At 44.9% G+C, this 120,773-nt stretch overlaps 7 protein-coding genes and 3 long non-coding RNA genes across 17 annotated transcripts in view; 3 read left to right on the top strand and 7 right to left on the bottom strand.

Moving 5' to 3' along the window:
* Nucleotides 1–16,677: 16,677 nt before the first annotated feature.
* On the top strand, nt 16,678–18,717 carry LOC127336062 (ubiquitin). The gene is made up of 2 exons (XM_051362823.2): nt 16,678–17,546; nt 18,292–18,717. Exon 2 carries the CDS (start codon nt 18,292–18,294, stop codon nt 18,523–18,525), a length of 234 nt encoding a protein of 77 aa, XP_051218783.1. The 5' UTR covers nt 16,678–17,546; the 3' UTR covers nt 18,526–18,717.
* Nucleotides 18,718–35,827: 17,110 nt separating this feature from the next.
* Nucleotides 35,828–53,746, bottom strand: LOC127336063 (uncharacterized). The gene is made up of 2 exons (XR_007873153.2): nt 53,351–53,746; nt 35,828–36,237 (listed from the first exon to the last, which is right to left on the bottom strand). It is a non-coding gene; the product is annotated as an uncharacterized lncRNA (long non-coding RNA).
* A 94-nt stretch (nt 53,747–53,840) lies between these two features.
* Nucleotides 53,841–59,874, top strand: LOC127336064 (peroxidase 1). 7 transcript variants are annotated; one of them, XM_051362831.2, is made up of 5 exons: nt 56,125–56,262; nt 58,002–58,099; nt 58,174–58,362; nt 58,515–58,683; nt 59,223–59,874. In XM_051362831.2, exons 2-5 carry the CDS (start codon nt 58,022–58,024, stop codon nt 59,654–59,656), a joined length of 870 nt encoding a protein of 289 aa, XP_051218791.1. In that variant the 5' UTR covers nt 56,125–56,262; nt 58,002–58,021; the 3' UTR covers nt 59,657–59,874. The 7 variants fall into 7 exon arrangements, with proteins under 7 accessions (XP_051218787.1, XP_051218785.1, XP_051218786.1 ...); XM_051362830.2 differs by lacking the exon at nt 56,125–56,262 and adding an exon at nt 56,810–56,964; XM_051362827.2 differs by lacking the exons at nt 58,002–58,099; nt 58,515–58,683; nt 59,223–59,874 and adding exons at nt 53,841–54,777; nt 56,809–56,964 and having other exon boundaries at nt 55,146–56,262; nt 58,174–58,306.
* A 658-nt stretch (nt 59,875–60,532) lies between these two features.
* LOC127336066 (uncharacterized) lies at nt 60,533–61,297 on the top strand. The gene has a single exon (XM_051362832.2). The coding sequence runs from the start codon at nt 60,609–60,611 to the stop codon at nt 61,245–61,247; it is 639 nt and encodes a 212-aa protein (XP_051218792.1). The 5' UTR covers nt 60,533–60,608; the 3' UTR covers nt 61,248–61,297.
* Nucleotides 61,298–62,462: 1,165 nt separating this feature from the next.
* Nucleotides 62,463–66,189, bottom strand: LOC127336068 (zinc finger BED domain-containing protein RICESLEEPER 1). 2 transcript variants are annotated; one of them, XM_071826759.1, is made up of 4 exons: nt 66,052–66,189; nt 65,397–65,745; nt 63,123–65,255; nt 62,463–62,926 (listed from the first exon to the last, which is right to left on the bottom strand). In XM_071826759.1, the coding sequence occupies exons 2-3, from the start codon at nt 65,737–65,739 to the stop codon at nt 63,127–63,129; spliced, it is 2,472 nt and encodes an 823-aa protein (XP_071682860.1). In that variant the 5' UTR covers nt 65,740–65,745; nt 66,052–66,189; the 3' UTR covers nt 62,463–62,926; nt 63,123–63,126. The 2 variants fall into 2 exon arrangements, with proteins under 2 accessions (XP_071682860.1, XP_051218793.1); XM_051362833.2 differs by having other exon boundaries at nt 65,397–65,741; nt 66,052–66,165.
* Nucleotides 66,190–66,873: 684 nt separating this feature from the next.
* LOC127336069 (zinc finger BED domain-containing protein RICESLEEPER 1) lies at nt 66,874–70,340 on the bottom strand. The gene is given in 4 exon segments (XM_071825733.1): nt 66,874–68,173; nt 68,175–69,262; nt 69,461–69,473; nt 69,522–70,340. Coding segments are annotated over 4 exon segments (2,289 nt in total). The 5' UTR covers nt 69,795–70,340; the 3' UTR covers nt 66,874–67,258.
* Nucleotides 70,341–71,618: 1,278 nt separating this feature from the next.
* LOC127336070 (uncharacterized) lies at nt 71,619–79,048 on the bottom strand. The gene is made up of 20 exons (XM_051362835.2): nt 78,752–79,048; nt 78,571–78,659; nt 78,059–78,168; nt 77,922–77,976; nt 77,480–77,568; nt 77,193–77,259; nt 77,049–77,111; nt 76,748–76,918; nt 76,544–76,637; nt 76,381–76,460; nt 76,205–76,277; nt 76,078–76,121; nt 75,921–75,988; nt 75,520–75,605; nt 75,277–75,434; nt 73,881–75,192; nt 73,426–73,712; nt 73,121–73,339; nt 72,878–73,034; nt 71,619–72,266 (listed from the first exon to the last, which is right to left on the bottom strand). Exons 1-20 carry the CDS (start codon nt 78,861–78,863, stop codon nt 71,956–71,958), a joined length of 3,645 nt encoding a protein of 1,214 aa, XP_051218795.1. The 5' UTR covers nt 78,864–79,048; the 3' UTR covers nt 71,619–71,955.
* A 9,444-nt stretch (nt 79,049–88,492) lies between these two features.
* LOC127330661 (uncharacterized) lies at nt 88,493–89,738 on the bottom strand. The gene is made up of 2 exons (XR_007869382.1): nt 89,640–89,738; nt 88,493–88,734 (listed from the first exon to the last, which is right to left on the bottom strand). It is a non-coding gene; the product is annotated as an uncharacterized lncRNA (long non-coding RNA).
* A 9,217-nt stretch (nt 89,739–98,955) lies between these two features.
* On the bottom strand, nt 98,956–102,955 carry LOC127336071 (uncharacterized). Its single transcript, XR_011752781.1, has 7 exons — nt 102,823–102,955; nt 101,748–101,947; nt 101,581–101,627; nt 101,136–101,228; nt 100,978–101,059; nt 99,511–99,890; nt 98,956–99,156 (listed from the first exon to the last, which is right to left on the bottom strand). It is a non-coding gene; the product is annotated as an uncharacterized lncRNA (long non-coding RNA).
* A 16,754-nt stretch (nt 102,956–119,709) lies between these two features.
* LOC127330662 (DIMBOA UDP-glucosyltransferase BX8-like) overlaps nt 119,710–120,773 on the bottom strand; it is a 1,677-nt gene continuing 613 nt past the window's right edge. The window contains exon 2 of the mRNA XM_051356797.2: nt 119,710–120,760. Within this exon, the coding sequence (XP_051212757.1) occupies nt 119,820–120,760 (941 nt within the window). The 3' untranslated portion in view covers nt 119,710–119,819. The remainder of the gene's footprint in view (nt 120,761–120,773) is intronic.

The raw sequence follows: 120,773 nt of genomic DNA, 5'->3' as shown, positions 1-120,773 counted from the left end.
TTGTGTCTTGGAAGTTGTTTACTACTGTAGCAACCTCTCCTTATCTTAGTTTCGTGTTTTGTTGTGCCAAGTGAAGCCTCTAATCGAAGGTTGATACTAGATTTGGATTTCTGCCCAGAAACAGATTTCTATCTGTCACGAATCTGGGCTGTTTTCTCTGTAGGTGACTCAGAAAAATATGCCAATTTACGTGCGTGTTCCTCAGATATGTACGCAACTTTCATTAGTTTTGAGTTTTCTGATTTGAGCAACGGAAGTATTTATTGAAAATTCGTCTTTACGGACTGTTCTGTTTTGACAGATTCTGCCTTTTATTTCGCATTGCTTCTTTCGCTGTGTTGGGTGGATTTCTTTGTTCCATTACCTTCCAGTAGCTTTGAGCAATGTCCAGAAGTGTTAAAAATGATTGTGTCACCTCTGAACATGTGAGTTTTTGATTATGTACTAACCCCTCTAATGAAGTTTATGAGAAGTTTGGTGTGAAGGAAGTTTTCAAGGGTCAAGAGAGGAGGATGATATACTATGATCAAGAAGAGTGAAAAGTCTAATCTTGGGGATGCCCCGGTGGTTCACCCCTGCATATTTCAAGAAGACTCAAGCATCTAAGCTTGGGAATTCCCAAGGCATCCCCTTCTTCATCGACAACATTATCAGGTTCCTCTAGTGAAACTATATTTTTATTCCATCACATCTTATGTACTTTGCTTGGAGCGTCTGTTTGTTTTTATTTTTGTTTTGTTTGAATAAAGTTGGATCCTAGCATTCATTGTGTGGGAGAGATACACGCTCCGCTGTTGCATATGCACACATATGTCCTTAGCTTTACTCATAGTATTCATGGCGAAAGTTTCTTCTTCGTTAAATTGTTATATGGTTGGAATTGGAAAATGATATATGTGGTAATTGGTATAATATCTTGGATAATGTGATACTTGGCAATTGTTGTGCTCATGTTTGAGCTCTTGCATCATATACTTTGCACTTATTAATGAAGAAATACATAGAGCATGCTAAAATCTGATTTGCACGTTTGGTCTCTCTAAGGTCTAGATAATTTCTAGTATTGAGTTTGAACAACAAGGAAGACGGTATAGAGTCTTATAATATTTACAATATGTCTTTTATGTGAGTTTTGCTGTACCGGTTCATCCTTGTGTTTGTTTCAAATAACCTTGCTAGCCTAAACCTTGTATCGAGAGGGAATACTTCTCATGCATCCAAAATCCTTGAGCCAACCACTATGCCATTTGTGTCCACCATACCTACCTACCACATGGTATTTCTCTGCCATTCCAAAGTAAATTGCTTGAGTGCTACCTTTAAAATTTCCATTCTTTACCTTTACAATATATAGCTCATGGGACAAATAGCTTAAAAACTATTGTGGTATTGAATATGTACTTATGCACTTTATCTCTTATTAAGTTGCTTGTTGTGCGATAACCATGTTTCTGGGGATGCCATCAATTACTCTTTTGTTGAATATCATGTGAGTTGCTATGCATGTCCGTCTTGTCTGAAGTAAAGGCGATCTACCACTTTATGGTTAGAGCATGCATATTGTTAGAGAAGAACATTGGGCCGCTAACTAAAGCCATGAATCATGGTGGAAGTTTCAGTTTTGGACATATATCCTCAATCTCATATGAGAACACTAATTGTTGCTACATGCTTATGCATTAAAGAGGAGTCCATTATCTGTTGTCTATGTTGTCCCGATATGAATGTCTAAGTTGAGAATAATCAAAAGAGAAATCCAAAATGCGAGCTTTCTCCTTAGACCTTTGTACAGGCAGCATGGAGGTACCCCATTGTGACACTTGGTTAAAACATGTGTATTGCGATGATCCGGTAGTCCAAGCTAATTAGGACAAGGTGCGGGCACTATTAGTATACTATGCATGAGGCTTGCAACTTGTAAGATATAATTTACATAATACATGTGCTTTATTACTACCGTTGACAAAATTGTTTATTGTTTTCAAAATAAAAGCTCTAGCACAAATATAGCAATCGATGCTTTCCTCTTTGAAGGACCATTCTTTTACTTTTATGTTGAGTCAGTTCACCTATTTCTCTCCACCTCAAGAAGCAAACACTTGTGTGAACTGTGCATTGATTCCTACATACTTGCATATTGCACTTGTTATATTACTCTATGTTGACAATATCCATGAGATATACACGTTACAAGTTGAAAGCAACTGCTGAAACTTTATCTTCCTTTGTATTGCTTCAATACCTTTACTTTGAATTATTGCTTTATGAGTTAACTCTTATGCAAGACTTATTGATGCTTGTCTTTAAGTACTATTCATGAAAAGTCTTTGCTTTATGATTCAGTTGTTTACTCATGTCATTACCATTGTTTTGATCGCTGCATTCATTACATGTGCTTACAATAGTATGATCAAGATTATATATGTTGGTGGCATTGTCACTTAAGAAATTATCTTTGTTATCGTTTACCTACTCGGGACGAGTAGGAACTAAGCTTGGGGATGCTTGATACGTCTCAAACGTATCTATAATTTCTTATGTTCCATGCTACTTTTATGATGATACTCACATGTTTTATACACATTATATGTCATTATTATGCATTTTCCGGAACTAACCTATTAACAAGATGCCACAGTGCCAGTTCCTGTTTTCTGCTGTTTTTGGTTCCAGAAAGGCTGTTCGGGCAATATTCTCGGAATTGGACGAAATCAACGCCAAAGATCTTATTTTTCCCGGGAGGCTCCAGAACACCGAAGGGGAGTCAGAGGGGAGGCCTGGGGCCCCCACACCATAGGGCCGCGCGGGCCAACCCCTGGCCGCGCCGGCCTATGGGGAGGGCACCCCAGGCGCCCCCTTGCGCCGCCTCTTCGCCTATAAAACCCCTTTCGACCTAAAAACGCAGGACCGATTGACGAAACTCCAGAAAAGCTACTGTAACGCCGCCGCCATCGCGAAACTCCAATTCGGGGGATAGAAGTCTCTGTTCCGGCACCCTGCCGGGATGGGGAATTGCCCCCGGAGTCATCTCCACCGCCGTCTCCACCGCCATCTTCACCGCCATCGCTGTCTCCATGATGAGGAGGGAGTAATTCACCCCCGGGGCTGAGGGCTCCGCTGTAGCTATGTGGTTCATCTCTCTCTTTATGTGATCTAGTTGAATATCATCTATGTGCTACTCTAGTGATGTTATTAAAGTAGTCTATTCCTCCTCCATGATGTAATGTTGGCAGTGTGTGCATCATGAAGTACTTGGTTTATGCTATGATTGTGATCTCTTGTAGATTATGAAGTTAACTATTACTATGATGGTATTGATGCGACCTATTCCTCCTTTCATAGTGTGATGGTAGAAGTGTGCATGCTATGTTAGTACTTGGTTTGGTTGTGTTGATCTATCTTGCACTCTAAGGTTATTTAAATATGAACATTGAATATTGTGGAGCTTGTTAACTCCGGCATTGAGGGTTCGTGTAATCCTACACAATGGTGTTCATCATCCAACAAGAGGGTGTAGAGTAGTCCTATTATGTGATCATTGTTGAGAGTGTCCACTAGTGAAAGCAGGATCCCTAGGCCTTGCTTCCAAGCATCGAATCTCCGTTTGTTTACTGTTTTGTTACATGTTTGCTCGCTGCCATATTTTATTCAGATTGCTATTACCACTCATACTCATCCATATTACTTGCATCTCACTATCTCTTTGCCGAACTAGTGCACCTATACATCTGACAAGTGTATTAGGTGTGTTGGGGACACAAGAGACTTCTTGCTTTGTGGTTGCAGGGTTCCTTGAGAGGGATATCTTTGACCTCTTCCTCCCTGAGATCGATAAACCTTGGGTGATCCACTCAAGGGAAACTTGCTGCTGTTCTACAAACCTGTGCTCTTGGAGACCCAACACTGTCTACAAGAATATAAGCTCCCGTAGACATCAGCAATTCCCCTACTTTTTCCAAAGAAAGAGGAGCCTACGACTTTCGTTGCTCTTGCCAAAGTTTTCAATCCACCAGAAGATCTTGGACTGAAGATGCGCCAGGAAAACATGAAGGTTGCTGTCGAAAGCACTGTTGCCTTGGTCGCGGACAGCCAACAAACTATTGATCAAGGCAGCCAAGCCCAACACGAAGAAGATTCTGGCCTATCTGGGGATCAAGCCATCTTCCACTCCTAGCTCATCAAGGCCGGAGGTCTAGTCGAATGCCTCTTCTTTTTTCTTTCTTTGCTCTCTTTTTTTATTTCTTTTGACATTGTCGCCATGTTTAGCTTTGGTGACAATTACTTTGGTGATCCTTTTGGAGAACTTCTGCTGTAATATCCATGCAAATTTCTTTGAAGATCAATGAAATTCTACCTTGCACCATTATTGATCCTGAGACTTTCTTTTCCAGTTAATATTTGATAACTACTCCACCAATCCTTGTTCTGCCGAAACTTCACCTGCTTCTTCATTCTCGAAGAAAGCACTACTCAATGATAACCTTATCGAAGGTTCTTCAAGCGAACACTTGTCGCAAGATTTGCAAGAACTTCGACAACAACTTCAATCCATGAAAAAACAAACTCTAGCGATGATGGAACAATCTCGAAAAGCGTCTGAAAGAGAAAAACTTGCTCTTCAACAAGCCAAAGAGGTCGTGGCTGCCAAGGACGCTGCCGTTTCTGAAGCTAAAAAGGCGACTTCTCGAGAGAATTCCATGCTTGAGTTAATGAATGAGGCCGCTGCCGATATATCTGGTATTTTTACGTTGAACCAAAGCTCCTTCTATCTGTCTGCTGTATCCTTTTTCTGAGGTCTTTAAGTTGTCGTTAAATAGGTTCCTGGCTTGATGCTGCTGCTGAAGATGATAGGGTAGACACGAGGACCAATTTGCTCGTCAATCTCTCTCTTGACCATGGCTGTTTGTTCTGGGCCACTCCAGAAAGGACCCGACAAATTGTCAGGTTTCAAGATCGCGCCTGTCAGGTTCGCGATTTCCTGGATTTCTGTACCAGAACTTTGTCGTTGGTTTATAAGACGATGTTTCCTCGGAACGAAACACCCGACACTCTTCTTGGCCTGATGGAGAAGTTTAGAGATGCCCCGAAGATTCATAACTTTATTCGAGCGCAACTCTCTGCTGGTGCCAGATTCGCTATGATCATGATCAAAATTTGCCACCCGAAGTTTGATATGAGCCAAATTATCCCCAAGTGTTTGGCGAAGATGGCGAAAAAGAAAAGGGTTGTTAGCAAAATTGACGATTATGTAACCCCTGTAGCCGACGCTATGATGGACGAACTTCTTCGGATGGATTCTGAGTTCTTCGTGAGAGGCAGCTACTCTGAGCACAACACTCGTTCTTCAAATCGAATGACCATAGATAACATACTAGGCCCTCATTGATTTTTTCTTGTGAATTTTTCTCAGGATTCTTTTGTATATTGTTAATATACTCTATATTGTAAAGCCGTCAAATTATTTTTCATTGTTGAGCCCTCGTTTGTCTTGGTGTCGAAATTTTTTTTATTGTATGCGCGAGGTTTTTAAACCAAAGCGACTAGACTGTATTGATTGCACTATATTTGCGGGTACGAGCCCCCGTGTCTTGTTTGATTGCTATTTTGTATCTTTGTTTGTTTCGCGAGGTATTTTATACCAAGGCGAAATATTGTCGGGAATGTATTTTGCAAGTCTGAGGCCTAAGCCCCCGAGCCTGCCAAAGAAATGTATATCTCAACTATCTTTACTATATTGCAGCACCGCGAGCCTGCCTCATTAAAAACCTTTCCCGGCCCCACTCGGTGCCCCGAAAAAGGAAAAGAGTGCGTCTGAAAACTCGCGGGCGTTTCAGTACATTGAAGTTTTACAAGGACTATATTTCGACTCTAGGCGTAGAACCGCCTGAGTTGCGCCACGTTCCAGGGGTTTTGCTCCTCCACCCCTGTCTTCTTGTCCTTTATTCTGTATGCTCCTCCTCCGATTACTTCCGTGACGATGTAAGGGCCTAGCCATGGTGACTCGAGCTTTTCATGACTTTTTTTGCGTGAGCCGAAGAACTAGATCTCCCACCTGAAAGGATCTTGGCCGTAAACGTCGACTGTGGTAATTCTTCAAGTCCTGTTGATATTTGGTTACTCGAGAGAGTACTTCGTCTCTAGCCTCGTCGAGTGCATCGACGTCGTCTTCTAACGCTTTTTTCGACACCTCTTCGTCGTATTCCACGACTCGTGGAGAATCGTGTTCTACCTCAATTGGCAGTACTGCTTCCGCTCCATGGACCAAAAAGAACGGAGTTTCTTGTGTCGCTGTGTTTGGTGTTGTTCGTATGCTCCATAATACACTGGGCAGCTCCTCTGGCCAGGTGTATCGAGCTTTCTCCAGTGGTGCTAATAAGCGTTTCTTGATGCCGTTGCAGATGATTCCATTGGCTTTCTCGACTTGACCGTTGGTTTGCGGGTGCGCAACCGACGCAAAGTGTAGCTTGATACCCACTTCTTCGCAATAATCTTTGAATTCGTGGGATGTGAAGTTACTGCCATTGTCTGTGACGATGCTATGAGGCACTCCAAATCTGAAGACGAGACTTTTTACGAATTTAACTGCGGATGCCCCGTCTGGTGAATTTATCGGCTTCGCTTCTATCCACTTTGTGAATTTGTCGACAGCTACCAGCATGTACTCCTTTCCTCCTGGCCAGGATTTGTGTAACTTACCCACCATGTCGAGGCCCCATTGAGCAAAGGGCCAAGACAATGGTATTGGCATCAGTTCTGCTGCTGGTGAGTGTGGTTTCGCGGCAAACCTCTGACACGCGTCGCAAGTCCGTACTATCTCCTTTGCATCCTTTATTGCTGTCAACCAGTAAAATCCAGCTCGGAAGACTTTGGCAGCAATAGCTCGGCTGCTCGCGTGGTGACCACAAATTCCCTCGTGTACATCTTTCAGGATCATCCTTCCTTCTTCGGGTGTGACGCACCTTTGTAGTACTCCTGAAATACTTCGTTTGTATAGCTCCCCTTTGACCACAGTAAAGGCTTTCGATCGCCTAATAACTCGCCTTGCTTCAACTGGATCGTCGGGTATTTCTTTCTTTAGGATATATGATATGTACACCTGCATCCATGGTATCTGTATCATCATAACTAGGTCCTAGTCTTCTTCTTCTTCTTCCTCCAGTACTTCTTTGGTAGCCCCCGAGGGTTTTTTCTCCTTCTTTTTTGGTTTTGTCGACTTCGTGGATCTCTCTGCTATCTCTTCCCAGAATACGCCTGGCGGAACTGCGAGGCATTGCGACCCGATATTTGCGAGAACGTCGGCTTCGTCGTTGCTCCATCTGCTGATGTGTTTTACTTCGCATCCATCGAACAACTTCTCGAGCTCGTTGTAGACTTCTTTGTATGCTATCCTGCTGTCATTGACTGCGTCGCATTGGTTCATGACTTGCTGAGCCACCAATTGCGAGTCGCCGAAGATTTTCAGTCGAGTTGCACCACAAGCTTTCGCCATCTTCATCCCATGTATGAGGGCTTCATATTCTGCCTCATTGTTAGATGCGTTTGGGAACGTCATCCTCAGAACGTACTTCAATTTGTCGCCTTCAGGTGATATTAGTATCACGCCTGCGCCAGCTCCTTCCAATCTCTTGGACCCGTCGAAATTCATGGTCCAAGTTCTCGATAAGTCCAGTGGTCCTGTGTTTTGCAACTCCATCCACTCTGCGATGAAGTCTGGTAAAATCTGTGACTTTATTGCTTTTCTTTTTTCATACGTGATGTCCCGAGGGGAAAGTTCTATTCCCCAAAGGGAGACACGGCCCGTAGCTTCTGGATTGTTGAGTATATTTGACAAGGGAGCTTCATTGACCACTATGATCGGGTGTGCCGAAAAATAGTGGCGCAATTTTCGTGCGGTTGTGAACACTCCATATGCTAGCTTTTGATACTGAGGGTACCTTTGTTTTGAAGGCGATAAAACTTCGCTGACAAAGTATACTGGCCTCTGCACTCCATGGAGTTTTCCTTCTTCCTCCCTTTCAACGACAAGTACCGTGCTTACCACCTGAGGTGTGGCCGCGATATACAGCAACAGAGGCTCCTTCTCTTTCGGCGCCACCAAGATTGGGGGTGTCGAGATTTTGCGCTTGAGATCTTCGAAGGCCCTGTCCGCCTCTTCGTTCCATTGGAACTTGTCTCCCTGTTTGATCAAGGTGTAGAATGGTAACACCTTTTCTCCCAGCCTGGCGACGAATCTGCTTAAAGCTGCGACTCGCCCGGTTAACTGTTGTACTTCTTTCAACTTAGTTGGCTTCCTCATTGTTACGATGGCCTGTATTTTTTCGGGGTTTGCTTCAATCCCTCTTGCTGAAACTAAAAACCCGAGAAGTTCTCCTGCAGGGACGCCAAAAGAGCACTTTGTCGGGTTCAGCTTGAGACAGAACTTATCGAGGTTGTCAAAAGTTTTCTTCAAATCCTCAATTAGAGTGTCGCCTTTTTTGGATGTTATGACGACATCGTCGATGTATACTTGTACATTTTTCCCGATCTGCGCTGCTAGGCACTTCTGCATCATCCGCTGATATGTTGCTCCCGCGTTTTTCAACCCGAAGGGCATTGTTCGATAGCAGAACACGCCGTAAGGGGTGATGAACGCTGTTTTCACCTCATCATCTTCTTTCAATCTAATCTGGTTATAACCAGAATAAGCATCCAGGAAGGAAAGACGTTCACATCCTGCCGTGGAGTCGATAATTTGATCGATCCTTGGGAGGGGAAAGTGATCCTTTGGACAATGTTTATTAAGACACGTAAAGTCGACGCACATGCGAAGGACCTTCGTGTTTTTCTTCAGCACCAACACTGGGTTAGCTACCCATGTGGCTTCTGTATGAATTTCTTTGATAAAACCTGCTTCTCTGAGTCTATTAATTTCCGACAGCATAGCCTTGCGGTTTGGTTCCGAAAAACGTTGCAGAGGTTGTTTGATTGGTTTCGCGACTGGATCCAATTGTAGGTGGTGCTCGGCAAGTTCCCTGGGTACTCCTGGCATGTCAGCTGGACACCATGCGAAGATTTCCAGTGCTCACGGAGGAACACGACGAGCGCGCTTTCCTATGCGAGGTCCATGTTTGTCGCGATGGACATCGTTTTCTTCGGGTCTGTCGGGTGGATCTGTACTTCCTTGGAATCCTTTGCAGTGTTAAAGGTTGATTCCTTGCTAGGTCTCCCCACGTCTGGTAGCACGTCGTAGTCTGTCGTGAGTCTTGACTCCATATACTCTGCTTGCATCCCGAAGGTTTCTAAGAGCCGATGAAAATCCTTATCACATTTGTCGGCAAGCGCAAAACTTCCTTTGAGTGTAATTGGCCCCTTAGGTCCAGGCATCCTCCACAACAGGTATGTGTAATGTGGTACCGCCATAAACCTAGCGTATGCTGGGCGTCCCAACAGCGCGTGGTATTGTGATGGGAAATCCACAACTTCAAACTCCAGCCTCTCAATTCTGTAATTCTCTCGGGTGCCAAACTGAACGTCGAGATTGATCTTCCCCAATGGGTAACTTGGCTTCTCTGGTGTGATGCCGTGAAAACGCGTATCCGTTGGTTTGAGGTTTGCCAAGGATATGTTCATCTTCCTTAATGTATCTGCGTACATAAGGTTTAGACTGCTTCCTCCATCGATGAAAACTCGAGATACATCGAATCCTGCGATTACTGCTGGCAAAATAAGTGCTGATTGCCCTGGTCGAGGAACTTGCTGCGGGTGATCCGCGATGGTGAAACCAATATCTTGTCCCGACCAATTGAGATACTCGACTGTTGGTGGAGGCATCTTCTCTGCCATGAACACCTGCCGCGAAATCACTTTCTGAGCTCTATTGGACGGTCTGCCTTTCTGAATCATCGAGACCGCTCCATGGGAGTTGGGATCGATATATGGTGGTGGTGCTGGTGCTGCCGCTATTCTAAGCTGATGTCGATTTTCTTCCGTAATTGCAGGAGGAGGTGGTAGGTGGATCTCACTCCTAGGTCCTTGGGGATTTCGACTTGCTGCCTGAGCATGGGCTTGCGCGGCAACCCTCATCATCGCTTGAAAATTTCGACAGTCTTTCTGTAAATGTCCTGACTGCCTTACCCCATTGTTGTCGACAAAGAAATGCATCTGACATTGACCGTTCATCATATCCTCAGGAGACACGAAGGGCCTCTGGAACTTAGGTCCGTTGTTTGGCCTGTTGTTTCGCGAATCATCTCTGTTGTCACCTCGCTGATCGTTGCTTCGTTGATAATTATCTCTATTGTTTCCTCCCGCGCCTGCTCGAAACCCAGCCGAAATTTGGCCGGGTGGATCATAACTCGAAAATCGAGAAAATCGTCGCCTGCCTTGAAAATTTCGACTGCGGTCCTCCTCTGGTGACCTATGTCGCTTATTATGTACAGCATCTTCGCCATCTGCCCATTTGTTTGCTATCTCCATTAGTGCTGATACTGTCCTTGGGTTAGTTCTTCCCAAGTCCTCCACGAAATCTCCTCGTCGAACTCCTGCAACAAACGCATCTATTGCTCTTTCGTCGGATATGTTTTCTGCCGAGTTTTTGATGATGTTCCACCTTTGGATGTATTTCCTCATTGATTCATCGTGCTTTTGTCGGCATGACCTTAACTCCTCGAGTGTCGCAGGGTTTTTGCAAGTGGACCGGAAATTCTTGATGAATATGTCCTCAAAATCATTCCAGCTGTCGATGGAACCTGCAGGAAGCTTCTTTATCCAAGATCTCGCGGCTCCGCTCAAGTGCACCTGAATACTTTGCATTGCCGTTGCTCTTGTTCCGCCGATTAGTTTTACTGTCTCGAGGTAATCTACCAGCCAATCCTCAGGATCTTGCAATCCGTCGAATTTCTTGAAATTATCGGGTAGCTTAAACCCTGAAGGCACCCGAGTTTTTCAGACCCTTTGTGTGAAACATGGTAGCCCACACATATCCTCTTCGGCTATGTCTGGAGAATGTCGACGTTCCCTTCTATGTTGTCGTGCCGTGTCTACCCTTGCCTGAGTTTCTGCGTCCCTTGCTTCGCCTGTTCTCTCGGGAGCTGCTGCTGCGACCGCAGGTCGTGGACTGTATTGCCTTGCTGATCCTTCAGGAGGCGTCGATGCGAACGCTGTTCCCATGGCTCCAACACCTGCCATGGCCATGTTATATAATGCTTCCCTTGGATCTCCAGGAGGTGGCCTAGATGCGAGGATAAAGGCTTGTGTCGCCATATACCCAGCTTCCGGTGTTTTTTGAATGATGTTTCCTCTCGTGTCTATCGACATAAAGGACATGTCGATGTTTTGGACTAGATTCTCTCGTTCTGCCTCAGGTATGTTGCGCAACCTTGATCTTGCTCTGTTCCGAGCTTCTCTGTGGCTATCTCCCGAAGTTCCTGAATGACGACTTAGGTCTGCCCTTCGCCTGCTTGACGCGAAAGGTGCCTCCTTTCTTCTGTTCAAATCAGCTGCCTGTTTTTCCAATTCCCTTCCAGCTCGAGCGAGTCTATATTGGTACGCCTGCAATTCTTCAGGCGTGGTTGTTGTCGCCATAGGTTCTGAACCATCCATGGCTCTTGCGGCTCTGTCCCATGCTGCTTGTGGTAGTTGAACTCTCGTACGTGGTGTAGGCCCAACGTACTTGTTACCTAAACCTCACCTTAGATCAGAGGGATCGACGTATGGATTTCCCAGATCGTCGAAAGCCTCCGACGTTTCCTCCTCATCACGACTTGCTTCTCCAATGGCGTAGATTTGATGATATTTTGAATTCTGCGCCTCGCTGGATTCGGTGACACCATCATAGAGATTGGTGAAGACCTTTCCAATGGTGACAGACTTGTCGATGAAATCGAAGCTGTCGATGCTCTCGGAATCGCTGCTTATATAGGAGTCCGCAGACGACTCGAAAGACATGTCGCTGAAGATCTTGGCGAGTTTTCGCTTGCCTTGGTGTTGATGAAGCGTGGCGAAGAGGTTCCTTCGTCGCCTAACTCGACCGATGGTGCCGAGCTTGAAGATTCAGTATGTTTCACAGAGAACCTCGAGAAGGTCGGAATTTCGAGACGATACGTTCCGTCCTTCCCGACGTGAAAGTGGAACCTCCCGAATGTCATCTCCATGGGCTCCTCCAGATACGTATATGCATCCAAACGGGAGGGCGGGTGAGGTACAAAATCAACGAGACCAATTGCGATCTGTTTACCTTTGTCCATGATGTTGCTTGCTGCCGATGAAGTCGACGATCTTGAACGTGCCATCGAGATCAGCTCCTTGTCGCCTCTAAATCCCACAGACGGCGCCAATTGACAAGGGATTAACTTGTCAATGCCTACAAGTAGTAGACTAGGGTTTCGTTGGATGTAGAGGGCAAGTAGATCTCGAAGGTTTCAGCCGAAAAGTACTCGACGAAATAGAAACTAGGGTTTGCTCAACAATGATTCGATGATCTCTCTGTCGCTCGACTCCCCCTTATATGCAAGTTGGAGCCGAGGGATTCGTAATACACCGGTTTACAGAGTCCGAGAGGGTTTCTAACCCGTCCCGCCAGATTACAATTGACACTTCCTATTACAACTCTATCTTTCCAAAACAGCATCTTGGGCTTCCGAATCTTCTCATCCTTCTGGTCGTGGCCTTCAGTAAACCCCAGGTACTATCTTCGGCAGGCCCATTGGGGATGCCTATGTCAGCGGTTTTCTCTATAAAAGCAATATATGTCATAGAAAGAAAAAATTGCAGCATACATATCATGGAAAATAATATTTGTCTTTGTCTTCAGGATTATTGCATTGTTTATAATGTGCTACGGATTTAAACTACATATGCCAAATCAATCTACAATCCTTATTTCTAAAAGAATTACTTGGGATGGCATGAAATGGAATTGAATAGGCAGGGAAGTATGTCACAGGAAGGAAAGACGTAGCAGTTCTAGTGTTTGAACAGACAATCAAGCTTCTATATACAAATTATTTTTGGCGATTATAGTGTCTGACAGCTGAAACAATTCACCGTTGAACATAGAGTAAATGAAAAAGGAGTAGAAACAATCCAGCCCGAGTTTCAGACGTGGTCGCTCGTCTCGATTTAGCCCGTGACTCCCAAGCCAAGGCGTCGTGTCCTGGGCGCATCAGCCCGACGAAAATATGTATTGGGCTTCAAATTCTAGTGTCATGGAACAATTATGTTAGCGGTGCTCTAGCTCCTCTAGCGGCTACACTATTTAGCGGTAATTAGCGGCGCTTTAGCGGACGTAGCGCCTATAGCGGAAGAAACAGACTTAGCGTCGCGGAAGGATGTCTGAGAAGCTATAGCGGTGCTATAGCCAGCTATTTTTTTTCCTTATCCAATATAAATGAGTATATTTGGTTGTAATAACATCTTTTAACAACGGGAGTGGTTCAAATATACAAGTAATCTTGATGCTACAAAAGAAGCCAAAATACTAAACAAATGATCTTCATTAAATGCTATCTACAACAAAATCATCTTCCATCTTGTTCCAGCTTGTGTCATCGATGATGCCACATCAGCGGCCGACACAGGATGATTTTGTTGCTGATTGTATGTCTGATTGTTTGCCTACTTCATTGTGGAGGAGACCGGCGACATTGTCTTTGCCTGGCACGCCCTTAACCCCTCGGTGTTAAAATTTCATGGGCAATATTACTTCTGGGTTTTTTTTCCAAGACATTTCTAGATTTGAATGCAATATTCTTCAATTAATGAAAGAGCATTTCTCCCTCTAAGTGTGTTTTTTTGTGTCTCTTAACAACACAAAGATATTAAAACTTGTGTTTATATGTTTGTGTTTATTCATGTTAAGCATATCACAGTAATCGACCCCTCAAAAGTGATAAGGCGAAGTCGGTGCCAATAATTTTTGGTTGTGTAACTATAGGTGATGGTTGTTCCTAGAGGGGTTGCTAAGGAATAATTTCGGAGAGATCCTTAGGGGATTCTGCTGCTATGAGCTCCTGACCTGAGACTCCGGTGTATCCAGACCGGAGACTCCGGAGAAAGACTGTGGCCCTAGTGTTTTGAGTGAGTGGCTCGTATGCCCCACTCCCAGTATAGGGGTCTAGAGACTTTTGGAATACCTCGGAGACTTTGGTCCAGGGACTCCAGGCCCGTGTTTTCTAGGCCTACCAGTGCCAGAGACTCCGGCCTAAGTGGCTCCGGAAAAAGCAGGGACCAGAGACACCGGAGTCTCCGATGTAAGTTAGCCATCAACGGCTATATTCCTTGAGGAGGTATAAATAGCACCCTTCTTTTTCAATTGAAGGTCGTGACTTCTACTCCCTCTCTCCTCATTGTTCCAAAGCAAAGCTCTTATTGATCTTCCTCCCGAGCCACTCAATCTTGTTGCCCTTTTGGGAACCAAGTCAGGAACCCTCGATATGCACTTCCACCAAAGGGATTTAACTATCCTACCCATTTCATGAAGAATCAAGTTTTGAAACTCTAACTTTTTGAGAAGTCACCCTCAGAGCTTGATTGTGTTGTGTTGTAAGATCTCTGTGGTCGGTTGTTGGGAGCCACCAATTGAGTCGTGGAGTTTATTCCAACCCTTTGTGTAAAGGTTTCGGTTCCCACCTTGAAGGCTAAAACTTAGTGGATCGTGATCTAACCTTTGTGGTTTGCTTGCCAGATAATAGGCTGAGGCTGTTGTGGCATTGGGTAGTATTCGTGGCACCATACATATCCAACATATATGTACTTCTCCTCAAAAGAAAGTAAGTAGGGGAATCAACCCTTGTATCTCCATGTGCTTCACTCTCGGTTACCTCTTTCCTTTACCATACTTTACTATCTTGTATCTTGTTTACTTGATTGCACTCTGTCATATAGGTAAATTCACATTGTTACGTATCTAGAAAATTTACCTTTTGTGTCCAACCTAAATTGAAAAGGTACTAAAATTTGACTATCACCTTTCCCCCTCCCCCTCTAGGTGCCATAAGATCCATTCAATTAATCTTCAAAATCTTTTAGAGCTATGTTGATAAAAATTCAATGTTCAAATCCTATATGCAAAGTAGGAATTCCAGAGCTTTGATCCTTATACATCTTAGAATTACCCTTTACTTGTTTTGGATCATAGTACTTGGATTGCCACAATTCCTGAAAATACATTAACACGTCCTTGGTTTCATGGAAATATCAACGTGAGCTCAAATCCCGTGCTATTTTATCCCTTTCATATGTCTAATTAATGTAGTTTTTTATCTCTATATCTCCCATGCTCTTTGTTCCTCAACATGCACATTCGAATGAACATAGCCAAATAAGGATATGAAATATCTCTCTATACTATTAAGGAGGATTTGTGATAAAGGTGATTGTGATCGTAAGCCCTCGTGCCAATTGGTAGGAATTTGATTTTGGGTGTCGTTTTTTTATCGGGTATGAAGGAAATGGTTGAAATGTGCCCACTTAGTGTAATCTCGGTCAAAATTCAGACAAAATGCAAGAACCAAATTTTAAATAAGGAACACAATATGACCAAATTTTAGATTCTGGGCAAAACTCAACCAAAAGTTGAAATATATTGCCCAAAATTCAGAAGGTTTTGTTTGGTAAATATTTCTACTTGGCCCGAATGAAATGGAAGACATTCACTGGAAATACCAATAATTGGGCGAAATCCAAATCTTAGGCCAATGAAATTGATTTCATACTATATGCCAGAAAACTCTCCAAATATTCTAATGATGATTTGGCCTGCACCGTTGGATTGAAAATAATCGGCTCAGATATAGACACGCGGCCCACTTGAAGAGAGGCGGCGTGACGTGTGCGGAGTCCGTCCCGGAAACCTCGTGGGTCGCTGTAAAAGCACGCCGACTCCTTTTTTTTTTTTTTTTTTTTTGAATAACAACAGGAGAACTGTTATATTCATCGCAATAGAGGAGAAGGTCAAGACGACCGGTTGACCCAGTTTATGAGGAAAACCGGGCCCAAAAACCGTACAAAACGACTCCATTTTTGAGGAAAAAGGGGCCAGAAAACCGCACAAACAACAGAGCCTCGTCGCCCACACGACACAAAGCCACCATTGCACAAACAAACACATCCGTGCTCGGAGCCGCCACTCCGACTTCCCCTGCTCGGTTACGAGCCGCAACGCCGCACGGACTAGACGCCTCGTAGCCCAGGCTACACTAGACGACCATCCGCAGACCACAAACGTCGCGCCAAAAAGATCCGGGGCCGCCGCCCCGGCGTGCCAGCCGACCGATCGTTTGATCGCGCCGACCGGGCCGACGGACTCGCTACCCACGTAGCACAAGCACGCCACCCTTGCCTTGCTAGACCACGACCACACCCCATATGCCCGTAGTTGCAAGGCCGTTCGAGGCCGCCGCCTCGACGCACCATCCACCGTCCGGAGCCGCTGCCCCGGCTTCCACCATCTTCGGCCGCAAGGCAACCATGCCTAGTTGACGCAAACCTACCACACCACAGGTGTTGGGCCTCCAAAGGCGGCGCCTTCAAGAAGGTAGCGGCATAGATGTCGCCGTCGCCCGCTCCCGAGGAGCTTAGATTTTCACCAGGAGAACGCCAGACACCCGCGACAGCAGGAGATGTAGCTCACGAAGACGCCTTTAAGAAGGAGTACGGCTCCCGTGGGCACCGTCATCATCGGCACCAACAAAACATGGGACCTTGCCGCCAACCACCAAACGCCCACACCCGATGCAGAGCGAAGAGCAGCACCTCACTCCACATCCAACAACTGCCGGAGCACCAGAACAGGACGGGAGCCGTCGAAGATCAGGTCACCAGCCGCCGCGCCGTCGAGCAACCGCACCATGGGCCCGCAGAGGCCCAGATCGGCCCTGCCCACAGCGACCCCGACGCCTCCACCGCGCTAAGGATCCCTCTGGCCACCAGCGCGCTTGCGCATCTACGAGCGGAGCCAGAGCCGCGCCCAACCCCGCCGGCCGCAGCCGCCGCATCCCGAGGCCGCTCGCCCGTCGCCGATCTAAAGTCGCCCGCTCGCTTGAGCGCGCCCGACGCTCGCTCGCTTGAGCGCCGCCGGCCACAGCCGCACCAACGCTCGCTTGAGCGCGGCCGTCCACGACGCAGCAGCCGAAGCCCCACGCCGCCCTGCGCCAAGACCAGGCGCCGGCCCGCGCCTCCGGCCGACGAAACTGCCCCGCGCAGCCCGCCGCTGGAGCGGGGAAGGAGATCCCGCCGCCGCCCACGCCGCGCGGGCTTTGCCCGGCGACGCTTGCCGGCGGCGGCGAGGGAGGAAGGCGGAGGCGGAGCTTCTCCCGCGACGGCTAGCTAGGTTTGCGCCCAGGTCGCTCGCGGGGAGCGACCGAGGCGCCGATTTAGGGATTTGAACCAATGCCCGCTGAAGTACCATTAGAACTCCGTGTTTTCAAGCAAGAGATCCAACCGCCGACTCCTGTGGAGATAATCCGGCTATATATACAGAGTACCCTCGAGGGTTTTGTCCATCGATTTGATAGCGCACGCATCTAATCTAATCCCTTTCAAGCAAGAGATCCAATCGCTTCGTCAAGGTAAACTTCTGAATATATCGATCGCTTGCTGTTCTTCGTGATCCAGTCCTAGTATGCAATTTTAGATCCTAATCGACTAAGATTAATCTCGTGCAGCTATATGAAGTTTACTCGTCTTAATCGCGTTGTGTTTCTCTGCACGATCTTAGTTAGGTTTTTCATGTTAAGATCTGCGTCGAGGTGTAGTTTTCGGATGGTTCTCATCAACTTAATTTAGGGTTGGTCTAATTGATTCTTATCTCCCTGTAAGCATCGCTGCATCACAGTACATATACTGCCTAGATCTGTCGACTCGGATGCCGTAGTTTTGCTCCCCTAACCTGCAGCATATCGGTCATCGGAGTATATATATTGGTCAGTTGTGTCTTTTCTGATGCGGTTGTTTTGTTCCTCTGATCAATATGAAGATTACTGCTAAAGGAAAAAAAAAGAACTACTGATTGGATCTGTTACAAGTGTGTGTTTTCGTTGTGATTTTGTTTCATTTTAGTCCAGTTAGCACTGTTGGATTGGATGTCCCTTGTCCACAGTGAAACTGACTGATCACATGTATTGATTATTGATTGTTATGACATGTTTACTTAACGATTAGATGGATGCTTGATTATTAGATATCCTAAACCATTACAAGATATCGATTGTCACTGAGTCTTTTTCTTATGATACACAACTAAAATTGCACCCTAATCGTTTGACTTATCCGCTTGATGTTGATCTGATCATCAACCTTTTGTCCCCCTTGCAGATGCAGATCTTCGTGAAGACCCTGACCGGCAAGACCATCACCTTGGAGGTGGAGTCCTCGGACACCATCGACAACGTCAAGGCTAAGATTCAGGATAAGGAGGGCATCCCGCCGGACCAGCAGCGCCTCATCTTCGCTGGCAAGCAGCTCGAGGATGGCCGCACCCTTGCAGACTACAACATCCAGAAGGAATCCACCCTCCACCTCGTCCTCCGTCTTCGCGGCGGCCTCTGAGCTTCGCTAGGATGCAGCTTCCTGTCATCGTTTCTAGCTATTGTTAAGTTGAAGTCGAAATTCTTCTAGACCGTTTTGAGTCTTTTTTAGTTCCTGCCTGTTTCGATTGAACCGTGAACTTATGGATAATGTTATGATCAGTTTTCTTAGTTATGCCATCGATATACAATGCTACTATCAGTTTCTTCTTAACACCTGATATTGCTGATATCTTACATTGATCCGTTGCTGATCAATTTCCTTTTCTTCTGAAACCCCAAATGATGAGTTTTTTTGAATGTTGTATTTTTTCATCATGGTTAGCCCAATAGCCAGATGCTGCTACCATCGTGTTGTGATAGGATGTTGGTATTAATACTATTATAGTTTAGTTTTAGCTGATGCTCGGTTCTGAACTTCACATTCAGTATGACCATATTAAACAGTCTATCTTTTTTTTTGAGGTAAAGTCATGCGGCACACAATAATAAAATTAGGGTTATTGCGGTCAGAATTGAGAACTTGGAATCAAAAACTGAAAACAATCTTCCAAAATAGTTGTGTAAGTGCTCACAATGTCATTATTAGAAGCTTGAACAAATTCAAGGAATCAGATTCAACTATAACCGGAACACAATCTAGGTCCTCAACTAGTTGTAAACCTTTTTGTAAGGCAATTGCTTCCGTTGTCATTGCATCAAGAAGATTGTCTAGAACCTAGCTAGCATCAATGTTAAGCTTATATGGGTAGTGGTGGCTTCTACCAGTCATCGGAGATTGGTGGATCTCAGCTTTGGAAAAGCCTCCACAAACTAAAACAATGGTTTAAGTTGTGGTCTGTCTATGTGGCGGGAAATGGCAGGAAAACATCCTTTTGGGATGATGTTTGGCTGGGGAACTGTCCTGTGAGGGTGTTGTTTCCTCAAACTTATGGGTGTTGCGAGCACATAATGGTATAGTGGCTGAATTTGTCCTAGGGAATAGATTAAACTTGACTTTTTTGCATATCTTTCGGCCCTGCAGAAGTCTTGGAATGGGATGAGTTGGGGATATGATGAATGGTCTTCTTCTTAGTGAAGAAGAAGACAAAATGAAGTCGGCTTTTAAAGCAAGTGCTAATTTTCAATTAAATCAATGTATTGGTTTATTCTTATCCTCGGGGTGAGAGATGTGAGGATGCTGGATATGTGGAGCGAGAATTGTCCCCTAAAACAAAACAAAAAACTTTCTGTGGCTTTGTTTTAGAGGACACATTTAAACCGTTGTCCAATTAATCGGTAGAGACTAGCCTGGGTCGGATCTTTTCATGGTGTGCGGGAAAAAAAGAGGATGTTGATCACATTCTTTTCAATTGTGTTGTCACGAGGTACTTATGGTGTGTGATTGAGCCTTTGTTTGATGTTACAATTTTGCCCAGATATAGGGATGAGTTTACCGCGTTTGCTTGGACGATTAATCAGCTTACCAGAAGTGAGCGGTTCTTCCAGCATAAAGTGTTGTTCAAACCAGTTCGCCGCTTTACAGAGCCTTCTCTCTTATGCTGCAGCGGAAGCTATTGGTGGTCGCTAAGAGGCTGGTGGCGACGAATGCCATCATCTCCATGTTCGACGGCAAACTTCGGGAGCTAGGCACGGAGGCAGTGGCGGAGCCAGCTGGTGTTAGGGTGGGGCGCGCCCCACCCTAGCATTTCAGCACATCACACTTTTCAGTGAGAAAAAAATGTCTAGAAAATATAGTTCATATATATATATGAGATTATCCTAGTTTCTCCACCCTAAGAAAATCTTCTAGATCCGCCACTGCACGGAGGAGCACGACCGTGCTGGTGTTGGGAGCTCTCCTCCGTACCTAACTTTTTGGTACCAGACGCCGCCCCACATTGAGTGTAGGTGTTTCTCTCTTAGTGTAGGGGGAGCCCCGAGACTAGCAGATGCTGAGAGTGTGTTTTCGTTTGATGGTATGCCTGTTGAGGCTGAATGTGCTATGTTCCTCCTTCCTAGGATCTGTTCTGAACTTTTTTTTTTGATATAAAGCTGGGTTTGGTTGGGGTCTTGTTAAAAAAAAATTATATTGGGGACTAGTTTACACCACAAGATTTCTTGAGGTTCGAGGTGTGATTCAGCCCCAATGTATTTCAGCATCAATCCTTAAATTGCAAAAGTCAGTCGTGCTGGAGGAGCCACTTTCTCTTCCTTCGTACTATTCTCTACGCTGCCACCAAATATACCGTCTCGATCTGTCAACCTCCATAGGCGAAACAGTTATGCACGGACGTCTTTGGTTGGGCTTTAGGGCATGTACAATGGTCTAGACAGGTGTTGTCTGTAATATCACTTCATATCATATATAGACAGTAGTATAGACAGTGTCTACAGTGGTATGTCTGTAAGTTATCTATTTTTAGCCATAACCATGTGTGAGTATAAGTTATAGATACCCTTCATACAACAACAAAAATGTTGTCTGTAAGCCGTCTGTAAGAAGCCTATAGACTGTCTGTAACTTTACAGACAGCCCCTCTCTCTCCTCATTCTCTTTCCTCCACATCACCAAAATCATCTATAATTACTCCTTATAGACAGCTGAGTCATCACCATTGTACATGCCCTTAGCAGGCCTAGGTGGCCCAAACAACCGATGATTCCCGACCAGCCCCCGTTAGGCCTCGTTCGGTTCTTGCGGTTTTAATACGCCCAGGGAAGCATCCACCCGGGTATCTGGGTGATCCCCGATTGTCACCCCGATCCCGTCGGAACCACCTCTCCACAAAGTCCTACGTTTCCGGAAATATTGTATGTTCGGTTATTCCCTTCCCCAACAACCCCTGACGGCAGCAGCAGGCAATTCTCAGTACCAAATAACAGCACGTCAAACTGGCCGCTAGTGTTTTTTTTTTTTGACGTGATGTAACACCCCAAATTTCAATAAAAAGAAAGTTAGAGAATTCCAGAAGGCAAAATTTTAACCCAACAAAAACTTTTTCATTTGCATATAGTACCATGCATAGGACTTGTGCATTTGAGTGAATTGCCATGATGATTGCTATTACTTGTATTTGTTATGCTCTAAAACCCTAGAGTGATCATATTAAGATCACCAACCAAATAAATCAAAGACGAAGAAAAATCCATAAAATGCAAAACCCTAAAAACCCTCACATATGCCTTATGGCATTTTTATAAATTTTGATCCTAGACCTATCTGGTCTTCACCATTAGTTGAATAATGTTTCTAAACACTTATTACAACTCTTGGAATCAAGGATTCACTTTTCAAATGATTTTCAAACACCATTGCCACTCACATGGAATAGTGGTCAAGTTTGACAATTCTAGTCTGATCACCACTTTGAGCCCTTGCCATTCAATTTTCCCAAACCAACTCTTGCTAACTCTTTGCACCATTTCAAAGTCAACATCAAGGTGAACAATTTTGGTGAAGATCATCATGCAAAATTCATCTTGGATCATGAGCTATGCTCATCCAAAGTTGCAACATTTTAACAAGTGGAACAATCTCACACTTGTCAATTTTTGCAATTATTGAATTCTACTTTTTCCACCACCACCTCAATTCACCTCTGGTCATTTACAACTTGTCTCAACACTCACTTTTCAAAAACTTTCACTTTTGGAATTATTTCAAATTTGGATAAAATTGGATTTTCCAAATTTGACACTATTTGCACTATTTGCAAATAGTGCATCTACTCAACCAAATCAACCCTAACCTGCTCTACACTAACCTATCTGGTCCCCTGTTTCCCTCTAAACCCTTCAATGCCAAATAGAAACCCTAGGAGAGGGCTAGCATGGCATGGACATGGCCATGCCGGCCATGTCACCACCTTGCCGCACCACCTCCTCTCCCCTTCTTTCCCCAACCTGCCCACCTTGCCAAATGATGCCACCGCACCCTACTGAGCATGCTAGGGCCAGCCCTAGTCGAGGAGGAGCTCGACACTGGCCGGAACGCACGCGCCCAGTGCCGGCGACGCCATGCCGATGACGTCGCACGCCGCACACCCGCAGACGTCCCAGTACACGCGCCACCCCGCCAGCACACGCAGCCCCTGGACCCCCTGCGAGCACCTTGAGCATCTGCGTGACACCACGACGCCGTGAGACACGCCCTCGACCCCAACCCTTGACCGCCGGAGCCGGAGACGACGACAGAATCCCGCCGCAGACGCCGCCAGACATGGACGCGATGCCTCGCCTACAGACGCCGCCCGACCGTGCCATTGCTACCTATAGCTTCGCCTGGACGAGGAGAACCCGACAGCATCGTCGCCTAGCCGCCTAGCTCGCCGGAGACGCCGCGAGCGTGTCGACCTTGCCACTGCCCCGCAGCACCCTTGCTCGCCTATAAAAGGAGACCTCTCCTCGTCGATCTGGGCACACCAGCACACTCCCCTCATCTCACTCGACCGCCTGAGCCACTCCACCATCAACATTAGCCACTGGAGCCGCCCAATCGAAGCCTCACTGCCGAGCGCCGCCGCGGAAGCTCGCCGTCGATTGGAGCCCTCCCCGGAGACGCCACCAGTACCTGGAGAACCGCCGTCGTCGACATCTTCCTCGAGCCTATTGCCAACCCTAGCTGGAGCAACGGTGAGCTCGCCTGACCCCTGCCCTCGCCGCGTCTGTGGCACGATCTCGCCGGAGAAGACGACGATTGTCGTCCGTCGATCTCCAATCTAATCCGACGCTCCTCTTTAACCCATACCGGTTCGGCTTTTAAATGTCGCTGACGGGTGGAGCCCACCTGTCAGGTAGCCCGCGCGGCACTGGACCGTGGCTGGGCTGGCCTTGGGCCGTTTTAATCCAAATAGGCCCAGTTAGTTTTCCCGCCGGCCCTTTTAATTCAAATTCGTTTTAAACAATTTCCAGACTTTTCCTCACAGTACAAAATTGGAATTTGAATAGTTTCAATTTGGCTAAACCAAATTTAGTGAATTTGATGTTATTGGAAAGCTAGAGAAAAGATCTTTCCAATGCCACTGGTCCCATGACCAGATTCTTGGTAGAATTAATCTGACAAAAATAACAAGACAGGGACTTTTCCCTATTCAAATAATTCTTAAAAATCAACCAAAATAGGTATTAAGTTAATTCCAACTCTAATAGCTCACATTTGACTTACACTAATTGTTTATGCAATAAAATGGTGTGGTCACTTTGCTTGATCATGCCCTAGTTTAAGTAATGGATCCTTTGGCTAGTTTAACTAGTTGATATTGTCCAAAACTATTAAACCAAATTGTGTGGAGTCTTATACTTCATTTAAAACTTGTCTCACATGAATTCATGGGATGTTTGTACCTCAGGTCCAAAATCTCTTATATGAATTTCTTGAGATTTAAATCAAATGTAGTGTTATTTAAATGGCATGAGGTGGTTTACCTCATTTAAATCATCTTCTCAAATGATGATGATGAACATTTGACTTAGGTCAATATAAGTTCATCTATGATGGTTTGAGAGATTAAATCTTAAGAAGATTTCAATGAGAGGAAATTATTCCTCACAAACCCTAAGGAAACTATCATTTACATATTAATAGTAAAGGAGTAAATCCTCCTCCAAACAACACAACCCATGCACCTAGTTAATTTGTTTGTGTGCATAGAATAGTTGTGTGTTTATATGTGATGAATTGAATAGCCATTGAATTAGTGAGTAATTATACTCGTATTCAAATATAGACGGTAGCCCCGGAGAGTACGCCGAAGAAGAAGGATACTACCAAGAAGAGGAGGAGGAACAGTTTGAGAACTACCAAGGCAAGCTAATATTCTTGCAAAGTGCAAAGCCCCTTGGGGCAAGGCACCATAGTCTTTCCTTTTCGTACATAAGCCTATCCCAAGTTTATTACATTACAAGTTTTTGCTTGTTCTCTTAAAGAGTTACTTTTATAGTTAACTTTGGTCAAAGTACAAGTTGGTTACTAGAGTAGTGAAGTTAGTCCCTTCCAAGTCAAGCAAGATAGCACCCCTCATGATGTAGAGCTAGTGCTAATGAAATAAAACTTGACTACTCTAGATGGGGACAAGGTGACTTTTGGAAATGAATTTGAAACCTTGGAGTGATGATTCATTCCATTGAATGATTTTTGAAGGTGAATATGACCAAGAGAAGATGGTGATTTTTGATAAAACATGATGTTGGTTTGGATGCGATACCTTTCCAATTTTTGAGTACCCCCACAATACCTGATTATGGGTAGGGCTTAACTGGAAATTTATGCATCTTAGTATGGGTTCCCTCTAAACAAGCGTCATCGGGGTTATGCCGAAAGCTGCCTCTCCAACAAAAGAAACGATACGATATGATGCGAATGAGGTGAATGTCCGGCCCAAGCCATGTGCAGTTCCCAGGCTGACTGCCTGTCTTCACTGGGAGGCCAAGCTCATGGGGAGAGGTGCTCATACTAGGGTATGTAAGTGAAAGGTTATGGTTGATGATCCGCGTACTGAGTTACGATGATTCGGGGAAATCCCGACGGATGAAATCAAATGTTGTGGCACAAGTGTGCAACCTCTGCAGAGTGTAAACCTATTCGAATAGCCGCGTCCACGGTTACGGACGGTTGGAAAGGCCATACAGTGGTCCAATGTCATACTTTTGAAAATGATGTTGAAAGAGGATGGTGAAATGACTTGTGGTGAATTGAATTGAAATCACCACTTGAAAGGTGGGAATGACACTAATGTTCCCACTTGAGTTAGTTAGTACTTTGAATAAGCTTGCTCAAATGTTTGTGAAACAAAACTAGCTTTCTGCAAATAAACTAGAGCTTAGCAAACCTTACTAGCAATGTTTAGCACTTACTTTAGTATTAGTTTGCGAGTACCTAAAGTACTCACGGCTTTGTCCCTGGCTATTCAAATGGCCAGAATATGAAGATGAACACGGAGATGACCAGCAGGACGCCTACGACAACTAGGAGTCTTCCGACGTCAAGCGTTGGCCTGTGGACTAGAGAGTCCTTGTATCTTACGCTTCCGCTATGCACTTCTGTGTGTTCGTTGATCAATAGATCAACTATTCGTGTAATATGGATGATGTGATTCCAATTGTAAGACTTTATGGTTTGTAATGAATGATGACTGTGATACTTAACTATTATGCCTCGCAACAACAATATTCCTGGGATTGCGATGTATGACATAATAGGCATTCGGACTTAAAAATCCGGGTGTTGACAAGTTGGTATCAGAGCCATTGTTTGACCTTAGAAGACCTTAGTTAGAATGGACGTTCTGAAAAACTTAACCTTGAAATCAAATGAAAAGAATATTTGCGAAAATTTACTTACACTCGTGTCTTGGAGACTTTTTCAAAGTTGTGACTCATGTCCTATCGTTTTTGAATCAACTTAAAATTTTGCCACACTTTGCACTCTCTAACTTACTCATCCAATTCTCTTTCAGATGGAGCCGAATGAACCCATCAACACCAAGTTTTACCAGCTTGGGAACGGAGGTAGCCTGATCTTTGAGCATGACCTCAACGCCCTCTCGGACTTCCTCGAGCGCCCGCACCCTGAGTTCCACGGGATTCAGGTGGACGACACTCCTGGAGGAGAGTTGCAGTGGATTATCACCGCTGACTTGAGGGGCAAGATGGAGCCTCCCACCTCGGAGAGGATCCTCTTCTCCTTCCGTGAGAGCAACTGGCTCGACGGACTCGCACGTGGCCTTCAGGAGGCACTTGCGCGTCTCTGTGGACAGAACGTGGTGCGCATCCTCGCGTCGCGCTTCGCACACCTTGTGAGGCGTGATGCCATGGGAGTGCCCATGGAGCTGCAGCCGCACCCGGAGTTGAGGCACCACGTTGAGCACCTGGACTTTATGCTCTACCAGACTCAGCAGGACCTCGACGCCTCCCGCGCGTACGCGAACCAGACCCACGCTCACGTCACCGAGCAGGGTGAGGCGATCAAGCTACTCAACAACGACCGCAGGAGCCTTCGCCAGCAGCGTGCTAAGAAGGACGCTACGATTCGCCGCCTTCGCGCCCGGATCGCGTCACTTGAGGCCACTGTCAAGGCCCAGGAGGATCAGATTCGTCAGCTGGAGGATGACGACGGAGGCATCGACATTCAGGGAGGAGACGCCTTCCTGAGCGACGACAACGACTTTGAGGAGGACGAGAACACCGAGGAGGAGGACTACGAGTTTCTGGAGGCAGGACCCGACGACTACGTCCCGATCGATGTCGATGATGAGGAGTAGTTGCACTAGTTCACTTATAGTAGGTGTGAGTTGTATCCCGTCCTTTGCATCGTAGCCTGAAAATGGTTCTTAAAACCATTAGAAGTGTTAAGAGTTAGATTGTAATGTGTGTTGAATGAATGAATGAATGTTGTGTTTGTCATGAAAAGATTACAAGTTTTCAAATGTTTTGCAAACTTAACCAAAATGAACCATAGAATGTTCCCTCTTATCTCATGATCTTCTCTATGTTCAGATGGCCCCTCCCAATCGCAACAACGACGCCATGATGCAACTGCTGCAAACCTTGCTAGCTGACCGGGAGACAGAGAGAGCTGAACGCCAAGCCAACATCGCAGCCTTGCAGAACCTTGCCAACCAAGGACATGGAAACCATGATAACCCTGGATCCAAACTCAAGAACTTCCAGAACACCAATCCCCCAGTGTTTAGCAAGACCGAAGAACCCCTCGACGCCGACGATTGGCTCCAGACTATGGAGAACAATCTGGAGGTAGCCGGAGTGGAGGCCAACGAGAAAGTCTTGTTCGCCACTCACTATCTCGCTGGACCAGCCCGCGCTTGGTGGACAAGCACCCGTGCCATGAACGGAGGTCAATTCATGACTTGGGAGGATTTCAAGCTGAAGTTTAGCAAGTACCATGTACCCCCGGGTCTTATCAAAAAGATGAGGGATGAATTCCGTGAATTGAAGCAAGGTCGCATGACGGTGGTTGAATACCGCGACAAGTTTCTCACACTGTCAAGGTACGCCCCTGATGAGACCGACACCGTTGAGAAGAGGAAGGAGAGATTCCTGAACGGACTGCATGACGAGATGCAGACTGTCCTTGTCAACATCCCCTTCGCCGACCTTGAAGCCCTTGTCGACTCTGCCATCCAGATGGAAGGCAAGTTAAACCAAGCCAATGAGAACCGCAAGCGCCGCATGGCGAATCAAAGTGGATCAAGCCACCCCCAGAAGTTTCGCCCTAGCTCAAGCGGAGGTTTCACTCCAAGAAACAATAGGCCCCCGATGCAGAACTCGCGCCCCGGTTTTCAGAACCGGAGTGGAGGAAACTCCAAGCCAGGAGGCTACACCAACAACAACAACTACAACCGCGCTCCGCCCCGAGCCCCCAACAACAACAGCAACAACACCAACACCGCCCCCAGAACCGGAAGCAACGCCATCCCCGTTACCCCTAAGGACAAGTCCACCATCACTTGCTATGAGTGTGGTGTGGTGGGGCACTACTCCAACGAGTGTCCCAAGCGTCTCGCCAAGCTCGCCGGCAACACCGCTGCCCCTGCTCAGCAGCAACGCCGTGTCTCCACCGGCAAAAAGTTCGTCCCCAACAACCCCAACAACCGCAACGGCCGCCTCTACCACATGAACGCTGAAGAAGCCCAGGAAGCACCAGATGTGGTACTGGGTATGTTTTCTGTCAACCACATCCCTGCCAGAGTGTTGTTTGATTCCGGAGCATCTCATTCTTTTGTCACCGAAGACTTTGCATCAACAAGTAAAATCCAACCTCTCAGTTTGAAGCATGTTATGATAGTTCAAATCCCAGGATCAACCACCAAAGCCAGAAAATTTTGCAAAAATGTACCCATCAAAATCCATGATGTAGACTTCTCTGCCAATCTGATCATTCTTGGAACCAAAGGTTTGGAAGTTGTCCTAGGAATGGACTGGATGTCCAAGCACAATGGATTAATCGACTGTGCCAAGAAAGCCATAACCATGACTAGCAGCACCGGTATCGTAGTAGAGCACGTCTCTGAAAGACTACCCAGAAAATTTACCTGCAACCAAAGTGTATCCAAGCCAACTCTGGATCAAATTAGGGTCGTGTGTCGCTACCCTGACGTGTTTCCGGATGATCTACCTGGTATGCCCCCGGATAGGGATATCGAGTTTATCATCGAGTTAATCCCCGGAACTGGACCCATAGCCCAGAGAGCCTACAGCATGAACGCAACCGAGCTTGTGGAGTTGAAGAAGCAGATAGATGATATGTTGGCCAAAGGTCTGATTCGACCTAGTGCATCCCCCTGGAGATCCCCCGTCTTGTTTGTCGACAAGAAGGATGGTGCAAATCGTTTGTGCACGGACTATCGTAAACTTAACGATGTCACCATCAAAAACAAATACCCCCTACCCAAGATAGAAGACTTGTTTGATCAACTCACCGGAGCCAGAGTTTTCTCCAAGATAGACCTTAGAACTGGATACCACCAACTGAAAATCCGAGCCACCGACATTCCAAAAACTGCCTTTACCACCAGATATGGGTTGTATGAGTACAACGTCATGTCGTTTGGACTGACCAATGCCCCCGCTTATTTCATGAATCTCATGAATAAGATCTTCATGGACTTTTTGGACAAGTTTGTCGTTATGTTCATCGATGACATTCTCGTCTACTCCAAGTCCGAAGAGGAACATGAGCAGCATTTGGAGATTGTCCTGGAAACCCTTAGACAACACCAGTTGTATGCCAAGTTCAGCAAGTGTGAGTTTTGGTTGGAAGAAGTTGGATTCCTGGGACACATCTTGTCTGCAGGAGGAATTGCCGTAGATCCCGCCAAAATCAAAACTGTTATGGAATGGCAAGCCCCAACCACCCAAACCGAGGTCCGCGCTTTTCTTGGATTAGCCGGATATTACCGCAGATTTGTAGAAGGCTTTTCGAGCATCGCCCGACCAATGACCCAACTACTGAAGAAGGACAAGAAGTTTGAGTGGACCGACAAATGTGAAGAGAGCTTTCAACAGCTCAAGAGTCGACTGACCACAGCCCCAATCCTGATCATGCCTGACATTACCAAGCCCTTTGATGTATATTGCGACGCTTCCAAGGTTGGCCTTGGATGTGTGCTTATGCAAGAAGGCAAGGTTGTATCCTACCTTTCAAGACAGCTAAAACAGCATGAGCAGAACTACCCAACCCATGACCTCGAGCTTGCAGCCGTGGTCCTAGCCTTGAAAGTTTGGCGTCATTACCTCATGGGTAATCGATGCGAGATCTACTCCGACCACAAAAGCCTCAAATATATATTCACCCAGAAGGAGCTAAACATGAGACAACGCCGATGGATCGAATTGATCAAGGATTACGACATGGAGATTCACTACCACCCCGGCAAGGCAAATGTGGTAGCGGATGCTTTGAGTCGACTGCCGTGCCAGTTGAACTCCATGCTCGCATCTGAACAGCCCAGCCTATACCAAGAGTTTGAACAGTTCCGACTCGAACTTGTTAGTGAAGGATTCTTAGCCAGCATAGAACTGCAACCCACCTTGGTTAGTCAAATCAAGGAAGCCCAGAAGGACAACGCTAGCATTGACGGAATCAAGAAGCAGATAGCCGCAGGAAAAGCCCCCGGATTCACCGTAGACGAAGCCGGAGTTCTTTGGTACAAGGAACGTCTCTGCGTACCATCGGACTCTGACTTGAAACAAGTCATCCTGCAAGAAGCCCATGACACCCTTTACTCAATCCACCCCGGAGGTACCAAGATGTACCAAGACCTGAAGGAACAATTTTGGTGGCACGGAATGAAGAGAGAGATCGGTAGCTACATAGCCAAGTGTGATATCTGTCAGAGAGTCAAGGCAGAACATCAACGACCCGCCGGACTGTTGCAGCCACTCCAGATTCCAGAATGGAAATGGGACTCCGTAGGAATGGACTTTATCACCGGACTGCCCAAATCCAGCAAAGGCAACGATTCAATATGGGTAGTTGTCGATAGATTGACCAAAGTCGCCCATTTCATCGCCATCAAAACCACTTACCAAGGTCCCAAGTTAGCTGAACTTTACATCTCCAGAATAGTCGCCCTGCACGGAACCCCCCAAATCGATAGTGTCAGATAGAGGATCGCAGTTCACCTCAAGATTCTGGCAGAAAGTGCATGAAGGACTAGGAACCCGTCTGAATTTCAGCACCGCCTATCACCCTCAGACTGACGGACAGACTGAGAGAGTAAACCAGATACTAGAGGACATGCTTAGAGCATGTGTACTGGAATACGGATCCAAGTGGGAAGACTGCCTACCTTATGCAGAATTCTCTTACAACAATAGCTACCAAGCCAGCCTACAGATGGCCCCCTTTGAAGCCTTGTACGGAAGGAAATGCCGCACACCCCTAAACTGGTCAGAAGTAGGAGAGAGCCAAGTCTTTGGCCCAGATGTTCTTCGTGAAGCCGAAGAGAAAGTCCACAAGATTTGCGAGTACCTCAAGACTGCGCAATCCAGACAGAAGAGCTACGCCGACAAGAGACGTCGGGAGATGACCTTCGAGATCGGAGACTTTGTCTATCTCAAGGTATCCCCCTTGAAAGGAATGCAGAGATTCCAGCTGAAAGGAAAGCTTGCACCCCGGTATGTCGGACCTTTCCAAGTCCTCAGCCGCCGAGGTGAAGTGTCTTATCAACTGGAGTTACCTGAGGAGATGTCGGCTGTGCACGACGTTTTCCATATCTCACTCCTCCGGAAGTGCCTTGAAGTCCCGGAGAAGACCGAAGTGTTCAAGAACATCGATCACAGATCGGTGGATATCAACCAGGATCTGACCTACCGCGAAGTGCCGATTCGCATTCTGGAAGAAGCTTACCGAACCACCCGCACCCGAAGCATCAAGTTTCTGAAGATCCAATGGAGCAATCATACCGAGGATGAAGCCACATGGGAACGCGAAGACTTCATGAGGAAGGAGTACCCAGATCTCTTTAGTACCTAACTTTCTTTTCGATCTCGGGACGAGATCTTTTGTAAGGGGGAAGGGTTTGTAACACCCCAAATTTCAATAAAAAGAAAGTTAGAGAATTCCAGAAGGCAAAATTTCAACCCAACAAAAACTTTTTCATTTGCATATAGTACCATGCATAGGACTTGTGCATTTGAGTGAATTGCCATGATGATTGCTATTACTTGTATTTGTTATGCTCTAAAACCCTAGAGTGATCATATTAAGATCACCAACCAAATAAATCAAAGAGGAAGAAAAATCCATAAAATGCAAAACCCTAAAAACCCTCACATATGCCTTATGGCATTTTTATAAATTTTGATCCTAGACCTATTTGGTCTTCACCATTAGTTGAATAATGTTTCTAAACACTTATTACAACTCTTGGAATCAAGGATTCACTTTTCAAATGATTTTCAAACACCATTGCCACTCACATGGAATAGTGGTCAAGTTTGACAATTCTAGTCTGATCACCACTTTGAGCCCTTGCCATTCAATTTTCCCAAACCAACTCTTGCTAACTCTTTGCACCATTTCAAAGTCAACATCAAGGTGAACAATTTTGGTGAAGATCATCATGCAAAATTCATCTTGGATCATGAGCTATGCTCATCCAAAGTTGCAACATTTTAACAAGTGGAACAATCTCACACTTGTCAATTTTTGCAATTATTGAATTCTACTTTTTCCACCACCACCTCAATTCACCTCTGGTCATTTACAACTTGTCTCAACACTCACTTTTCAAAAACTTTCACTTTTGGAATTATTTCAAATTTGGATAAAATTGGATTTTCCAAATTTGACACTATTTGCACTATTTGCAAATAGTGCATCTACTCAACCAAATCAACCCTAACCTGCTCTACACTAACCTATCTGGTCCCCTGTTTCCCTCTAAACCCTTCAATGCCAAATAGAAACCCTAGGAGAGGGCTAGCATGGCATGGACATGGCCATGCCGGCCATGTCACCACCTTGCCGCACCACCTCCTCTCCCCTTCCTTCCCCAACCTGCCCACCTTGCCAAATGATGCCACCGCACCCTACTGAGCATGCTAGGGCCAGCCCTGGTCGAGGAGGAGCTCGACACTGGCCGGAACGCACGCGCCCAGTGCCGGCGACGCCATGCCGATGACGTCGCACGCCGCACACCCGCGAGACGTCCCGGTACACGCGCCACCCCGCCCCGGCACGCAGCCCCTGGACCCCTGCGAGCACCTTGAGCATCTGCGTGACACCACGACGCCGTGAGACACGCCCTCGACCCCAACCCTTGACCGCCGGAGCCGGAGGCGACGAGAATCCCGCCGCGAGACGCCGCCCGGACATGGACGCGATGCCTCGCCTACGTACGCCGCCCGACCGTGCCATTGCTACCTATAGCTTCGCACAGACGAGGAGAACCCGACAGCATCGTCGCCTAGCCGCCCTAGCTCGCCGGAGACGCCGCGAGCGTGTCGACCTTGCCACATCGCCCCGCAAAGACCTTGCTCGCCTATAAAAGGAGACCTCTCCTCGTCGATCTGGGCACACCAGCACACTCCCCTCATCTCACTCGACCGCCTGAGCCACTCCACCATCAACATTAGCCACTGGAGCCGCCCAATCGAAGCCTCACTGCCGAGCGCCGCCGCGGAAGCTCGCCGTCGATTGGAGCCCTCCCCGGAGACGCCACCAGTACCTGGAGAACCGCCGTCGTCGACATCTTCCTCGAGCCTATTGCCAACCCTAGCTGGAGCAACGGTGAGCTCGCCTGACCCCTGCCCTCGCCGCGTCTGTGGCACGATCTCGCCGGAGAAGACGATGATTGTCGTCCGTCGATCTCCAATCTAATCCGACGCTCCTCTTTAACCCATACCGGTTCGGCTTTTAAATGTCGCTGACGGGTGGAGCCCACCTGTCAGGTAGCCCGCGCGGCACTGGACCGTGGCTGGGCTGGCCTTGGGCCGTTTTAATCCAAATAGGCCCAGTTAGTTTTCCCGCCGGCCCTTTTAATTCAAATTCGTTTTAAACAATTTCCAGACTTTTCCTCACAGTACAAAATTGGAATTTGAATAGTTTCAATTTGGCTAAACCAAATTTAGTGAATTTGATGTTATTGGAAAGCTAGAGAAAAGATCTTTCCAATGCCACTGGTCCCATGACCAGATTCTTGGTAGAATTAATCTGACAAAAATAACAAGACAGGGACTTTTCCCTATTCAAATAATTCTTAAAAATCAACCAAAATAGGTATTAAGTTAATTCCAACTCTAATAGCTCACATTTGACTTACACTAATTGTTTGTGCAATAAAATGGTGTGGTCACTTTGCTTGATCATGCCCTAGTTTAAGTAATGGATCCTTTGGCTAGTTTAACTAGTTGATATTGTCCAAAACTATTAAACCAAATTGTGTGGAGTCTTATACTTCATTTAAAACTTGTCTCACATGAATTCATGGGATGTTTGTACCTCAGGTCCAAAATCTCTTATATGAATTTCTTGAGATTTAAATCAAATGTAGTGTTATTTAAATGGCATGAGGTGGTTTACCTCATTTAAATCATCTTCTCAAATGATGATGATGAACATTTGACTTAGGTCAATATAAGTTCATCTATGATGGTTTGAGAGATTAAATATTAAGAAGATTTCAATGAGAGGAAATTATTCCTCACAAACCCTAAGGAAACTATCATTTACATATTAATAGTAAAGGAGTAAATCCTCCTCCAAACAACACAACCCATGCACCTAGTTAATTTGTTTGTGTGCATAGAATAGTTGTGTGTTTATATGTGATGAATGGAATAGCCATTGAATTAGTGAGCAATTATACTCGTATTCAAATATAGACGGTAGCCCCGGAGAGTACGCCGAAGAAGAAGGATACTACCAAGAAGAGGAGGAGGAACAGTTTGAGAACTACCAAGGCAAGCTAATATTCTTGCAAAGTGCAAAGCCCCTTGGGGCAAGGCACCATAGTCTTTCCTTTTCGTACATAAGCCTATCCCAAGTTTATTACATTACAAGTTTTTGCTTGTTCTCTTAAAGAGTTACTTTTATAGTTAACTTTGGTCAAAGTACAAGTTGGTTACTAGAGTAGTGAAGTTAGTCCCTTCCAAGTCAAGCAAGATAGCACCCCTCATGATGTAGAGCTAGTGCTAATGAAATAAAACTTGACTACTCTAGATGGGGACAAGGTGACTTTTGGAAATGAATTTGAAACCTTGGAGTGATGATTCATTCCATTGAATGATTTTTGAAGGTGAATATGACCAAGAGAAGATGGTGATTTTTGATAAAACATGATGTTGGTTTGGATGCGATACCTTTCCAATTTTTGAGTACCCCCACAATACCTGATTATGGGTAGGGCTTAACTGGAAATTTATGCATCTTAGTATGGGTTCCCTCTAAACAAGCGTCATCGGGGTTATGCCGAAAGCTGCCTCTCCAACAAAAGAAACGATACGATATGATGCGAATGAGGTGAATGTCCGGCCCAAGCCCTGTGCAGTTCCCAGTGTCGACTGTCTTCACTTTGGGAGGCCAAGCTCATGGGGAGAGGTGCTCATACTAGGGTATGTAAGTGAAAGGTTATGGTTGATGATCCGCGTACTGAGTTACGATGATTCGGGGAAATCCCGACGGATGAAATCAAATGTTGTGGCACAAGTGTGCAACCTCTGCAGAGTGTAAACCTATTCGAATAGCCGCGTCCACGGTTACGGACGGTTGGAAAGGCCATACAGTGGTCCAATGTCATACTTTTGAAAATGATGTTGAAAGAGGATGGTGAAATGACTTGTGGTGAATTGAATTGAAATCACCACTTGAAAGGTGGGAATGACACTAATGTTCCCACTTGAGTTAGTTAGTACTTTGAATAAGCTTGCTCAAATGTTTGTGAAACAAAACTAGCTTTCTGCAAATAAACTAGAGCTTAGCAAACCTTACTAGCAATGTTTAGCACTTTAGTATTAGTTTGCGAGTACCTAAAGTACTCACGGCTTTGTCTCTGGCTATTCAAATGGCCAGAATATGAAGATGAACACGGAGATGACCAGCAGGACGCCTACGACAACTAGGAGTCTTCCGACGTCAAGCGTTGGCCTGTGGACTAGAGAGTCCTTGTATCTTACGCTTCCGCTATGCACTTCTGTGTGTTCGTTGATCAATAGATCAACTATTCGTGTAATATGGATGATGTGATTCCAATTGTAAGACTTTATGGTTTGTAATGAATGATGACTGTGATACTTAACTATTATGCCTCGCAACAACAATATTCCTGGGATTGCGATGTATGACATAATAGGCATTCGGACTTAAAAATCCGGGTGTTGACACGTGAACTGGCCGCTAGTGTTGAATAGTAGCAATCTGTACAGATGTAATTTTATAAAAAAAAGCCCATACAATTACAATTCTTCACAAATTAACTACGCAAACAATATGATTTTAATACTACGCAAGAACAATATGATTTTAATACTACAAACAGAAGAAAACAAGGCACCAACTTTAACTACGCAAGAACAATATGATTTTAATACTACGTAGTTGTACTTAAATAGTTGATAGTAAAAAAGATCAACAGTCTTTTGGATCCATCCGAATTTTAAGAGGAAAAACAACAAAATCCAGCAAATAAATATTTTGCTTCTCCGCAGTAAAGACACAGAAACTGATCCAATGTCCATCTTTTTCTGGAGCTTCTTCATGTAGAACTCTAGCTCTTTTCCCTCTATCATGTACCTACAATTTCAGAGAAAAGTATAAGCAAAATGCACAATACCCTATAAAAATACAAGCAATCACAGTTGCCCTGGAGGATGCATAAGATGATCATGGCATGTTGTGCACCAGCGTACATGTACAGCCTCAATGCATCACTAGGCGAAGGTCCTCTATCTGGCTCAGATTAGGTATTGTTATCACAGTAACAAATATAAGCTAGCATATCAGTGTAGAAAAGCTTTAATATGAGCTAAAGTCCAAGGTAAGAGCATCTCAGTTTAGTTGCTTATGTGACTTAGACCTTAAAGGCCAACTCAGTTTAAGTAGATCAGTAATATGCAAGTATATCATTTCGTGGAAGCGAAAAACATAAGATGAGAATAGGGGCAAATAATTTAACTCACGCGCTCGAAGATCTGAGGCGACAGATTTCTCTAAAAATCTGAGGCGACAGACGGAACTAGGTATAAAATAACAGGCAACTACAGAGTGTTTAAACCAATCAAGTGTTTTAACATATCAACTATATGAATAAGCTGGTGTTAGCCTTAAAGCTGTAAAATATGCTAATTCAAGAGCACTTCTTTGACCTAAAACCCACACATACATCGTGCAGTACTGTATCAAACTAAATTAGTAGTGACCCAAAAACAGAACATGGCTTTTCTACCGAAGAACTACAGGACCACAGTACCAAAAAAATACAGGGTAACAAGGTTGGAAAAGTAAAGCTTCCACAACATAATCACCTTAGCTAATTTATCATCTCTGTCCAAGTCATATTTTAAGAATGGGGTTCATCATTGCTTCATGAATGTCCTTAGATCCTACTGATGGATAAATCTATGTATGTTGATCAGCTGATAGACACCTGTATGAACTTACATATGTCAAGTTTCAGCTATAATATCTACTGGTCCAATGTGAATGTATTGTCTGTGTCGGCAGCTATTAAACATATTGTTCTGATCAAATGCAACATCTATTTGCAGAAGCGGACAGGCAGAACTGCGGGAAAAAACTGCGGGATCAGACAACATCTACCAGATCAATGTCTGGTTCTTGACAAATGATATTGGGTGTACTTGAGCTGGATTGGGAGGCTTCAGAAAGTGCTTGGATAGTGCAGGAACGATGTTGAAGAAGTTATTCATGATGTTATGGAAAGTGTCATTACTATGCTTGAACTGTACTTGGAGATCCTGGTATGAGGAATTATGGGACAGCATCCACAGAAAGGCTGCAAGTTTCTCTTCGACGCTAAGTCTGGTATCACGCACCAATCTCTCGCGTCGAAGGAAACTAGCCAAAGCCCTGAAGATGTGGGCCTCCATCCTAAATGCTACCCGACAATTTTGTACATGCCCTTCCAGCAAGTCCCTTACAACCTCCTCGCCTCTTATCGTCGATGTATGGCGGGGCTTTTTTTCCCTTGGTTCACCCAGCAAATGCAGCATTGGTAAAAGAAATAGAATCATATCATCATCATCCTCCTCTTCCTCCTCTTCCTCCTCCTCTCTCTTCCTAATCCGATCCGTAATTCTCAAAGCCATTCAAAAACTAAAGATAAAAAGGCCACTAGTTATTTAATGAACAGAATTTGCTTTTAATTAAAAACTTATAAGTACTGATGTTATACATACTATCCTATATAGAGCAGGTTGCAATAGTTTGCTTGCTCTATCTAGGATAGTTTGTAACATCCCAAGTTTCATTAAGAAAAGACCAAGAAAGAAAGTTCCCAAAATCTCAAATTTTTGCAATTAACAAAAACTTTTTCTATGCATATAGTGCCACATATAGTTTCATGCACTTGAGTGAAATTCTGTTGTGCAATTGCCATGATGAGTGTTAGTAGGGTAAACATTACTATGAGAACCCTAACCAAAATCACTAAACCCAAATTGGAAGGGAATTAGAGAAAATGGGAAAAACCCATTTCTCACTCACATACACATTATGCAAATAGCAAATCCTCAACCAAGGCCAAGATTGCTTGCCCCCTTGCTTCCAAAAGACTACAATATGATAAACTAACACTTTTGCATCCTTGGATCAAGAATCAAATAGCAAGAAATCAAAAATCTCACCCACATATGATAATGGTCATATGAGGCAAAAATATTTTCTTCCCTACTTTGCACCCCTCTAATTCTTGAAACCTAAACTAAACTTTGTCAACCAAAGCCATGTCATCTAAGACCATGTCAAGGTGAGTACTTTTCAGGTTGACCACCATGGCTAGAGTTGACCAGGTTGACCAGAATTAAATTGTCAAGGTGAGATCTGAGAAGAAAAAGAAGATTACCCCCAAAATTGAAATGTTGCAAAACAACTCCAATTTGAACCAAACCACCACCTTTCTACTCCTTTTGAAATATGATTACAACCCACCAAAAAGAATTTCAAAATTCAAAAATCTTTTTCTTTCGGCCATTACATCAAACACCTGGCAGGCAAGGTGAAAAATTGAGCCCATACTCCATTTTTACCTTGGACTTGGTCCAACCTTGCCCTCTCTGCACTTCTGGAGCACCCACTCACCTCACCACACCAGTACCACCACTTGCACTGGTCAATGTGTGATCAAATGAATCAAACCTTGCCATGCCGTGGCATGGCATGGCCATTTCATGCCATCTCCTCACCTGGTCAATTCCAACCTGCATCACCGTGTCAATCCTCTCCCTCACACTCACCTGATGCTGCCCAGCCACTGACCCGACGAAGCCGAGCACCGTAGACGCCAGGACACGAGCGCCCAGTGGCGCCCAGAACTCGCCCATGCCGCTCCAGGGCGCGCATGGCGTTCACCCTGGACGCGCCAGAGCGTGACGACGTCCCGCGTCCTCGCACCACCTCGACACTTCCTCTCAGCGCCAGTCGATGCACCACGCCTCACTGAACCTCCTGGACACGCTCACTGGCCCGCGGGAACGCCAGACGCGACGACCACGATAACGAGCTTCCGCCACAGTGACGCACACTCCCGTCAAGCTCACCGTCGCCTCAGAGCCTCGTTTTCACCACCATCAAGCGCGTCAGCCTCGCCAGTACACCAGTAACACGATGCGCCCATCCCTTGCCTCTTCGCCGCCCTGGAACAACGACGACGACGACAACCCTAGCCGGGCGCCACAGCCACCTCTCGCCGCTATAAAAGGGGAGCCCCTCCCACTGAACTGAGCACGCCAACACCTCCCACTCATCCTCACAGCACTTCTCGCCCGCTCAATTTCACCATCTAGCCACCCCACTGCTCCAATCGCAAGATCGACGCTGCCGCCAGTACACGGAGTCCGCCGGAGCAGGAGGCCGCCATTGGAGACGCAACTGCTTCCAGGCGCTTCCTCATCCACTCCAACGTTGCTGCGCACACCGCCGACGACCGCCGGAGCTCCGACGAGCTCGCCGACCCCCTACCGCCGTCGCCAGTGAGTCCCCTCTCGCCGGAGACGAAGGCCTCCCTCGACCGTTGATCCTCCTTCTAATCGAACGGCGCAGACAGGCGCGTACCGCTTCGGGCGTTAAGTCCCACTGACGCGTGGCCCCACGTTGTCAGCGGCTTGCTAACGGCCGGACGCAGATCTGGCCGGCCCATTTCTCTTTTTCTCTGCAGCCCAGTTCTTTCTCGCGCAAGCCCACGATTTGAATTCAAATTTGGAAATTAGGAAAATACCCCCAATCAGATGCAAACTTTGAAATTTAATAGGGAACAATCTACTGGGCCAATTTGTGCAAATTTTATATTTCTGGAAACCTTATGAAATTATCTACACTTTGCCACTGGATAGAACCCTAGATCTATTGTAGAATTAAAGTGACAAAATAAACAAGGTAGGGACTTTTCTGCCTTATAATAATTCTTAAAAATCAACCATAATTGCTTTTCAGTTAATTCCAACTCCTATAATTCACTTTTCACTTATACTAATTGTTTCTACAAAAATATGCCATGCTTACTTTGAATGATCATGGCCTTTTTGAATTAAAGGACTTTATGGCTATATTCTAGTCAAAACTATTGTCCAATACTATTAAGAAATCCTATGGGAATGTTTTCCCATTTAAATCTTGTCACAACCATTTCACAATGAGGTAGAGACTCTGGTCATGTAGAGCTCATATGACTTGGTTGATGGTATTAAATCTTTACCATGCTAGGATTAAAATGTATGAAGGGCTCACCTCATTTAAATCTTTTTCTCCAAATGATAAGTGTGAAGAGGTTGACTTGGGTCAACCTAGGTCACATATTATGCATAAGAGAAATTAAAGCTTAATAAGATAATGAGAGGAAATTATTTCTCTGAATAATTCAAAGTAACATTTAAGTTTAGTATGAGAGGAAATTATTTTTTTTAAGTAATAAGAAAAACACATCCACCAACATAATAGTAATATGTGATGCTAGATTACTATGTGTTCCTCATGAGTGTGCATAGTTTAGTACATAAGTTTGGTATGATGATTGTGTACCCCGTATTCGTATTTTAGACACTAGTACCGAGGAGTACCCAGAAGAGGAGGAGGTCTACTTCCAAGGAGAAGAAGACCACTTTGACCAGTTTCCCAATCAAGGCAAGATAATACTCTTGCAAAGTGCAAAGCTCACCATGAGCAAGGCATTACCCCATTTACTTTATGTTCATGATCCTATTCTCCCAGTTTTACTTTCCAAAGCTTTACTTACCTTTGTTTTATCAATGTATTTTTTATTCATGATTTACTTGGTTAGTATTGGACTAGTACAAGAGTATCAAAGTTAGCCTAGAAGCAAAGCAGAGTACTTAGCACCCCTCACACCTAGATGCTAGTGCTAAATTAAAAATGACTACTCTAGATGGGAACTTGTGTTTGTGAATAAAGTTGTTGAAACCTTGGAATGATGATTCATTTCCATTGAGAGTTTTTGAAGGTGAATATGACTAAGAGAAGATGGTGATTTTTGATAAAACTGATAGTGGTTTGAATGCGATACCTTTCCAATATTTGAGTACCCCCACAATACCTGATTATGGGTAAGGCTTAGCTGGAAATTTATGTGTCTTAGTATGGGTTCCCTCTGAACAAACGTCATAGGGGTTATGCCGAGGCTGCCTCCGTTGAAAGTGAAATGACGTGAATTGTACGGCCAAGCCCTGTGCAGTTCCCGGGTTAACAGTTGGTTATCACCGGGAGGCCAAGCTCATGGGGAGAGGTGCCTATACTAGGGTGTGTAAGTGAAAGGTTATGGTTGATGATCCGCGTCGAGTTGCGATGATTCGTGGTTTATCCTTGACGGATGAAATCAAATGTTGTGGCACAAGTGTGCAACCTCTGCACCGAGTAAACCTATACGAATAGCCGTGTCCACGGTTACGGACGATTGGAAAGGCCATACGATTTCCTAGATCGGGAGTTCTGAAAACTTGATGTTTTAAGTGGTGAAGTGGTGAATTGAATTGAAATCACCACGGGAATGGTGGGAATGACACTATTGTTTCCCCCTGGAGTTAGTTGGCACTTAATGAGTTTGCGTACTAAATTGTTTCTCAACTAAAATTGGCTTTACGCAAATAAACTTCGAGCTTAGAACACTCTCTAGAGTAATGTTAGTACTTGTGTTAGTATTCAATTGCGAGTACTTAAAGTACTCACGGCTTTGTCCCTGGCTATTCAAATGGCCAGACTATGAAGCCGAGCAGAAGTACGAGGATGACGACCAGCAGGACGTCTACCACAACTAGGAGCTTCTAACGTCAAGCGTTGGCCTGTGGACTAGAGAGTCCTTGTATCTTACGCTTCCGCTATAAATGTGTGTTGTTCGTTGATCAATAGATCAACTATTTGTGTAATATGGATCATGTGACTCCAAGTTGTAAGACTTTATGGTTTGTAATAAATGATGACGGTGATACTCAACTATTATGCCTCGCAACAACAATATTCCTGGGATTGCGATGAATGACATAATAGGCATTCGGACTTAAAAATCCGGGTGTTGACAAGTTGGTATCAGAGCCATTGTTTGACCTTAGGAGACCCTAGTTAGAAATGGACGTTCCAAAAATTGAGTTTCGCAAACAAATGAAGTGAGTATTTCTGAAAAACTAAGTCTTTGTCTTCTCCTTGAGTTCTTTGGGAAAAATAAGAAATCATGCTCTTCCTTAGCAATATACCTAAAATTTTGCCACACTTGTTCACTCCTCTAACTTAATCCTTCACTTCACTTTCAGATGGAGCCCGTGAACAAGAAGTTTTACCAGCTTGGGAATGGGGGAAGCTTGATCTTCGAGCATGACCTCAACGCCCTGTCTGACCACCTTGGCCGCCCTCACCCGGAGATCCACGGAGCCGAGATCGCTGACCAGCCAGGAGGAGAGCTGCAGTGGATCATCACCGCTGACTTGAGGGGCAAGATGGAGTCCCCCACCTCGGAGAGGATCCTCTTCTCCTTCATGGAAAGCAACTGGCTGGACGGACTTGCCCGCGCACTTCAGGAGGGACTCGCACGCTTGTGCGGGATGAGCGGGGAGGCACTCAGGCACCCTCGCTTTTCTCACCTCGCGAGGCGTAACTCTGCTGGAGAGCCCATGGACATGTCACCACACCCGGAGCTGAAGCACCATGTGGAGCATCTCGACTTCATCCTGTATCACACCCAGCAGGATCTGGACAACGCCCGCGTGTACGCCAACCAGACTCACGCCCGCATCATCCAGCAGGGAGACGCCATCAAGATGCTCGCCAAGGACCGCAGGACCCTTCGTCAGCAGCGCACCAAGAAGGACGCCACCATCGCTCGCCTCCGCGAGAAGATAGCAGCCTTGGAGGCCACTGTCAAGGCCCAAGAGGAACAGATGAAGAAGATGGAGGAAGATGGAGCAGACCTTCAGGGAGGAGGAGCCTTCCTGAGTGACGACGACGACTTCGAGGAGGACGAGTTCACTGAGCAGGAGGACTACGCCTTCCTGGACTCAGGAGAGGATGACCACGTTCCCATAGATGTAGATGAGGAGTAGTTTCACTTGAGCACTATCGTAGGTGTGAGTTGTATCCCGCCCCATGTATTGTAGCTTGGAGAAGAAGGGTTCTTAAAACCCTTAGTGTGTTAGCTTGTAATGTGTGTTGTCTGCTATGAATGAATGTATGTTTGTGTCATCATGAAAAGACTTCAAGTTTTAAGCTTTTGAACTTAAAAACAAAACAAAGCCATAGAGATTTCCCTCTTATCTCATGATCTATCTCAATGTTCAGATGGCCCCTCCAACTCGCAACATGAACCAAGACGCCATGATGCAAATGTTGCAAGTGATGTTGGAAGATAGAGAAGCAGAAAGAGCTGAAAGACAAGCCAACATCGCAGCACTTCAACAGCTTGCCAACAACAATCAAGGCCATCATGATCACCCGGGATCAAAGCTCAAGAACTTTCAAAACACCAACCCGCCAGTTTTCAGCAAGACTGAGGAACCACTGGATGCAGATGATTGGCTCCAAACTATGGAGAACAATCTGGAAGTAGCAGGAGTTGAGGAGAATGAGAAAGTGCTGTTTGCCACGCATTACTTAGCAGGACCAGCAAGAGCCTGGTGGACCAGCACCCGTGCCATGAACGCAGGACAGATTATGACTTGGGCAGACTTCAAGCTCAAGTTCAGCAAGTACCATGTGCCCCCGGGGCTGATAAAGAAGATGAGAGATGAATTCCGTGAACTGAAGCAAGGCCGGATGTCCGTGGTGGAATACCGCGACAAGTTTCTAACTTTGTCAAGGTACGCCCCGGACGAGACTGATACTACTGAGAAGAGGAAGGAAAGGTTTCTGAACGGACTGCATGATGAGATGCAGACTGTGTTGGTGAATATTCCCTTCGCCGACCTCGAAGCCCTTGTTGACTCCGCCATCCAAATGGAGGGCAAGCTGCACCAAGCCAATGAGAACCGCAAGCGCCGCATGATGAACCAGAGTGGGCCTAACAATGCCCCAAGGTATCGCCCCAATTCAAGTGGAGGCTTTGCCCCCAGGACCAACAAGCCCAATGCACCGATGCCACGTCCGGGTTATCAGAACCGGAGTGGAGGGAACCCCAGGCCAGGAGGCCATCACAACCACCCCAGCAACTACAACCACAACAGCAACAACTTCAACCGCGCTCCACCGAGAGCCCCCAACAACAACAACAACACCAACACCGCTCCACGGACTGGGAGCAACGCCATACCTGTCGCCGCCAAGGACAAGTCCACCATCACCTGTTACGAGTGTGGTGTAGTGGGGCATTACTCCAATGAGTGCCCCAAGAGACTCGCAAAGCTCGCGGGCAACACCGCAGCACCAGCTCAGCAACAACGCCGTGTCTCAACCGGCAAGAAGTTCGCCCCCAACAACCCGAACAACCGTGGAGGTCGCCTCTTCCACATGAACGCCGAAGAAGCCCAGGAAGCACCAGACGTGGTGCTGGGTATGTTCTCTGTTAACTCAATACCAGCAAGAGTGTTGTTTGATTCCGGAGCATCGCATTCTTTTGTTACAGAAGATTTTGTGGGCATTAGTAAGATTCAACCAATCAGCTTGAAACATGTCATGATAGTGCAAATACCTGGATCAACCACTAAAGCTAGAAAATTTTGCAAAGATGTACCCATCAGAATTCATGAAATAGATTTTTATGCAAACTTGATTGTTCTGGGAACAAAAGGACTGGAAGTAGTACTGGGTATGGATTGGATGTCAAAACATCATGGATTGATAGACTGTGCCAAGAAGGCAATCACCATGACTAGTAGAAACGGAATAATAATAGAACATGTATCTGAGAGACTACCCAGAAAATTCACCTGCAACCAAAGTGTAGCCAAGCCAACTCTGGATCAAATCAGGGTCGTTTGTCGATACCCTGATGTGTTTCCAGATGATCTACCCGGTATGCCCCCAGATCGGGATATCGAGTTCATCATCGAGTTAATCCCTGGAACAGGACCTATAGCCTAGAGAGCCTATAGCATGAACCCCGCAGAGCTAGTGGAACTGAAGAAGCAATTGGATGATATGCTGTATAAAGGTCTGATTCGACCAAGTGCGTCGCCTTGGAGATCACCAGTTTTGTTTGTGGATAAAAAGGACGGTGCCACTCGTTTGGTTACGGATTATCGTAAGCTCAACGACGTCACCATCAAGAACAAATACCCCTTGCCAAAGATAGAAGGCCTGTTCGACCACCGACTCCAGGTGCCCGAGTATTCTCGAAGATTGATCTGAGGACAGGTTACCATCAACTGAAGATCCGAGCCACAGATATCCCTAAGACTGCCTTTACCACCAGATATGGACTATATGAATACAATGTCATGTCCTTTGGACTGACCAATGCCCCTGCTTATTTCATGAATCTCATGAATAAGATCTTTTTGGAATTCCTGGATAAGTTTGTCGTTGTCTTCATCGATGACATTCTTATCTACTCCAAATCCGAAAAAGAGCATGAGCAGCATTTGGAAGTGGTACTAGAAACCTTGAGGCAGCACCAGTTGTACGCCAAGTTTAGCAAGTGTGAGTTTTGGTTGAAAGAAGTAGGATTCCTAGGACACATCTTGTCTGCAGGAGGTATTGCCGTAGATCCCGCTAAAATCAAAACCGTTGAGGAATGGAAGGCCCCAAACACCCAGACTGAAGTCCGGGCATTTCTGGGATTAGTAGGATATTACCGCAGATTTGTTGAAGGATTCTCCAGCATCGCAAGACCAATGACTCAACTGCTGAAGAAGGACAAGAAGTTTGACTGGAATGACAAATGTGAAGCAAGTTTTCAGCAGCTCAAGCTCAGATTAACCACAGCCCCAATACTAATCATGCCTGATATTACCAAGCCATTTGACGTCTATTGTGATGCATCCAAGATTGGTCTTGGATGTGTGCTGATGCAAGAAGGCAAGGTGATATCGTACCTATCAAGGCAACTAAAGCAGCATGAACAGAACTATCCAACTCATGACTTGGAGTTAGCAGCCGTAGTTTTAGCCCTGAAGGTTTGGCGTCATTACCTTATGGGTAATCGATGCGAGATATATTCAGATCACAAGAGCCTGAAGTACATTTTCACCCAGAAAGAGCTGAACATGAGACAGCGCAGATGGATTGAGTTAATCAAGGATTACGACATGGAAATTCACTACCACCCCGGTAAGGCCAATGTGGTAGCGGACGCTTTGAGCAGACTACCGTGCCAATTAAACTCCATGATCGCAATAGAGCAACCCAGCCTATATCAAGAATTTGAACAGTTCAGACTAGAGCTAGTGAGCGAAGGATTCTTAGCAAGCATTGAACTTCAACCCACCTTGGTGAGCCAGATAAAAGAAGCCCAGAAAGGAAATGCCAGCATTGACGGAATCAAGAATCGAGATAGTCACAGGAAAGGCACCGGGATTCACCATAGATGAAGAATGAGTTCTTTGGTACAACGGGCCTTTGTGTGTACCGTCGGATTACGAGTTGAAGCAAGTCATTCGAAGGAAGCTCACGATACACTGTATTCCATCCACCCAGGAGGGACCAAGATGTACCAAGACCTGAAGGAACAATTCTGGTGGCACGGAATGAAGCGAGAGATAGGAAGCTACATCGCCAAGTGTGATATATGTCAACGCGTCAAGGCAGAACATCAACGCCCCGCCGGACTGTTGCAACCCTTACAGATTCCTGAATGGAAGTGGGATTCCATCGGTATGGACTTTATCACAGGATTACCCAAATCTAGCAGAGGAAATGATTCCATTTGGGTAGTCATCGATAGGTTGACCAAAGTTGCACATTTCATCCCCGTCAAGACCACATACCAAGGCCCAAGATTAGCTGAACTGTACATATCCCGAATAGTCAGCCTGCATGGAACACCAAAGTCAATTGTGTCAGATAGAGGATCTCAATTCACCTCACGATTCTGGCAGAAAGTGCATGAAGGACTAGGAACCCGTCTGAACTTCAGCACAGCTTATCACCCGTAGACAGACGGACAGACCGAGAGAGTCAACCAGATACTTGAAGATATGTTGAGAGCCTGTGTGCTAGAGTATGGATCCAAATGGGAAGACTGCCTACCTTACGCGAAATTCTCCTACAACAACGATTATCAAGCCACTTACAGATGGCCCCCTTTGAAGCCCTGTACGGAAGGAAGTGCCGTACCCCTCTGAACTGGTCAGAAGTCGGAGATAGTCAAGTCTTCGGCCCCGATATTCTTCGCGAAGCCGAAGAGAAGGTGCACAAGATCCGAGAGTACCTCAAGACCGCCCAGTCAAGACAGAAGAGCTACGCCGACAAAAGACGCCGAGAGATGACATTCGAAATCGGAGATTTTGTGTATCTCAAAGTCTCACCCCTCAAAGGAATGCAGAGATTCCAACTCAAAGGAAAGCTCGCCCCTAGATATGTCGGACCATTCAAAATTCTGAGTCGCCGAGGTGAAGTCTCATATCAGTTGGAACTGCCGGAAGAAATGTCCGCCGTACACAATGTGTTTCACATCTCACTGCTTCGGAAGTGCCTAGAAGTGCCAGAAAAGACCGAAGTATTCAAAAATATCGACCACAGAGCCATTGATCTCAACCAGGATCTAACCTACCGCGAAGTGCCTATTCGCATCCTTGAAAAAGCATTCAGGACCACCCGCACCAGAAGTATCAAGTTCCTGAAGATACAATGGAGTAATCACACCGAAGAAGAAGCAACCTGGGAACGCGAGGAAGACATGAAGAAGGAATACCCAGACCTCTTTAGTACCTAGTTTTCTTTAAGATCTCGGGACGAGATCTTTTGTAAGGGGGAAGGGTTTGTAACATCCCAAGTTTCATTAAGAAAAGACCAAGAAAGAAAGTTCCCAAAATCTCAAATTTTTGCAATTAACAAAAACTTTTTCTATGCATATAGTGCCACATATAGTTTCATGCACTTGAGTGAAATTCTGTTGTGCAATTGCCATGATGAGTGTTAGTAGGGTAAACATTACTATGAGAACCCTAACCAAAATCACTAAACCCAAATTGGAAGGGAATTAGAGAAAATGGGAAAAACCCATTTCTCACTCACATACACATTATGCAAATAGCAAATCCTCAACCAAGGCCAAGATTGCTTGCCCCCTTGCTTCCAAAAGACTACAATATGATAAACTAACACTTTTGCATCCTTGGATCAAGAATCAAATAGCAAGAAATCAAAAATCTCACCCACATATGATAATGGTCATATGAGGCAAAAATATTTTGTTCCCTACTTTGCACCCCTCTAATTCTTGAAACCTAAACTAAACTTTGTCAACCAAAGCCATGTCATCTAAGACCATGTCAAGGTGAGTACTTTTCAGGTTGACCACCATGGCTAGAGTTGACCAGGTTGACCAGAATTAAATTGTCAAGGTGAGATCTGAGAAGAAAAAGAAGATTACCCCCAAAATTGAAATGTTGCAAAACAACTCCAATTTGAACCAAACCACCACCTTTCTACTCCTTTTGAAATATGATTACAACCCACCAAAAAGAATTTCAAAATTCAAAAATCTTTTTCTTTCGGCCATTACATCAAACACCTGGCAGGCAAGGTGAAAAATTGAGCCCATACTCCATTTTTACCTTGGACTTGGTCCAACCTTGCCCTCTCTGCACTTCTGGAGCACCCACTCACCTCACCACACCGCATTCACCACTTGCACCGGTCAATGTGTGATCAAATGAATCAAACCTTGCCATGCCGTGGCATGGCACGGCCATGTCATGCCCTCTCCTCACCGGTCAATTCCAACCTCGCATCACCGTGTCAATCCTCTCCCTCACACTCACCTCGATGCTGCCCACCCATCGACCCGACGAAGCTGTGCACCGCAGACGCCAGGACACGAGCGCCCAGTGGCGCCCAGAACTCGCCCATGCCGCTCCAGGGCGCGCATGGCGTTCACCCTGGACGCGCCAGAGCGTGACGACGTCCCGCGTCCTCGCACCACCTCGACACTTCCTCTCAGCGCCAGTCGACGCACCACGCCTCACTGAACCTCCTGGACACGCTCACTGGCCCGCGGGAACGCCAGACGCGACGACCACGACAACGAGCTTCCGCCACAGTGACGCACACTCCCGTCAAGCTCACCGTCGCCTCAGAGCCTCGTTTTCACCACCATCAAGCGCGTCGGCCCTCGCCAAAGACACCAAGAACACGATGCGCCCATCCCTTGCCTCTTCGCCGCCCTGGAACGACGACGACGACGACAACCCTAGCCGGCGCCACGGCCACCTCTCGCCGCTATAAAAGGGAGCCCTCCCACCGAATCGAGCACGCCAACACCTCCCACTCATCCTCACAGCACTTCTCGCCCGCTCAATTTCACCATCTAGCCACCCCACTGCTCCAATCGCAAGATCGACGCCGCCGCCAGTACACGGAGTCCGCCGGAGCAGGAGGCCGCCATTGGAGACGCAACTGCTTCCAGGCGCTTCCTCATCCACTCCAACGTTGCTGCGCACACCGCCGACGACCGCCGGAGCTCCGATGAGCTCGCCGACCCCCTACCGCCGTCGCCAGTGAGTCCCCTCTCGCCGGAGACGAAGGCCTCCCTCGACCGTTGATCCTCCTTCTAATCGAACGGCGCAGACAGGCGCGTACCGCTTCGGGCGTTAAGTCCCACTGACGCGTGGCCCCCACGCTGTCAGGCGGCAGCCGCACGGACGCGATCGGGCTCCCATTTCTCTTTTTCTCTGCAGCCCAGTTCTTTCCCGCGCAAGCCCACGATTTGAATTCAAATTTGGAAATTAGGAAAATACCCCCAATCAGATGCAAAATTTGAAATTTAATAGGGAATAATCTACTGGGCCAATTTGTGCAAATTTTATATTTCTGGAAACCTTATGAAATTATCTACACTTTGCCACTGGATAGAACCCTAGATCTATTGTAGAATTAAAGTGACAAAATAAACAAGGTAGGGACTTTTCTGCCTTATAATAATTCTTAAAAATCAACCATAATTGCTTTTCAGTTAATTCCAACTCCTATAATTCACTTTTCACTTATACTAATTGTTTCTACAAAAATATGCCATGCTTACTTTGAATGATCATGGCCTTTTTGAATTAAAGGACTTTATGGCTATATTCTAGTCAAAACTATTGTCCAAAACTATTAAGAAATCCTATGGGAATGTTTTCCCATTTAAATCTTGTCACAACCATTTCACAATGAGGTAGAGACTCTGGTCATGTAGAGCTCATATGACTTGGTTGATGGTATTAAATCTTTACCAAGCTAGGATTAAAATGTATGAAGGGCTCACCTCATTTAAATCTTTTTCTCCAAATGATAAGTGTGAAGAGGTTGACTTGGGTCAACCTAGGTCACATATTATGCATAAGAGAAATTAAAGCTTAATAAGATAATGAGAGGAAATTATTTCTCTGAATAATTCAAAGTAACATTTAAGTTTAGTATGAGAGGAAATTATTTTTTTTAAGTAATAAGAAAAACACATCCACCAACATAATAGTAATATGTGATGCTAGATTACTATGTGTTCCTCATGAGTGTGCATAGTTTAGTACATAAGTTTGGTATGATGATTGTGTACCCCGTATTCGTATTTTAGACACTAGTACCGAGGAGTACCCAGAAGAGGAGGAGGTCTACTTCCAAGGAGAAGAAGACCACTTTGACCAGTTTCCCAATCAAGGCAAGATAATACTCTTGCAAAGTGCAAAGCTCACCATGAGCAAGGCATTACCCCATTTACTTTATGTTCATGATCCTATTCTCCCAGTTTTACTTTCCAAAGCTTTACTTACCTTTGTTTTATCAATGTATTTTTTATTCATGATTTACTTGGTTAGTATTGGACTAGTACAAGAGTATCAAAGTTAGCCTAGAAGCAAAGCAGAGTACTTAGCACCCCTCACACCTAGATGCTAGTGCTAAATTAAAAATGACTACTCTAGATGGGAACTTGTGTTTGTGAATAAAGTTGTTGAAACCTTGGAATGATGATTCATTTCCATTGAGAGTTTTTGAAGGTGAATATGACTAAGAGAAGATGGTGATTTTTGATAAAACTGATAGTGGTTTGAATGCGATACCTTTCCAATATTTGAGTACCCCCACAATACCTGATTATGGGTAAGGCTTAGCTGGAAATTTATGTGTCTTAGTATGGGTTCCCTCTGAACAAACGTCATAGGGGTTATGCCGAGGCTGCCTCCGTTGAAAGTGAAATGACGTGAATTGTACGGCCAAGCCACTGTGCGCTCCCGGGTTAACAGTTGGTTATCACCGGGAGGCCAAGCTCATGGGGAGAGGTGCCTATACTAGGGTGTGTAAGTGAAAGGTTATGGTTGATGATCCGCGTACTGAGTTGCGATGATTCAGGGTTTATCCTTGACGGATGAAATCAAATGTTGTGGCACAAGTGTGCAACCTCTGCAGAGTGTAAACCTATTCGAATAGCCGTGTCCACGGTTACGGACAGTTGGAAAGGCCATACAGTTTCCGGTATCAGGAGTTCTGAAAACTTGATGTTTTAAGTGGTGAAGTGGTGAATTGAATTGAAATCACCACGGGAATGGTGGGAATGACACTATTGTTTCCCCCTGGAGTTAGTTGGCACTTAATGAGTTTGCGTACTAAATTGTTTCTCAACTAAAATTGGCTTTACGCAAATAAACTTCGAGCTTAGAACACTCTCTAGAGTAATGTTAGTACTTGTGTTAGTATTCAATTGCGAGTACTTAAAGTACTCACGGCTTTGTCCCTGGCTATTCAAATGGCCAGACTATGAAGCCGAGCAGAAGTACGAGGATGACGACCAGCAGGACGTCTACCACAACTAGGAGCTTCTAACGTCAAGCGTTGGCCTGTGGACTAGAGAGTCCTTGTATCTTACGCTTCCGCTATAAATGTGTGTTGTTCGTTGATCAATAGATCAACTATTTGTGTAATATGGATCATGTGACTCCAAGTTGTAAGACTTTATGGTTTGTAATAAATGATGACGGTGATACTCAACTATTATGCCTCGCAACAACAATATTCCTGGGATTGCGATGAATGACATAATAGGCATTCGGACTTAAAAATCCGGGTGTTGACATAGTTGCAGTAGTTTGATTGCAGTTTTAAATACCACAACAAATTCGAGATACTAAGTAGGAACAAAGTGCAGGTTTAAATACCACAAATAGAAAGAGAACACAGAAAGTATAATTGCAGGTTTAATATGTACTCTGGATAATTGGTACTTGCTGAAAATTCAGAGAAACAAATCTTAGTTACAGAAGGTTTCTATTTTTCCTTAAAACGTTCTCTTCTCCCCACCACCCCAACTTGTTGTGTGAGCAATGGATGGTGGAAAAGATGAATCTACACCAATGTCTATGCCACGTGATATTATTTGACCTACAGTTGTAGAACACGAGTAGACCAATTCTGAAGTTGGCACTGTAATTAGCACAGCATAGTGATGTATGGATCTGACGAACCAAACTTAATCCGTTCAGTTGTATAATGATGCCAGATGAGCATCAATTTAACAGCAAATTCTTGATATCTCTTGATTGTTCATTCATTTGTTTATATGAAATGGATCCTTACATAAAGATCATCTCTACGGGGTTTCATGGATGGTAAAAGGTTTGCTTGTTAGAGGTGATGCTGCTGTTACACTTCAATCCAAGTGCAAGCAGCAGCCTTCTCGATCCTTCTTGCAGCCATCTTCTCCCTGACAGCACAAGCATCGTCCCACTGTCCTGCACTAGCCATCGACAGCAATGCAAGCATGCAGCTACTTCACTCGCGAGCAAATTCAGAGAATACTCACCCTGGGAAACCGCTGCACGGGCACGCAAACTACTCCAGATTCCCAGACCGGGATACAACGAAATTCCCCAGATGTATGATTTTATTCGCCAGACAGCCGCGGCTGAGAGAGAGAGAGGCCAGAGAGTTGCCCACTTTGTGACCTTGGCGGTCGACGGAGATGATGGTCGGCGTCGCAAGGGACAGGAGACACCCAGGAGGACAAGATCTGATCCTACCACAACCTATCACCTTCCAACACGAGCAATCCCTAACGTTACACAGAGAGGGGAAGGGGAGGAGGAGGAGGAGATAATATTACCTTCTGCAGGCCGGCGCCGGAGGCGGGGAAGAAGGAGATGCCGGAGGCGGGGAAGAAGGAGATGCCGGAGATCCTCGGTCGGCCTCCGTGGCGGCTTCAGCGTCGAGGAAGGGAAGCGTGTGTGGTGGAGTTGCTCTCGTCCAGCCGGCCACCGTCCCCTCCGGTCAAGCCGCCGCCGCCGCCGCCGTTGTCGCTGTGTCGTGGAAGCTCGTATCGCTCGCGTCGCTCGGGATGAAATCCACGGGTCGACCCTCGTGTTTCTAAAAACCGGTCGAATGGAGAGGTTTGGGGCAAAACCCGACGGTGTAGAAAACCGGCGCGGTTTAACCGAACGCGTTTTAGACGTGGGCCGGTGTTTAACCCCCGGGGACCCAACACCTGTGTAACCACGCGGATTGTGGCCCAATACCGGCCGGGCTGGGAGCAACCGAACGAGGCCTTAACGACCGGGGAAACGCCGCAAACTTCAACTTTCTCTTGGCCACGCCGCACTGGTCTCCGCCTCCCCGTCCCGGCGACAGCCGCCTCTGGAATCTCCATTAGCGCCGCCGTCGCCTCCGTCATCAACACTGCAACCTGGACGCCTAGTCGTGGGCATGTCGTCGGCCTCGCGTCCATGGCGAAGCCTCGGCAAAAGAGTTCACTAGCACGCGCTCCCTCCCTCCCTCCCTCCCATGCCACCCCTTCGCCTCCATTGACCAACACGACCCAGCCAGAGCTCCACAAGGCAAGGAGATGTGCATGCTCCAGCCAGCAAACTAAGTTCTTTACAGTTCCAGAGCCGCGCCGCGCCGCGCCGCGCGCGACAATGGCCCTTGTCACGGGCGCCGTGGCACCCGCCGCCGCCTTCTACTACTCCCTCCTTCAGAGCTGCATGAGCTGCTTCCGGCAAGGCAGGTCCATCCACGGCAGCCTCATCACGTCCGCCTCCTACCCGGACCTGCACCTCAGCACCAAGCTCGTCATCTTCTACGCCAAGCACGGCGACGCGGCCGCCGCCCGCAGGGTGTTCGACGGAATGCCGCACCGGAGCGTCGTGTCCTGGACGGCCATGGTCTCCGGCTACTCCAGGAACGGCCGCCCGCGGGAGGCGCTCGAGCTGTTCGCGCTCATGTGCGCCTCCGGGGTCCGGCCGAACCAGTTCACCTACGGGAGCGTGGCCAGCGCGTGCTCGGCTTCCGGGTGCGTGAGGAGCGGGGAGCAGGTGCACGCGTGCGTGGCCAAGGGGAGGTTCGCGGGGGACATGTTCGTGCAGAGCGCCCTCATGGACATGCACCTCAGGTGCGGGTCCGTGGGCGACGCGAGGCGGCTGTTCACGGAGATGGAGAGGAAGGACGTGGTGTCTTGGAATGCCTTGCTCAGGGGTTTTGTGGAGCGTGGGCATTGCAGCGACGCTCTTGGGTTGGTATCATCGATGCTCAGAGAAGGTATGTGTTTCATCTGGCTATGTACTGCCATGAAATGTGTGCTTCCTTGGCTAGTTGGCTTATACACTGCTCTATGAACACCTCAGATCCATGCCATTTATTATGATTGTAATATTTCATGCCAATCCGTGCTATATCTGATTGATTATAATGTAATATGATACTAACCTTGAGGCTATCTAAACACTAAATCTGTTACACATTTCTGTGGTAACGTTGTCGTAGCACTTTCACTGCTATTTTCGACTGTCTAGTTTCTATTTGTGTCTTTTAGATGTGTCAGCTTAAATTTCTGTTATACTGTTGTTTATAATTCAGCATGCATTTATCCTTGGTTGATAGTCACTTACACGGAAAAAACTTGACAGAAATGCTGCCTGACCATTTCACATTTGGAAGCGCTCTAAAAGCCTGTGGAGCAGTCAGTGTGCTTGGTAATGTGGAGCTGATTCACACTTGCATAATAAAGTTGGGCTATTGGGGCGAAAAGGTTGTTATTGGATCACTTATTGATGCTTATGCGAAATGCCGGAGCATGAGCAGCGCACGAGTGATATATGACTCCATATGTGAACCAGACCTTGTGTCATCTACTGCGCTGATCAGTGGGTACTCCATGGATAAAAATCACACTGAAGATGCAATGGAGCTCTTCTGCAATATTCATCGTAGGGGTTTAAGGATTGATGGTGTTCTGCTAAGCTCCTTGCTTGGCCTTTGTGCTAATGTGGCATCTCTCAGCTTGGGGACTCAGATTCATGCTTATATGTGCAAGAAGCAGCCTATGGGTGACGTGGCATTGGACAATGCTCTAGTTGATATGTATGCAAAGGCTGGAGAATTTTCAGATGCCAGGCGTGCTTTTGATGAAATGCCCCATAGAAATGTGGTTTCATGGACTTCACTCATCACTGCCTATGGGAAAAATGGTTTTGGCGGGGATGCTATGAGCCTTTTCGATCGGATGCTGGAGGATGGTGTTAAGCCAAACGATGTGACATTCCTTTCTCTTCTGTCTGCGTGTGGCCATTCTGGTCTGATGAGCAGAGGAATGGAATATTTCACTTCTATGATGAGCAAGTATGGGATTGATCCAAGAGCGGAGCACTACAGTTCTGCTATCGACCTTCTTGGTCGCGGAGGTCAGTTAGAAGAGGCATGGAAGCTAGTTCAGAATTTGGATATTGAACCAAACTCATCAATGTTGGGCGCTATGCTTGGAGCTTGTAAAGCATATGGAAACATGCCTCTTGGTGAAACTGCAGCCAAGAATCTTTTCAGTATAGCTCCTGAGAGTTCTGTAAACTATGCTGTGCTTGCAAACATGTATGCAGAATCTAACTTATGGGAGGATGCTCGAAGTACAAGAAAATTGATGGCTGAAACATCTAGTGGAAAGGAAGCTGGTTGCAGTATCATCTAAAGATTGTGAATAAATTTCCTCTCCAAGATATTCAGACGATGGCAGTTTGCCACTGACAGATGGTACGCCTCCGCAACTTTGTATACTCTAAATGACTTTGGAATCTTTGCCCTTTTTGTTCAGCAGTGCAGGGTAAGTGCACATTGTGCTTAATGATAAAACTTTTGTATAGTTTGCTGATTTTTTATGATATCTGTTGGGTTACATTCCCTACGGATTCATATCTTTTAACTTTTGCCAACTGTAAAAGGTTTAGGTTTGCAAATGCATGTTTGACTCATAAGATCTTGTCAGTACTCTCAGTTACTCCATTTTATTGATTGGACAGTTACAGGATTATGGAGTCTTAAATCTTTTCTTTTACTTCATGCTGTCTTCATCAATTGGTACCTATAGTGGATAAACCAGCTTGTTATCCCCTTCTGTACATGACTATAGGATGATACCATGTTACCATGTTTTCTCACTCTACAGTGTCCATATATCTTTTGATGTGGATAAAAGTGTTGAGTATTTTTTTTCATATAGGTTTTCTTAGAACATTAGTTTTTCAAATTGGTGAATACTGAGTTATGACAGTCATCTGACCCTTCTTTTATATGTAGAAGCTGACAGTGCCAATATCATGGCCCTTATCTATTGTGTACACTTTGTTAGTGTTGAGTGAAGCAGACCTTGCAACATAAGTTGGTCAATGGAAAAATGTCTTATCATCTCTTGAGAAACTAAAGCCAACAGGTTTCAGTTACTCAATGAATAATTAAGTATGTTATCCAAACCATGTGCTATTGACTTACTTTTTTCGTTTACTTGGTTTATCTCACAAAATATTTGATGACTACCTCTGATCTAAACTGCAAACATTTAAAAAATATTGTTGAAAATGGCATGCCATTTTATCAGTATCATGTAGTAGTATGTCTTGACTGATACACCAAGTTTTCTCGGTCATGAAAGAATCATAGAACTGAAACTTCTTTTTTGTTTTTAGTTTGCATGCATTTGACGAGTGATTACTACTCTAGTTGTCATTATGCGGTTATTCCTTTTTTTCATATTATTTGCTTGCATGTTGCACCTGTTGATATTTATTAAGAAGATTAATTGAGCCTTCAAAATATTAAAGTTAGGGCTGTTAACAGCTAGCAACTTACAGTTCAAGTTTTTGTGTGGCACTTTTTAGGAACATGCCATAGTCTCTGCATCATCTTAAGAGTGTGGATTAAACTAGTGCACGGGTCACGAAGGATGGTCACCATTCATCCTTATCCCATGCCTATTTCTATCATAGTTTCTAACTGGTAGATTAGAGATCCTTAACTTCTGAAATACATCCTATCCCATCATAATATGCTCCCTGGATGCCTGATCCAAGACTTGCATGCATTCTTCAATTCTTGTCCATGCACGCAAGCCACAGAAGTCTCAAATACTGATCTTCAAGCACGTGCCAAAGTCTTCGGTCATCTGCTGGCTGCATTACATAAGAAAATAGTGCAGCTGTAAGGGCATGTACGTTTGTAGAGCCACTATACTAATATTGAGCAAAATGGCTTGCTTAGTGTTACTTATGTGCAACCTAAGCAACTGTACTATAAAGCAGGTTGTGAGTTCTAGTTCACCTCAAAAATCATCAAGGGTTGTGCAACCCCATCTTTGTAGCTAACATTGGTCATGCACAACATGGCTTACAGACTCATCTTTGGATTTGTCATTCCTCTTGTCCTACAATCCTCGTTAGTGTTATGCAATCCACCAGAGTTGAAGGTTGGCTTTTACCAATACACATGCCCATATGCAGAGGTCATCATTCGTGATGAGATGACCAGGATCATCTCCCACGTCCCAAGCCTCGCCGGCCCTCTGCTTCGCATGCACTTCCACGACTGTTTCGTGAATGTGTGCACACATCTTAGTCTGTTCTGTTTCAGTTGAGTCCAGAGGAGATGTCCTGAACTGTTTGTGCTCTGCAGGGTTGCGATGCTTCTATTCTGCTTGATAGCCTACCAGGGTTACCATCTGAAAAGGAATCGATACCGAACCTTAGCCTACGAGGTTTCGGCACAATTGACCTTGTCAAGGCAAAGCTGGAGCAAGCCTGCCCTGGAGTGGTCTCCTGTGCTGATATCCTAGCTCTTGTGGCAAGGGATGTTGTAGTACTAGTAAGTACTAGCAGTTCTGTTCATTAATATCAGTTCATTCTTCAAGTAAGAGAAGCAGGCCAACAATGGTGGCAAAAACCACACAGTTTTGACTGCCTTCACTTAGTTTGATTGTCTTTTATGTATTTACTTTCATTTTCACTATGCAACAGACCCATGGGCCTTATTGGGATGTCCCAACTGGGCGGAGAGATGGGATGAGTTCAGTGAAGGATGACGCTTTGAACAACCTACCTCCACCCTTTTTCGACGCCACTCGTAACCTGTACCAGTTCTTCATCCCCAAGGGCCTTGATGCCAAGGATCAGGTGGTACTGCTAGGTATATTCTATTCTTCAGGAACTAAACTCGATGCATTATCTAGTAAACTACTGCATCCTGCCTAGTTTTTGTAGCCTATGCTCCTTTTTTCTGTAGTTTACTCAACTTTGCTGATCCCAACAAATCTCTAGTAGTATTCCCCGATAAAGGTGCTTGTAAGCAAGGTAAGGTATGCATGTACCAAGTCAACGGAGATGGGAAAAGCAAAACTATGTGGTTTTCACTTTTCAGCCCTAGTAATACTGCATGATACAAAACCAGGGTTCCCTTTGTTCTTGAAAAAATAAAGCACATCTTTTATAAAAATTAAACATTCTTTGCTATTTCATCACAATATTCATTTTGCACATGTAGAAGAAAGGGAGAAGAAAACCTCTGTAGCTTACAACTGACTAGGAATGTCCTTGCAATTTATAAAATTCTCACATCTACAAAAATATATACCACAACCCTCTGAATTTTTAGTTCTGCGATTCAGACTCGATATGTATGGAACCATGGAAACTCACATATAATATCTCTTGTCCATGCATCAACAGGGAGCCACACCCTCGGGACCTCCCACTGCTCGTCCTTCTCAGACAGGTTGTACAACTTCAGCGGCACGCTCATGCCCGACCCGTCGCTGGACAGGCAGTATGTCCCGCGCCTGAAGTCCAAGTGTGCGCCCAGCGACACTAGGACGCTGGTGGAGATGGACCCGGGGAGCTTCAGGACGTTCGACGCGAGCTACTACCGGGTCGTTGCCAAGGGGAGGGCGCTCTTCACCTCCGACGAGACGCTCATGCTGGATCCCTTCGCCAGGGACTACGTCTTGCGCCAGGCGGCCGTGGCAGCACAAGGGGCATACCCGGCAGAGTTCTTCGCGGACTTCGCAGCGTCCATGGTGAAGATGGGAAACATGCAGGTACTCACCGGCGAACATGGGCAGGTCAGGAGGCGCTGCGCCGCCGTGAACCAGATGTACATGTAGCTTGCTCCGTCTGTGTGATTGTCAACTCGTAAATTGTCGAATGCTTATAGTGGTTAATTTCTGGGTGCGTAGGATTAGTACGGTGTCTTACGCGCGATACATTGTGTGTATTACTAGTAACACTGTATTTCTTCATTTGTATGGCTGTTTTCTATCGAACATATGTATTGTTATTATGATTGATGTCTTCAAATAAAGTGTTTGCTTGGTTCGCCTCACAGAGAGAATTTCTTTTCTTTAAGAAAATACAACACAGGGAACTGGACTTGTTCTCTTCTTCTCCGTGGGCTGCACACACACAGTTCAGGAAACTTGAGGCTGGGATGTACTAGCTGGCCGTAACTTGTCTGGCAATTGGCAACCTTTACTTTGTGCATTGCATATATCCTAGCTAAATGCTAATGGGTGAAGTATAACAACTCATTAAGCTAGCTCCACATGCGCGGACCACACCATCCACTCGTCAACTTCTTCAAGCTTGTCTCGCACTCCATTGTGCACCTCCTTTCCAGCTCTTTGGTCATATCCTGTAATTGTTACAGTTGTGGTGAAAAGCAGGCAGGGAATTTACAAAATAATCCAGGCAGCTGAAAATTAGCAAAAGCGGGTGATTTTGTATTCTTGTTGGCTCGAAACTTTTATCCTTTTTCTTATGCACCACCTTTCTCTGCTCGCCCAATGAAATCGTCCCAAGTTACCAACCAAAAGAAGAAGAATATGACCTACACCAAACCGCGAAGAAAACATAGCTGGTTAGCTTGGCATCTCGGTCGCTTTCTGTTCCTTCCGCTTTCATCAACGAATCATCTCGTACGTACGCGCGCCAAGAAACGGTACTAAAACCTCTGCAACGTATAAGCGCAGACAGACGTACACCACCATGCGTGCCATGCACACAGACGGTGATCAGTGATCACAAACCAACCGAGCGTACACGCGCGCCGCCACCGCCATGTCGGTGCCACACCCGACCGCCGGCGGCCGCTTCCTCCGCCCGCTCCCGGCGGAGCGGCCGCACCTGACGCGCTGCACGAAGCTTATCTGCTCCGCCTTCCTCACCGCCCTTCTCCTCGCCGGCGTGATCCTCTTCGTCGCCTACCTAGCCGTGCGTCCGCACAGGCCGCGCTTCCACGTCGCCTCCCTCACCGCCGCCGGCCTCCAGCAGCCCGGCGGCGCGGTGGTACTCTCCGGCCGGCTCTCCATCCGCAACCCGAACCAGGACGTGGCCTTCTTCTACGACCGGCTCGACATGTCAGTGCGCTACCGCGCGTACGGCGACGTCGTCAAGGACCACGACCTCAACGGGGCGATGCCCATGTACCAGCCGCCCAAGACCACGTCGGACCTCGCGTTCGAGGGCGTGGCCGTGCCGGCAGGCCCCGCCGCGGCGGACATGGCGGCAGCGGCGGCCAAGGAGGGAGGAGGCGTGGTGGCGCTGACGGTGAAGGTCCGGTCCAGGATCCGGTCCAAGGTGGCCTTCTGGGGGTCCCACTGGCACCCGCTCCACGTGGCCTGCGATGTGGCACTGGGGCCTGACGGGCAGCTGCTGCCCGAGGGCCAGCAGAAGCGCTGCAGCATAGACTTTGTCTAGATGTAAATACACGAATGTTGTACGTACTCGTTTGATTTCACAAGAATGGGCTGTTAGAGCATCTCTAACAGAGCCCGTAAATCTCGTCGGAACTAAAATTTTTCAGTGGATTTACGGGTTCGGGCCAAAACGCGCGCAGATCAGCGCCCGAATACATGGGTCGACCCGTAAACGAAGTTCGGGGGCCCGAGAAATCGAGCGGACGCCCCGTATTAAAAGAGTTTGCGGAGGGGAGTTCGGTTCGCAAACCCTAATCCCCTCCGCCGTTCCTCTCCCTCCTCCGCCGCTAGTCGCTAGCTCCGACGAGCAATCCACGTACAACGAGCAACCGATCCGAAGCCCGCCGCCCCGCGATGGCTTCCCGTGGAGGATCCGGCGGCCGTGCCGCGGGATTGGGCGGCGGCGACTCACCGCCGCATCCGCCTGTCTTCCGCACCGACGCGGAGCGGCGGAAGTGGAACAAGAGCGAGGGCGCTCGGAAGAGGAGCGCTCGCCGGTGGACGAACTGGGGGCTCACGCCCCCCAGGGAAGCTCGCTCCCTACGGCCCCGCCGGCGAGGGCTCCTCCTCCGGCCAGTCGAGCCGCGCACCGCGGCTGCCCATGGCGGAGAGCGAGGAGGAGGACGACCTCGTCCCCGCGCGCTCGTCGACCATCTCCGCCGGGGACTACGTCCACGGCAGCGACGAGGAGGAGGCCGTCCTCGCTCAGGCGAAGGCGATTAGCGACGCGGAGGCTCGGCAGCGCTTCCGCCGGGAGGAAGCTGACGCCGTCCGCCAGGTCAGGGAGTACGAGGCGGCCCGCCGGGAAGCCCGCGTCCGCCGCGTCAAGCTCGAAATAGTCGAGCTTGACAAGGACGGCGCGTGAAGATCTTCCACGCCGCCGACCATCTCCGCCAGCACCGGCACCGCCGCGCGCCATAGGTCATATAGGCCGCATTTTGCTTAGCTAGGTTGCGCTTGCCGGTGTACCACTAATTACGTTTTCAATTTCAAGAACTATGTGTATGTATGCTCAATCGGAGCATCTATGTCATCTAGAACTATGATCATCGCTAAATTTTACCCGCGCCATTTCGAATTCGCGAGTTCAGTTCCATTATACGGTTTCTATTCTGCACCCACTGAACTCGGTGTTTTCAGTTTGCGTTTTTTCGGGCTCTGTTAGAGATGCTCTTATTCCTAGAACCATTTTCCATTGGAGGTCACAACTGCAGTGTGCAGTCTCTACAACAGAATTATCTCCAGTTAGAAACTAGCATCCATTCATCCATCCATTCTACACAACTACACCCAGTGCATCCATTCGAAACTCTACGACCAAGACACACCGGCACTGAGGCGTTTACAGCGAGCGAGTCGATATATACAGAATATTACGCGCTGATGAGCACGTCTCAGCAGACTAGAAAACATGCCACAACAACAACCACCTGAGGGTTTCCATACAGCAACTGCCAGGTCATCAGCCTTGGTCGAAAGCGTCATAGGTAGATGTCCAAATGCATACGTTCGGCGCCTTCCTCGTTCGGTACTGCAGCATATGGCAGGTACATTTGGGCCGGGAATTCTCCAAGCCTTCGTCCAGTCATTGACTATCCACTCTTATGTGCTAGCACCAGAGCACTGATTTACTGAATGGTATTTCAGTAAACTAAACTTTCCAGTGCCATCACAATGACCCTAGAAATAATAAGCAAGATAAACGAAGTCATTATCACTTGTGGAAAGTACATGTATGGCATATGCAACAAAACACAAAAGCGTAAACGTATTACTAGTGGAAAGTGCATACTATCAGCACAGCCCCAACACGGAAAATAGATATGCAATTCAGGCAATATGTATAGTAGAAGGGAGCAACACATAGGGATCATACCATTTTATTTCATCCAATCTCGAGCACAAACGAGAGCTTCGATCGTCTTGATGCTCAATGTGCTGTGGTGCTTTGGAATTACCGGCCCGCTGCTACTGAACGCTGCTTCCGATTGAACAGCAGAAGCTGGCATAGCTAATATGTCCTGTGCCATAGCTGCTAGCGTTGGGTACTTCGTGGTGTGGTTCATCCACCAGTTTAAAATGTCGAAATCGTCCTTCCGTGGAACTAGACCATCTTCAAGGTAGTCATCGAGCTCTGTAGATATCTGACAACTTGCTTGTTCATTCAGATGCTGATCCCAATCATCTAACAGATCATCGGCGTCCAAAGCCGCACTATCTGAAGCAGCGCTTGGTCGATCCATAGGATTGCAGTATTCATTGAACAGTTCCCGGACTGTTTCGCGGATTTCAGATAAGTAACTCTCTGAATTCGTGCCAAAAGCTCGTTTCAGCCGGAAATCAATGAAGCTGATTTTGAATCTAGGATCCAGAACAACAGGTATTGACAACCACAAGTATGAATTTTGCCAATACCCATGGAACGCTTCCTGCATCTCCATAACCAGTCTAGAGATTTCTCCTAGACCGTTCGATGCTTCTTCTTGCAGAACTGTCCTCACTTTCCAAACCTCATTGAAATATACATTTGCTGTGACAGAGCTAGGGCAAGAAATAACTTCAATGACACGATAAAATGTCCTCAAAACCTTGCAAATAGAGTCAGCAACACTCATATCTTCTGGATTCAGCACATTTTCAGAAGGAAACGACTTCTTGAACTGCAAAAGTACTTCAAGCCTAAAATAAAATCTGTGCCACCACTTAGCATCTTCTTGTGGACACTTCAAACTCATATGTGAAATGACTTCCATAAGCTGTTGTTGGGCTGATGGTGAGGATGCACGTGCCACAAAAAAATCCATTGCTGCATCACCAACAAGGCGAAGTATATCTGCTTGCCCTTGAGAAACAACACTATTTAAGACGTCATCCAGACAAGCAACGTTATATAGAATGCCTCTGATAGGAAGGCACTTCTTCTCCATGAGCATTTCCTTTAGCTGAACCGTGTTTGCATTGTTCCTAACATCACCAACAGAAGTCAAGCTCAAAATCTTATGGTCAAGATTCCAGTCTCTAATTGCATCCCAGATGACGTTGTATGATCCACTCTCTGATTCCGAGACAGCAGCTTCCTTGCAATGTATTATTCTTTCCAAATTAGTAGGTGAGGACCAAAACATGCCAAACTTGATTATTACTCTGTGAACTTTCCAGTCTGCACCAATAAAATGTGCTGTCAAACAGAGGTAATTTACTGTTGCCTCGGGTCCATCAGGAGTCCAGATGCTTGCTGACAGAGACACACGTCGGGCTGAAAGTGTAATTATATCCTTAAGATTTAGCTTTTCCTTTTGAAATAAAGCAGTGCAATGTTCCTCCATAACATCTTGAGAAACTGCATCAACCATAGGGTTGAGGTTCTTTATGAATCTTCTCATTTCTTCATGCTCCACAACTGAAAAAGGATAACCATGTAAGATTATCATCTTGGCTAACTCCTGATAAGCTGTTCCTTTATCAAACTTCCTGGCGCTCGTGTCAGTCGAAATGTTGACGAATGAAGTCTTTTCTTTCTTCACGCTTGTACCGTCAGATGCTGGTGGGAACTGATGCGCTGGCACCATTTGAATAGGACGTATTATAGGAGCTGTTTCACCCGAGCTACTAGTCCTGAAGAGCTTGCTAGAGTATTCTGCAATCTGAACCTTCCCATTCGTCAAGGCAGGCGAGAGCTCATCCTGCACCCTGGACTTTAAAGTAGGTGCACTCGAAGGGTGAAACTGAATCTTCTGATGATTGTGGGCACCTCCACGCCGTCCTGGACATGTTAGAAGGTGCCGGCTCAGATGGCTTCTCCCTCCAAACTTATTTGCGCTGAGACGTTTTTGGCAGTGGATGCAATCCGCAGCCTGGAGTTTCCCCTCGACGTAGACGGGCACAAACTCCTTCCACACCTTGGACTTGAATCTGCTGGGAATCACTGAACCTATGTCGTCAAGCGTCTCCGAAATGATCGCATTGACCGGATCAATAGGTGAAACTGGACTGTGTTCGTTCACCGAAACTGCGGAGAAAAACGTGCCAGAGTTCAGTTGCTTTGAAAATGTCATATCTATGTATCCTAGGATTACACCATGCAAACTAACAGAGAGCTACTAGTGAACTCAGCCCAACATGGTTTACAAGGGAAAACAGTGGAACGTACCATAGGGGAAGTAGGAATCCTTCTGCTGCCGCCTCTCGGCCGACTCGGGCTTGCCGGGGCAGATCTTCTGGTGCCGCCACAGGTGGCTGGTCCCGTTGGAGTCCTTGCAGCTGAGGCGGTTGTGGCAGTAGAGGCACTCGGCGAACTGGACCTTCCCGTTGAGGAAGATGGGCTTGTACTCCTCCCAGACCTTGGACCTCTTCTTGTGCTTGTACCGGAACGCGCTCGGATGAACCGCGGCAGCGCTGTGGACCCCGTCGTACGCCACCTCCACCTTCATGCCGCCGCCCACCTCGTGCTCGTCGGGGTACTCCACGACGTGCTGGATCATGGAATGCTCCATGGCTAGCTGCACAGTGGATACGAAACAAAATGGAACTTAGTTTCTGCTGCTAGTACACATTAAGCACGGATAGAACATACAAATCGCGCAGCAAAACAGCTAAAAAAACTACACGATCTGCATGTACATAGCACACGGAATTCAGACGAAAATTCAAGAAAATTTTCCCCTAAATCCTACACATTTGAGGTGGGGAAATACTAGTGGATCGCATCAATTGCGGCTCCCAGAGGAGCCCAAGTCATCAAAATACGCATGTACGCGACCCAGATCAAAGAATTTCTGAAGGAAATCCGGTAGAAATCGAGTTACCTGAGATGGGGAAGAACCCTGGCCTGGCCTGGGGGAACCTCGCGGCGGGGGCCGGGGAGGAGAATCTGGGCACGATTAGGGCATCGAGTTGGATCTGCGGGCGGGCGGCGGGTTGGGTAGACCCTGTTCGTCGATTTGGGCCGGGTCAAGGGCTCGTTTGACCTGGATGGGCTCAAGTGGGCTCGTCCGTGACGGTCTCTGGGCTTGTAGCGAGCCTGGTTTGTTGCGTCTCTCATTCGATCCATAAATTGCGTCTCTCGCGCCTCATTTTTTTAAATCGCTTCCCATCTTTCATTTTTGTACTGTAGAAAAAAATAGTGAACTTAATTGCGAGGAAAAATATAGTACAGTAGTTTTTTCTTTGCTTTTCTTTAACTTTTTTTTTTGCTCTTTGCTGCCGCAACATCATAGGGTAAACATCCGAAAAACTAGGGATATAAAGCATGTACATGAACTAGCTAGTTGAGGATTTACACAGAAATTATAGCAAAGACGAAGAACTCGCCGATAAAATAATAAAACAGACACGCCAAACACATACTAGGTCGAGAGATCATCTTTATCGCTCTCTACAGCAAATGGCGTTTGATGCCAGGTCAAAAAAATTCAAGTCATTGACTCTTTTTTTTCAGGAGTTCAAGTCATCAACCCATCATCTACTCTTATCAGCTAGCACAGGTGCAGTGATTTACTAGGTATTGTTTCAGTGAACTTAACTTTGTGTGTCATACAGTTTGCCCCATCCATAAGTAAACCTGAGAAATAAAGGGATAAGGATCACATAAAGAGACCAAGTGCAATATATCCATTCATGTAAATAGAAGGTTCGCTTATAAATTCAAAATGGTAAACAACTAATGCAAACATGAAATGGACAGCCTAACTGTCGAAGCTACCAATTAGCTATTTAGCTTCGCATGGACATGCAGAGTTCTACAAAAGTTGCACCTCCAGTGTGAGATTATCATAGGACATTAAACATCTAGCACAATAGTTTCCAAAACCAGGGAAGCACGCCTAATCTAAGGTACCATCATATAAGAGCAGCCATGCATGGTTCCACACACAAAAAAATGATGATAAGACTAGCTCTGGCAATAAGGAAAGAAAGCAGCCTTGTGCGCCTAAACGCAGCATCATCATCACACTACTGGATCGACCGTTGTAGAACGGAAAGCTGTATAGGAATATGTAGGATCTTTAAATTTCATCTCATCCAATCTCGGGTGCAGACGAGTGCCTCAATCGTCTTGATGCTCAGTGTGCTGTGCTGCTTTGGGATTACTGGCCCACTGCTGCTGAATGCTGCGTCGGATTGAACAGCCGATGTGGGCATAGCTAAGATGTCCCGCGCAATAGCTGCAAGTGTGGGGTACTTTGTGGTATGTTTCATCCACCAGTCTAGAATGTCAAAGTCATCCATCCTTGGGACCAGAGCCTCACCAAGGTAGTCATCAAGGTCTGAAGATGCCTGGGTATTGAGATGATCATCCTGACCCTCTACCGAATCATTATCATCTCCACCCAAAGCTGCACTAGATGAAACACCGCCACCGCTCGGCTGATTCATATGGTTGTAGTATTCATTGAAGAGTTCCTGGACAGTATCGTGTAGTTCAGATAAGTAGCTCAGCGAATCTGTGCCGTAAGAATGTTCCAGACGAAATTCAATGAAGCTCATCTTGAATCTTGGATCGAACACAGCGGGTATTAACAACCACAGGTATGAGTTTTGGCAATACTCGTCGAATACTTCCTGCATCTCTGTGACCAGAGTACCAATCTCTCTCTGACCATTTGATGCTGCATCTTCTAAAACTGTCTTCACTTTCCATACCTCATTGAAGTACATATTTGCTGTCGGAGAGCAAGGGCTAGAAATTACTTCAATGACGTGATAAAACGTCCCCAAAATCTTGCAAATAGACCGAGCAACCATCATATCTTCTTGAGACAGAGACATCGCTTCTTCAGCAGGAAATAGCTTCTTGAATTGCAAAAGAACTTCAAGCCTAAAATATAACTTGTGCCACCACTTGGAATCTTCTAGCGGACATTTCAAACTCATCTGCGAAATAACTTCAAGAAGCTGCTTCTGTGTCGATGATGAAGATGCACATGCCACAAAAAAAATCCTTTACCATGTCACCGACAAGGAAAAGTACATATGATTGTACTTCGCAAACAACACTATTTAGCATGTCGTCCACACAAGCAACATTGTATAGCTTGCCTCTGATGGGAAGGCACCTCTTCTCTATGAGCATATCCTTGAGCTTGGAGGTATTTGCATCTTTCTTAATTTCACCAACTGAAGTCAAGCTCAAAATCTTCTGGTCAAGATTCCAATCTCGGATTGCATCCCATATGACATTGTACGATCCACTTTCAGACTCTGGAACACAAGCCTCCTTACAGTGTACAGTCCTTTCCAAATTAGTAGGTGAGCACAAGTACATGCCAAATTTGATTACCATTCTGTGAACTTTCCAGTCTTCAGAAATAAAATGTGCTGTCAAACAGAGGTAAGTTACTGTTGGCTCAGGTCCATCATGAGTCCATATGCTTGCTGACAGGGAGACGCGCTGTGAGGTAAGTGCAATTTTATCCTTGACATGTATCTTATCCTTCAGAAATAGAGCAAATAAATGTTCTTCCATATCACTGAAAGAGACTGTGTTAGGCATAGGTTTGACCTTCTTTAAAATTCTTCTCATCTCTTCATTCTCCACAATTGACAAAGAATAGCCATGCAAAATTATCAATTTGGCTATATCTTGATAAGATGAATCTTGACCAAACTTTCTGGCCCTTATGTCAGTTGCAATAGTCATACTTGAAGTCTTCTGTTTCTTCAGGCTTGTACCATTTGATCCTGGTAGGGATTGATCATCTGCCACCACTTTTACAGGCCGACGGGTAATGCCACTAGAGCTGCTATCCCTCCGGAGCATGCTAGAGCATTTTGTGATTTTAACTGTCCTGGGAAGCAACAGCTTATCCTTGTGATGACTCTGGCCACACCCAGATCGTTTTGAACAGGCTAGAAAATGTCGAGCCAGATGGCCTCCATTCTTAACGAGGCGCTTGTGGCAATGATTGCAATCTGCAGCCTGGATTTTCCCCTCAGCATAGATGGGCGTAAGCCCCTCCCACTTGTTCGACCGGAGTTTTTTGCTGGGAATAATTGAGCTTATATCCTCAAGCGTCGCTGAAAATATTCAAATGTATCCAAAGCTGGATTATTTTCATTCACCAAAACTAAGCAACAAAGTATGAAAAGCTATTTTCAGCCAGAGTTAAATTGTCCTACCAAAAAAAACATACATGTATCCATAATTCCAGACCCCCAAACTACACCATTTTAACTACTAGCGACAGTGCAATACTACTTAAGTTGTCGGGATACCGTGAGGCGAGTACTAGAAGGCAATACATCAGAACCTAAACAGGGAAGGATGAACATATACCATTGGGAAGCAGGAATCCTCCTGTGGCCTTTCCGCCACCTCCGGTTTGGCCGGGCAGGTCTTCAGATGCTGACGCAGATAGCTGTTTCCGTTGTAGCAGAAGCGGTTGTTGCAGCTCAGGCACACTGCAAACTGAATCCTCCCATTCAGACAGATCGGCTGGAACTCCTCCCAGACCTCCGACCGATTCTTGCGTCCGTTTCCGAGCAGTCTGTCAAATTCTGACACCTCTATGGTGCTGTCATCCTCCTCGTGCTCACCAGGACGCTCCATAGCTTCACAGCAACTCGGTAATTATGAAACAGACCAAAAAAATATCCATATCAGTCCATGAAGATGCTATATCCGTAGTACAAGAGCAGAACAGATCTCACTTCATGACATCTCAATTCCACATAGACCATAGTCTCAAGGCCATAGAGGCTTTCCAATTTATACCAAACCAAAACAAACGCATACTTCTTGCCCGTTGGCCAAAACAAAAAGCACATACTTGCGGATTAAATCCCGCGGCTTAAAACCCTAGATTACCGAGCACATGCCTAACACGACCATAATCCAAGACACGCTGCTCACCAGAATCTTATTTCAAGCACGAAACACCACAAAGCTCTGCTAAAAATGGTGCCTTTCGTATGCAGGACGAGGGTTTCTTGGTCAGTCAGTGTGAGGGGAAACGGGCGAGGGCAGGCAGAGAAAGCGCAGGCGTGCTAACCTGAACCTCCGGGAAGCAACCACCAGCTCACGGTGTACGGCCTCGCCGGACGGTTGCCGCTCCTCGGCGAGCTCGCCGGGCGCGCTTCCACCCAATCTTTCCCTCCCTCGTTCAGTGGCAGGAATGGGCTTCCAGCCCCCGGAGGAGGAACAAGTACCCTAGGGGATCGGCCCATCAAAACCCAGATCGTATGTTTGGGCTGGGTAAAGGGGTGTACTGGGCTTCTACCGAGCTAGTCGCTTTGAGGCTTCTGGTTTCAGTCCTTACTTTGGGCATCCACTAAAACATGTGAATTTCTGCTTTTAGACGAGGCTTTTTTTCCAGCCAGGAGAGTTTTTTAAAATGATTTTTCAATATATTAAAAAAAATGTCAAAATATGATAAAAAAATGTTGCATATATATATATATATATATATTGATCTTCTATGTGCTCACAAAATCTTTTCAAGAAAAAACTGGTATTTTTGTTTCGTGTGTAAAAAGATAAAATTCGGTGCTAAAACTCATGAAGTTCTTTTATCTTTTTTAACCATGACACCAAAAAAGATTAGTTTTCTGCAAAACTTGGTGTCCACACATAGAATATGAAGATGTATGGGTGAATTTTTTGTTACAAATTATTTCCAACATTTTAAAATGTTTTTTCCGTGGGCCATACTCGAATCACTCACCTAAAAACATACTTCCCAATATCGGAAATTCAATTTGACTCTCGGGTGGCATATACTCCCTCTACCAGAAAAATATATTTGGAAGTGTCGAAAAATGTTGACAAAAAATTCTACATATACATCTCCTAATATACGTGAGTTCGCCAAGTTTCATGAAAAAACAATATTTTTTGTGGTCTATGTAAAAAAGAGAAAATTTATCTTCGGAACAGTCTTATTCTCAGCACTGAATTTTGAATTTTTACACACGCCCCATGATAAGTCGATTTTTAATGAAACGGCTTTGTGAGCGCGTAGCACGTGAAGATATACGTGCGAATTTTTTGTTTCATTTTTTTTTGAAATTTCAAAATATGTGTAAAATGCATTTCAAAATGAACGAAGTATCTGCTCCCATGTTCCAAAACACCGCTCCCTGATTAGATATTTACTTAAAGCATACTTTACATATTTACTTATGACATTCAAGCAAGACCACGTAGGATTCAATACAAGAGTTGGGGCCGGTGGATTCCACTTGACGATTCCAAGGATGCTTGATGACGGAGAAAAAGTTGTTTGAGAACTTCAGAGCTTCAAAGCAGTAGCCATCCCATATTTCACTTCCATTTCGGTACAGAAGTGCATTTGTGCTTTTATATGATTTTCGTTCGGTTTTCTCCTTACAGAAATGATTTTTTTTGAATACCCTCCTTTTTATTAGCAAATAATTTATCATGATCAACTTTGAATATTCATATCCAAAAACATTATCAAGGCCTCCAGAAGGAAGCGAAAAAGTTCTCATGTGGAAAACACTTTGTGCACATCATACATACAACGAACATCTCTTCCTAATGACTACTTTGATTACTCACAACGCTACATTTCACCCCTCCAGCTACAAAATTTCCTGCTGCTTATTCCACCCACCACCTTTATACCCCCAAGGAACGTGTAACAAAAATGTACACAAAAGAATGATCGACAAGGAAGTGCAGCATTAGCCGCCTCCCAGATTCGTACTGCCCGGCCTGTACACCAAAAACAGAGTAACCCATGTACGGCTCAGATCAGAGTTCTCATTCTAGTCACCAGGGACTGCATGCTCTCGAGCCTGTCAGACAGCTGCCTGATGTCCTCAGCGGCGAGACTCTTATCATCATCCTCGCTCGTCGAGTGGGAGACGAGGGACGCACATCTGGCCTTGGATTCTGAAATGTCGCTCTGTAGCGAAGCGATTGCTGCTTCTAGGGTCTCTTTTGCCCCCACGGTTGTGAGTGGGTTGAGCCTTGGAGTCCTAGGGGTGCCAACGCTGCCAAAACTGTTCTGCCTGCTGAGCCGAGTAGGTGTGAAAATGTTGTCCATTCCTCCACTTCCTGCAACAGCACAATTTCATAAGACGGTTTAAGTTGAAACCTCAGTTCTTCTGGAAAAAAACACACGTAAAATAGAGATTCAACCCCCTCCCCAATGTAACGACCCAGAAGTTAGTATCAGAAAGCGTGTAACAAAGATAAACAAAAATAATACAACGAGATTTTGGAAAAAGAAGGGAAAAGCAAACTAATAAAAGTCAAGAAAGATAATCACTAGATCGAGGATTAGGAAAACAACAAGTGGTGTCCACTGCACTGTACAGCAACCTGCAACGCAAACTCTAGACAGACCTTTGCGATCACTAGATTGCGGTTTTAAATATGATGAAAAATCATGTCCTGCTGATCCCAACTACCCCACCTTTTATATACTCGCAGCGCTACATTAAGAACCATAACTAGCTACATACTCCCTCCGTCCCACCATATAAGACGTTGACTGCATGTGATGACCCTACCAGGGAATTTGATTAATAAATTCCTATCCAACAAACTGCAACAGCATATCTTTCCATCTTGCATGTTGTCACTTCTAAATAATCTAACAGCAAAAGGTGCAAAACAAGAAGAAAAATCCCAACACCACGAAAGCAGAGTAGTACATTCCATACCTAGGTTCTTCAGCTGTTCTATAGTTCCATGGCCAAGAGACTTATCAAGCTTAAGAACACGGAGAATTCCAGCAGTGATCCGGCCCATTGCATCAGCTTCCGATCTGCAAATCATGGCAAGGTGCTCTAGCTCTTCTTTTTTTGCCACGGCCTCAATCTGCATGTTCAAAGTGGTATGAATAGTTAAGGCAACAGCTGTAAGCTCCCAGCAGGTTTTGACATATTATGCGAATGTATTCCTACCGGTTCTTTAACGGAAAACTTGACATTATCCATCATCCACTTGGAGCCCTCAATCTCGTCTTCACCAAGGACCATGGTAGCTTCAACATCAACGCCTTGGTCACCAATAGCATTTGCATTATTAAATCCTACGCCTGATTGATTATTATTCAATTTTCCATTTCCAATGAGTTTATTACTCAAGTGAGGTTTTATTGCTTGTAAACCTTCAATTCCAGCCTGCAGGTACCACCAAATATGTCAAGTGTAGACAACAGAGGAGAGCACCAAACTCAACTACAAATTTAAGAAGTCACAATTATTACCGTAAAACGCTCCACCGGAAATTTGCTTCTGTCCAATATCTTCTCTGCACCTCCCAAGTTAGGTCGGTCATTGCTTTTGCCTGACACGTGCAGATTCCTGAAGGTCGTATGCCAACATTTATCTTCTCTACTAATATGGTCACCACTATGAGGTGAAGACCAATCTCCTACTTCTTCTGTCCCTTCAAGTGCGAACAACCAGTTTCTTAACTCAACTGACACATCAAGATCATCTGGCACCCCCAGATCAAACTTTGAATTGCTGTCATTGTCTTCGGATATTCTTTCTGTCATATTGGGGGATAAGAGGAAAATAAGAAACACTTCTCAAAAAATGCAAAAAAAAATGCAAGAAAATCTGAAATAAGGGCTTCTAAATTTCCCCATGTATTGTTTCAGTAGTAATAGTAACTAAATTAAAGCTTGTTATGATTTAGAAAGTTGTAAATGCTTGCCTTCCTTGTCCGTGACATGGGATGGTGTGAACAGTTTCCCAAGTGGACCAGAAGATAAATCATTCAGACCTCTCAAGAGGCCTTCCCCTGGACCACCATCAGGACCTAGAATACCGAAACGATGCAGTAATGACTCGGTATAACTCAGTCCACCTCCAAGACGGACACCAGATACCTTAGCTGATACATTCAAGCTATGGCACTCCATGTCCCGCATGTCATAAGGGATTACATGAGTGATGTTTATGTCAATGAATTGAGCGTCTTTAACCTGGTGTTTGCTGCGATGATCAACCCAAAATACTGCTCTCATCTTGGGATGCCCATTTTCACACACCCCAATATTATGTTCACCCGTCACGGCAGTGCCATTCTCATTGATTGTAGCACTTTCTCCTTCCAAACAATTAACTGAGACAGTTTTCCACATTAAGTTAGTTGTGACTGCAAAGGCACCACCTAGAGTGCGATGAGAAACTTTCAGGTACAGATCCTCTCCACCAAACTGAACCAATGGCATATATAGGTTTCCTGCTGACAAATATTCCAAGAAATTGAGCTGGAGACTATTCATAGTTAAGCTCACGGCCGTATCGCTGGGCAGTTTTTTCTCAAAATTGTCAACTGAAGCCTCACTATCTTTACCAGACCTGTTACCTTTGCTAACCTTTGAAATTCGTTCTCCAACCTGTCCAAAGTAAGTATAGAGGCCCAGGACAAAAAACAACTGCTCAACTGAAGTGTTGGACGTGAACTGTTGGAAAGCAACACCAATTCTCACAACACCCTCTGGGGGTGGCAAATCCAACAGAGGGCTACCATCTGCAGTAACCATTGCTGCCTCAAATCGAATGTCATCTAATTCAATACATTGCAAAGAATTTGGAGAGGGGTCCCTAACTACTCTCTGTTCTTTTGAAGTACTAGAGGTTTCAAGTGAAAGGCTCAGATGTGAAGCTCTACTAACCCACTTCCTCTGGCTGGCATCAACAGGTTGATATTCCCAAAGAAGGAAGCAAGCTGGATCTCTGTCAAGGTTTAGAAGTGTACACTTTGCCGATGGTGACTCACAGAAGTATAGGTCCTCTACATGAAGTCTTGCTCCTGAAAATGCTGACTGTGAGCAAGCGGTCTTAGTCCCACTGCACTTCGCTATTTCTTCAGCATCTAATGGAACAGATAGATCAAACTCTTTAAGAGAAAACGACAGGCTATTAATGGAGGAATCAGCAACTGTGGCACTGTGATTGGGCACAACTCCATCAGCTAAGAATGAGGCGATTCTTAAGCAAGATTGTTCCTGAAGTGTTACCTAAAATGCAAAATTGCAGGTAATTTTTATTCAAACAGAAAAAAATTAACAATAGATTTTTCTGTTAATGTTAAGAAGACACACCATAAGAGGCTGGCATGTGATGACTGTTTTCGAAGCAAACTTTGGAGGTGATGGAGAAGGAGTGATCTGAAGACAATAAAGAGAAAATAAAGGAATTCCGGCCGCGAATTCCAAAAACTGATTTCCAAATGGATATATTGGAGGACAGAAGTTTTGACCTGATAAAGTAACATAATAGATTAGACCCACAAACCGTTGATATTATACTAGTAGCACAAAAGCGAAGGCATAATCAGTATTCACCAAAATCTGGAATAGGCAAGGGTTCTTGTAGAACTGCTTGCATAGAGGGTTGTATCAATGTGCATGGAGGTCGAGAAAATGTGTCCCTGTAGAAATAATAACCACACATGAGACCCAGCAAAGGTGAGAATTATATCCATAGCTCACATAAATTATATCCATAGCTCACATAAATTATATATCACTGTTATATCAGAAATTCACATATTAATTTAGTTACAAGGAACCTTTTGTGAATACCCTATATTCGGCACTGAATCCACCAAAGTGGCATGAGCAATACATAAATATAAACTGTACTGGGTTCCCATTTAAATTAAGAGAGTCAGTAAATAACTATAAACTTCATGACTCACGCAGTCCTAGTCATTATAAACAAGTTACATATCGTAGTATCGTACCTTAGAAATAGCCCAGAAACCTTTATGCAAGACAAGTTTTTTGAACTCTCCCCATCTGAGATGCTAGCCTTTAAAAATAATGAGAGAAATAGTTGTCAGCATGACGCAATCAGAAAAACGTACAATAGTCAATAGATTGACAAGCAAAAAAGGTTACCCGTGAGAAGAACAGCGATTGCACTAGAAGTTCAAGCTGAAACTCTGTCAACACAAATAAAATTAACGAGAAGTCACTACAGATAACTATAAATACTATATTCAAAGATGTTGGTGCTAGGTCTTACCAGCATCTTTAATGCAGAGGAATATGTGATCTACAATAAAAGATACCAAGGAAGATCCTGCTGCTTCTGCATGCTGGTCAAAATAAGAAAACACAGAGTAAGAATGCAACGAATATCCGTATATCTGATAGTCCTGCTAAATCAATTATAGAAATTACACAAGAGAAGAAAAAAACCTGTTGAGACTTTGGATCTAAATCTCCTCTATTTAAGCACGCAGATACCCCAGTCATGAATCGAAGAAAGGCCCGTAAACCTGAGCAAAATTCATTTTAGGTTTGACTGGTACAAACAGTAACTGAAGGAAAAGCTTAAGCTTCATGGTCAATAACAATTTACCAGGTTCACTTAACGCAGGAACGATAGCTTCAGTAATATGCAACTGGACCTCGAGGCCTAGTGGATTGTTCTGCTCTGTTCGTTGGAGAGTGATCTGATGTTTACAAAATGTATAAGCCAGGAAGCCAAGACAAGTAGAGCTTCCAACATCAACTAACAAATTCTGAAAATCCACAAATCATATTCAAGAACTCAAGCACTCACATTAGCCTCCCCTGATATTCCTTCTAAAAACCTTTCACCGCCAAAGAACATTCGCTTTGCACCATCATCATCTCTCTTGTTATCTTGACTGCTTGAAGAGTTAAATCGTGCATCGGCGAACATGTCAGGATGGGGTAACAGATCAACTGACAGTGACTGCCATTCCAATTTCTGTGATTTGGAGAAAAAATATGGGAGATCAGAAATTGTGTTTACTATGTCTTCACATTATGTCCCAGCACATTATGTAACAGCACAAGTAAAGATTAATTTGCTGCCAGAAACTATGAGAGTATCAAACCTTGAACACATAAATGAATCCTGTGCTGTTGGAGAAATCCCTTGCTTCTTTCAAATTTACAGCCTATATAGTTGATATTTCAATCAAGTGGCCCAAAACAACGACTTTAAAAGTTCAAGTACAACTTTAATCTAGCAAGAATACCTGCCATTTTTCATTTGTTGTGTACAGAACAAGATGACGAAATGTGATAGCCGCTAACGGAGGTGACCTGGAAAGAATTTTAAAAATTAAATTAAATCCCTGTCCGCACACATGAACAATGCATACAGTTTTATTCGATGGAAAATATAGGAAAAAAACGGATATAAAATAAGTCACCAGCAAGCCCATTTGAAAAACAAAAATCCACTTCAAAAAATAAAATCAAAGCGCATTGGCCATCACAAACAAAAAAGAACTAAATATCAAAATAAGTCATCAGAATATACCATGTTGCATCTCCTTGGCGACGAGCTCCTCCATGTGTTTCCAATAGCAGGTTCACGATACCTACTTGTACAGTCATTCCATCTGCAATCTAAGGCCAGCATAGCATATTAAACCCACTTGTATTTCAGAATTTGCAATGATATATTTCTTCAACTAATTTTCCTGTGATCCATAATAAGGACACAGCTGCACAATTATAAAAATTACCATTACTAAAACAACAGGTGTAGACGTGAGCACGGAGGAAAGACCGGAACATAAATCAGAAACGCAAAGCCTAGAAAGCTTGGATTTAGTATGATGAAAAACATGAACTATCTTCACAATTTAACAGCATAATCATTTTCACAAAAACAGTCCTGAGTGGTCTATGGCCTTACAGATAAATATTTTTGAAGGCGTATGCACTAATTACTGAACATTACGTGCAATGAAACCAACCTTGTCAGCATATCCATAACCAGTGCTTTTAGCTGATGATGGTGTTGACGCATTGCTATTAAAGAAGTCGGGAAAAGTACATCAGTTATTGAATGTTCAGAAAACGGTAGAAAACCACAAGGCGGAAGAATTATAACCTTGTAGGGCTGGAAAGATTTTCTGAATCGTCCTTCTCTACAAGCACGAGATCAAGCTTATCGATGTTCACCACGATTGGCTCCACTTGCACATTCGATACTGATGGCAGCTGTAGTGGTAAACGAAAGAATCTAACTGTTAAACCTGAAAAACATATACATCCAATTGACGAACATAACTGCCTGTTAAAATGCCAAGCGATACAATTATGAGTAGATGTTAGAAAATTAACAACAGCCACAATTCCATGCCACAGCCACTAGTGCAGAGTATTACTTCAGAATTAACCAGAAATATGAACATCTCGGCCTAAATTTCGAAACCCGCAGCTCGAATTCAGGACAATGACAGTAAAATCCGCAGCTTCATCACAAGTACTCTGCCGAACAGGCACGATAGGGACAAATTTACAGCAATATGAGGAGCAATTCACCAGAATGCGCTCCAGTTAAGCCCTCGGGAGTAAACAGAAGACATACAAAAAGTGACCAGATAGGCGCGGCGCCTTTACCGTGATCTGCAGCTTCCCGACTCGCGCGCGTTCGACGGCGAGCGCCGGAGGCAGGCCCAGGCTGGCGTGCAGCGCGTCGCCATTGATATCTGCAGCGTTTCCAAATCACGCCCAATGGAAACAAGTTAGCACCGACACGGACAAACCTCGGGGGAAATTGGCGTCGGCGAGGAGGGTTTACCGAGGTTGGAGAGCTCGGCGGTGCGGCCGTTGAGCTTGAACTGGTCGCGGGAGAAGGACTTGAGCCAGTACTTGAGCGTGTACTCCAGCGCCCGCGCTATGATCGACTCCATGGACGCCCCCCGCCCGCTGGAGGGAGCTTCCGGGGCGGCTACCTGTGGAGGGGGCGGTTCGCCGGTGGCGGTGGCGGTGGCGGCGTGCCGCCGGATCGGAGGCGAGATTCCGGCGGGATGGGGAGGGAGGTGGAGGGGGTGGAAGGAAAGAGGTAAAGAGAAGTGGTGGGTCCCTTTTAGGCCTGAGACTGAGAGTGAGAGTTCCTTTTGGTTTAAGCCTCTGGTTTCTTTTGTTTTTCATTTAATTTTTTGGGTGCAAGCTTGCCACTGGAACACCTGCATTTGTCTTTAGGCTTTATTAATTTGTGCAATCTTCGTTTTACTTTATTTATGTGCAAATGTGTGATTGACACCTTGAGAAAGTATTGATCTGATTCTTTGCTTGGGTTCCATTTTAGGTGCTAATTAAGGTTGGTATAATAATGGCTGGCATATCGTCTTAGCTGCTTTTGGGGTCAATTGGCGACTCAGTTCAAACCTTTATGGCATCTACGTGCACCATTTTAAAAAAATTAGAAAAAAAATCGCATGTAGAGAGGACATGTTCTATTTGTGCATGTAAAATAGCAGATAAAACCGATAATTTTTTGTGCCATGTGCAAAAAAGAAAAAAAATGTCTCGAGAAATAGACTATTTTAGCGTAAAAAATTTGTCTTTTTTACACCGGACACAAAACATGACGATTTTTACTGAAATAACTTTGTGCGCATGTAGCATGTCCAGATATACAGGGACATTTTTTTATTTGTTTGACATTTTTAAATATGTTCAAATGCATTTCAAATAAAGGGTGTATATGCACCTGGGTGCACTGTCCTAAATTAGGAGCATATTCTTTTTGGCAATTGAGCATGTTCAAAAGTGTCTAGTGCAAATAGTGCAGCATACTTTGCGCCTTCTTTCTTTCTTTTTGCATAGTTTCGTGCTTATTTTACAGAATTTAAAAATTATTTTTTTATGGTTTCCTGATTAACCAATTTCAGGCCGTACAAAGACAACCATAGGGAGCAAACCGACAGGCTACAAGAGGGACACCTCAGTTGCATCATCACATGATCTAGCCGTACTTCAGTGACCCTTTTCACACCCAAGACACCACCGTGCGTATTTTTCGTTCCATCAACTAGCTCGACCCTGCCTAGCAAAGGCGATTTGCTGTTAAGCCCATGTTACTGCTACGCTCCAAGATCCAAATGAAAGTTACCGATCAAACCTTCAAAATAAAGTAAAGTGATTCTGACTTTCAGAAAAGTAGGGTAATTTTGAAGCAACTACACACCAAGGTAAGGATTAATAATCTTGCAATGCTGCCTCGGGATTGGTAGGGACAAGGAACTCACCCAGTTAACAATCATTTCGCTCTTGGATCAATTGCTGACGCTGCGACATGAACAGATGGACAGATCTGGAGCTGTGGTCTTTTGTTCCTAGTGGGAACCCTTTGGTTCTTGGATGGCAGTGGGGCCAAGGAGATGTAGCACGTGGGTGTTTTGTACTGCTCCCGCACAAAAAAGAAAGATTGTTCCCACTCAGCTACTCACTCAATTCTTGAAGTGGGGAACGATCATTGTGACTAATCTTTGCAACCGCCTAGGTGCTAGGACATCTATTAATTTGACGCATTATTATGCTTTTTTGCGAATTAAGGAGCTTTGTTTCTCAAATTAAGGGATTGCAATCCTTGCAATTGCAAGGATATCAACTAAGAATGGTGGTGTGAAATTAATCCACAAACACCTTTTTCTAACTGAACTAGCGGCAGCCTCATTGGCTAGCGTCCCAATAAAAGAAAACATAAGGCTCAAGGATATGGGTTATTTAGGTGACATGTTCACTTGAAGAAGAGGAGAAATAAGAGAAAGATTGGACCGAGGTGCTTGAAATTCTCAATCGGATACTATGTTCCCTTTGGTTGCTCTGATTAATGAAAATCGTGTGCAATCGGATCATAGACCACTAGTGGTTAATGTTGAGATACATATCCTTGTATATCCGGATGTGTATCTTCTGTAGTTATGTATAGCGATACATATCTTTGTATTGATTATTGGGCCCGCCTCCTTCCTTGTATAGTCGAGGACATAGCCTATATATGTAACGCCATATGCATCCAATCAATACATTGTGAGTTGCATCCCTTTCTACATGGTATCAGACACCTACCGTTCCTAACCTAGCCGTCGCGCCCCTCTCACCCCGCGCGCGCCGCCCCACCCTCCAACCCTAGCGCCGCCACCCTTGTGCCGCCGCCGCGTGTGCCCCTGCTCACGCCGCGCCGCCGCACCCTGCAGCCGCCGCCGCGCTCCTCCCCAACCCCGCGCCGTTGCCATCCCCCGCGCGCGCGTCATCATGTCGTCGGTCTCCAACGGCAGCAACCCCTTCGCCTACAACCCATGGACGGGGCTCATCCACGCCTACAACATGCCGGTGCCGCGCCCGCCGACTCACCAGGTGCACTTCACCGCGACACCGCCCTACGCCCCGGCCTTCACCGCCACGCCGCCGTCCTACGCCCCGGCCTACCACGCCGCGCCCGCACCTGGCTCTTACGCCGGTGGCGGCAACTGGTTTATGGACACGGGCGCCTCGTCTCACATGGCCGCTCACCCGGGTAACCTTTCCCATTCCTTTCACACTTCCACCGAGTCTCGCATCATTGTCGATAGCACGGCGCGTCTTCCTATTTCTCACATTGGTTCTGCTAATTTTCCATCTACTTCTAAACCACTGTCTCTCAATAATGTCCTTGTGTCTCCCCAGCTTATTCAGAATTTAGTCTCTGTTAAAACTCTTTCTCGTGACAACTCTGTGACTGTTGAATTTGATGCTTTTGGTTTTTCTGTTAAGGACGCCCGCACCCGGATGGTCCTCCATCGATGTGAGAGCCCCGGCGGTTTGTATCGGGTGATGTTTGATACGTCTCAAATGTATCTATAATTCTTATGTTCCATGCTACTTTTATGATGATACTCACATGTTTTATACACATTATATGTCATTATTATGCATTTTCCGGCACTAACCTATTAACGAGATGCCGAAGAGCCGATTCTTTGTTTCTGCTGTTTTTGGTTTCAGAAATCCTAGTAAGGAAATATTCTCGGAATTGGACGAAATCAACGTCCAGGGTCCTATTTTTCCACGAAGCTTCCAGAAGACCGAAGGAGAGACGAAGTGGGGCCACGAGGTGGCCAGACACTAGGGCGGCGCGGCCCAGGTCTTGGCCGCGCCGGCCTGTCGTCTGGGCCCCTCGTGTGGCCCCCTGACCTGCCCTTCCGCCTATTTAAGCCTCCGTCGATAATAGCCCCAGTACCGAGAGCCACGATATGGAAAACCTTCCAGAGACGCCGCCGCCGCCAATCCCATCTCGGGGGATTCAGGAGATCGCCTCCGGCACCCTGCCGGAGAGGGGAATCATCTCCCGGAGGACTCTACACCGCCATGGTCGCCTCCGGAGTGATGAGTGAGTAGTTCACCCCTGGACTATGGGTCCATAGCAGTAGCTAGATGGTTGTCTTCTCCTCATTGTGCTTCATTGTCGGATCTTGTGAGCTGCCTAACATGATCAAGATCATCTATCTGTAATGATATATGTTGTGTTTGTTGGGATCCGATGGATAGAGAATACTATGTTATGTTGATTATCAATCTATTACCTATGTGTTGTTTATGATCTTGCATGCTCTCCGTTATTAGTAGAGGCTCTGGCCAAGTTTTTGCTCTTAACTCCAAGAGGGAGTATTTATGCTCGATAGTGGGTTCATGCCTCCATTAAATGCAGGACGATGTGAGAAAGTTCTAAGGTTGTGGATGTGCTGTTGCCACTAGGGATAAAACATTGATGCTATGTCCGAGGATGTAGTTATTGATTACATTACGCACCATACTTAATGCAATTGTCTGTTGTTTGCAACTTAATACTGGAAGGGGTTCGGATGATAACCTGAAGGTGGACTTTTTAGGCATAGATGCATGCTGGATAGCGGTCTATGTACTTTGTCGTAATGCCCAATTAAATCTCACAATACTCATCATATCATGTATGTGCATTGTCATGCTCTCTTTATTTGTCAATTGCCCAACTGTAATTTGTTCACCCAACATGTTATTTATCTTATGGGGGAGACACCTCTAGTGAACTGTGGACCCCGGTCCATTCTTTTAATCGAATACAATCTATTGCAATACTTGTTCTACTGTTTTCTGCAAACAATCATCGTCCACGCTATACATCTAATCATTTGTTACAGCAAGCCGGTGAGATTGACAACATCACTGTTTCGTTGGGGCAAAGTACTTTGGTTGTGTTGTGCAGGTTCCACGTTGGCGCCGGAATCCCTGGTGTTGCGCCGCACTACATCTCGCCGCCATCAACCTTCAACGTGCTTCTTGGCTCCCTCTTGGTTCGATAAACCTTGGTTTCTTCGAGGGAAACTTGTCAGCCAGACGCATCGCACCTTCCTCTTGGGGTTCCCAACGGACGTGTGTATACACGCTATCAAGCATATTTTCTGGCGCCGTTGCCGGGGATCTGAAGAAAAGTTACATCACAAAGATCTCTGACTCCCACGTCAACTACACGCCAGAAGCATATTTTCTGGCGCCGTTGCCGGGGAGATCAAGACACGCTGCAAGGGGAGTCTCCACAATCCAATCTCTTTACTTTGTTTTTATCTTGCTTTATTTTATTTACTACTTTGTTTGCTGCACTAAAACAAAACACAAAAAAAAATAGTTGCTAGTTTTACTTTATTTACTATCTTGTTTGCTATATCAAAAACACAAAAAAATTAGTTACTTGCATTTACTTTATCTAGTTTACTTTATTTACTATTGCTAAAATGAATACTCCTGAAAATACTAAGTTGTGTGACTTCACAACCACAAATAATAATGATTTCTTATGCACACCTATTGCTCCACCCGCTACTACAGCGGAATTCTTTGAAATTAAACCTGCTTATCGAATCTTGTTATGCGAGAGCAATTTTCTCAGTGTTAGTTCTGATGATGCTGCTGCCCATCTCAATAATTTTGTTGAACTTTGTGAAATGCAAAAGTATAAAGATGTAGATGGTGACATAATAAAATTAAAATTGTTCCCTTTCTCACTAAGAGGAAGAGCTAAAGATTGGTTGCTATCTCTGCCTAAGAATAGTATTGATTCATGGACTAAATGCAAGGATGCTTTTATTGGTAGATATTATCCCCCTGCTAAAATTATATCTTTGAGGAGTAGCATAATGAATTTTAAACAATTGGATACTGAGCATGTTGCACAAGCATGGGAAAGAATGAAATCTTTGGTTAAAAATTGCCCAACTCATGGACTGACTACTTGGATGATCATCCAAACCTTTTATGCAGGACTGAATTTTTCTTCGCGGAACCTATTGGATTCAGCTGCTGGAGGTACCTTTATGTCCATCACTCTTGGTGAAGCAACAAAGTTTCTTGATAATATGATGATTAATTACTCTGAATGGCACACGGAAAGAGCTCCACAAGGTAAGAAGGTAAATTCTGTCGAAGAAACCTCTTCCTTGAGTGATAAGATTGATGCTATTATGTCTATGCTTGTGAATGATAGGACAAATATTGATCCTCATAATGTTCCGTTAGCTTCATTGGTTGCTCAAGAAGAACATGTTGATGTAAACTACATTAAAAATAATAATTTCAACAACAATGCTTATCGGAACAATTCTAGTAACAACTATAGGCCATATCCTTATAATAATGGCAACGGCTATGCTAATTCTTATGGGAATTCCTACAACAATAATAGGAACACACCCCCTAGACTTGAAGCTATGCTTAAAGAATTTATTAGTACACAAACTGCTTTTAATAAATCTGTTGAAGAAAAACTTGGGAAAATTGATATAGTTGCTTCTAAAGTCGATAGTCTTGCTGTTGATGTTGATCTTTTGAAATTGAAAGTTATGCCTAATAGGGATAATGAAAATAAAATTGTTACTACAGCAAATGTCATCCAAGTTAGAATTAATGAGAATATAAGATTAATGGCTGAACTGCATGCTAGGTGGGAAAGAGAAGAAAATGAAAAACTAGCTAAAGAGAATAATGTAGCTAAAGTTTGGACTATTACTACCACTAGCAATGCTAATGCTACACATGTTGCTGCACCTCCTACTAATAATAGTAAAAGAATTGGTGTTAGCAATGTTTCCACTTCTAATGCAAAGCGCGAAAAAGCGCTGAAAGCGCTAAAATCATTAAATCGCTGTGATAAAAGCTATTTGAAATTTTTTCCAACATTGGGGACAATGATCCCATTGCTTTAGATCATAATGGTTTAGATTTTGATGATTGCCACATCTCTGAAGTTATAAAGTTCTTACAAAAACTTGCTAAAAGTCCTAATGCTAGTGCTATAAATTTGGCTTTCACGAAACATATTACAAATGCTCTCATAAAAGCTAGAGAAGAGAAACTAGAACGCGAAACTTCTATTCCTAGGAAGCTAGAGGATGGTTGGGAGCCCATCATTAAGATGAAGGTCAATGACTTTGGTTGTAATGCTTTATGTGATCTTGGTGCAAGTATTTCTGTTATGCCGAAGAGAGTCTATAATATGCTTGACTTGCCACCATTGAAAAATTGTTATTTGGATGTTAATCTTGCTGATAACTCTACAAAGAAACCTTTGGGGAGAGTTGATAATGTTCGTATTATGGTTAACAATAACCTTGTCCCCGTTGATTTTGTTGTCTTGGATATTGAATGCAATGCATCTTGTCCCATTATATTGGGAAGACCTTTTCTTCGAACTGTTGGTGCTATCATCGATATGAAGGAAGGTAATATTAAATATCAATTTCCTCTCAAGAAAGGTATGGAACACTTCCCTAGAAAGAGAATGAAGTTATCTTTTGATTCTATTATTAGAACAAATTATGATATTGATGCTTCATCTCTTGATAATACTTGATACATACTTTATGCGCCTAGCTGAAAGGCGTTAAAGAAAAGCGCTTATGGGAGACAACCCATGTTTTTACTACAGTACTTTTGTTTTATATTTGAGTCTTGGAAGTTGTTTACTACTGTAGCAACCACTCCTTATCTTAATTTTATTGCATTGTTGTGCTAAGTAAAGTCTCTAATAGAAGGATGATACTAGATTTGGATTACTGCGCAGAAACAGTTTTCTTTGCTGTCACGAATCTGGGTCTAATTCTCTGTAGGTAAGTCAGAAAATTATACCAATTTACGTGAGTGATCCTCAGATATGTATGCAACTTTCATTAGTTTTAAGTTTTCTCATCTGAGCAAGTCTGGTGCCTGTTAAAAATACGTCTTTACGAACTGTTCTGTTTTGACAGATTCTGCCTTTTATTTTGCATTGCCTGTTTTGTCATGCTTGATGGATTTTTCGATTCCATTGTCTTTCAGTAGCTTTGTGCAATGTCCAGAAGTATAAAGAATGATTGTGTCACCTCTGAATATGTGAATTTTTGATTATGCACTAACCCTCTAATGAGTTTGTTTTGAGTTTGGTGTGGAGGAAGTTTTCAAGGATCAAGAGAGGAGGATGATACAATATGATCAAGGAGAGTGAAAGCTCTAAGCTTGGGGATGCCCCGGTGGTTCACCCCTGCATATATCAAGAAGACTCAAGCGTCTAAGCTTGGGGATGCCCAAGGCATCCCCTTCTTCATCGACAACATTATCAGGTTCCTCTAGTGAAACTATATTTTTATTCCATCACATCTTATGTACTTTGCTTGGAGCGTCTGTTTGTTTTTGTTTTTGTTTTGTTTGAATAAAATGGATCCTAGCATTCATTGTGTGGGAGAGAGACACGCTCCGCTGTTGCATATGGACAAATTTGTCCTTAGGCTTTACTCATAGTATTCATGGCGAAAGTTTCTTCTTCGTTAAATTGTTATATGGTTGGAATTGGAAAATGATATATGTGGTAATTGGTATAATATCTTGAATAATGTGATACTTGGCAATTGTTGTGCTCATATTTAAGCTCTTGCATCATATACTTTGCACCTATTAATGAAGAAATACATAGAGCATGCTAAAATCTGATTTGCATGTTTGGTTTCTCTAAGGTCTAGATAATTTCTAGTATTGAGTTTGAACAACAAGGAAGACGGTATAGAGTCTTATAATGTTTACAATATGTCTTTTATGTGAGTTTTGCTGCACCGCTTCATCCTTGTGTTTGTTTCAAATAAACCTTGCTAGCCTAAGCCTTGTATCGAGAGGGATTACTTCTCATGCATCCAAAATCCTTGAGCCAACCACTATGCCATTTGTGTCCACCATACCTATCTACTACATGGTATATCTCCACCATTCCAAAGTAAATTGCTTGAGTGCTACCTTTAAAATTTCCATTCTTTATCTTTGCAATATATAGCTCATGGGACAAATAGCTTAAAAACTATTGTGGTATTGAATATGTGCTTATGCACTTTATCTCTTATTAAGTTGTTTGTTGTGCGATAACCATGTTTCTGGGGACGCCATCAACTACTCTTTGTTGAATATCATGTGAGTTGCTATGCATGTTCGTCTTGTCTGAAGTAAGAGTGATTTATCATGATCAAATGGTTTGAGTATGCATATTGTTAGAGAAGAACATTGGGCCGCTAACTAAAGCCATGATCCATGGTGGAAGTTTCAGTTTGGACAACAAACCTCAATCTCTTATGAGAATATTATCGGTTGTTGAATGCTTATGCATTAAAGAGGAGTCCATTATCTGTTGTCTATGTTGTCCCGGTATGGATGTCTAAGTTGAGAATAACCAAAAGCGAGAAATCCAATGCGAGCTTTCTCCTTAGACCTTTGTACAGGCGGCATAGAGGTACCCCTTTGTGACACTTGGTTAAAACATGTGCTATGTTATGATAATCCATGTAAATCCAAGCTAATTAGGACAAGGTGCGGGCACTATTAGTATACTATGCATGAGGCTTCCAACTTGTAGGATATAATTTACATAACTCATATGCTTTATTACTACCGTTGACAAAATTGTTTCTTGTTTTCAGAACTAAAGATCTAGCACAAATATAGCAATCGATGCTTTCCTCTTTGAAGGACCATTCTTTTACTTTTATGTTGAGTCAGTTCACCTATCTCTCTCCACCTCAATAAGCAAACACTTGTGTGAACTGTGCATTGATTCCTACATACTTGCATATTGCACTTGTTATATTACTTTGCATTGACAATATCCATGAGATATACATGTTACAAGTTGAAAGCAACCGCTGAAACTTAATCTTCCTATGTATTGTTTCAATACCTTTACTTTGAATTATTGCTTTATGAGTTAACTCTTATGCAAGACTTATTGATGCTTGTCTTGAAGTATTATTCATGAAAAGTCTTTGCTTTATGATTCAATTGTTTACTCATGTCATTTACCATTGTTTCAAATCGCTGCATTCATTACATGTGCTTACAATAGTATTGATCAAGATTACTAGATTTAGATGTGCGCCTTGGCGCACGATCCCGTAAAAATTGAAATGATGTACGTGTAAATGGAAATAAATTTTACAGGATTTAGAAAACAAAGTAAAAAAAAATTGAACACACGAAATCAGAATAGAACAACAATGCTTATACACAATAAGGGAAATAGCGAAATATATTAACACTCTTATGGTTTTTTTGAGACAAATAGAAGTAAAGCTAAAAATAACAAAAGTAACATCTAAATAAGCTCGCCTCAATTCAGTCTTTAAAGGCCACTACGCACAAAAAAACCTAATTCTAATAGGTAGTTGCACCGCCAAAAGGTGCAGCTGCAACCTAGCTTCTAGTATGACACTGGGCACGATCTTGACAGCTTCCATCTCGATAGCCTCCATTAGGCTGGAACAAAGCAAATAAATGTTGTAATTATAGCAAAATTAAGAACATTACAAAATAAAATAAGTTGGAGAACAAAGGGAATATTATACTAATCTTGTAATCAGATGAAAGTATTTGTAAACCAAGAGTATTATTTGCACTTGGATATATCATAAGAAGAAACCCAACCCTCAAGAGTTGCCTCCATTGGTGAATAAATAAAAATATAGGTAGTTTTAGACAGGGATTAGCTGATCTATTATTAGAAAATATATAATTAGTTTTGTAAGAGTTCAACAAAGGACATAGATTTTGTGTCCTGCTGAGACCAAGATACCGATATGTATATGTTCTCAAAATGGTATCAATAAATAAATAGGTGATGCCATCTAACACTCAGAAGGAAAGCACCCCAGGTCTTACTTGCGGATGACGTATACTAACTATGCTCGAAGGACAAAATTTTGACATGTGCTCGAGGGCACACACTCGGCCTTGACAACAATCTATTGACAATGATACTCAACAGGGTTAGTGTAAATTGCCCACAACAGTGGTGACTACACGCGCGCCCATATCGTGCATAATTGCACAATAGCACATAGCAAGAGAAAATAGCACAATAGTACATAACAAGTTTCAAGCATCATTTACTAAAATAGGTAGTTCGCTGCAAGGGCATTGCTACATTTTTTAGTAAACAACCTAGCTGATGTAAGTGATCAATTGCACACTCAGGTGTAATCAGGACTAACTAAGATAATCTCCACAGAATATTTTTTTTGCTCATCAACCTTAATCATCAACACCAAATGAGCAATGCACAAGTTTTTAATTAGAGAAACAGAGGTGGGCAGGCACATGTGGGCAAACATTGACTTTTATGAAAGGAAATACTGGAGGGAAATATGACTATGGAGATGCACCTAGATTAGTAGGGAGAGAGAAACCGATGAGCTGAGAGCCCCATGGGATAAAACTGGCTCGCATCCAACGATGAAAAATGAAGAAATCATCTTATTAGCTAAATCTGAAGGAGATATGCCCTAGAGGAAATAATAAAGTGGTTATTATTTATATCTTTATGTTTATGATAAATGTTTATATATCATGCTATAATTGTATTAACCGAAACATTAGTACATGTGTGATATGTAGACAAACAAGAAGTCCCTAGTATGCCTCTTAAACTAGCTTGTTGATTAATGGATGATTAGTTTCATAATCATGAACATTGGATGTTATTAATAACAAGGTTATATCATTATATGAATGATGTAATGGACACACCCAATTAAGCGTAGCATAAGATCTCGTCATTAAGTTATTTGCTATAAGCTTTCGATACACAGTTACCTAGTCCTTATGACCATGAGATCATATAAATCACTTATACCGGAAAGGTACTTTGATTACACCAAACACCACTGCGTAAATGGGTGGCTATAAAGGTGGGATTAAGTATCCGGAAAGTATGAGTTGAAGCATATGGATCAACAGTGGGATTTGTCCATCCCGATGACGGATAGATATACTCTGGGCCCTCTCGGTGGAATGTCGTCTAATGTCTTGCAAGCATATGAATAAGTTCATAAGAGACCACATACCACGGTACGAGTAAAGAGTACTTGTCAGAGACGAGGTTGAACAAGGTATAAAGTGATACCGAAGATCAAACCTCGGACAAGTAAAAATATCGCGTGACAAAGGGAATTGGTATTATATGTGTATGGTTCATTCGATCACTAAAGTCATCGTTGAATATGTGGGAGCCATTATGGATCTCCAGATCCCGCTATTGGTTATTGGTCGGAGTGAGTACTCAACCATGTCCGCATAGTTCACGAACCGTAGGGTGACACACTTAAAGTTGGATGTTGAAATGGTAGAAATTGAATATGGAATGGAGTTCGAATATTTGTTCGGAGTCCCGGATAAGATCCCGGACATCACGAGGAGTTCCGGAATGGTCCGGAGAATAAGATTCATATATAGGATGTCATTTTATGTGAATTAAAATGTCGCGGAAGGTTCTATGGAAGGTTCTAGAAGGTTCTAGAAAAGTCCGGAAGAAACCACCAAGGAAGGTGGAGTCCACATGGGACTCCACCTCCATGGCCGGCCAACCCTAGTGGGGAGGAGTCCCAAGTGGACTCCCCTTAGGGGGCGACCAACCCCCATATGGGAGGTGGAAATCCCACCTTTGGTGGGAGTCCTAGCTTGGCTAGGTTTCCCCACCATATGGAAGGTTTTTGGTTCGGGTCTTATTCGAAGACTTGGAGACCAACTCTTGGGGATCCACCTATATAATGAGGGGCCAAGGGGAGGGGGCCGGCCACCCCAAGACCACAAGCTGGCCGCCCCCCTTGAGTGGCCGGCCACCCCCTCCCAAACCCTAGCCGCCCCCCTCTCCTCCATAACTCCCGCGTAGCTTTAGCGAAGCTCCGCCGGACTTCTCCACCACCACCGACACCACGCCGTCGTGCTGTCGGATTCAAGAGGAGCTACTACTTCCGCTGCCCGCTGGAACGGGGAGGTGGACGTCGTCTTCATCAACAACCGAACGTGTGACCGAGTACGGAGGTGCTGCCCGTTCGTGGCGCCGGAACCGATCGTAATCAAGATCTTCTACGCGCTTTTGCAAGCGGCAAGTGAACGTCTACCGCAGCAACAAGAGCCTCCTCTTGTAGGCTTTGGAATCTCTTCAAGGGTGAGACTCGATAATCCCCTCGTTGCTACCGTCTTCTAGATTGCATCTTGGCTTGGATTTCGTGTTCGCGGTAGGAAAATTTTTGTTTTCTATGCTACGTTATCCTACAGTGGTATCAGAGCCATGTCTATGCATAGATGGTTGCACGAGTAGAACACAATGGTTTGTGGGCGTTGATGCTTTTGTTATCTTTAGTTGAGTACTTTGCATCTTTGTGGCATAGTGGGATGAAGCGGCTCGGGCTAACTTTACATGACCGCGTTCATGAGATTTGCTCCACGCTCGACATGCAACTTGTATTGCATAAGTGGCTTTGCGGGTGTCTGTCTCTCCTACTATAGTGAAGATTCAATTTATTCTTCTATTGACAACACTAGTATCACCGTTGTGGTTCATGTTCGTAGGTAGATTGGATCTTACTCGAAAACCCTAAACCACGTAAAATATGCAAACCAAATTAGAGAATGTCTAACTTGTTTTTGCAGGGTTTGGTGATGTGATATGGCCATAATGTGATGATGACTATGTATGAGATGATCATTATTGTATTGTGGCAACCGGCAGGAGCCTTATGGTTGTCTTTAAATTTCATGTTGAGTAGTATTTCAAAGTAGTTGTAATAGTTGCTACATGGAGGACAATCATGAAGATGGCGCCATTGACCTTGGTGCTTCGCCGACGATGATGGAGATCATGCCTGTTGATGATGGAGATCATGTCCGTGCTTTGGAGATGAAGATCAAAGGCGCAAAGACAAAAGGGCCATATCATATCACATATGAACTGCATGTGATGTTAATCCTTTTATGCATCTTATTTTGCTTAGATCGCGACGGTAGCATTATAAGATGATCCCTCTCACTAAAATCTCAGGATAATAAAGTGTTCATCCTTAGTAGCACCGTTGCCAAGACTTGTCGTTTCGAAGCATCTCGTGATGATCGGATGTGATAGAATCAACAAGTGCATACAACGGGTGCAAGACAGTTTTGCACATGCGGATACTAAGGTGGCCTTGACGAGCCTAGCATGTACAGACATGGTCTCGGAACACGTGATACCGAAAGGTAGAGCATGAATCATATGATTGATATGATGAACACTTTGAATGTTCGCCATTGAAATCACACCTTGTCTCGTGATGATCGGACTTAGGTGCGGTGGATTTGGTTCGTGTGATCACTAAGACAATGCGAGGGATATTGTTTTGAGTGGGAGTTCACCTAGTTTTTAATTATATTGAATTAAAATTTGAACTCAATTTGTCATAAACATTAGTCTAAACTTTTGCAAATATGTTGTAGATATGGCGTCCCCAATCAATTTTAACCAGTTCCTAGAGAAAGAAAAGCTTAAGAGCAACGGTAGCAACTTCACCGACTGGTTCCGTCATGTGAGGATTTTCCTCAATGGCGGAAATCTGCAATATGTGCTTGATGCACCGCTAGGTGACCCTCCTGCAGAAACTGAAACCGATGAAGTAAAAGCTGTTTACGCAACTCGGAAAACTCGGTACTCTCAAGTTCAGTGTGCCATCTTATGCGATCTGAAGCCGATCTTCAAAAACGTTTTGAGCACCACGATCCACATGAGTTAATCAATGAGTTGAAGACTATATTTGAGACTCATGCGGCCGTGGAATGCTATGAAGCATCAAAACACTTCTTCACCGCATGATGGAAGAAGGCAGCTCCGTTAGTGAGCACATGCTCGCCATGACCGGCATGCGAAGAAACTCAAGACTTGGGAATAGTGATTCCTAATAGGCGGGATTAATCGTGTCCTTCAATCACTGCCACCTAGTTACAAGAACTTTGTGATGAACTACAATATGCGTAACATGAACAAAGAGTTACCTGAACTCTTCTCCATGCTAAAATCTGCGAGATTGAGATCAAGAAAGAGCACCAAGTGTTGATGGTCAACAAGACCACCAACTTCAAGAAACAGGGCAAGTCTAAAGGCAAGAACAGGAAGAGTGGCAAGAAAGCTGCCACGCCTCCTATGAAACCTAAGACCTGGCCCTAAGCCCGATGCCGAAGTGCTATTCGCAAGGAGACGGGACACTGGACGCGTAATTGCACCAAGTAGTTGGCATATCTGAAGCGCGGCCTGGTCCAGAAGATGACAGTAGGTATATCCGATATACATGTTATAGATGTTTATCTCACCGTTCTCGTACTAGTACCTGGTATTTGATACTGGTTCGGTTGCTCATATTTGTAACTCAAACAGAACTAAAGAATAAACGAAGACTACCGAAAGATGAAGTGACGATGCGCGTTGGAAATGGATCCAAAGTCGATGTGATCACTGTCGGCACACTTCCTCTACATCTACCTTCGGGATTAGTTTTAAGCCTAAATAATTGTTATTTTGTACCCGCGTTGAGCATGAACATTATATCTGGATCTTGTTTAATGCAAGACGGTTATTCATTCAAGTCTGAGAATAATGGTTGTTCTATTTTTATGAATAATATCTTTTATGGTCGAGCACCTGAAAAGAATGGCTTATTTCTGTTAGATCTCGATAGTAGTGATACACATATACATAACATTGATGCTAAGCGAGTTAAATTGAATGATAATTCTACTTATATGTGGCACTGTCGTCTTGGTCATATTGGAGTGAAACGCATGAAGAAACTCCATACTGATGGATTACTTGAATCACTTGACTTTGAGTCACTTGATAGATGCGAAGCATGTCTAATGGGAAAAATGACTAAGACTCCATTTTCTGGAATAATGGAGCGAGCTACTGACTTATTGGAAATCATACATACCGATGTGTGCGGACCAATGAGCGTAGCATCGCGCGGTGGTTATCGTTATGTTGTAACCTTCACAGATGATCTGAGTAGATATGGGTATATCTATTTCATGAAACATAAATCCGAAACTTTCGAGAAGTTTAAGGAATTCCAAAGTGAAGTAGAAAATCAACGTAACAAGAAGATCAAATTTCTACGATCTGATCGCGGAGGTGAATATCTGAGTTATGAGTTTGGCGTGCATTTAAAGAAATGCAGAATACTTTCACAACTGACACCGCCGGGAACACCACAACGTAACGGTGTGTCCGAACATCGTAATCGAACTCTCTTAGATATGGTTCGTTCTATGATGTCTCTTACTGATTTGCCGTTATCATTTTGGAGTTATGCATTAGAGACAGCCGCATTCACTTTAAATAGAGCACCATCAAAATCCGTAGAAACGACACCGTATGAATTATGGTTTAATAAGAAACCTAAGCTATCGTTCCTGAAAGTTTGGGGTTGCGAAGCCTATGTAAAGAAGTTACAACCGGACAAGCTAGAACCCAAAGCGAAGAAATGCGTATTCATAGGATACCCTAAGGAAACTATAGGGTACACTTTCTATCACAGATCCGAAGGCAAAATCTTTGTTGCTAAGAACGGAACCTTTCTTGAGAAAGAATTTCTCACTAAAGAAGTGACTGGAAGAAAAGTAGAACTCGATGAGATTGATGAATCTATACTCGTTGATCGCAGAAGCGCGATCGGAAGTTGTACCAGTACCGCCTACACCGACAACAGAGGAAGCTAATGATAATGATCATAGAACTTCGAACGAAGAAACTACTGAACCTCGCAGATCGACAAGGGAACGTGCCACTCCTGATTGGTATGATCCTTGTCTAAATGTCATGATTGTGGATAACAATGATGAGGACCCTGTGACGTATGAAGAAGCAATGATGAGCCCAGATTCCAACAAATGGCAAGAAGCCATGAAATCCGAAATGGGATCCATGTATGATAACAAAGTATGGACTTTGGTAGACTTACCTGATAGCCGAAAGGCTGTTGAGAATAAATGGATCTTCAAGAGAAAAACAGATGATGATGGTAATATTACTGTCTATAAAGCTCGACTTGTCGCAAAGGGTTTCCGACAAATTCAAGGAGTTGACTACGATGAGACTTTCTCACCTGTAGCGAAGCTAAAATCTGTGAGGATTTTGTTAGCAATAGCTGCATTTTTTGATTATGAGATTTGGCAGATGGATGTCAAAACGGCGTTCCTTAATGGTGACATTGAGGAAGAGTTGTATATGGTACAACCCAAAGGTTTTGTCGATCCTAAAAATGCTGACAAAGTATGCAAACTTCAGCGTTCAATTTATGGACTGAAGCAAGCATCAAGAAGTTGGAACCGACGCTTTGATAAGGTGATCAAAGACTTCGGGTTTATACAGTGTCATGGAGAGGCCTGTATTTACAAGAAAGTGAGTGGGAGCTCTGTAGCATTCCTGATATTATATGAAGATGACATATTATTGATTGGGAATGATATAGAACTATTAAGCAGTGTAAAGGGTTATTTGAATAATAGTTTTTCAATGAAAGACCTTGGTGAAGCATCATATATATTAGGCATCAAGATTTATAGAGATAGATCAAGACATCTAATAGGGCTATCACAGAGTACATACCTGGACAAGATTCTAAAGAAGTTTAGAATGGACGAAAGTAAGAAAGGATTCTTACCTATGTTACCAGGCAAGGTCTTGAGTAAGACTCAAGGTCCGGCTACTACAGAAGAAAGAGAAAGGATGAGTCGGATCCCCTATGCCTCGGCGATGGGCTCTATCATGTATGCCATGCTATGTACAAGACCGGATATAGCACATGCTGTTAGTTTGACTAGCAGATATCAAAGTGATCCAGGAATGGAACACTGGACAACGGTCAAGAATATCCTGAAGTACTTGAAAAGAACTAAGGATATGTTTCTTTGTTATGGAGGTGACCAAGAGCTCGTTGTAACAAGTTACACAGATGCAAGTTGGAACACTGATCCTGATGACTCTAAGTCACAATCTGGGTACGTGTTTATATTGAATGATGCTGCAGTAAGCTGGGCAAGCTCGAAGCAGTGCACGGTGGCGAAATCCTCAACAGAATCGGAGTACATAGCGGCTTCAGAGGCTTCATCAGAAGCGGTATGGATGAAGAGGTTCATTATAGAGCTCGGTGTGGTTCCTAGTGCATTGGACCCACTAGTCATATATTGTGACAACATGGGTGCCATCGCCAATGCACAAGAACCAAGGTCACACAAGAGGCTGAAGCATATCAAGCTGCGTTACCACTCGATTCGCGAGTACATCGAAGATGGAGAAGTAAAGATTTGCAAAGTACACACTGATCTGAATGTAGCAGATCCGTTGACTAAAGCTCTCCCTAGGGCAAAGCATGACCAACACCAGAATGCCATGGGTGTTAGGTATATTACAATGTAATCTAGATTATTGACTCTAGTGCAAGTGGGAGACTGAAGGAGATATGCCCTAGAGGCAATAATAAAGTGGTTATTATTTATATCTTTATGTTTATGATAAATGTTTATATATCATGCTATAATTGTATTAACCGAAACATTAGTACATGTGTGATATGTAGACAAACAAGAAGTCCCTAGTATGCCTCTTAAACTAGCTTGTTGATTAATGGATGATTAGTTTCATAATCATGAACATTGGATGTTATTAATAACAAGGTTATATCATTATATGAATGATGTAATGGACACACCCAATTAAGCGTAGCATAAGATCTCGTCATTAAGTTATTTGCTATAAGCTTTCGATACACGATTACCTAGTCCTTATGACCATGAGATCATATAAATCACTTATACCGGAAAGGTACTTTGATTACACCAAACACCACCGCGTAAATGGGTGGCTATAAAGGTGGGATTAAGTATCCGGAAAGTATGAGTTGAAGCATATGGATCAACAAAGTGGGATTTGTCCATCCCGATGACGGATAGATATACTCTGGGCCCTCTCGGTGGAATGTCGTCTAATGTCTTGCAAGCATATGAATAAGTTTATAAGAGACCACATACCACGGTACGAGTAAAGAGTACTTGTCAGAGACGAGGTTGAACAAGGTATAAAGTGATACCGAAGATCAAACCTCGGACAAGTAAAAATATCGCGTGACAAAGGGAATTGGTATTATATGTGTATGGTTCATTCGATCACTAAAGTCATCGTTGAATATGTGGGAGCCATTATGGATCTCCAGATCCCGCTATTGGTTATTGGTCGGAGTGAGTACTCAACCATGTCCGCATAGTTCACGAACCGTAGGGTGACACACTTAAAGTTGGATGTTGAAATGGTAGAAATTGAATATGGAATGGAGTTCGAATATTTGTTCGGAGTCCCGGATAAGATCCCGGACATCACGAGGAGTTCCGGAATGGTCCGGAGAATAAGATTCATATATAGGATGTCATTTTATGTGAATTAAAATGTCGCGGAAGGTTCTATGGAAGGTTCTAGAAGGTTCTAGAAAAGTCCGGAAGAAACCACCAAGGAAGGTGGAGTCCACATGGGACTCCACCTCCATGGCCGGCCAGCCCTAGTGGGGGAGGAGTCCCAAGTGGACTCCCCCTTCGGGGGCCGGCCAACCCCCCCATATGGGAGGTGGAAATCCCACCTTTGGTGGGAGTCCTAGCTTGGCTAGGTTTCCCCACCATATGGAAGGTTTTTGGTTCGGGTCTTATTCGAAAACTTGGAGACCAACTCTTGGGGATCCACCTATATAATGAGGGGCCAAGGGGAGGGGGCCGGCCACCCCAAGACCACAAGCTGGCCGCCCCCCTTGAGTGGCCGGCCACCCCCTCCCAAACCCTAGCCGCCCCCCTCTCCTCCATAACTCCCGCGTAGCTTTAGCGAAGCTCCGCCGGACTTCTCCACCACCACCGACACCACGCCGTCGTGCTGTCGGATTCAAGAGGAGCTACTACTTCCGCTGCCCGCTGGAACGGGGAGGTGGACGTCGTCTTCATCAACAACCGAACGTGTGACCGAGTACGGAGGTGCTGCCCGTTCGTGGCGCCGGAACCGATCGTAATCAAGATCTTCTACGTGCTTTTGCAAGCGGCAAGTGAACGTCTACCGCAGCAACAAGAGCCTCCTCTTGTAGGCTTTGGAATCTCTTCAAGGGTGAGACTCGATAATCCCCTCGTTGCTACCGTCTTCTAGATTGCATCTTGGCTTGGATTTCGTGTTCGCGGTAGGAAAATTTTTGTTTTCTATGCTACGTTATCCTACAAAATCAACCAGTGTCCATAGTTCAGAAAACCATAAAAGCCGACTGTGTAGGTATAAACAAAAGAATCTAATATGCATAAGATTCTATAACCATAATATTAGCCTACTTTCCTAGCATATCTTTAGCAGGATGACTGAAAGGCATTTAGCACATGATTGGATGTTATTCCATAAATACTAATCTCACATCTTAATATCTTGTACTTCTTGTCCTATGTATGAGTTGCTCATAAATGGAAAAAAGCAAGAAAACAAATGCAGATTTACCAAAATCGTGTGTGGAATAAGTGTGTGCAAGCTATGCATTAAACGGACCGGTGCATGCATTTCCAATATCAGATCACATTAGGGAACCTTCAGGTTGCTGAAAAAGTAGAATGGAAATACATTCGAAACAGTTACCTTGTCTTTCTTTTATTTCCAATATGCACACAAACATGGATATACGCAAATGGAAACTGCTTGCAAGGTGAAAAGCATCTCATCCAGCTTATTTTCAATAGAAAGATAAACCCAAATTATTTAAAAAATAAGAGTATAACTGCTGCAATAGTCAAAGAAACGGAGATGGCTGTACTCACCAAATGATGTAGGACGAACGATGTCGCTAGAGCAAAGCCAACACTTGGTGGCTGCAAAACATCAGAAATCAAACGCCTAAAGTTTAAGAAATTAAAGGCATCAACTGACCGCAAAAACAAAAAAAAAACTCCAAAAAGAACAGCTAGGGTGCTCGGGAACCCCTTACAAACTGAAGTTGTCTGCAGCTAGATTTTAATCACGACCTGCTTTGCAAAAAGCTATACATGGCCCTATACACATGGTTTCTAAACAGCATAGCAATATCAGACTTACATATATTTTGTCAAGGATGAGACCTGCACAAATGAAAATGAGGATACGTGGGGATTTGGAGAGAGAGCAACATGCCAAAAGGTAAGGATCTATGGGGATTAGAGAGAGGGGGCGGGGAGGGAGGGAGAAACCTGCAAGTGGATTTTTTCTTGACGCTTTACCACCCATGTAGTTGCCGCTAGCCGCCCACCACTGTCCCACCGCCTTCTTCCCCAGTCCATCTCCCTAAACGCCCACCACAGCCAAATCTCCTGACCACCGCACCAAATCGCCTACCGCTGCCGGTATCTCACACAGAGGCACGCCGACGAACAGCGAAGAGGACAGGAGAAGGCGCTACCAGATGCTGCTCACCCCTGCTGGCATGGCAAGGAGATGCAGCGGTGCGACGGGGACGAGGACAGCAGCAGCGCGGGGGTCTAGACGATAGCGCGATGAACGGCTAAAGCTCGTTCTCACCGATGATTAACCTTGCTAAAGCTCGATCCATTGACTCATCAGCAGGAGCTACCTGTACAAAACTTCATAAGAGCCTCCACACTCTTAACAAAACTTTATTTATATGAATTGTCTGTACAAATTGATTGATGCTATGTACATGTAATCCGTCACTTTATGGTAATTCTAATCCTGTAGAGGTTCAAGAAACATGATAACGCAAACATTATTTCCTTTTACAGATGAGTGGAAACAGAAAACGATATCAATATGTTAGAACACAATGCAGATAAATGTAGCATCTAGAATCAAAGGGGGAAATAGTGAAGATAACATGAGTCAATTATTTTCAGTGCTTGATGCTAAAATAGTGAAACTGCAAGCACAGACACAGAGATACCAACAAATCAGGAAAGGCATAAGCTACTTGCCAAGTATTTCATAATTCAGATGCTGAAATAATAGTGTCATAGTAAACTCAGAAGCTGAAAACCCCAAGCATTGAATAGAGATGAATGTGAATATTTGAATTACTCCAATAGCCGTGAAAAAAGAATCTGAAATTCATGTGACTGCACTTTACTAAGGGTTGAGACATATCCCATGATAAGTTATTCCCTTTTCAAGTTAATAACTACAGCAGGAAATTGAATGTACGAAGAAGCTAGAAACGATAAGAGAACAACAAAGTTTACACACATAAAATTATGTATTTTGCGTCTCCAAGTCTGAAGCATACAAGAAATACCTAGACCGATATTTTTTCAATATCCAGGAGGGTCATATAGAATTTTGGACAAAAGAGAGGAAAAACAATTGTTTCTTGAAGTACCACATGACTTCACCTGCTGATAATTTGTCTATCAGATTTAAGCATAGCAAATGTGTATTGCTTTCTAAATATTATTCAATAATACTTCGATGGAATTTATATGTCAACACTTTAGTGGGGTAGTTTGGGTGAATGCAAAGCTCTGTTTTCTGCTGAATCAATGCAAACGTAGCTCCATTATCCAAAGCTCCGCAGTCATTGGACTATAAAATATCAGACTGCATTTTTATCGATAAAAAAGACTTTTAGGAGACTATGAAGCGCGGTAAGCAGGGCACCTTAATCTTGGCTGAAGAAACACACATAGCACGTTGTCAAATAGACCTACCCCATCGCTCCCAATACATAATTCAGCAGATTCAGGAGAGGCCCTCTGAATGTCCATAGCAGTTGCATGGACTGCGCCTAGCCTGTAATTCAGAATACCAATGAGTTAAATTGCTCTGGGAATAAATAAAACGGTAGCAAGTGAAATCCAATCCATACTGCTGCGTATTTTTTTTCTTTTTCTTCAGATCAAGGGCAGCGTAAATAGAAAGCAGGAAATGGTGCGTGATATCGTTGAAGTTCATGATGCACCTGTGATGCAGAAATAAGAAAGCCTGGTTAAACAGCCGAACAACATTACACAAATAAAACAATGCTTAGATCACATGTAGATACTGCAAAACCTTAACCATGTAGTCTATGTAGATACTGCAAAACCTAAACCATGTACGTATAGTCAACTTGCCTTGCTTTGTGATATACTGGGTTGGTAGATTCACAAACTCGTAAGCTACTTAATTTAAGGTCAGACTAAAACGAAACTGAACGTGAGCTAAATATTTTCTGCACTACATTCAGAGAGTTAGCATGGTGATTATTTATAGCCACTCTCTAAAACGAAGGAAGTGGCACTGAAAAGGGAAATATTATAATAGCCATTTACCTGAATTAAATCAGAGAGAACATAGGATGGAATAGTGTAGTTTAGATCTGCAAAGAACCAGATCCAAACATGGTTGTTAGATGATCTCACTGATAGTCAAATTGCTTTCAAAATTTGACATTAGTGAAATGCTTCAATCCCACAGAATACTAAAAACCAACACTTACCCTATAACCAAAATTAGTGGACCTACTCAAGCACTCGTATAAGTCGAACTAATAGGTGCTTTTATGCCCTATCGATCCCGAATGATGATATATCAGAACAAAGAAGAAATACAACCCTGGAGATTTCTCATTCCCAGGTGCGAGCGGAGAAACCTTGTGATATGCTTCCGAGAGATCTATGTAATTAGCACACTATCAACCTAGGAAACAAAAATCATGGCAAGTAAAGCAGGGTTTATAGCTTGACCATCTCTTTAGTTTGCTTATGTTAACAAAATGACTAAACAAAGAACTAAACCAGAACCTATTTCAGATCACGGCACAAGAAACAACATCGAAATCATATAGCATTTATAAAAACAAAGGAGAACATTAAAGAATAATAAATATACTGAGTGAGCTCAATGGTAGCCTTTTGCCCAAAAGTCCATCTAGTCCGCTGGACAGGCTGAAGACAAATCCTATCGGCCTTGGCAAGGTAAAGAACCAGAAGTGTTATCTGATACATGTAAACTGATATGTTCAAGTGATTTACTTTTCATCCTAGCAGTAGAATCTTTGACCTCATAACCAAGAAAAGAAAAGCTAAGATCCAACCTTTTAAACAACCTGGTATTTTTCTGCAGAAAGTATAAGAACAGTAAATAATAAGATCATAACTGATATAACATGACAGATGGATTTAACTTTTCATGCAAAGGCAAATTGGCTAATATAATTGATACACACTGCACTTCCTATACTTTCGATACTCGAGAGTCCATAACATCACTTCTTTTCTGTACAAAATAGATTGTCAGGTAGTTTTTTATAGCAATTTTGAATACAGCTATCAAGAGGCCAAAACTAAGGCTTTGAGCTTTATGTTGCGCAATGTTAAAGCTTATTTTCCCTTCATGTCAGAAATGTCGTTGTCTATGTACCATATGGTTACAATTCAATGCAATTACATTCAATGAAAACCACAAGAATAAAATGGGATAAGCACAAAGCAAAGAGGAGTTAGGGAATTAGGGAGATGGCATGACAATAGCATAGCACATGGCTGATCGGATAGAGAAGTGTGGACAACTACCTTAGGTATGAAAATGTCCAGATCAAGCAACTCAGTAACTGCATTCATCTCAAGATTTACTCGAGCATTGATTTCAGTACTACTTCGTTTCGGAAGCAAAATGTTCTGAACCAAAGGAATGGACCTTGTCCTACAACCTGAAGGCACATAGCAGAAGAAAATCTTGTGTTAGCTGTCTAAGAGAACAATGAGGTAAAATCCTCCAGTAAAATCATATGTGCATAAAAACGAAAAGAAAGCAGGTCATATATATTAAAGAGGTGGCAAACCACATGGACGAGGTTGCGAATATAAGAGCCGAAGAATTTTCTGCCAGGTAGGGTAGCATACGCAAAATCTTTATAATTCCATGCTAGCACATAATAAAAGAAACAAAATTTCTCATATGCAACAGTAGTAAAAACATCCACAATTGTCACCTTCTAACTAATTGTTCACAATTTTCATTGCTGCACTTGTTGGCTCCACCTCATCCTTCAACCATCTATCATTAAAAAAGTGAGAACATCAAATAGAACCAATGAGACGATGATTATCTAAGATATCCAATCATCTGAAAAAGCGGAATGATATATTGGCACTTACAATGATTTCAATGAGCTCCATTTCAATGATGCACTCCAGGATAATGGAAATTCTTTATTTACTTCCAAGCAGCTGTGGAAGTGAGAAAATCAAAAGAAAATCTAGCCTCCACAGATATAAATAAATTTCTTGCCTCCTCAAAGCTAAAGCATACATCAAGAGTATAAATGCATAAACGTTTACCGGAGGAGTAGGGTTATTTTGGCTCATTGTTCTCTAGGATGTTGGGCACCTCACATTTAGATCCTTGGCTTCAGACCCAATTGAGCAGCCTGGTGAGACAATCGTCAGTGTTTCCACCTCCCTGCTAAATATGGGAAGCATATTGTAAAAAAGAATGGGACAAAGCAAGAGGAATAAAATGGAAAACTCACTGCATAATTTCTTTAATAAGAATTCCAACAAATCTGAAACACACAGTACACAAACTTTCCTCTTCGATGTTGCACTGATATAGCCCATGTAACTAATATAATGCCACATGTTTATATTTTAATTTTAAAGAGAAAAAATGTATCATTCTACACAATCCATCAGTTCATCACAAAATAACAAAGAACTTGGATGTCTGCATTGGAGAGCTTCAATGGCAAGCAATCGAGCTCTATCCCTGGACTGAAGTCATTCATGTGGCACATAGGGGCAAAAGCTTGTACGTATATATAAAAACTAAAAACGCATCTGTACCAACAAAGATCAAAAGTTGTGGGTACTAAATAAAAAGAGAGGAGTGGAAGAGAGAGGAGAGGAATCAAATCAACAACGTAGAGGCTTTTTTGTTACCTGCAAGAGGGTGGACGTCGCATCCGAGTTCGGCGACGTCCATGACCCAGGCTTCTCTTGTTGACCACCGATTGGATGGCCCTTTTGGGCGCCTGCTCCTCCTGCGCTGCTTCGAGGAAGATGCGACCTTGCTGGTTCCATGTCGTCGGGTACCTCAGCGAGGAGGATGGAGAGGCAGAGCAAAGCAGCAGCCCGCGGGGGAGGAGATGGCGGCGACCAGGAATCGCGGTTGTATGGCCGGAGAGACGTGGGAGGCGATTGGGGAGGAGAGACGCCTGGATGGGGGGGCTGGTGGCAGCTAGGGTTTGGAAGGAGACGTGGGAGAGTGAGGGGATTGGGGGAGGAAGGGCAGGGATGGGGATTGGAGGAGGACGCTCGCGAGTGGGGATTGGGGGAGGCGGCCAACCAAATCCCAGCCGCAGAGACTGACGTGCGGGCCCGGACCAAGGTGGGACCCATTTGCAGCCGGATGCGGGTAAAAAATGGATATTGCATGGGGTTAGCTAGTGAGAGGAGGACCAAAATGAACGTCTGAGATTTCCTAGATGGATTCATCCGACGTCTGAGAAGCTCAAATCATTGTGAGACCCCCTATGGGGGGCATCTATTATACCTTTAGATGTTGGTAGCATTGTCACTAAGAAATTATCTTTGTTATCGTTTACCTACTCGGGACGAGTAGGAACTAAGCTTGGGGATGCTTGATACGTCTCAAACGTATCTATAATTTCTTATGTTCCATGCTACTTTTATGATGATACTCACATGTTTTATACACATTATATGTCATTATTATGCATTTTCCGGCACTAACCTATTAACGAGATGCCGAAGAGCCAGTTGTTGTTTTCTGCTGTTTTTGGTTTCAGAAATCCTAGTAAGGAAATATTCTCGGAATTGGACGAAATCAACGCCCAGGGTCCTATTTTTCCACGAAGCTTCCAGAAGACCGAAGGAGAGACGAAGTGGGGCCACGAGGTGGCCAGACACTAGGGCGGTGCGGCACAGGTCTTGGTCGCGTCGGCCTATCGTCTGGTCCCCTCGTGTGGCCCCCTGACCTGCCCTTCCGCCTATTTAAGCCTCCGTCGATAATAGCCCCAGTACCGAGAGCCACGATACGGAAAACCTTCCAGAGACGCCGCCGCCGCCAATCCCATCTCGGGGGATTCAGGAGATCGCCTCCGGCACCCTGCCGTAGAGGGGAATCATCTCCCGGAGGACTCTACACCGCCATGGTCGCCTCCGGAGTGATGAGTGAGTAGTTCACCCCTGGACTATGGGTCCATAGCAGTAGCTAGATGGTTGTCTTCTCCTCATTGTGCTTCATTGTCGGATCTTGTGAGCTGCCTAACATGATCAAGATCATCTATCTGTAATGATATATGTTGTGTTTGTTGGGATCCGATGGATAGAGAATACTATGTTATGTTGATTATCAATTTATTACCTATGTGTTGTTTATGATCTTGCATGCTCTCCGTTATTAGTAGAGGCTCTGGCCAAGTTTTTGCTCTTAACTCCAAGAGGGAGTATTTATGCTCGATAGTGGGTTCATGCCTCCATTAAATCTGGGACATGTGTGAGAAAGTTCTAAGGTTGTGGATGTGCTGTTGCCACTAGGGATAAAACATTGATGCTATGTCCGAGGATGTAGTTATTGATTACATTACGCACCATACTTAATGCAATTGTCTGTTGTTTGCAACTTAATACTGGAAGGGGTTCGGATGATAACCTGAAGGTGGACTTTTTAGGCATAGATGCATGCTGGATAGCGGTCTATGTACTTTGTCGTAATGCCCAATTAAATCTCACAATACTCATCATATCATGTATATGTGCATTGTCATGCTCTCTTTATTTGTCAATTGCCCAACTGTAATTTGTTCACCCAACATGCTATTTATCTTATGGGAGAGACACCTCTAGTGAACTGTGGACCCCGGTCCATTCTTTTAATCGAATACAATCTACTGCAATACTTGTTCTACTGTTTTCTGCAAACAATCATCATCCACACTATACATCTAATCCTTTGTTACAGCAAGCCGGTGAGATTGACAACCTCACTGTTTCGTTGGGGCAAAGTACTTTGGTTGTGTTGTGCAGGTTCCACGTTGGCGCCGGAATCCCTGGTGTTGCGCCGCACTACATCTCGCCGCCATCAACCTTCAACGTGCTTCTTGGCTCCTACTGGTTCGATAAACCTTGGTTTCTTACTGAGGGAAAACTTGCATCTGTACGCATCACACCTTCCTCTTGGGGTTCCCAACGGACGTGTGTATACACGCTATTAATGTCGCCTTCCACCTCCGGCGCCGCACCTCGTGCTCTCTCCGCAGGCGTTGATCTTTGGCATGCTCGTCTTGGACATCCCAGTGCCAACACGCTTCACCAAATAATGAGGGGGTTTTCGTTTTCATCTACTAAACAGTCTTCACATAGTTGTGAAGCGTGTCGTCTTGGTAAACACGTCCGTCTTCCTTTTAGTCAGTCTTCCACTGTTCCGTCTTTTCCTTTTGAGTTAATTCATAATGATGTATGGACCTCTCCAATCCCGAGTAATTCTGGTCGTCTTTATTACCTAGTTATTCTTGATGATTTTTCTCACTTTGTGTGGACGTTTCCCCTCCGTAAAAAGTCCGATGTCGCCACCACTCTCACAGCCTTCTACGCCTATGTTTCCACCCAGTTCGGTCGCCCCATCCACGCCCTCCAAACTGACAACGGAAAAGAGTTTGACAATGTCGCCGTCCGCACCCTACTCTCCTCTCACGGCACTATTTTCCATCTAACCTGTCCATACACGTCCCAACAAAACGGCCGCGCCGAGCGTATCCTCCGCACCCTCAACGACTGCGTCCGCACACTCCTATTCCACAGCCATGTTCCCCCCACCTTTTGGCCTGACGCCTTAGCCACCGCCACCCTCCTTGTCAACCTTCGTCCGTGTCGTCCCCGTTGGAACTATGCACCTCATCAACTCCTTTACGGTTCCCCTCCATCTTACGACGGTCTTCGGATTTTCGGTTGTCGTTGTTATCCTAGTATCGCCACCACCACTCCTCATAAACTCGCCCCTCGTTCCGTTCCGTGTGTTTTCCTCGGTTACCCGGCTAACACCAAAGGCTACCGCTGCTATGATCCGGTTTCTCACCGTGTCATCACTTCCCGGCACGTGTACTTTGATGAGCATTGCTTTCCTTTTGCACAGAGACAGGTGGTCGACACTCCTCCTTCGACTACTGATGGTCCCCGGCGTCGACCCCCTGTAGGTCCGCCGGCTGCAGTGCCCTCGAGCTCGGACTCGGGCACTGCCTCGTCGTTCTCCACCGCGCCCTTGAGCTCTGTCTCGGGCGCTGCCTCGCCACCCTCTGGGTCACCCTCGAGCCATGTCTCGGGTGACCCCACGCCCACACCCGCGCCGACACCTGCGCCGACGCCCGCCTCGACGCCGCCTGCGTCGCCCTCGAGCCTCAGCTCGGGCGCCGCGCCGTCTTCGCCGGGCGACGCCCGTTCGCCGGGTTCATCCGCCTCGATGCCGCTTGCGTCGCCCTCGCGCCTCAGCTCAGCGCCGCACCATCCTCGCCGAGCGACGCTCGCCTCCGGCTCCGCCGCCGCCTCCTCCGCCGCCGGCCACGGGGCCCCTCACGCGCGCCCGTGCAGGGATTCGCGTCCCGAGCACGCGGTTCCCCTCGGACGAGTACGTCTGCACCGCGTCAACTTCCGCGCCTTCAGCTTCCACGCCATCACCCCTGCCCGCCTCTGCCCGGGCTGCTCTCCGCGACCCGCAGTGGCTTGCGGCCATGTGATACGTCTCCGACGTATCGATAATTTCTTATGTTCCATGCCACATTATTGATGTTATCTACATGTTTTATGCACACTTTATGTCATATTCGTGCATTTTCTGGAACTAACCTATTAACAAGATGCCGAAGTGCCGCGTTCTCGTTTTCTGCTGTTTTTGGTTTCAGAAATCCTAGTAACGAAATATTCTCGGAATCGGACGAAATCAACGCCCATGTTCCTATTTTGCCCGGAAGCATCCAGAACACCCGAGAGCCGCCAGAGAGGGGGCACTGGGCCCCCAGACCATAGGCCGGCCCGGCCAGGGGGGGCCCGCGCCACCCTATGGTGTGGGCACCCCTTCGACCCTCCTGCGCCGCCTCTTCGCCTATTTAAAGCCTCCGTCGCGAAAACCCTATTGCGTTCGACGAAACCCACAGAAACCTTCCAGAGCCGCCGCCATCGCGAAGCCAAGATCTGGGGGACAGGAGTCTCTGTTCCGGCACGCTGCCGGAACGGGGAAGTGCCCCCGGAAGGCTTCTCCATCATCACCACCGCCATCTTCATCACCACAGCTGCTCCCATGAGGAGGGAGTAGTTCTCCATCGAGGCTCGGGGCTGTACCGGTAGCTATGTGGTTCATCTCTCTCCTATGTACTTCAATACAATAATCTCATGAGCTGCCTTACATGATTGAGATTCATATGATGATGCTTGTAATCTAGATGTCGTTATGCTAGTCAAGTGAATTTTACTTATGTGATCTCCGGAGACTCCTTGTCCCACGTGTGTAAAGGTGACAGTGTGTGCACCGTGTGGGTCTCTTAGGCTATATTTCACAGAATACTTATTCACTGTTATGAATGGCATAGTGAGGTGCTTATTTATATCTCTTTATGATTGCAATGTATTTTGTATCACAATTTATCTATGTGCTACTCTAGCAATGTTATTAAAGTAGTTTTATTCCTCCTACACGGTGTAATGGTGACAGTCTGTGCATCCGTGTTAGTACTTGGTTTATGCTATGATTATGATCTCTTGTAGATTATGAAGTTAACTATTGCTATGATAGTATTGATGTGTACTATTCCTCCTACATAAGCATGAAGGTGACAGTGTGCATGCTATGTTAGTACTTGGTTAGTCGAATTGATCTTTCATGCACTCTAAGGTTATTTAAATATGAACATTGAATTGTGGAGCTTGTTAACTCCGGCATTGAGGGTTCGTGTAATCCTACGCAATGTGTTCATCATCCAACAAGAGTGTAGAGTATGCATTTATCTATTCTGTTATGTGATCAATGTTGAGAGTGTCCATTAGTGAAAGTGTAATCCCTAGGCCTTGTTCCTAAATACTGCTGCGTTACTACTGCTTGTTTACTGTTTCACTGTGTTACTATCGTCGCAATACTACCACCATCAACTACACGCCCGCAAGCTATTTTCTCGGCACCGTTGCTCTTGCTCATATATATTCATACCACCTGTATTTCACTATCTCTTCGCCGAACTAGTGCACCTATTAGGTGTGTTGGGGACACAAGAGACTTCTTGCTTTGTGGTTGCAGGGTTGCATGAGAGGGATATCTTTGACCTCTTCCTCCCTGAGTTCGATAAACCTTGGGTGATCCACTTAAGGGAAAACTTGCTGCTGTTCTACAAACCTCTGCTCTTGGAGGCCCAACACTGTCTACAGGAAAAGGAGGGGGGGCGTAGACATCAAGCTATTTTCTGGCGCCGTTGCCGGGGAGGAAAGGTAAAAGGTACTCACACTCCGGATCTCGGCTACTAAGCTATTTTTGCCGTTGTAAGTACTCGAAGCTATTTCCTTTAGATCCTGCAATTGCATCTTTTTGTTTCTTGTTTACACTAGTTTGGCATAATGGACAAGAATGAGCTTCTTATTCTATTTCCTGATTTAAAACATGGATTGTTTGATGCAAAAATTAAAAAACCTATGGAATCTTATTTGCATGCTGGTAGTAATATTAGTATGAACGCTTTGAACACCATTGTTGATAATGATATAGAAAGTTCTAAGCTTGGGGAAGCTGGTTTTCATGATCTTTTTAGTCCCCCAAGCATTGAGGAGAAAATTTTCTTTGATGATACTTTGCCTCCTATTTATGATGATTATAATGATATTGGTCTTTTAGTGCCGCCTACTATGGAGAGTAATTTTTATGATGATAATACTATGCCTCCTACACTTGATGAGAATAATAATGATAGCTACTTTGTTGAATTTGCTCCTACTACAATTAATAAGAATAACTATGCTTATGTTGGGAGTAGTAATAATTTTATGCATGAGACTCATGATAAGAATGCTTTATGTGATAGTTATATTGTTGAGTTTTCTCATGACACTACTAAAAGTTATTATGAGAGAGGAAAATATGGTTGTAGAAATTTTCATGTTACTAAAACACCTCTCTATGTGCTGAAATTTTTGAAGCTATACTTGTTTTATCTTCCTATGCTTGTTACTTTGCTTTTCATGAACTTGTTTATTTACAAGATTCCTATGCATAGGAAGCATGTTAGACTTAAATGTGTTTTGAATTTGCCTCTTGATGCTCTCTTTTGCTTCAAATACTATTTCTTGCGAGTGCATCATTAAAACTGCTGAGCCCATCTTAATGGCTATAAAGAAAGAACTTCTTGGGAGATAACCCATGTGTTTATTTTGCTACAGCACTTTATTTTATATTTGTGTCTTGGAAGTTGTTTACTACTGTAGCAACCTCTCCTTATCTTAGTTTTGTGTTTTGTTGTGCCAAGTAAAGTCTTTGATAGCAAGGTTGATACTAGATTTGGATTACTGCGCAGTTTCAGATTTCTTTGCTGTCACGAATCTGGGCAAAATTCTCTGTAGGTAACTCCGAAAATTATGCCAGTTTACGTGAGTGATCCTCAGATATGTACGCAACTTTCATTCAATTTGAGCATTTTCATTTGAGCAAGTCTGGTGCCATTTTAAAATTCGTCTTTACGGACTGTTCTGTTTTGACAGATTCTGCCTTTTATTTCGCATTGCTTCTTTCGCTGTGTTGGATGGATTTCTTTGTTCCATTAACTTCCAGTAGCTTTGGGCAATGTCCAGAAGTGTTAAGAATGATTGTGTCACCTCTGAACATGTGAAATTTTGATTATGCACTAACCCTCTAATGAGTTTGTTTTGAGTTTGGTGTGGAGGAAGTTTTCAAGGGTCAAGAGAGGAGGATGATATACTATGATCAAGAAGAGTGAAAAGTCTAAGCTTGGGGATGCCCCGGTGGTTCACCCCTGCATATATCAAGAAGACTCAAGCGTCTAAGCTTGGGGATGCCCAAGGCATCCCCTTCTTCATCGACAACATTATCAGGTTCCTCCCCTGAAACTATATTTTTATTCCATCACATCTTATGTGCTTTTCTTGGAGCGTCTGTTTATTTGTTTCTATTTTTTTTTGTTTGAATAAATGCTTGTGTGGGAGAGAGACACGCTCCGCTGGTTCGTATGAACACATGTGTTCTTAGCTCATAATATTCATGGCGAAGTTTTCTCTTCGTTAAATTGTTATATGGTTGGAATTGGAAAATGATACATGTAGTAATTGCTATAAATGTCTTGGGTAATGTGATACTTGGCAATTGTTGTGCTCATGTTTAAGCTCTTGCATCATATACTTTGCACCTATTAATGAAGAAATACATAGAGCATGCTAAAATTTGGTTTGCATAATTGGTTTCTCTAAAGTCTAGATAATTTCTAGTATTGAGTTTGAACAACAAGGAAGATGGTGTAGAGTCTTATAATGTTTTCAATATGTCTTTTATGTGAGTTTTGCTGCACCGCTTCATCCTTGTGTTTGTTTCAAATAGCCTTGCTAGCCTAAACCTTGTATCGAGAGGGAATACTTCTCATGCATCCAAAATACTTGAGCCAAACACCATGCCATTTGTGTCCACCATACCTACCTACTACATGGTATTTCCTGCCATTCCAAGTAAATTACTTCATGTGCTACCTTTAAACCTTCAAAATGCTTCTCAATTTGTGTTAATGTTTTATAGCTCATGAGGAAGTATGTGGTGTTTATCTTTCGACCTTGTCATTTACTCTTGACAGACTTTCACAATGGACTAGTGGCTTCATCCGCTTATCCAATAATTTTGCAAAAAGAGCTGGCAATGGGGTTCCCAGCCCCAATTAATTACAACTTGCATTAATAATTCTCTTCACATGTTTTGCTCTGATTCATCAGCAAGCAACTTAATTTTGCAAATAGACACTCCTTCATGGTATGTGAATGATGGTAGGCACCCGAGGATTCGGTTAGCCATGGCTTGTGTAAGCAAAAGGTTGGGAGGAGTGTCACCTATAATGAAACTAAAATACATGTGTAAACAAAAGAGAAGAGGAATGATCTACCTTGCTGGTAGAGATAACGTCCTTCATGGGAGCCGCTCTTGAAAGTCTGGTTGATAAGGTAGTTAGAGTACCCATTACCATTCGTTGACAACAACAAACACCTCTCAAAACTTTACTTTTATGCTCTATATGATTTCAAAACTTAAAAAGCTCTAGCACATGATTTAATCCCTGCTTCCCTCTGCGAAGGGCCTTTCTTTTACTTTTATGTTGAGTCAGTTCACCTATTTCTCTCCACCTCAAGAAGCAAACACTTGTGTGAACTGTGCATTGATTCCTGCATACTTGCATATTGCACTTGTTATATTACTTTGCATTGACAACTATCCATGAGATATACATGTTACAAGTTGAAAGCAACCACTGAAACTTAATCTTCCATTGTGTTGCTTCAATACCTTTACTTTGAATTATTGCTTTATGAGTTAACTCTTATGCAAGACTTATTGATGCTTGTCTTGAAGTGCTATTCATGAAAAGTCTTTGCTATATGATTCACTTGTTTACTCATGTCATATACATTGTTTTGATCGCTGCATTCGCTACATATGCTTTACAAATAGTATGATCAAGGTTATGATGGCATGTCACTCCAGAAATTATCTGTGTTATCGTTTTACCTGCTCGGGACGAGCAGAACTAAGCTTGGGGATGCTGATACGTCTCCGACGTATCGATAATTTCTTATGTTCCATGCCACATTATTGATGTTATCTACATGTTTTATGCACACTTTATGTCATATTCGTGCATTTTCTGGAACTAACCTATTAACAAGATGCCGAAGTGACAGTTCTGTCTGCTGTTTTTGGTTTCAGAAATCCTAGTAACGAAATATTCTCGGAATCGGACGAAATCAACGCCCATGTTCCTATTTTGCCCGGAAGCATCCAGAACACCCGAGAGCCGCCAGAGAGGGGGCACTGGGCCCCCAGACCATAGGCCGGCGCGGCCAGGGGGGGGCCCGCGCCACCCTATGGTGTGGGCACCCCTTCGACCCTCCTGCGCCGCCTCTTCGCCTATTTAAAGCCTCCGTCGCGAAAACCCTATTGCGTTCGACGAAACCCACAGAAACCTTCCAGAGCCGCCGCCATCGCGAAGCCAAGATCTGGGGGACAGGAGTCTCTGTTCCGGCACGCCGCCGGAACGGGGAAGTGCCCCCGGAAGGCTTCTCCATCATCACCACCGCCATCTTCATCACCGCTGCTGCTCCCATGAGGAGGGAGTAGTTCTCCATCGAGGCTCGGGGCTGTACCGGTAGCTATGTGGTTCATCTCTCTCCTATGTACTTCAATACAATAATCTCATGAGCTGCCTTACATGATTGAGATTCATATGATGATGCTTGTAATCTAGATGTCGTTATGCTAGTCAAGTGAATTTTACTTATGTGATCTCCGGAGACTCCTTGTCCCACGTGTGTAAAGGTGACAGTGTGTGCACCGTGTGGGTCTCTTAGGCTATATTTCACAGAATACTTATTCACTGTTATGAATGGCATAGTGAGGTGCTTATTTATATCTCTTTATGATTGCAATGTATTTTGTATCACAATTTATCTATGTGCTACTCTAGCAATGTTATTAAAGTAGTTTTATTCCTCCTACACGGTGTAATGGTGACAGTCTGTGCATCCGTGTTAGTACTTGGTTTATGCTATGATTATGATCTCTTGTAGATTATGAAGTTAACTATTGCTATGATAGTATTGATGTGTACTATTCCTCCTACATAAGCATGAAGGTGACAGTGTGCATGCTATGTTAGTACTTGGTTAGTCGAATTGATCTTTCATGCACTCTAAGGTTATTTAAATATGAACATTGAATTGTGGAGCTTGTTAACTCCGGCATTAAGGGTTCGTGTAATCCTACGCAATGTGTTCATCATCCAACAAGAGTGTAGAGTATGCATTTATCTATTCTGTTATGTGATCAATGTTGAGAGTGTCCACTAGTGAAAGTGTAATCCCTAGGCCTTGTTCCTAAATACTGCTGCGTTACTACTGCTTGTTTACTGTTTCACTGTGTTACTACTGCTGCAATACTACCACCATCAACTACACGCCAGCAAGCTATTTTCTGGCACCGTTGCTACTGCTCATATATATTCATACCACCTGTATTTCACTATCTCTTCGCCGAACTAGTGCACCTATTAGGTGTGTTGGGGACACAAGAGACTTCTTGCTTTGTGGTTGCAGGGTTGCATGAGAGGAATATCTTTGACCTCTTCCTCCCTGAGTTTGATAAACCTTGGGTGATCCACTTAAGGGAAAACTTGCTGCTGTTCTACAAACCTCTGCTCTTGGAGGCCCAACACTGTCTACAGGAAAAGGAGGGGGGCGTAGACATCACCATGCAGGACGAGTTCGACGCCCTGCAGCGGAACCAGACATGGACGCTTGTTCCCCGACCCCCTCACGCCAACATCATCACCGGGAAGTGGGTCTTCAAGCACAAGTTCCATCCGGACGGTACTCTCGACCGTCACAAGGCGCGGTGGGTGGTTCGTGGCTTTCGCCAGCGTGCCGGCGTCGACTTCACCGACACCTTCGCCCCGGTTGTCAAGCCCGGGACGATCCGCACCGTCCTTCAGCTCGCGGTCTCCCGTGCGTGGCCCGTGCACCAGATGGACGTCTCCAACGCCTTTCTTCATGGCCATCTCGAGGAGCAGGTCTTCTGCCAGCAGCCCACGGGTTTCATCGACAGCGCCCACCCCGACCATGTGTGCCTGCTCTCGTGCTTGTTATACGGGCTCAAGCAGGCCCCACGCGCCTGGTACCAGCGCATCGCAGCGTTTCTTCACCAACTCGGCTTCCGCTCCACCCGCTCCGATGCCTCGCTGTTTGTGTACAACAATGGTGCCACCACCGCGTACCTGCTGCTCTACGTCGACGACATCATCTTGACGGCCAGCTCCACGGACCTCCTGCGACAAATCACCGAGCGTCTTCGCGCTGAGTTTGCCCTCAAGGACTTGGGGCCCCTGCACTACTTCCTCGGCATCGAGGTCGTACGTCGCACCGACGGCTTCTTCCTTCATCAGCGCAAGTACGCCCACGAGCTCCTGGACCGTGCCGGTATGCTTAATTGCAAACCCGCGGCCACGCCTGTCGACACGAAGTCCAAGCTCTCTGCCACGGATGGTTCGTTGGCCACGGATGCGTCACTTTATCGCTCCATCGTCGGTGCCCTGCAGTACCTCACCTTGACCCGCCCCGAGCTGCAGTATGTTGTCCAGCAGGTGTGCCTTCACATGCATGCTCCACGGGATCCTCATTGGGCTGCGGTCAAGCGAATCCTCCGCTACATTCGTGGCACCATGGACTTCGGCCTCTCCCTCCACGCCTCCACCGCCACGGACATCGTCGCCTACTCGGACGCCGATTGGGCAGGCTGCCCCGACACGCGTCGCTCCACGTCTGGCTACTGCGTCTACTTCGGACCTTCGCTCATCTCCTGATCGTCGAAGCGACAACCCACGGTCTCTCGCTCCAGCGCCGAAGCGGAGTACCGGGCTGTTGCTAACGTGGTTGCCGAGGTCTCTTGGCTGCGGCAACTCCTCGTTGAGCTCTCATGTCCTGTTGCCAAAGCCACCGTGGTCTATTGCGACAATGTCTCAGCCGTCTACCTCTCTGCCAACCTGGTCCACCATCGCCGTACCAAGCATATTGAGCTGGACATCCATTTTGTTCGGGAACAGGTGGCCCTTGGACACATTCGAGTACTTCATGTGCCCACCTCCCAACAAGATATCATGACCAAGGGTCTCCCTACGGCATCATTTGAAGAGTTCCGGTCCAGTCTATGCGTTCGACCAGGCGACGCTTCGACTGCGGGGGGTGTTGAGATACATATCCTTGTATATCTGGATGTGTATCTTCTGTAGTTATGTATAGCGATACATATCTTTGTATTGATTATTGGGCCCGCCTCCTTCCTTGTATAGTCGAGGACATAGCCTATATATGTAACGCCATATGCACCCAATCAATACATTGTGAGTTGCATCACTTTCTACAGTTAATACTGAATAGTATGATGGCAATCAGTTTCGAACTCTGGCTGGCTGGCAAAAGGCAAAGCTGTAGGGCCTTGCACCATCACTGGCAACACGTACTCAGGCTGTTCATGATGACTTGCAGGTCTAGGATAGGACGGTTCTGAAATGTCCCAAGAAGCTAATTTAAAAACTGAAGAATGAACTTCGAAGATTAGAAAGAGTGTGCCGTCAGCTGAAAATACTGCACGTCAAAGGGAAATTCAGATAACCATTGAGAACCTACTTGAACAAGAAGAAATATATTGGCTCCAACGGGAACGTGCTAACCGGCTGTTACATGGAGACCGCAATACTACATCATTCTTTCATAATGTAGCGACATCAAGGAAGAAAAGAAACAAGATCAAGAACCTCGATGATACCGACGTGTGGTGTGAAGGTACTGATCAGCTCAAGTATCTAATTCCTGGTTATTTTTCTAATCTGATTGCTTCAGAACTAACTGATCCAGATCCTGAGGTTATTGCAAAAAGTTAATCAGCAGGTCATGGCAGAGATGAATGTTGCGTTGCTTGCACCATATACCACTGTAAATCCCTGTTTGATATTGGGGACTTAAAAGGTCCGGGTCTCAGGGACGGAGCCAGAAAAGTAACACAAGGGGATTCAATTGCATGTAAAATTTATTGGAGGGGGCCATATATGTAAATTTAGGCAACTTGCTGGTTAAATATATAGATTAACCAAGGTTTTTTAACAAAAAAAATTACCATGAGGGGGGCCATGGCCCTAGCCAGCCCCCTGCTGGCTCCGTCCCTGCCAGGTCTCAACGGTTTATAAAGTTTATGTAATGCTTGAGACCAATTAGTTCATGTACCAGCTCAAAAAGAAATTAGTTCATGTAATGTGGTTTATAAAGTTATCTTATCAGCCCAACACAAAGCGCATTTGTTCTAGGAAGATTAATAGCGGACAATATGCTTGTGGCGTATGAGAGTTTTCATGTCATCAAAAATAGAAGACAAGAAAAGGTGGGTATATGTGTGGTGATGCTCGATATGCACAAGGTGTATGACTGGGTGGAATGAAAAAATTGGAGATGAGATAGTCTGGTTTTGCCATCCGAATGGGTAAGGGGCTCTCGCGACCGCGCTCGCAGGGCAAGCGCGAGGCAGCCATAGCTTGATCTCCATGCTCAGACCACCTCCGCCTCTGCTAGATCCGGGACCCCCTCCTCGCACTCTCTCTTTCCGTATGGCTTGTCCTCGCCGCCCCCATGGCATGTAAAAACCCTAGATGGTTTGGAGGATTGGATAACCAACGTATAGCTTGGCCTCTATATATATATATATATATATATATATTAACAGAGTTACAGAGGGTTACATATACACGGTAGGGTTAGGGTAGAGTCCCTAACCAAATACAAATAGACTACAAATACATATTGTCTCACACGGCATCATGACGGCAGCCGCTCCATCACCCTGCTAGTCCGTCATCCCTGCAGCCATGGCCGTAGTAGGCACTACCAGCAAGCAAAAGTTTGTCTGTGATGAGTGCATCCGTCCCAGCGCCGAGTGAATATGAGGTGGTGCTCGCAGCCACAACCGGGGGCATCACCGACAAGAAATCTGTCTATGAGGAGTGCCTGCCTAGCCCAACGCTGAGTGAATCTGAGATGGTGCTCGCACCCAGTTGCTGGCCATCACCGATGCTTCTTCTCGTGGCACCGAAGACAAAGTCAGCCTAGCGAGGATGTTTTTCTTTGCTGGTGCCGGTGGATGTGGAGATATTGCAGGACGACGCTCATATGCCAAGGTTGTGACCTCAACTCCGGCTTCCCATTTTGGTACGGGACGTGATGAGGATGTTTTCGCTGGATGGGAGGACGTGCCTTCACGGTGCCAGCCGCATCACATGCCCTTGTCCACTCCGTCTTTGATGCGCCGCCCCCCTCCTCGACTATATATTAGGGGGTGATGTTGTCCTTGCCTATATTATCTGGTCACCGAGCTGCAGCCTGTCGAGATCCCATTCGATGTTCTCATTTCCTTCGATTCGGCCACTGGGCACACGAGTACTTCAACGCCTGGAAGCCACTAAATTCTTCGCCATGCCTCGAAGTGTCATCCCAGCCTCGGCTCGCCACGAACCCTTGTCGTGGAAAGACGCTCGTCGACCCCCCTGCCGTTTCAACGTCATGCCACACCACCTCCCCTAGCCACAACAGATGTGCAGTCTATCCTAGCTAAACAGGACATGTTGCTTCGCTTCGAGCTTCAAGTCTGCCTCACGTTGGTTGAGAGTTTCTTGGTGAGTGTGGGTGCTGCCCTTGCCAGGTCTTCAGTTGCCCTTGAATCCCCTGCTTCAGCCGAGCTCAATGTAGGCTCAATAGATGTTGGAGATGAAGGCCTCTATGGTGTTTTCGTGCTAGCCCCTGCCTGTTGTCGACTGCCTCTGAGTGTGAGAACACCGCTAAGGTCATGTCTCCAGTGATGCTGATCATGCCCGAGTTCCAGGAGTTATGTGGGGAGTCGGCTTCTCCTCGATGACGCTTTTGGAGTTGGACTTGCTTTTGGTCCTCGATGGTAGCTTCCACGGCACCACCTTTGGACCCAAGCCAGCAGCTTGACTTTGTTGACTCCAAGGCCCTCTTTGCGAAAGAGGTTTGAGATTTATTCGTGAGTTTGGAGACGCCTAGCTCTGGATCCAAAAAGGAGATTGCTCGCCTACTGATGGGGGAGGCTTCGGGGTGCAAAATCAAGAATGTGAAGGAGTATCTCAGGAGCAAGAGCAAGAAGAGTGGCGCCACAAGGATGGCATCTGCAGCTGCTTGATGGATGGTTCTCAAGTTTGCATGTATGCACTCTTGTTTCTTTTGTGATGTGGTGATCTATGTGTCGAGGGTTTGCGGTTGTACCAAATTGGGAGAGTTTGTTTGTCTGACTAGGTGGGCGGGGAGCTGCATGCATGTTCTGGGGGCATATGTTGTTGTAGCGGTTTTCGTCCGGTCTTTCGTTAATTAGCTGGACAATTATCGTTTTAACTAATAGATTTGGGCAAAGCTTTTGCATCCGTTTCAAAAAAAAAAATGAAGATTTGTATTGACTACAGACTACAGTTATCTGAAGGGATATGTAAACTCCAATTTTTTCGTTGACAAATATACATTCAGAACCACTGAGAGTCATTTCTATGGTGCGATAAAAAGCTGTCTTAAAAATCGTAGAATTGCATTCCTTTTTGGTATAGAGGGAGGGAAAATAAGATTTTGTAAATTCAAATCGATCATATTCCCCGCTGATATTTCGACCGCTGAGTAGTCAATCAACAAGTTGGCCACATTCCACAAAAAAGATGAGATATATATGAAGCTTCAAAACGCCTTTGATTAGAAGTGAATTTTTTTTTTTATAAGAGAGCTTCCAAGGATGCCGATCTCCGTGGTGAAGGTATGTGCCGTTTGGAAGTTTCAAAAGACTTGATGAGATCAACCAAAGCAGTTAGATCCGTCTGAGCTTTAATGGCTTCCTCTGCAGCTATCTTGAAGCCATTGATTCTCTCTCTAATCTCTTTGTCGTCCACCATATTCTCAATAGCAGCCTTGATCTCCTCTCTTTGTAGCCGACCAGTCGCCGCCGTCTCGACCTCCACTCCGACCTTCCAAACATGGTACACGTACCTGGCGTTTGCGTACTGGTCTCCGTCCAGCGGGTGGCATATCATCGGCACGCCTTCCGACATGGCCTCCACCGTGGAGTTCCAGCCGCTGTGGGTGAAGAAGGCGCCTACCGCGGGGTGAGCGAGCACCTCCACTTGCGGAGCCCAGCTGACGATCATGCCACGACCACGGACCTCCTCCTCGAGCCCGTTGGGCAGCTCGCCGGACTGGAAGCCGCGGATCAGCTTGGGCCTGACGACCCAGAGGAACGGCCGCTTGCTCGCGGCGAGCCCCCATGCCAGCTCCACGAACTCATGCGGGTCCATGGCGGCGAGGCTCCCAAAGCTCACGTAGAGCACGCTGCCTGGTTCCTGCGTGTCGAGCCAGCCGAGGCAGTGCCGATCTGCTCGTGTCTCCCCGTACAAGCTGCTGCTGGCGTTGGCTTCCGGCGCCAGTTTGTGGAGAACGGCGACGGCGAACACCGGGACCGACAGGTCCTCGCGGATCTGGTCCAGGTTAGTTGCCTCAATGGTGCTCAAGGTGTTGAATATGAGGCCTGAGGACTGCCGCGCTCCGTCGACGATCTGCCGGAACAGGTCGGCGAACCCAGCAAGGCTGCTCGCATCGTGTCGTAGAAAATCTTTCAGACGGTACGGTGGCAGCTCCTCGACTGGATCCTCCTTGTGCGCCTCTGCACGCACAGA

Source organism: Lolium perenne, chromosome 2, assembly GCF_019359855.2.
Source record: "Lolium perenne isolate Kyuss_39 chromosome 2, Kyuss_2.0, whole genome shotgun sequence".
Taxonomy (NCBI): Eukaryota; Viridiplantae; Streptophyta; class Magnoliopsida; order Poales; family Poaceae; genus Lolium; species Lolium perenne.
Note: the sequence above shows the minus strand (reverse complement) of the source record. Positions and strands in the feature narration are given on the sequence as shown.

Excerpts from the sequence above, each read along its gene's own strand:
- LOC127336062 (XM_051362823.2), top strand. The coding sequence starts at position 18,292 with ATGCAGATCTTCGTGAAGACCCTGACCGGCAAGACCATCACCTTGGAG.
- LOC127336068 (XM_071826759.1), bottom strand. The coding sequence starts at position 65,739 with ATGGAGCATTCCATGATCCAGCACGTCGTGGAGTACCCCGACGAGCAC. Across the intron at positions 65,256-65,396 it reads GGATTCCTACTTCCCCTATG|TTTCGGTGAACGAACACAGT; the intron begins GTACGTTCCACT and ends TTTTCTCCGCAG.
- LOC127336070 (XM_051362835.2), bottom strand. The coding sequence starts at position 78,863 with ATGGAGTCGATCATAGCGCGGGCGCTGGAGTACACGCTCAAGTACTGG. Across the intron at positions 77,977-78,058 it reads AATCTTTCCAGCCCTACAAG|CAATGCGTCAACACCATCAT; the intron begins GTTATAATTCTT and ends CTTCTTTAATAG. Across the intron at positions 75,989-76,077 it reads AATCGCTGTTCTTCTCACGG|GCTAGCATCTCAGATGGGGA; the intron begins GTAACCTTTTTT and ends TTATTTTTAAAG.
- LOC127336066 (XM_051362832.2), top strand. The coding sequence starts at position 60,609 with ATGTCGGTGCCACACCCGACCGCCGGCGGCCGCTTCCTCCGCCCGCTC.
- LOC127336064 (XM_051362826.2), top strand. The coding sequence starts at position 53,967 with ATGGCGAAGCCTCGGCAAAAGAGTTCACTAGCACGCGCTCCCTCCCTC. Across the intron at positions 54,778-55,145 it reads ATCATCGATGCTCAGAGAAG|AAATGCTGCCTGACCATTTC; the intron begins GTATGTGTTTCA and ends AAAACTTGACAG.